The sequence below is a fragment of the Pristiophorus japonicus genome, chromosome 12 (assembly GCF_044704955.1).
Source record: "Pristiophorus japonicus isolate sPriJap1 chromosome 12, sPriJap1.hap1, whole genome shotgun sequence".
Classification (NCBI taxonomy): domain Eukaryota; kingdom Metazoa; phylum Chordata; class Chondrichthyes; family Pristiophoridae; genus Pristiophorus; species Pristiophorus japonicus.
Window position 1 is genome coordinate 79,578,088 of NC_091988.1, and position 144,179 is coordinate 79,722,266.

The 144,179-nt window shown below is 46.2% G+C and overlaps 2 protein-coding genes across 3 annotated transcripts; one reads left to right on the plus strand and one right to left on the minus strand.

Moving 5' to 3' along the window:
• The first annotated feature begins 4,891 nt into the window (after positions 1-4,891).
• On the plus strand, positions 4,892-37,682 carry hmces (5-hydroxymethylcytosine binding, ES cell specific). Of its 2 annotated transcripts, none has more exons than XM_070895708.1 (7): positions 4,892-4,977; positions 11,803-12,035; positions 13,564-13,707; positions 14,576-14,698; positions 28,610-28,758; positions 30,706-30,898; positions 36,414-37,682. In XM_070895708.1, the coding sequence occupies exons 2-7, from the start codon at positions 11,847-11,849 to the stop codon at positions 36,606-36,608; spliced, it is 993 nt and encodes a 330-aa protein (XP_070751809.1). In that variant the 5' UTR covers positions 4,892-4,977; positions 11,803-11,846; the 3' UTR covers positions 36,609-37,682. The 2 variants fall into 2 exon arrangements, with proteins under 2 accessions (XP_070751809.1, XP_070751808.1); XM_070895707.1 differs by lacking the exon at positions 4,892-4,977 and adding an exon at positions 4,984-5,243.
• A 2,733-nt stretch (positions 37,683-40,415) lies between these two features.
• LOC139277351 (coatomer subunit gamma-1) lies at positions 40,416-118,977 on the minus strand. The gene is made up of 24 exons (XM_070895710.1): positions 118,806-118,977; positions 108,116-108,168; positions 102,810-102,890; positions 99,404-99,475; positions 97,712-97,791; positions 95,050-95,125; positions 87,407-87,499; positions 86,865-86,951; positions 85,376-85,533; positions 79,173-79,306; positions 77,763-77,830; positions 72,108-72,296; positions 70,192-70,287; positions 68,036-68,279; positions 64,344-64,419; positions 52,959-53,062; positions 50,956-51,081; positions 50,191-50,259; positions 49,940-50,082; positions 47,908-48,079; positions 45,761-45,858; positions 44,567-44,705; positions 43,180-43,278; positions 40,416-40,949 (listed from the first exon to the last, which is right to left on the minus strand). The coding sequence occupies exons 1-24, from the start codon at positions 118,840-118,842 to the stop codon at positions 40,819-40,821; spliced, it is 2,625 nt and encodes an 874-aa protein (XP_070751811.1). The 5' UTR covers positions 118,843-118,977; the 3' UTR covers positions 40,416-40,818.
• Between the last annotated feature and the right edge of the window lie 25,202 nt (positions 118,978-144,179).

The window sequence follows — 144,179 nt, forward strand, 5'->3', positions numbered from 1 at the left end:
ACATCAATGGTGCCCATCACCTTGGTGTCAGTTAAAGTTTACGTTGATTGCAGTTAAGTGTAATTTTACCCTTTCATGTTAAGGAGTCACCAATGTGTAACGGTCCAGCTATCTGAGACAATACGCAACAAGGTTATGTTCAATAAAAAACATTTTATACCAACATTGGTCTGAAATCATAAGTATCACGGGCAAAAACACCCAACCCCCACCCCATTTTTTCGACCATTTACATCAATCAAATGTTCAACATGTCCAGCAACACAGAATACAAAAGCAAAGCAGGAGGGTGGTCCCCTCCCCCCATACATTACAACAAATTGCATACATCCCGATAGAGATATAACACAGCCATCACCTGCGGACATTACTTTCCTTCTCCCCTCCCCTTCTTCTCCCCACCTCTGTGCCCCTGTCCCTTCTTGCTCGAAGGTGCCTGGCCGAGGAGCTCCTCAGGCGATGCCTCATTGGGGGGGATGAAGGCAGATGCGGTCGTTGGACGGGTATGGGAGCGGGAGGTGCCGAGGGGGCAACATTCTCTGATGCAGAAGCAGGATCTTGGTCCTTGCTCTCATCTGTCGTTCGCAGTGGTGGTGCGGAACCTAGGGATGGAGTGCCATGCTCGGGGACCACTGGGAGGCCTGTGGCAGCAGTGTTTCTGGCTATCACCTCCAAGACCTCCGCCATCCGTGGAACGTACTCAGTCATGGTGGCCAGCTGTCGGGTTATTCCCGCCAATGCTTCGATGAGCTGGTCACCAATGTCTACAGTCCTCCTGGGCAACTGTACCATCTCTCTGCTCTCATGTGGCGCGCATGGACCAGACCTGCTGCGTCCAGGAAGCCTCCGCGGGGTCTGTGCCATCCTGGGGACAAATGGGGTGCCTTGTGGCGAGGTGTTTGAGGCCGGTACCTCCAGACTGGAGGCGGGAATGACCGGAGGACCATTAGAGGCCTTGGGGTGGAATGGCTTCTGGAGCGTGGCGATGCAGGGATGCAGCATTGGTTGCCCTCACGCACCTCATTGGTCGCCAACGAGACCACCTCTGCTATCTCGGTCCATATCTTCTGGTAGGCCTTTAGGATGGGCTTCCCACGCCCTCCCTGTGTCATATCACCCCAGTGTAACTCGACCTCCTGCAGGAGGGAGGCAGTTGCCTCGTCTGAGAACCTCCTTGCTCTTTTGCGCCCACCAATGTACTCCTCTCCCAGCTCACTGCTCTCACCAGCGTCAGTCTCCACAGCGTGCTGTGATGCTTCCTCCTCTCCCTCCATTCTAGGCCAAATTCAGGCAAATATGTGGCTGGTAACAGTTAATTTTTGTTTCCCTATTTGCTCTAAAGCTCTAAACTCTTCCTCCTTCCTCCCAAAGTAGCCACACCACACCCACACACGCCTTCAGTCCCTCTCAGCTCCCTCTCTCTCTGTCTTCTCTTCTGTGCATATCATGACGACTCTTGACCTCCTGATTGGGGGAATCGAGCGTTGCCATGGCATTGCTAAGTACGGCAGAAGGTCAGCGAGATTTAATGGTACCGCCCATTTCATATCGCTCGCGGTAACGCCCAATTTCAAAAATGGAGACTAGGTGGTTTGAGAATGGGCGAGAAGCCGGCGATCTGAAAACCCATTTTTACCGCCCACGCTGGAAATAACGCTCATTTTGGGGCGATTTGCACAAAAGTGTAAAATCTAGCCCGTAGTCCCCTGTATGGACTTGAGCACAAAAGTCTAGGCTGAAATTCCAGTGCAGTATTGAGGGAGTGCTACACTGTCAGAGGTCCTGTCTTTTGGGTGAGACGATAAACCGTGGTCCTGTCTGCTCTCACAGATGGACATAAAAAATCCCATGGCACTATTTGAAGAAGAGGGGAGTTAACCGGTGCCCTAATCAATATTTATCCCTTAATTAACATCACTAAAACAGATTATCTGGTCATTATCACATTGCTGTTTGTGGAAGCTTGGGGAAATTGATGGGATTGGAGGGTGATAAATCCCCAGGGCCTGATGGACTGCATCCCAGAGTACTTAAGGAGGTGGCCTTGGAAATAGCGGATGCATTGACAGTCATTTTCCAACATTCCATAGACTCTGGATTAGTTCCTATGGAGTGGAGGGTTGCCAATGTAACCCCACTTTTTAAAAAAGGAGGGAGAGAGAAAACAGGGAATTATAGACCGGTCAGCCTGACATCGGTACTGGGTAAAATGATGGAATTAATTATTAAGGATGCCATTAAGCATTTGGAAAGAGGTGACATGATAGGTCCAAGTCAGCATGGATTTGTGAAAGAGAAATCATGCTTGACAAATCTTCTGGAATTTTTTGAGGATGTTTCCAGTAGAGTGGACAAGGGGGAACCAGCTGATGTGGTGTATTTGGACTTTCAGAAGGCTTTCGACAAGGTCCCACACAAGAGATTAATGTGCAAAGTTAAAGCACATGGGATTGGGGGCAGTGTGCTGGCGTGGATTGAGAACTGGTTGGCAGACAGGAAGCAAAGAGTGGGAGTAAATGGGTACTTTTCAGAATGGCAGGCAGTGACTAGTGGGGTACCGCAAGATTCTGTGCTGGGGCCCCAGCTGTTTACATTGTACATTAATGATTTGGACGAGGGGAGTAAATGTAGTATCTCCAAATTTGCGGATGACACTAAGTTGGGTGGCAGTGTGAGCTGTGAGGAGGATGCTATGAGGCTGCAGAGTGACTTGGATAGGTTAGGTGAGTGGGCAAATTAATGGCAGATGAAGTATAATGTGGATAAATGTGAGGTTATCCACTTTGGTGGTAAAAACAGAGAGACAGGCTATTATCTGAATGGTGACAGATTAGGAAAAGGGGAGGTGCAATGAGACCTGGGTGTCATGGTACATCAGTCATTAAAGGTTGGCATGCAGGTACAGCAGGCGGTTAAGAAAGCAAATGGCATGTTGGCCTTCATAGCGAGGGGATTTGAGTACAGGGGCAGGGAGGTGTTGCTACAGTTGTACAGGGCCTTGGTGAGGCCACACCTTTAGTATTGTGTACAGTTTTGGTCTCCTAACTTGAGGAAGGACATTCTTGCTATTGAGGGAGTACAGCGAAGGTTCACCAGACTGATTCCCGGGATGGCGGGACTGACATATCAAGAAAGACTGGATCAACTGGGCTTGTATTCACTGAAGTTCAGAAGAATGAGAGGGGATCTCATAGAAACGTTTAAAATTCTGACAGGTTTAGACAGTTTAGATGCAGGAAGAATGTTCCCAATGTTGGGGAAGTCTAGAACCAGGGGTCACAGTCTAAGGGATAAGGGGTAAGCCATTTAGTACCAAGATGAGGAGAAACTTCTTCACCCAGAGAGTGGTGAACCTGTGGAATTCTCTACCACAGAAAGTTGTTGAGGCCAATTCACTAAATATATTCAAAAAGGAGTTAGATGTAGTCCTTACTACTCGGGGGATCAAAGGCTATGGTGAAAAAGCAGGAATGGGATACTGAAGTTGCATGTTCAACCATGAACTCATTGAATGGCGGTGCAGGCTCGAAGGGCCGAATGGCCTACTCCTGCATCTATTTTCTATGTTTCTATGTTTCAATGAACTGATTTGACAGAGGGGGAAAAACAAATCTCTCTGGAGACTCCAAGTCGACAAAGAACCAGAACAACAAAGGGACCCCACTATGTACATTTTTAGAGAATGAGGTACTTAAAATGAGGACTTATCTTTTGTCTGGTAGACTCCGTTTGCAAATTGGGGACATTCATTATTGCAGTCAGTGGAACAAGATCACCACAAACAACGTATCGATCCAAACACATTATCAGAAACTGCAGCGCAGCGGGGGATTATTTATAACATGGATATAAATATGCGAGCTAGAAGCAGCTCAGAGTGTGTGGTACAGAAGCGAAGCGAAGTACAGAACGAACACGGAAGAAGCAGAATCGAAGAGGAAACAATCGGTCAAGGAACCAACGACCACGAACCTGCAATCCACGATTACAGCAACGAACTGGACGGGTGATTGTATTTCTTCAGTCAATTCTCTCAGAAGTCGAGTTCTGTAGGTTTTAGTTAGTTTTTGCTTAATAAAACTGACACAGGGTTAAGCCTAAATTTTGTGCCACGTGCTGTCCTTTTTTCTATAATTCTCGAGGTCTACGAATCAAGTTAGAGTGTAAAAACAGATACCCTCCAGGGACAGTGCAGGAAAGTGGAGTTGAGGTAGATCAGCCATGATCTCATTGAATGGTGGAGCAGGCTCGAGGGGCTGAACGGCCTACTCTTGCTCCTAATTTTTATGTTCTTATGTTATCATGGAGATCGTTCCATACATAGAAATACATAAAGGAAAGAGTCATGGGGAGAGATCAGACAAGGCGACTGAGAGCTTGGCCAAAGTGGTGGACTTCAAGAAGATTTTTAAAGGCAGAGAGAGATATGGTGAGGATTTTCATGGGAGGTGAGGGAGGGATAGGAATGGAAAAATAACTTCCATTTATCTCATCACTAATGGTGGGATCACGCTGTGTGCAAATTGATTGTTGCATTTGCATACATGACAACAGTGACTGCACTTCAAAAGTAATCAATTGGCTGTAAAGGCACTTTGGGATGTCCTGAGGGTGTGAAAAGCTCCATATACATGCAAATTATTTATTTGGGGGATAAGGGAAATAAAAATAAAACATACAGAGTACGTCAATAGAATATATACATACATATAAACTCAATAGGGAAATAAAGCAGAGGGAAAAAATTCTAACAAATGAAGCAAAGGGAAATTCCACTGTCCCATTCAGCGAGGTGGCAGACCCTGACCTCATCAATATGGCGGCGAGACGTGGCCGCGACGTACCCCATCCCGGTGCGTGCGTCTGACGTTGCCGTCACGTAGGTTGGCGTGCTTTGGCGGCGGGACGGAGCGGTAATAATGTAGCGGCGCGCTCAAATGGCTGTCTGATAATGTATCAAATCCAGGGCCAGAGCAGGTAATGTCAGCACAGGGAGGGCAGCAGGGCCACAAGGCCACAGGGGAGGGAGGCCGGCCGGCCGGTCTCAGGGGCACCGACTGGATTTGAAGCTGTGTGTTTACCCCGTTAAATTCTAATTACTCCGTTAAAATCTATTCAGGGACAATGTGAAGCTTTTTTTAAGAGGAGGGAAAGGTTCAGGAGAGGGGGTAATTTTTCTATTCCTATCCCTCCCTCACTTCATGATCTGGGCCTTAGAAAGGGGAGGAACATACAAGAAAACAGTGGGTGCCATTTATATTTTATTCAGATGAAATAGCATTGATTTAATTCTTTAACTTTAATTTTTTGAGCCGTTGTTAAGAATTATAATTTGCATATGAAAAGGGCCTGATTGGGGAGCAGTTGATTTTCAAACGTGTTTTTTATTTTGTTAATATTGGCTATTTAAAAGTTTTTGAGTTCTTCGCTCCAATCTGGAGACAATGTATGTTGATTTTCTGCAGATTGTAGACTTGAACACACAATCTCGGCTGGTACTCCGGTGCAGTGCTGAACTTTCGGTGGTGCTGTATTTCGGAGACGTCTGCTCTCTCAGGTGGATGTAAAAGATCCCACGGTCACCATTTCGAAGAAGAGCAGGGGAGTTATCTCCCCTGGTTAATATTTATCCCTCAATCAACATCACTAGAACAGATTATCTGGTCATTATCACATTGCTGTTTGTGGGAGCTTGCTGTGCGCAAATTGGCTGCCGTGTTTCCTACATTACAACAGTGACTACAGCCAATAAGTACTTTTGAAGCATAAAGTGTTTTGGGACGTTCTGCAGTCGTGAAAGACTCTGTATAAATGCAAGTCTTTCTTGGCTATAAAAGGCTAGTGAAGAAAGGGAGGCTTGGTATAATGTTCCTGTAACTCATGTTTGCCCCCAACTGTGAAGCCTTTGAGATGTTAAATGGTGCTATATATAAATTGAAATTGTTGGAACAGTTCTTATAAAATTCACAGTGGGCACTGAGGGAGTTTTACAAAATATATCTGCTCATCTGTGATGATGTATTTCAGAACCATTTGTAAAATGCTAGTTTCATTCTGACTGCTGCCTTGCTATTTATTTTGAAGTTTCGTCTCTTATGCAGGTGTTGATTCATACAGTTCAGCAGACCCCTATGCTCAAAATTATAAGTAAGCATTCCAGAAATTGTCTCATTTAAAAAAAAAAATTCAACTCCACAAGCTTTGTCCTGTTCTGGAGCAATGATACCAGAGGGCACACATTTAAGGTTATTAGTAAAGGAACCAGAGGCGACATGAGGAAAAACACACAGCGAGTGGTTAGGATTTGGAATGCACTGCTTGATAAGGTGATGAGCACTGTCAATAGTAGTCTTCAAAAGGGATAAATACTTGAAGGAGAAAAAATTGCAGGGATATTGGGGAAAGAGCGGGGGGAGTGGGACTGACAGGATTGCTCTTCGAAAGAGCTGGCACAGAATCGATGGGCCGAATGGTGGCCTTCTGTGCTGTACTATTCTATGATTCTCACCCAATGCGCATGCACACACTGTCCATCTGGACTCATTGGTTTGGGTGGGGGCTACCCTGATTGATTCAACCCCCTTCCTACAAGAGGGGCTCTGAGGTCAACTATAGCGCCTCTGCCTCCGCCATGGCCTAGAGCAGCTGTGTCTGCATAGACCGGATGTCCAACCTCTCACTTTCCTCATCTGTGTCGCTCTGTACTACACCGCAGGTGCATTTTGCAAACGGCCACCATCTGCACACTTACTGTCAAAAATACTCCTCGCATCCTGTAGCAAAAAGGCTGGGTCTGCTCACAGGCCAACATCACTCTTGTCTCGAGCAGCCAACCTTCCAGGATTGCCCTGGAATCTCCAGCGATTGAAGGTCAATCTCGTGGACACTCCTGCGAGCACAAACCCAACAGAAAAATCAACGGGGCAAGAATAAGTATATTTCTTTCATATTCTTTGAATAGTTTTGCTCATTAGTCATAGAAATATTGGAAATGGGAGGGTGGGGGGCGGGGGTGGAGGGAAGGATGTTTGTCTGTGCAGCGCTGTTCAAGGCAGGAGGTCTTGTGATAAAATCTCTGGAGCGAGTGTGCAACCATCATGCTGCCATCAAGTTAAATTGGCAAATTACTTCTGAAAGCCAGTTAACATTGTGTGTGTTGGAATTAAATTTTTAATAAGTGATCGAGGTGGTGGTATTGCTTGATTGCAAGGGGGAAACCATTTTTGGATTTGGCAAGGAACTTTTATAAAAAAAAAACACAGAGAACATACACAACTTGTAGCAGCTGTACTTTCACAACTCAGAAAGCATCGGCAGTGTCCAGAGTGTCACAGGGTGACGTGCCGTTAAAACGGCATCCTGCACAGTTTTGGTCTCTTTTTGGTCGAAGATCAGCCATGATCTTATTGAATGGTGGAGCAAGCTCGAGTGGGCCTTATGGCCGACTCCTGCTCCTAATTCTTAGGTACTGTGCTTTTCATAGTACTGTACCTTCATGCTAGGGAATGTGGTTGGTTTAGCATTGATGTTGAGCTTCAGACCAAATCTTTAGTCCCCTTTGCAGACTGAAATAAGAGCAAAACACAAAAAGCACTGATTGTGCCAAAATACATATAAACAAGTGAAGGGTAATAGTTAAATATTTCTCTTGGATTTGTTCCTCTCTATCGCCAGACAACTGGCTGACTATCAATAGAAACCCCACTGGAACTGTCTGGTTGTATAATAATGAGGATTTTGTTGCCTTTTTGTCAGAATTAAGTTGCAAAGAACTTGGCACTGTCTCCTCTCTTTGTGATTATATCTTATTTCTCTGTGGAGGTTGCTGGCTGTAATCTGCTGCTCTTGGATGCAAATTCAACAAATGAATGCAGATTTATCTGCTGCCAAAAAGATATACATCCCTTGTAGCAGCTTTCTGACCCTGAGTCACAAGTTGCCCTTTCGCCGAAGCGTGGTTGCTGCGCTGGACGGCGGAAGCAGAAAGAAAGCGCGGCAGTCTTATTTTGAAAAAGGGAAGTGGTTTAAATATTTAAAAGAATACGAGTCGATCTTACGTGGCTTTGGGATTAAAGACCTAAGGGGCGAGAAATTCAAATGAATAGCAGCAGCTGTTAGCTCCTGAGAGGGCCGCTAAGCACTTCCCGGCGAGCGCCGCGCTGTCAGCGCCTCCCGAGAACCTGAGTGCGGGCGTAGCGGTGGCACAAACAGTTAGCGCTGTGCCCTCTAGCGCCACCCACTTGCTGACATCAGTGACTGCAGCGCCCCGTTTGCGCCCGGACACGAACTTCAGTGAGATCGCCTGCCTTACCACCTGCCACTAATCGCGGCAGAAAAAGCAGGCGTTCACAGCTGTCAGAGAAGCTCCCGGGGCGCTAATTAAAGGGATGAGCAGTTGGGTCTTTATCAGAAACTGAGATGTGCTTACACTTTATTTCCATTGATTTCACTTTCTTTATTATCTAACGCTCTTCCTGATGTTCAAATTACCTCCCTAACTGTTCTAAGTGTTCAGGTGTTCCACTAGCTTCCCCTTTAAGCACCAGGATGCTGGTATTACAGCGCCAGAACTTCGTTAGCGTCTCGCGCTAGCGCTCCGGGATTCCAGTTTAGCGCCCGAAGAGAAGTCTTCCCTTCGTGCTCCACTCCACTCTGGGGGCGCTGAAAATCAATATCCCGGATGGAAACGGTAAACATCGCCCAGCGCTAAAGTTAGCGACCAGTCAGTGTCACCCGCCTCAACCCGAGCTATGCTGAATTTTTAGCCCCACGTGTGGTCTTCAGGTGAAGTGGGGTTAGCGACGGGAGGGGGGAGGGGAAGTGGAGGGCAATAATTGAATCGGAGCACACCGATGTAATTCTATTGCCATTTTAAAGGCATGAGCTTCTCCCTTTTATATTTTCACTGTAAATTCCTATGTCTGCTTCTAGATTAGAAGATGGCTATCATAGAAATTTATGGCACAGAAGGAGGCCATCATGTCTATATCGGCAGGAAAAGAGCTATCCAGCCTAATCCCACTTTCCCGCTCTTGGTCCGTAGCCCTGTAGGTTACAGCTATGTGAAAGAAAAAAAGACCTTGCATTCATATTTTACCATTCAGTCCCAAAGCACTTTACAGCCAATGAATTAATGTTGTAGTCACTGTTTTGTAGACAAATGCAACAGCCAGTTTGTGCACAGCAAGGTTCCATAAACAGCAATGAGATGAATGACCAGTTGATCTGTTTTTGGTGGTGGTGGTCGAGAGATAAATGTTAGCCATGACACCAAGAGAGCTCCCTTATTCTTCCTCGAGTAATGCCACGGGATGTTTTACACCCACCTAGGCAGGCGGACGGGGTTTCAGTTTAATGTCCCATCTGAAAGACGGCACCTTCAACAGTGCAGCACTCCCTCAGTACTGCACTGGGAGTGTCAGCTTAGATATTGTGATCAAGTCTCTGAAGTGGCCTTTGACTCCAAGGCAAGAAGGTTATCACGGAATCAATATCAACATTGTCATGCTGCATTCTCCCGTCAGTGGTGATGCTCTAGTGCCTCCACTGGTGGGAGGGTGTAATTACTACGTGACAATGTTTACATTATAACCGTAAACACAACAATTTATAATGGAAAATGTTGGCCGCTTTTAACAGGTGAGGAACACCTAAATGTGGTGGATTACTGGTGGAATTTAACCAGCTAAAACTGCAGATTACTAGCTCCGAGCACGAGTAAGCTTCTTGCTGTTTGTCCACTTTAGAACAACAACATTTTGCATTTATATAGTGCCTTTAATGTCGTAAAATGTCTCGAGGTTCCTCACAGGAGCATAATCAGACAAAAATAATTGACATCAAGCCAATGAAGGAGACATTAGGACAGATGACCAAAAGGTCAGCAAGATAGATTTTAAGGAGGGTCTTGAAGAATGAGAGAGAGGCGGAGAGGTTTTGACAGCTGAAAGCATGGCTGCCAATCGTGGAGTGAAGGGAGTCGGGGATACACAAGAGGCCAGAATTGGAGGAGTGCAGAGTTCTTGGAGGGTTGTAGCTCTGGAGGAGCAGTCTACATTAGGACATTAGCTTACAGGTTTATCTGGATCCAAGTGGAAAGGTTTTCAGCCCCAAGTCTACCCTTCATTGGGCCTAGTTGGCTGGCTAATCATTAACAATGTACGACGAGATCCAAATCCTATCCCATGACTTCTTCTTAAAGCCCTCCTCGTTCCTTACCTTTCTTCCTATCATTAGTCTTCAGCTGTGCCTATACCAGCTCTCACTTTTCTTCCATTTTCTGTCCAGTCATCACCAGTCCTATTGTGAAGTATTGTGTTATCTTGTTATTGTGGAGATGCTATATAAGTGGAAGTTGTTGCTCATCTGTACGCTTGTGATTCAATTTCTATTCTGGGAGAATGAAAGTACAACAACCCTTTAATCTAAAGTCGTGCAATTTTGACATTCTAGAAAATTGAGTATTATTTGTCTGAGTCGGAGAGGCCTAGGAAGCTTTTTTTTAATGGTTTCCAAATCACTTTCCGAGTTGATTTGTATGAATTATAGTTTAGAACTTTCCTCTCCTCCCTCCAAGAGTGCTGTCCTACGTGACTCCATCTTGGATGAATTCAAATAGAGCCTTGCAGAACCATCTCCTTCTCCAACTCGTTCTTTCTCAGGGCCTCGACACTATGGGACTCCTTGCCTCTCTCACTCATTCCTTACTCCCTCATTTTCCCAACCTTTATGGCATCCTACATTAGGGCAAAATAGTTTTTCATCAGAGCAGAGGATATTCATTAAAAAGGAAGACTTGCATTTATATAGCGCTTTTCACGATCTCATGATGTCCCAAAGCGCTTTACAGTACTTTATTTTTGACGTGTAGTCACGATTGTAATGTAGGAAACACAGCAGCCAATTTGCACACAGCAAGCTCCCACAAACAGGGATGTGATAATGACCAGATCATTTGTTTTTAGTGATATTGATTGAAGGATAAATATTGGCCAGGGCACCGGGGATAACTCCCCTGCTCTTCTTCGAAAGAGTGGCCATAGAATTTTTTACATCCACCCAATAGAGCAGACGAGGCCTCGGTTTAACGTTTCATCTGAAAGACGGCTCCTCCAACAGTGCAGCACTCCCTCAGCACTGCACTGGGGTGTCAGCCTGGATGTTTGTGCTCAAGTCTCGGGAGTGGGACTTGAACCCATAGTGGGGATATTGAATAGGGAGGAATGGATTAATGCTAGTGATCCACTCAAAGGGTTCAAATAACTTCATAAAGTCACCTGGATTCTGAGATTAGATTGCAGTCCGTGCTCATGTTGTCGTCATCATCATCATCATCATAGGCAGTCCCTCGAATCGAGGATGACTTGCTTCCACGTCAAGAAGTTCACAGGTGGTTCAATGAAGGACCTAAGATTCCAGGTCCCGAACTAAATCTTGAAGGGTGGAAGATGCCTGTGCATGGATTTTTTTTAACGTGTGGTGACCATTGCACACCAGCCACCACACGGGCTTGACAGAGCTAGGTCTTGGTCCAGTGGCAAGGGTTGACCAAGACGACTGGAGACCAGCACTTCTGCACGGACCGAGCGCGCACACATATCGCAGTGTGGGCTGGCCCGTGCTGCCCCTGGGCCCCGAACTCTTGCCTCTCCTGGGCCCCGATCACATCCCTCTACGAACTCTTTCCGCTCCTTCGCCCCGACCTCGCTGCTCCCGCTGTACCTGTCCAACATACCTGCATACACATGTTGTGGCATAACAACCAGATGTAATACATTTTACCTTGCACCATCTCTTTTACAGGTTTCTAGTGTAAGGATTTGCGGCAAGTGCTACTCGTAGCCAACATGTGTGGGCGCACAGCGTGCACGCTGGCTGCTGATCAGATCAGACGTGCCTGTACCTATCGAGACAAGCAAGGCAGGAGGAGGGATCCTGAATGGAGAGCTGGGGACCAAGATAAGTACAAGCCCTCATTCAACAGAAGTCCACATTCCAATGGCCCAGTGCTGGTGTCCCGAAGACACTTTCACAAAGTAATTAGTCTTTTTTCACATATTGTCATTTTATGCTTCTTACTGCTCGGGATCTGAAGATCTTTATGCCGATCACAGTAAATTAAAATGTAGTGGTTATGTTACTGGACTAGCAGTCCAGAGGCCTGGACTAATGATCCCGGAGACGTGAGTTCAAATCCCACCACGGCAGCTGGGGAATTTAAATTCAGTTAATTAAATAAATCTGGAATTAAAAACCTAGTACAGGGTAGCAGTAACCATGAAACGACCCGATTGTGGTTAAAAACCCATCTGGTTCACGAATGTCCTTTAGGGAAGGAAATCTGCCGTCCTTACCCGGTGTGACCTATATGTGACTCCAGACCCACAGCAATGTGGTTGACTCTTAACTGCCCTCTGAAATGGCCTAGCGAGCCACTCAGTTGTGTCAAATCGCTAGGAAAACCTTCACCACACGGAGTGCAGCGGTTGTAGAGGGCAGCTCACCAGCACCTTGTCGAGCAGAATTAGAAATGGACAATAAATGCTGGCCTGGCCAGCGTAACCCAGATCCTGTGTTCCAGGTTTCTGTTTTGCATTCAAGCCAGAGCAGGATGAAACGGACAAATGCAAAGCCAACACGTGCTTTTCCCTGTTGTATTTGAATTAATATCGGGGAGGGGGATATCAACTTGTTTGGTTTTATCTTTCTCCAAAATTTCTCTCCTTTATGCGGAGCAGCTGCACAGGCACCGACTGGTGTGGTTCCGGGCACTGGCTAGCTCTACCACCTCCACCATAAGGGCAGCAGGCGCATGGGAGCACCACCGCCTCCAAGTTCCCCCTTAAACTTGCACACCACCCTGACTTGGAAGTATATCGTCATCCCTTCATTGTCGCTGGGTCAAAATCCTGGCACTCCCTCCCTAACAGCACTGTGGAAGCACCTTCACCGCACGGACTGCAGCGGTTCAAGAGGGCGGCTCACCACCACCTTCTCCAGGGTCATTCGGGGATGGACATTAAATGCCGGCCTTGCCAGCGTGCCCACATCCCATAAACAAATAAATCAAACATTTGAAAGGGGAGAGGTACCAGAGGAGAGGGAACCGTCTACAATATCAGCGAGTATTTGGGCCAGGAAGGGAAGTTGGGTGGTCAGCAGTAATCAAAATTAAAAATAATCATAAGTTCCTTGAGCTCTCCTGCCAGCTTTTATTGTTGACACTAAGAGCACGGCCTAAACTGGCCCTTCGGTGCAAGACTACAAGAATGCAGCTTTGTGGAAGGTGCCGTCCTTCAGTTGAGACACTAAAGCCCAGGATCCAACTGCATGCCAGCACATTGCCCAAGTGACAGTAATTCGTGTGTGTCTGGACTGTGCGGGTTAGCACCTGATTAACTGCAGGGCTGTCACAGCCTGCTCGTAATCCAGAATCCACCCGTGGATCTGTGCTTTCCAATGGGAGTCAGCGGTTAGTGATCGGGGGGGGGCAGGAACACGAGCACGCACTTGAGATGGAAAAGATCATTTTATTTGGCCAGCTGGCTGTCCTTGTTTTGTCAGGATGCGGAGAGTGCGGAGCCTGTCCTGGCAGTCATGCGCTGGGGTCTTATTCCTGCCTGGTTTCGGGAGAATGACCCCAAGAAAATGCAGTACAGCACCAACAACTGCCGCAGTGATGGGATGCTGCAGAAGAAGTCATACAAGGTATGATGCTCAGCAAACACTCGGATCACACCGCCGGCCCATGCTCTTCCTCCAAGTCCACTATTGTTGTATCAAGCGACTACCGGGATTACATAGAATGTACAGCACAGAAACAGGCCCGTCGAACCAACTGGTCCATGCCAGGGTTTATGCTCCACATGAGCCCCCTCATCTCACACCATCAGCATATCCTTCTATCCCTTCTCCCTCTTGTTTATCAGCCTTCCCTTAAATGCATCTGAGCTACTCGCCTCAACCACTCCCTGCGGTGGTGAGTTCCACATTTTCATCACTCTCTGGGTAAAGAAGAATGGTAGAAGGCAGATTAGCTGGACCTTGGTCTTGTTTCTTCTGTTCCTATATAGCACCTTTCAGAACAGCAGAACATCCCAAACCACTTCACAGCCAATGAAGTACACTTGAACTGTGGTCACTTGCACTGCAAGCTCCTTGAGGCTCATAGGAACAGGAGGAGGCCATTCAGCCCCTTGAGCCTGTTCCACCATTCAATAAGATCATGGACCTAACTCCACATACCCTCCTTTGCCCCATATCCCTTAATACCTTTGGAAAACTGAAATCTTACCAATCTCGCATTTAGAATTGACATTTGACCTGGCATCAATTTCCATTTGCGTGTTTCCTAACTTCACTCCTGAAAGGCTACATACGATAAAAACTCCTGCTTTCCATGAAAATGTTTTGAAAACCTCAATAACTAACGCCTCCGCATCATGACAGGGACGGGAACCGACTTTTAAATAAGATTATTGCACGTTTGATTTAGAAACTTTAGAAATGTCTTCAAAATTAGGACTGTCTGTAAAAAAAAAAAAGCCTGTAATCAGCTTAAGGTGTTCTTCGACAGGACCCATTCATTAAAGGACAACGCTGTGTTGTGCTGGCTGATGGATTCTTTGAGTGGCAGAGGCAGAAAAAGGAAAAGCAACCATACTTCATCCACTTCCCACAGACCTGCGATAAAGAGGAGGTAAGAAAGAAAAAAGCTTGCATTTATATAGCGACCTTCACAACCTCTGGATGTCTCATGGCGCTTTATAGCCAAGTACATTTCAAGTGTAGTCACTGTTGTAATGTGGAAACGCGGCAGCCAATTAGCGCACAGCAAGCTCCCACAAACTACAACGTGATAATGACCAGATAATCTGTTTTTTTTAATGTTGGTTCAGGGATAAATATTGACCAGGACACCAGGGAGAACACCCCTGCTCTTCAAAATAGTGCCACGGGGTCTTTTACATCCACCTGAGAGAGCAGATGGGGTTTAATGTCTCGTCAGAAAAGCAGCACCTCCGACAATGTAGCGCTCCCTCAGCACTGCACTGAAGTGTCAGGTACGGATCTTTTGCTAAAGTCTCTGGAGTGGGGCTTAAACCCACAACCTGCGCAGTGGGTAGCACGCTGACCTCTGAGTCAGAAGGTTGTGGGTTCAAGACCCATTCCGGAGACTTGAGTACAAAAAAAATCTAGTCTGACATTCCCGTGTCGTACTGGGGGAGCAGGGGTACATAGATTTAAAGTAATCAGTAGAAGGATTAGACGGGAGTTGAGGAGAACTTTTTCACCCAGAGGGTGCTGGGGGTGGAATTCGCCGCTTGAACGGGTGGTAGGGGCAGAAACCCTCACCACATTTAAAAAGTACTTGGATGTGCACTTAGAGGCCCCAAGTTTCGTCCCGCGGCGAAAACGGCGCACCTCCGAGCTGGGTGCCAGTTTTTCGCGCCGAAAACTGCGCCTAAAAAAAAGTACGATATTCTCGAGCTCCTTGGAGCTCGATGTCAGCTTGGCGCGGCGCACTCTTCGCATCAGGGGGCGGAGCCTAACACTCGCGCCGATTTTCTAAGTAGCAGGGGGCGGGTACAATAGCAGGGGGTGGGTACAATTTAAATTAGCCTTCGTGGTGCCGGCAACCCTGCGCGTGCGCATTGGAGCATGCGTGCACGCGCAGTCTCTCACAAACATTGGCACTCGGCCATTTTTTAAAATATTGCAGAAAAAGTGAAGATTTGTTTCTTGGACCCCTGCAAAGGCTTGTAATTTAATTTTTTTTGATATTTCTGTGTGTGAGGGAGTGCTTTTAGCAGCACTGCTGAATAAATCACCTGCTGAAATCAGTGAGTTCAGCTTTTCACTGCTAAACTTGCAGAATTGGTGCATGCAAATTAAGGACTGTGTGTTTGGAGAAATAAGAGTGCCAATTCAACTTTGCAATGGATCAACGTCCACCAAGAACAAAGATGGCAAACCATTGCATAATACGTGGTGTTGACAATGCAGCATCCATTCTGCAAATTTAAATATAAAACTGTCGATGTGGCTGCCTCTCCCTGTCCAAATGGCCTCAGTCCCCCTCACAGCTCGAAGGCTGCTGCTGTATCTTCGGCTGCCGGCCAGCCACTGACGCCGCCCCTAAAGTGTGGCCGAATGGCCTCAAGCACCATAAAGAGCTGCGTGTGTCAGGTGTTGATTCTTCGGCTGCCGGCCAGCCACTGACGCCGCTGATATCTCATGGCCGAATGGCCTCACGTCGGTCCACTGCTGATTCTTCGGCTGCTGGCCAGCCACTGACGCCGCTGATATCTCATGGCCGAATGGCCTCGGGTCCGTCCGGTGTTGCTTCTTCGCGGCCAGCCACGAAGAGAATGAAGGCCTCCTCAAGCACCGCAGCTCAGCTCGAAGCTTGCTGCCGCTGCCCTGCCTGTCTCCAACATGAAAGGCCTGCCTGAAGCACAGCAGCTCGAAGGCTGATGCTATTTCACACAGGTAGGAACATGGTTTATTTAATCTTTTCTTTGCTTATAAATTTTTATTCAGGTTGGATTTGTTTGTATAATATTTGTATAAGTATAAGGATTGATTGTAGAATTTAATGACTTCCCTTCCCCCCCCCGCCTCCCCCCCCCCCACCCCACCTCGTTCCCTACGCCTAATTTGTAACCTGCGCCTGATTTTCTAAAGTGTAGACAAGGTTTTTTCGAGCGTACAAAAATCTTCACTTACTCCATTCTAAGTTAGTTTGGAGTAAGTTTTCACTCAAGAAACTTTGAAATCAGGTGTAAGTGGCCGGACACGCCCCCTTTTGAAAAAAAAATTCTGTTCCAAAGTGAAACTGTTCTAACTGACTAGAACTGGAGCAAACTAAATGTCGAGAATTCCGATTTCTAAGATACTCCGTTCTACACCAGTTGCTCCTAAAAATCAGGAGCAAATCATGTGGAAACTTGGAGCCAAAGTGCCGTAACCTACAGGTCTACGGACCTAGAGCTGGAAAGTGGGATTAGGCTGGATAGCCCTTTGTCGGCCGGCACAGACACGATGGGTCGAATGGCCTCTTTCTGTGCCGTAAATTTCTATGATTCGATGACTCTGGTGAGAATGCGACCGACCGAGTCACGGTGCAGCATCTCCTGATGGCTCGGCTGACTGAGGCATCTTGTTGCGGAGCGGCACAATCCAAGTGTGAATCCTGGTGTGTGCGGAGCCAACCATTCCCAGCAGGCACGCTGCAACTGGCCCCTTGGTTCCCCGGGTGCAGGTAGCGGAGGGGGAACAAACTAGCCAGCATTTCCACTCTCTGTCGCCATCTAGTGTGACGCCTCCTTGGGCCGGATTAACAGGGGTGGGGGGGGGCGGGGGGGATGGGGCAGTTGCCCAGGGCCTAAGCCGAGAGTGGGGCCCATAAGGTCAGATTGAGGGTAAACAGTATTGATATGTCACGTAGGAAGAGTGGGGCAAAGTGGTGAGGGCTCAGGCGCATATTATTCTCGACTTTGATGTAAACAGACTCGAGACCCCTGTGACTTACCTCACTCATGTCATTTACTGCAGGATGTGAATGGGAGTAGGGGGCCCACGGCCGGGGTACCTCCCGAGGCACCCTTAATCTGTCCCTGACATCCGCCTGCTGACAGGACTAGCCTCAGCCGTGTCGTCCTCATGGTGGAATAGCCTGCTACGTGGTTAACTCTTAACTGCCCTCTGAAATGGCCCAGCGAGCCACTCAGTTGTACAAAACCGCTACCACAAAGTCAGCACTGTGGGAACACCTTCACCACACGGACTGCAGCGGTTCAAGGCGGTGGCTCACCACCACCTTCTCAAGGGCAATTAGGGGATGGGCAATAAATGCCGGCCTTGCCAGCAATGCCCACATCCCAGGAACGAATAAAAAATACACAAGCTGGTCTCCATAGTGAGGGGGAAGGGTGGGTGGGAAAATCTGTTACTTTGCCGGATCACTCTTTTCAGGGTTTTCTTTCTATAACACTTCTGACTTCCCATTGACTGAATCAGTAAGTGTTTAATAATGCATCCTATGTTTTTTACCCTTTGAAACTGTTTATTTCAGGAATATATAAATAAATTGGCTGTTACTGAGTGTCACAGTGGATTAGCGTGTATCTCACTGGATATGAAAGATCCCTCGGGGGTATTCAGAGGGGGTTTATACGCTGGTGTTGTGGTTATGTTATTGGGCTAAATCCAGAGAACGCTGCAGTTCAAATCCCACCATGCTTGGGAAATAAAAAATCTGGTATCGGTATAAGTGACCACGAAGTTGTCGGATTGTCGTAAAAATCCATCTGGTTCACAGATGTCCCTTTTTAGGGAAGGAAACTTGCCGTCCTTACCCGGTCTGGGCCTATGTGTGACTCCAACTCCTTGCCAATGAGGATGACTCTTAACTGCCCTCTGAAATGGGGTAGCAAGCTACTCCATTGATGGGATGGGCAATAAATTCCGGTCTTGCCAACGACGCCGTTATCCTGATGTTGTACCGGTTGATGTTCATCCACCTAAACTGGCCAAAGAACTGGTCATTCATCTCTTGTGCTGGCTGTGGATCTTGCTGTGCGCAAATTGTCTGTTGCGAGTAAAGAATAGTGGCTATTTTTTTTTAAGACGTTGGCTGTAAAATGCTTTGGTCTGGGGAACCTCCACGTCAGAGAGCAGTGGCCAGGACCTAAGAGCGTTGTGTAAATGTAGCGTTGAGGGAGTGCTGCGTCGTCGGGTGAGATGTTAAACCAAGGTCTTGCCTGCCTGATCAGGTGAATGCTAAAGTGGTAATGGAAAGCAATAGGGCTCATATCCTGGAAGGGTGAGATCCAAGGGGCATTTTTCATCAGAACCCTTTCTTGGGCGTCTGCTGTAGCTCAATGGGTAGCGCCCTTGCCTCTGAGTCAGAAGGTGGTGGATTCACGTCCCACTCCACTTAACCGCGAAAATCTAGGCTGACACTCCCAGTGCAGTACTGAGGGAGCGTTTCACTGTTGGAGGTGCCGTCTTTTGGATCAGATGTTAAACCGAGGTCCTGCCTACCTGATCAGGTGGATGCTAAAGCGGTAATGGAAAGCAATAGGGTTCATATCCTGGAAGGGCGAGATCCAAGGGGCATTTTTCATCTGAACCCTTACTTGGGGCTGGAGTTTAAATGCAGGGTGAGGTAAAATTGTCCTGACCAAGCCGAACTGTAGGGGTCTTATGAGATTGAGCAGAGAGGGTCAAAGTGATGCCCAGTAAGGAAAATAGAATTGGCTGTGTTAATGAGATAGAACACCATGACCTCTACCCTACACCTTGACCTCTACCCTGCACCTTGACCTCTACCCTGCACGACCTCACCGATCATTGTGATTGGCCGGGGAGGGGGGTGGCGCGGGGTGTTCCCTACTCACCTCAGTAAACACAAAACAAACCTCACCAAATCACGAGGAGGAATTGATCCTCACCTGGCATCTCTGATCCTGTCTTTTTATAAATGATTTAATTTTGCTGATTGCAATCCCCGCAATCTACTTTTACCTGAATCAGTTATTTTTTACTTGATTAAATTAACCAAGTTCGGATGGTGATTGCTCCCACATCAGCATATTTCCAAGATGATAATCGGAGCGTAGGAGAGAGATCCGTGATTAGCTCAATGTGCTTAATTAGAGAGAGAGAGAGAGAGCGTGAACACTTTCAAAAACAGTGAATCAAGATTGTTGCCTCCATTATACATCTATAAATCTGACTGGTGTAGACAACACTAGAAATCTAGCTTACTAGTTTAAAGTGATAGGCCACCGCCCCCCCCCCACCCACACCCCACGATTGCTTAATCCATAACGGTACTGTGTGATGTGATTTTTAAATCCAGAGGCCGCGCGTACAGTTCCTAGGCTGTGCAGAGTTAACTCAGCCAAGCTGCATCGGTGGTTGAGAAAATGGCAGTGATCCCTGGGCTGGGGGCGGAGAAAAATCAGACATGGTTTCTGCTCCTTTTTGCCGTCCAATAACAGATTAATCAAGGTCAGTCAGCATGGATTTGTTAAGGGAAGATCGTGTCTGACTAACTTGATTCAGTTTTTTGAGGAAGTAACAAGGAGGGTCGATGAGGGTAGTATGATTGATGTAGTCTACAAGGATTTTAGGGAGGCTTTTGACAAAGTCCCACATGGCAGACTGATCAGAAAAGTAAAAGCCCATGGGATCCAAGGCAAAGTGGCAAGTTGGTTCCAAAATTGGCTCAGTGGCAGGACGGTTGAGATGCAGGATGGCAGGGGATTTGGTGACAGGAAGGCTGTTTCCAGTGGGGCTTCACAGGGCTCAGTACTAGGTCCCTTGCTTTTTGTGGTATAAATCAATGATTTAGATTCCAATGTAGGGGGCATGATTAAGAAGTTTGCAGATACAAAAATTAGCCGTGTGGTTGATAGTGAGGAAGAAAGCTACAGATTGCAGAAAGATATCAATGGATTGGTCAGGTGGACAGAAAAGTGGCAAATGGAATTTAATCTGGAGAAGTGTGAGGTATTACATTTAGGGAGGGCTAACAAAGAAAGGGAATACACATTAAATGGTAGGATACTGAGAAGAGTAAGGAGCAGAGGGACCTTGGAGTGCATGTCCATAGATCTCTGAAAGTAGCAGGACAGATAGATAAGATGGTTAAGAAGGCAAATGGGATAGAAACATAGAAATCTACAGCGCAGAAGGAGGCCATTTCGACCCATCGTGTCCGCGCCGGCCGACAAAGAGCTGCATGGCCCTCGGGCAGCAGCCCTGAAGGTTACATATAAACCAATGAACAATGGCAGAAAGGTAAAGAGCATCCGGCCCATCCAGTCCGCCTCACACAACTGCGACACCCCTTGCATAGCAACATTTCACACTCCACCCCAACCGGAGCCATGCGATCTCCTGGGAGAGATTAAAAAACCCAGGCCAATTGGGTGAAAAAATCTGGGAAAATTCCTCTCCGACCCATCCAGGCGATCAAAACTAGTCCAGGAGATCACACTGGCTGTATTCGGTTCCCTGCAGTACTTACCATCAAATCTGCGACAGCCAACAAGAGGTTATCCAGTCCAATCCCACTTACCAGCTCTAGGTCCAGGTTACGGCACTTCAAGTGCCCATCCAACCACCTTTTAAATGTGGTGAGGGCTTCTGCCTCTACCACCCTTCCAGGCAGTGAGTTCCAGACCCCCACAATCCTCTGAATGAAGAAGCCTCCCCTCAGATCCCCTCTAAACCTTCCACCAGCCACCTTAAACCTATGCCCCTCGTAATTGATCCCTCTACCAAGGGAAATGGACCCTTACTATCCACTATATCCAGGCCCCTCAAAATTTTATACACCTCAATGAGGTCTCCTCTCAGCCTCCTCTGTTCCAAGGAGAAAAAACCCAGCCTATCCAATCTGTCCTCATAGCTAAGATTCTCCATTCCAGGCAGCATCCTAGTAAATCTCCTCTGCACCCTCTCCAGTGCAATCACATCCTTCGTATAATAGGGCGATCAGAACTGCATGCCAGCTGTGGCCTAACCAGAGTATTATACAATTTAAGCATAACCTCCCTGCTCTTGTATTCTATGCCTCGGCCAATAAAGGCAAGCATTTTATATGTCTTCTTAACCACCTTATCCACCTGGCCGCCTACTTTCAGGGATCTGTGGAAAGGCATTCCAAGGTCCCTTTGTTCATCTACATTTTTAAGTGACCTACTGCTTAATATGTATGCCCTTTCCTTATTAGCCCTCCTCAAGTGCATTACCTCACACTTCTCCGAATTAAATTCCATTTGCCACTGCTCTGCCCACCTGACCAGTATCCTCCTGCAGTCCATGACTTTCCTCTTCATTATCAACCACACAGCCAATTTTAATGTCATCTGAAAACTTCTTAATCATACTCCCTATATTCAAATCTAGATAATTGACATATAACCACAAAAAGCAAGGGACCCAGTACTGAGCCCTGCGGAACCCCACTGGAAACATCCTTCCAGTCACAAAAACATCCATCAACCGTTACCCTTTGCTTTCTACCTCTAAGCCAATTTTGGATCCAACTTGCCACTTTGCCCTGGATCCCATGGGCTTTAACATAGAAACATAGAAAATAGGTGCAGGAGCAGGCCATTCAGCCCTTCTAGCCTGCACCGCCATTCAATGAGTTCATGGCTGAACATGAAACTTCAGTACCCCCTTCCTACTTTCTCGCCATACCCCTTGATCCCCCAAGTAATAAGGACTTCATCTAACTCCCTTTTGAATATATTTAGTGAATTGGCCTCAACTACTTTCTGTGGTAGAGAATTCCACAGGTTCACCACTCTCTGGGTGAAGAAGTTTCTCCTCATCTCGGTCCTAAATGGCTTACCCCTTATCCTTAGAATGTGACCCCTGGTTCTGGACTTCCCCAACATTGGGAACATTCTTCCTGCATCTAACCTATCTAAACCCGTCAGAATTTTAAACGTTTCTATGAGGTCCTCTCTCATTCTTCTGAACGCCAGTGAATACAAGCCCAGTTGATCCAGTCTTTCTTGATAGGTCAGTCCCACCATCCCGGGAATCAGTCTGGTGAATCTTCGCTGCACTCCCTCAATAGCAAGAATGTCCTTCCTCAAGTTAGGAGACCAAAACTGTACACAATACTCCAGGTGTGGCCTCACCAAGGCCCTGTACAACTGTAGCAACACCTCCCTGCCCCTGTACTCAAATCCCCTCGCTATGAAGGCCAACATGCCATTTGCTTTCTTAACCGCCTGCTGTACCTGCATGCCAACCTTCAATGACTGATGTACCATGACACCCAGGTCTCGTTGCACCTTCCCTTTTCCTAATCTGTCACCATTCAGATAATAGTCTGTCTCCCTGTTTTTACCACCATTATACTTCATCTGCCATTCATTTGCCCACTTACCTAACCTATCCAAGTCACTCTGCAGCCTCATAGCATCCTCCTCGCAGCTCACACTGCCACCCAACTTAGTGTCATCCGCAAATTTGGAGATACTACATTTAATCCCCTCGTCTAAATCATTAATGTACAATGTAAACAGCTGGGGCCCCAGCACAGAACCTTGCGGTACCCCACTAGTCACTGCCTGCCATTCTGAAAAGTACCCATTTACTCCTACTCTTTGCTTCCTGTCTGACAACCAGTTCTCAATCCACGTCAGCACACTACCCCCAATCCCATGTGCTTTAACTTTGCACATTAATCTCTTGTGTGGGACCTTGTCGAAAGCCTTCTGAAAGTCCAAATATACCACATCAGCTGGTTCTCCTTTGTCCACTTTACTGGAAACATCCTCAAAAAATTCCAGAAGATTTGTCAAGCATGATTTCCCTTTCACAAATCCATGCTGACTTGGACCTATCATGTCACCATTTTCCAAATGCGCTGCTATGACATCCTTAATAATTGATTCCATCATTTTACCCACTACTGAGGTCAGGCTGACCGGTCTATAATTCCCTGTTTTCTCTCTCCTTTTTTAAAAAGTGGGGTTACATTGGCTAAACCTCCACTCGATAGGAACTGATCCAGAGTCAATGGAATGTTGGAAAATGACTGTCAATGCATCCGCTATTTCCAAGGCCACCTCCTTAAGTACTCTGGGATGCAGTCCATCAGGCCCTGGGGATTTATCGGCCTTCAATCCCATCAATTTCCCCAACACAATTTCCCAACTAATAAAGATTTCCCTCAGTTCCTCCTCCTTACTAGACCCTCTGACTCCTTTTATATCCGGAAGGTTGTTTGTGTCCTCCTTAGTGAATACCGAACCAAAGTACTTGTTCAATTGGTCTGCCATTTCTTTGTTCCCCGTTATGACTTCCCCTGATTCTGACTGCAGGGGACCTACGTTTGTCTTTACTAACCTTTTTCTCTTTACATACCTATAGAAACTTTTGCAATCCGTCTTAATGTTCTCTGCAAGCTTCTTCTCGTACTCCATTTTCCCTGCCCTAATCAAACCCTTTGTCCTCCTCTGCTGAGTTCTAAATTTCTCCCAGTCCCCGGGTTCGCTGCTATTTCTGGCCAATTTGTATGCCACTTCCTTGGCTTTAATACTATCCCTGATTTCCCTAGATAGCCTTCGTGACCAGTCTGCCATGTGGGACCTTATCAAAAGATTTGCTAAAGTCCATATACACTACATCGTATGCACTACTCTCATTTCCTTTATTAGCAGATGCATAGAATATAGAATATCCCAAAGCAAGCGCTCTACTCTGAACTCTTACACGGCAAGCGAACCCAAGGTGGGCAAAGGAAATGTTTCAAGGACACAATCAAAGCCTCCTTCTTAAAATATAACATCCCCACCGACACCTGGGAATCCCTGGCCAAAGACTGCCCTAAGTGGAGGAAGTGCATCCGGGAGGGCGCTGAGCACCTTGAGGCTTGTCGCCGAGAAAATGCAGAAACCAAGCGCAGGCAGCGGAAGGAGTGTGCGGCAAACCAGACTCCCCACCCACCCCTTCCTTCAACCACTGTCTGTCCAGCTGTGACAGAGACTGTAATTCCTGTATTGGACTGTTCAGTCACCTAAGAACTCACTTTTAGAGTGGAAGCAAGTCTTCCTCGATTTTTGAGGGACTGCCTATGATGATGATGATGAAAATATAAGAGCAGGGAGGTTATGTTTGAACTGTATAATACACTAGTCAGGTCACAGTTTGAGTACTGTGTGCAGTTTTGGTTACCACTTTACAAGAAAGATATGATTGCACTGGAGAGGATACACAGGAGATTTATGAGGATGTTGCCTGGACTGGAGAATTGTATCTGAGGAAAGATTGGTGAGGCTGGGGTTGTTTTCTTTGAAACAGAGGAGACTGAGGGGAGACTTAATTGAGGTGTATAAAATTATGAGGGGCTTAGACAGAGTGGCTAGGAAGGACCTATTTCCCTTAGCAGAGAGATTAATAACCAGGGGACATAGATCTAACGTAGTTGGTCGAAGAATTAGAGGGGAGTTGAGGACAACTTTTTTCACCCAGAGGGTGGTGGGGGTCTGGAACTCACTGCCTGACAGGGTGGTAGAGGCAGAAACATTCATTGCATTTAAAAAGTACTTGGATGTGCACTGGAAGTGCCGTAACCTACAGGACTACGGACCAAGAGCTGGAAAGTGGGATTAGGATGGATAGCTCTTCGTTGGCTGACGTGGAGACAATGGGCAGAATGACTTCCTTTTGTGCCTTCAATATCTATGATTCAAAAACGCGTTCTCTCTCTCTCTCTCTCTCTCTCTCTCTCTCTCTCTCTCCATTGAATTGATGATCTCAGAGACCACAAGGATGGCGTGTGTGGGTAATGGGAAAATTATCCCACAGATGCGAGAATGGGTACGTTTTTGATGTGGCTAAAATACAGAGTAAGGGGAGAGTTACTCTTCGGCCCGTGCTATAAATACCTGCAAATACTTTGCGCTGGCGTTGGCTGGAATTGGTATTCTATTGCCAATTTAAAACGATATTCTCCTTGTGAAAGAGAAGAGGAAAGACTTGCATTTAAAAAGTACCTGTGATGTTTCCTACAAGCAGTTCGTATACAGTAAGTTATTCTGGAGTGCAGTCACGGTTGAAATGCAACAGCCATTTTGTGCAGAGCCAGATCCCACACTCTGCACTTACTGCAAACCCCTACTTATTGCTTTTCCAGTTGATTTGGCAAGTCACTCGCTGGTAAATTATAAAGTTACACAGAATGCACAGCACAAAAACAGGCTGTCCATGCTCCACACCAGCCTCCTCCCACCCCTCTTTATCTCACCCCATCAGCATATCCTTCTATTCCTTTCTCCCTCGTGTGTTTATCCAGCTTTCTCCTGAATTCCCTATTGGATCTGTTGGTGACTATCTTGTATTTATGGCCCCTAGTTTTGGTCTCCCTGACCAAGTGGAAACATCTTCTCTACATCTACCCTATCAAACCCTTTCATAAACTTAACGAACTTGACCTCATCCTTCGGTCTTCTCGTTCCTAGAGAAAAGAGCCCCAGCTGGTTCAATCTTTCCTGACAGGTGTACCCTCTCAGTTCTGGTATCAAGCATTCTAGTAAATCTTTTTTGCACCGTCTCCAGTGCCTCTATATCCTTTTGAGAATGTGAAGACCAGAACTGTGTACAGTGCTCCAAGTGTGGGCCAACCAAGGTTCGATACAAGTTTATAACATAACTTCTTTGCTTTTCAATTCTATCCCTTTGGAAATGAACTGCGGTGCTTTGTTTGGTTTATGGTTAAGCAACGCCTCAATTTTAATAGTCTCATCCTCATTTTCAAATCCCTTCCTATCTCTAATTTCTTCCTGCCCTATAATCCTCCGAGATGTCTGTGCGCCTTCAATTCTGGCCTCTTCAGCATCCTCAATTTTAATCACTCCACCATTGGTGGCCGTGATTTCAGCTGCCTGGGCCCCAAGCTCTGGAATTCCCTCCCTAAACCTCTCCACCTCTCTGCCTTTCTCTCCTCCTTTAAGATGCTCCTTAAAACCTACCTCTTTGACCAAGCTTTTGGTCACCTGCCCCAGTAACTCCTTATGCGGCTCGGTATCAAATTTTGTCTCTCAATACTCCTGTGAAGCGCCTCGAGCCGTTTTACTACGTTAAAGATGCTATATAAATACAAGTTGTTGTTGTTACCTTAATTTCAGAGTGCCGTTTTTTCTCTCTCTCTCTCTGCCCTTCCTTTCTCCTGAATGTGTTGCCTCCTTCCTAAGGCATAGACCCACAGGCAACAGCCTCACTCTGTACATTACCCATAGTGCAGCCTATTCAACTGTAGACTGCATCATAGCTCATCCTCACCTGATGTCCTGCTTTTCTTCTTCTCCCTGCTTCACACCGCAGATGCTGAGGCCAATTGCAATGATCCCCCCCCCCCAGACAGATCGCCTGACTCGGCAGAGTGGGATCGATCCTGGTATTTACCGGGTCCTGGTGGCTCAGTACACATTGGGAGGAGACACGTTGCCCATATTATGTCGAATGTTTGTGCCAGGCACAAATGTCCATCGGGCAGCGGTGCCTAACATAGAGTGCCCCGCCCAGCACCCATGTCCATGAAGGAATCCATTCTCAGTTGATTAATACATTGTCAGCTGTGGCTCAGTGGGTCCCCCTCTCGCCTCTTGAGTCAGAAGGTTGTGGATTCGAGCCCCACTCCAGGAACTTGAGCACAACAGTCTAGGCTGACTTTCCAGTGCAGTGCTGAGGGAGTGCTGCACTGTCAGATGAGATGTTAAACTGAGGTGGACGTAAAAGATCCCATGGCACTATTTTGAAGAAGAGCAGGGGAGTTATCCCTGGTGTCCTGGGCAATATTCATCCCTCAATCAACATTAAAAAAACAGATTATCTGGTAATTATCACATTTCTGTTTGTGGGAGCTTGCTGTGTGCAATTTGGCTGCTGCGTTTCCCACATTACAACAGTGACTGCACTTCAAAAGTACTTAATTGGCTGTAAAGCGCTTTGAGATGTCCATGGTTATGAAAGGCGCTATATAAATCCAACTTGTTGTCATCATTAACCTGCGTCGTCACTTTCTGTGAATTGTGTATCTGTAGCCCCAGAACCCGCTGCTCTCTAATATCTCCAAGTTTGCAGATGACACTAAACTGGGTGGCGGTGTGAACTGTGAGGAGGATACTAAGAGGCTGCAGGGTAACTTGGACAGATTAGGTGAGTGGGCAAATGCATGGCAGATGCATTATAATGTGGATAAATCTGAGGTTATCCACTTTGGTGGTAAAAACACGAAGGCAGAATATTATCTGAATGGCGGCACATTAGGAAAAGGGGAGGTGCAACGAGACCTGGGTGTCATGGTACATCAGTCATTGAAAGTTGGCATGCAGGTACAGCAGGCGGTGAAGAAGGTAAATGGTATGTTGGCCTTCATAGCTAGGGAATTTGAGTATAGGAGCAGGGAGGTCTTACTGCAGTTGTACACGGCCTTAGTCAGACCTCACCTGGAATATTGTTCAGTTTTGGTCTCCTAATCTGAGGAAGGACGTTCTTGCTATTGAGAGAGTGCAGCGAAGGTTCACCAGACTGATTCCCGGGATGGCAGGACTGACACATGAGGAGAGACTGGATCGACTGGGCCTGTATTCACTGGAGTTTAGAAGAATGAGAGGGGATCTCATAGAAACATATAAAATTCTGACGGGACTGGACAGGTTAGATGCAGGAAGAATGTTCCCGATGTTGGGGAAGTCCAGAACCAGGGGACATAGTCTAAGGATAAGGGGTAAGCCATTTAGGACTGAGATGAGGAGAAACTTCTTCACTCAGAGAGTTGTTAATCTGTGGAATTCCTTACCGCAGAGAGTTGTTGATGCCAGTTCATTGGATATGTTCAAGAGGGAGTTAGATATGGCCCTTACGGCTAAAGGGATCAAGGGTATGGAGAGAAAGCAGGAAAGGGGTACTGAGGTGAATGATCAGCCATAATCTTATTGAATGGTGGTGCAGGCTCGAAGGGCCGAATGGCCTACTCCTGCACCTATTCTCTATGTTTCTATGCTCCTCTACCCCATTTAGACACTTATTTTGCAGGGAGTAAATTAACCACTGTTCATTGATGATTCAGACAGACGGTGAGGAGTGGAAGGGCCGACGTTTGCTGACCATGGCGGGGCTCTTCGACTGCTGGAGACCTCCCGGTGGAGGGGAGGCACTTTATACTTACACCGTCATCACGGTGGACGCTTCCAAAGCCATGGACTGTATACACGACAGGTGCGTAATGTTCGTCAAGCTCAAACCTAAATCGGTTAGAGATTGTCAGTACGGAGGAGGGGGGATGATCCCTCGTGCCGGTAGCTGGCTGGCCAAAGCACAGCTAACTTTAGACCCTCGTGCCTCATCTATGACCTCAGCCCAGACCAGGAACTAGACCCGGGACCACCTGCTCTGTGTGGCTTAGCCCTGCGCCAGGCAGTGCTTTTACATGCATATTAATCTCTTGTATGCTGACAATTATCTTGTGTACTACTCCCTCTCTATAATCTAAATTTAGTCCCTCGTAAACAGTGAAAGATTACATTAACAAAACAGATTGCTGTCTGTGGGAGCTTGCTGTGCGCAAATTGGCTGCCACGTTTCCTACATTACAACAGTGACTACACTTCAAGAAGTACCCGATTGTCTGTAAAGCACTTTGGGATGTCCAGTGATCATGTAAGGCACTATATAAATGCAAGTCTGTCTTTCTTTGATCTCCTGTAGTCTGGGATCGGGAGCACAGTGTAATGTTTAGCTGTTAATTTGGCTTGTCCTTTTAAGGGGTACACGGCTCACAGTGACTGCCTGGAAAGTGCTCTAATTAGGACTGTTTCTCGAGACTGGCTCTTGTTCTCTCGCTCACGTTTCCAGCTCATCTCCAGGCTGGGCAAACCAGGAGGAAATAACTGGCTTTCTTTTTGTAAGATTGATTTATACTCTTGGTGTTTTGTTCAAAAAGTGCTCAAAATCTTGTTATAAAAGTTAGTCGATTCTCAGTGGCACTGACTTGGGAGACTTTCTCTCCAGTGTTACTGAGACAGTAAGATCAGGTCCTTTATATTAAGGAATGCCATCGATGGTGAGAGTGTCATCCGTGTCGCTTCTCAGTGTAAAAACGCTTTTAGATTGCTGCAAGGTTCTGGGACGTTCTAGTATCCTAGGCCAGGTAGTTACCCAATAAATTAAGTCATGATTCAGATGGTTACATTGTCGGTCAGTCTTGGACCTGTGACCTGGTCAATATCTGGATTGTGGCACATCAGACCACTTTCCTTCTGCTGGAGACTCTTGTCAAAAGTACCTTCACCGCTCATTTGTCATGTGTGAGCCTAACGTCCCGTGTCATTAGACTATTTGATCATGGAGGGAGGAGATGCAGCGCAGGCAAGTGTACTTCTAGTAGACATTTAAGACTTGGATTTATATAGCACCTTTCACGACCACCGGACATCTCAAAGCACTTTACAGCCAATGAAGTACTTTTGAAGTAGTCACTGTTGTAATGTAGGAAAGCCACAGCCAATTTGCACACAGCAAGCTCCCACAGACAGCAATGTGATAATGACCAGATAATCTGTTTTTTTTTTATTATGTTGATTGAGGGATAAATATTGGCCAGAACGCCGGGGATAACTCCCCTGGCTCCAGAAACCAGGGATAACTCGCCTGCTGTCCCCTACCAGAAATTCAAGTCTGGCTGATCTCTCTTCCCTCTCCCCAATCTCATTATCAGAGCCCAGATGTAATGACTCTGTTGTTGCTAAGGTCAAGATCAGCCAATGGGGATCAAATCTGAGATCTTGCTGGACTCATGGCCTCACTGGACATCGCCCTTACAGACTAAGTCATCAGGAAGCTTTGTGCTTTCTCCACTTCCTTCATTCCACCATCAGTGGCCGTGCCTTCAGCTACCGAGGCCCTAGGTTCTGAATTCCCTCCGTAAACCTCCCCGCCTCTCTCTCTCAGATGCTCCTTTAAAACCTAACTCTGACCAAGGTTTTGGTCACCTGTCCTAATGTTTCCTTCTTTGGCTCGGTGTCACATTTTGCTACGTTAAAGGTGCTGTCTAAATGCTGTGGTTGAACAGTCTGCATTCCTTACGGGGTCAGTAGGAAACAGTGCGTGAGCTTGATACTCGGTCTGGTGCAGGCGAGGTTTCAACCACTCTCTCTCTCCTGGTAGAATGCCGGCTATCCTGGATGGGGAGGATGCGGTGCGGATGTGGCTGGATTACGATACGGTACCATATGAGGAGGCCATTAAATTGATCCACCCAACAGAACGTATTGCTCTTCACCCAGTCTCCACCATGGTCAACAATGTCAGGAATGACCACCTCGAGTGCATCAAACCCATAGAACTGGGAGTTAAAGAGGTGAGGGCTTTTTAAAAAAGATATTGAAGTTAAAATAAGTGACTGCTAGCGAAAGTGGGGACGGCATGTTTGTAATCCATGCCTTTGTTACCTCTACACTTGACTATTCCAACGCACTCCTGGCTGGCCTCCCACATTCTACCCTACGTAAACTAGAGGTCATCCAAAACTCCCTCTCTACCTCTTTCTCCTCCTTTAAGACGCTTCTTGAAACCAACTTCTTTGACCAAATTTTTGGTCATTTGCCCGAATATTACCTTATGTGGCTCGGTGTCAAATTTTATAATATTCCAGTGAATTTCCTTGGGACGTTTTACTAAGTTAAAGGCGCTATATAAATACATTGTTGTAATAATTTCAGAGTGCCTTTTTTTCTCTCCCTGTGCGCGCCCCCCCCCCTCCCCCCACAAGTCTTATCCTGAATGTGTTGCCTCCTTCCTAAGATACAGACCCACAGGCAACAGCCTCACTGTACATTGCCCATATTGCGGCCTATTCAACTGTAGAATGCATCACAGCATAGCCCATTCCTGTCCTCACCATGGGTGCTGAGGCTAATTGCAATGATCACCCCCCCCACAGATCGCCTGACTCGGCACCAAGTGGGATCGATCCTGGTATTTACCGGTACCACATTGGGAGGAGACACGTTGGCCATATTTTGTCAAATGTTTGTGTCAGGCACAAATGTCCCATTGGGCAGCGGTGCCCAACATCCATGTCCACGAAGGAACCCCTTCTCAGTTGATTGATTTAAATGGAAGGTCAGTATGGCTGACTCTGGGTGGTGCAGTGAGTCAGACCCTGGCCTTCAATCGCTTGGTTCAAATCCAGACGAATCCTAGACTGACTGGACGAAAGGCTTACGACGCCAGCAACGGTCTTGTGTGAAATGTGTTTCAGGCCCGCCCCAGTTCCTAGTGGACATCGCCCGAAATCAGCAGTGGCACTCAGAAGGCTCGCAGCATGGTTGTTGCGGGGAATGGCAGTGTCGGGGTGCTCTGAGGTTGAGCTACACCGTTTGGGTGGAGTAGAGGCAGCTTTCCTTTGCAGCTAGCCTCGCTGAAGCCGCTGTTTTGTATTCCTCTCGGATCTAGTCTGTAGGGTGCAGCGTGGGGGGGAGGGAGCGGGTCCGGCTCAGGGGGAAGGGGCCGGTACGGTGGGGGGGAGGGAGCGGGTCCGGCTCAGGGGGTAGGGGCCGGTACGGTGGGGGGCAGAGAGCGGGTCCGGCTCAGGGGGAAGGGGCCGGTACGGTGGGGGGGAGGGAGCGGGTCCGGCTCAGGGGGTAGGGGCCGGTACGGTGGGGGGCAGAGAGCGGGTCCGGCTCAGGGGGTAGGGGCCGGTACGGTGGGGGGGAGGGAGCAGGTCCGGCTCGGGGGGAAGGGGCCGGTACGGTGGGGGGGAGAGAGCGGGTCCGGCTCAGGGGGAAGGGGCCGGTACGGTGGGGGGGAGGGAGCGGGTCCGGCTCAGGGGGAAGGGGCCGGTACGGTGGGGGGCAGAGAGCGGGTCCGGCTCAGGGGGTAGGGGCCGGTACGGTGGGGGGCAGAGAGCGGGTCCGGCTCAGGGGGAAGGGGCCGGTACGGTGGGGGGGAGGGAGCGGGTCCGGCTCAGGGGGTAGGGGCCGGTACGGTGGGGGGCAGAGAGCGGGTCCGGCTCAGGGGGAAGAGGCCGGTACGTTGGGGGGGAGGGAGCGGGTCCGGCTCGGGGGAAGGGGCCGGTACGTTGGGGGGGAGGGAGCGGGTCCGGCTCAGGGGGAAGAGGCCGGTACGTTGGGGGGGAGGGAGCGGGTCCGGCTCAGGGGGAAGGGGCCGGTACGGTGGGGGGCAGAGAGCGGGTCCGGCTCAGGGGGTAGGGGCCGGTACGGTGGGGGGGAGGGAGCGGGTCCGGCTCAGGGGGAAGGGGCCGGTACGGTGGGGGGGAGGGAGCGGGTCCGGCTCAGGGGGAAGAGGCCGGTACGGTGGGGGGGAGGGTGTTCCCGCGGTGAGTCCGGCACAGCACGGGAAGAGTCCGGCACTGGTTGGATACAGTAACGTCTCACCTAAAACCTCCAACGGTGGCAAACGGAAAAATATTTCCTCAGATCAGTCAAGCCCAGGTCGCTGTGGTGTTACCCCAGTGCTGCTTGATGGGGACTCCCACTGAGTCTGTGTCTGTTACAACCATACAGTGGGAGACAGTCGAACCATCGTATCCACGCCAGCCTAATCCCACTTTCCAGCACTAGGTCGTAGCCCTGTAGGTTACAGCACAGCAAGCGCACATCCAAGTACTCTTTAAATGTGGTGAGGTTTCTGCCTCTAGCACCCTTTCAGGTAGTGAGTTCCAGACCCCTCCCCCCCCTCCCCCCCCCAAAACACCTTCTGGGTGACAAACGTTCTCAACTTCCCTCTAAACCTCCCCCCAATTACTTTAAATCTATTCCCCCTAGTTATTGACCCCTCTGCTAAGGAAAATGCATCCTTCCTATCCACTCTTATCTATGCCCTTCATAATTTTATACACCGCAATTAGGTCTCCCCTCAGCCTCCTCTTTAAAGAAAACAACGCTAGGCTATCCTGTGTCAGCAAATTCTTCAGGTCAATGACCTTTTATCAGAACTGGAAAGGATGCGCTCATTTGTACTGCCAAAATGGCTGCCATGCTCCACTCTTTGTCTATGATTGGCCCTCTTGGAGGATAAGCCATACTCTAAAGTTTCACTGGAATGTGTAACTGGAACCGCTCATCCCAAGGTCTCACTGACTTTGCAAATTGTAACTCGATCCATTTTGACTTCCTAAAGCGACAGAGGACAGAGCTCCCCAGAAGACAGCAAGGGCCAGCCAAAGTGCCTTACCCAAGTCCAAGTGCAACCCTCCCCCAGCCGAAGTGCCTTCCTACACCAGTGCAAGTGCATTGACCTTACCCCCCCCCACACCATAGATGGGGCATTGTGTTCGGATTGTTAACAGGTTTATTAGGTATAAAGTGAATAGTGACAGTGTCGTGACTTCTGGATTTCATCCACTCCAACCATGTCCCTTGTAGAGGGTTGGAAGAACGTGATCCGTCTCCCCCCCGATCTCCCCCCCCCCACCCCCCGATCTCACCCCCCCCCCCCTGTCTGTCTCTCTCGGCCGCCCGCTAAGATCAGGTTGGCAGTCTCGGGCTTCAGGTCCTGCTTCTCGGCACCACGTGGAGTGAATGATTCGGTGGGTGGGGAGAAGCGGAGCGGAGCTTGACAGATGCGGCATGGGGGGAGGGCAGAGCTTGACAGATGCATGCACAAAAAAAACCGCAGTACAAATAGTTACATCGAACTCGAAAAAGTTAGAGAGGTAACAGATTTTAAGCCAGTGCAGGGGCTGGGAAAGAAAGGGAAGGTCAGCGATAGAGTGGAAGGCAGTAGAGCTTACATGACTGAAGGGATGCTTATACAAAGCAAAAGGTTGATAGTAATGGGACAAGTAAAGAAGCAAAAGATTGGGTCTAGAAGAGATGGAAATGGCAGAATCATCAACGGCGGCCATGTGAAAAAATGTGGGCAGAGGTTCTGGCCTGAATTGGAACTTTTTTATGTTGAGTCCGGAAGTCTGTAAAGTGCCTTAACGAAAGATGTTCCTCGAGCTTGCGTTGAGCTTCGTTGGAACAGTGCAGGAGGCCGAGGACAGAGATGTCAGAGTGGGAGCGGGGAATTAAAGTGACAGGCAACCGGAAGCTCAGGGTCACGCCTACGGACTGAACGGAGTTGCTCCGCAAAGCGGTCACCCAATCTGCGTTTGGTTTCCCCACTGTAGAGGAGACCACATCGTGAGCAGCGAGTATAGTATAGTAAATTGAAAGAAGTATAAGTAAATCGATGTTTCACCTGGAAGGAGTGTTTGGGACCCTGGACAGTGGGAAGGGAGGAGGTCAAGGGGCAGATGTTGCATCTCCTGGGCTTGCACGGAAAGGTGCCGTGGGAGGGGGAGGGGTTGCTGGGAGTGACTGCGGAATGGACCAGCTTCGGAATGCTGAGAGGGGAGGGGGAAGATGTGATTGGTGGTGGGATCACGCTGGAGGTGGCGGAAATAGCAGAGGATGATCCGTTGAATGTGGAGGCTGGTGGGGTGAAAGGTGATGACAAGGGGAACCCTGTTGTGGCTCTGGGAGGGACGGGAAGTGTGGGAAATGTGATACTGGAGTTACTCTTTCAACACAAAACTTCAAAAAAAAATACTAAGAATATAATAGGTGTAGGCCATATGGCCCCTCGAGCCTCCTCTGCCGTTCAATAAGATCATGGCTGATCTTTGACCTCAACTCCACTTTCCCACCCGATCCCCTTAAGCCCTTGATCCCCTTGGAGTCCAGAAATCTATCGATCTCAGCCTTGAATACACTCAACGATTCAGCATCCACAGCCCTTTGTGGTAGAGAATTCCAAATATTCACAATCCTCAGTGAAGAAATTTCTCTTCATCTCAGTCCTAACTGGCTGACCCCTTATACTGGGACTATGACCCCTAGTTCTTGACTCTCCAGCCGGGGGAAACAGCATCTACTGTCAATCCCCTCACCTCTCATTCTTCTAAACTCTGATAAATGTAAAATAAATTGAGGGGTAGAGCGGCGAGGCATTGGACCTGTGATACCGTGTGGCACTGTTGCGGGAAGAAGGTAAATGTAATTGTGACTATTTGCTTTTGTGGAGGGTGAGGCTAATTTTTTGTGATGTGATTTCTGTCCATTTCTGTGTATCTGCGTAGATGTGGCACAACAGTGTCATCTAGTGGTGAGTTCTTGCATTGTGTATTGCCATTGAAATACAAATGCAGTCTGGTGCATTGGAAGAATTTAGCAAAGTAAAACATGTATTTTCAGCGCACTACCTTTATTTTGTGCATTTGAAGGACATTTATTTTTAAAAAGCAAGTAATTGATGTAACTGCAATTATCTTGCACACTTTAAAACCACGGGATTACTTTCTTTGACAATTACAAAGGTGTATTTTAGTCTAAAATAGCTTTAAAATTACAGTTGGCTGCATAAATTAAGGTTTAATAAACAGTGATTCCATTGAAAATGGATGCAAATTTTTGAGTGAGGGTTGCACGCAGACTTTTACTTGTCCCCTTTTTAAATTGTTTTTGAGTGCAGTATCTCACGGGCTGTTGAGATGTTCCGATGGACTGAGGTGCCAGTGTGACTTCAGCAACCCAGCTTCGACCGAAGAGCGGCGATTTAAGCAATTTCATAGTGGGGAGGGCAACGGTTTAATGTCTCATCCGAAAGACGGCACCTCTGACAGTGCAGCACTCCCTCAGCACTGTACTGGAGTGTCAGCCTAGATTATGTGCTCAAGTCTGGAGTGGGGCTTGAACCCACAGTCAAGAGCTCCACTCACTGAGCCACATCTTTACAACAGTGCAGATCCTCCAAATATTGATTAAAAAATCCCACATAATAAAAATGGATTTGAGTTCAGCCACCACAAAGCAGTGGCCCTGAAGAGTTTGGTTTGTTAATTGTCGTGTTGCGATCTGCCATACCAGGAACCCAAGCCCACAGCCAGCAGCAAGATGATGATGAACTGGCTGCAAAGCCCCTCGCCCAAGAAGGAAGAGGCGGGCACACGGAGTCCGGTGCACGTTAAGGTGGAGACACCAAAGAAAAGCAGCATAGGATTAATGCAGCTGTGGCTTCAGAAAACCGAGGATCCCCCGGCCAAGAAGCTCCGCACGACCTGAGGTACAATGTACTCAAAATCGGCAGCCGTCTGAGCTCAGTTCAGAGGAAGTTTGCAACTTGCAAGGTTGTCGGTGGACGAGTGTCGCTGCTTTGTTTAAATGTTGTATGTGTTTGTTTGATTTTTTGTTTTGTTCTTTAAGCTAGAGTTGTGATCCTTTACCTATGCCAGTAGAGATAAGGGAAATTGCTATGCACCTGATGTTTCGGCACTGCCTGACAGCCTCTCATGGTCACCGACAGAATTCCAGGCATTTGGTGAGGGAGAAGATACACGCAGTAGGAGGGTGGGACTGAGGTATTATTGTTGGGGTCAATGTGAAGGGAGCTTCACTCTGCATTTGGTTGCACTATACCTGCCCTGGCAGTCCACATGCATTGTTACACATTCCTTGGGTGGATTTGGAACGCCCCACTGACCGTGTCCCTGGCTCTGCCCAAAATCCGTGGTGGTCAGGCCAATCTACATATAGCCCACAACTGGGGAGGCTGCCTGAGAGGGCGTGTGGGACAACGTTCCCTCTAAGTTGCACAGATATCTGCCGGTCCTGTGCAGCCCCGCTTTTTCCAAAGTGAAATTTTGCACAAACTGAATAGGCCATGCAGCCTGTTAAAAGGGACCGCACAGCCAAAAAAAACAATTGGGGGAACATTTGGGGGGAGGGGATGGTGGTCACTGAATTTACTGCAGCATCCAAGATCATTTGCATTACCAAAACTGGCCTTTCAATTTTTAAAGCCTTCTCTCCCTCCCTCCCTCCCTCCCTCCCTTCCCTTTGGACGCTAGGAATTTTTGAAGAGCAGATGTCTGAAATGGGACGCATTCTGACCAGTAGCTCTGACGTCCTTGACAGCAAAATTAACAGGGTTTTCACACAGAGGCCTAGCCAAGAACCCCCCCAGCTAACCCCAACCTATCTCTCCCAGGACTTGTTGTTTGTTACAGGTTATTGTTTTTGGCAGTGAAGTTAAGCCTTTCGAATTTTTACTGTTGCTGCAACGCTTTTTGAACAGCTGTAATAATAATTGTAGAGCGACTGTAATTAAATCTGAATAAAAGTCTGCCTACCCCTTAATTGTGTGAGATTTATTCAAACAAGTCAGTGCTGGAAAAGGGATGTGTAACATTTAAATTGAGGGGAGATTTTGGAGATGTGCTGGAGGACAGTGGAGAAGGGGTGTGAGTGGAGGTTGAGGAGGATTGCCAACACTCCAGGCTGGAGTCTCCGGCAATTAAAATTTAATCTCCAGGACACTGCTGCACGCAAAAACCTGGGAACAATCGAACAATAACATTCGCGCCACACAAGGGCCAGGCAACTACCATTTTCAACAAGAGTCCAACCACCTCCCCTTGACAATCAACAGCATTACCATCGCCAAATCCCCCATCATCAACATCCTGGGGGTCACCATTGACCAGAAACTTAACTGGACCAACCACAAATACCGTGGCGACAAGAGCAGGTCAGAGGCTGCAGTGGGTATCCCCACCATCTACCAGGCACAAGTCAGGAGTGTGACTGAATAATCTCCACTTGCCTGGATGACTGCAGCTCCAACACTCATGAAGCTCGACACCATCCAGGCCCAAGCAGCCCAGTGGATTAGCACTCCATCCACCACCTTAAACATTCACGCCCGGCACACAGTGGTTGCAGTGTGTACCGTCTACAAGATGCACTGCAGCAACTCACCACAGCTTCTTCGACAGCACCTCCCAAACCCATGACCTTTATCACCTAGGACAAGGGCAACAGGAGAATGGGAACACCATCACCACCTCCAAGTCACACACCATCCCGACTTGGAAATATATGGCCGTTCCTTTTATCATCGCTGGGTCAAAATCCTCTAACTCCTGAACAGCCTTCACCACACGTGCCTGCAGCGGTGATGGGGGTCTGGAACTCACTGCCTGAAAGGGTGGTGGCAGCAGAAACCCTCACCACATTTAAAAAGTACTTGGATAAGTACTTGAAGTGCTGTAACCTACAGATCAAGAGCTGGAAAATGGGATTAGGCTGAATAGCTCTTTGTTGGCCGGTGCGGACACAATGGGCTGAAATGGCCTCCTTCCGTGCTGTAAATTTCTAAAGAAAAGGCACACCAACAACTTCTCAAGGGCAATTAGGGATGGAAAATAAATGCCCACATCCCATGAATTAATAAAAACAAATATATATATTTACTCCATGCAAAATCTACAGCCTAGTTCATTAGGGGAACCGTGCACTCCTCATTCCGCGGGTTCGGACTGCAGTACCAAGCCGCCCACTCTCAAACCTGTAATTCTGAGCAAAGCCCCTGAAGCATTAGCACCTTTTAGCTGCCGACTGACTAGTGGTGCAAATCAGGCATGTTCTGTAAGCACCAAGGAGCAGCTCTTCCAGTGTATGAAATCGTGCCGGCAGCTGAATCTGTTGCACTTTCGGCTGGGATGCTGAAACAGTAATTTGAGTTTTTTTTAAAAACCAGGACTGGTTTGTAATTTGGAGGTAGAAATACTCTTCTGACTGCAAGTGGGGGGGAAATTAGGAATTACAAGATTGTTCAGCAGCAGAGTCCCACTGAGAAAATTAAATGCAATGCGTGCTACAGGAAGGGAGCAGGGGAGGATAGAACGGGTAGGTAAACAAGGTATTAAGGTGCAGCAATAAGCTCATCATCCACCGTTATTCTGCGACACTGATTGCACAGCACGAGCTGAATCAGAAACCTTGCTCCATTTCTGGTGTTGCGAACGGCCGCAAGGACTGTCAACGCCAGATTACACCACCACCTGGGGCTGCTCTTGTAGGTTTGGGGGGGGGGGGGTGGGAAGGTAGGATAAGGCAGAACACGGGCCTTTGGTAGACGGGTTCATCGGCAAGAGTTTGAGCTCTGGTCTGTGCTGAACGTAGAAGGGATGTTACAACTGCAAAGACGTCCCAGTGTCTCGGGGACCACTTGTGTAGTTTGAATCCCTGTTCCCATTAATCGGTACCAAGTTGATGATCCTAACAGACCCTGGAGTTCTGATTTAGGATCTATCCACCAACAAGGCGACAGCTACCTCTCTTTGCACATGCCTGCAGGCTCTCAAAATTCAAACCAGGGAATGATTACGGATAGATTTAAGTTGAGGTTTGAAGGCCAGAGATGATCTTATTGAAACGTATAAGATTCTGAGAGCTTGACTGGGTAGATGCTGAGAGGATGTTTCCCCTCGTGGCAGAATCTAGAACTAGGGGGCATAGTTTCAGAATAAAGTGGTTGTCCATTTAAAACGGAAATGAGGAATTTCTTCTGAGGGTTGTGAATCTTTGGAATTCTCTGCCCCAGAGAGCTGTAGAGGTTGGGTCAGTCAATATTTTTAAGGTGGAGATAGACAGATTCTTGAACTATAATGGGAGTGAAGGGGTATGGAGAGCGGGCAGGAAAGTGGAGTTGAGGCCAAGATTAGATCAGCCATGATCTTATTGAATGGTGGAGCAGGCTCGAGGGGCCGTATGGCCGACTCCTGCTCCTATTTCTTCTGTTCTTAAGTGGTTCTGGAGCCCCAGTCCGGTAGGCGAGGAAAGGAAACAGACCCAGTTGCTGCTTGCTGTCCAGTTACCCCACCCCCCCCCACAGGGAAGTCCAGGGCCGGATCGGAATAGCGTGCCCTGCTGCCCCTCGACGGACCAATAGAGAATGGTCATGGGGTGAAGTGTGGGAGGGAAGGAAAGTGTCAAACTGCATGGGGAGAGGGACTCCCAATTAAACTTCTTTTGCTTTCATATAGATTGTCCCAGTCGACAGCAAACTGAAATAAGACAGACAGAAAATGGGTAACAAAAGCCTTTTTATTCAACAAATTGCAGGAGGGAAGAAAACAATCTTAATGCTCCTGTGCTCAATACTACAATTTGTGTATATATATATATATGTAGTTTTTATTTAATGTAACAAGTCCTCATTATAGACACTGAGGATATTTAAAATCCCCACATTCCCATTTCCTAAAACTACAATCAGCGTTATTATTTCAACTGACCGGTTCACAAATTTCCTTTGCTTTGAGGCAAAAGTGCCGACATCATCTATTTTTGCTTCGCTAGCCAAGGTTTGAAATTTGTTCCCCCATAATTGGCAATAAAATTAACGGTTTATGGCGTTTTCTTAGAAACCTCTCACCCCACCCACCCCCGCGTCACAAGAGTGTCACCAGTGTTTTCTTCACGGAAGAAACTAACCAACGGAGGCCATGATGACGTCGACGGGAATCTCGTCTTTACTTCGCGCCGTCACTTGCATCGTCACACCGTCCATCAGCGCGAGCCGTGCCCGTACAAGCAGGTCGTGACCTCCACGGAAAACGCCTGAAATAGGGAAAAGAAACCGTCAAGGGGTTCCGATCGAGCAAGGTTATACAGAATGTACATGGCAGAAGGCAGGCCATTCGGCCCAACAGGTCCATGCTGGCCTTTTTGCTCCTCCCACCCAATTTCATCTCACCCCATCACCATATTCTTCTATTCCTTTCTCCATCATGTGTTTATCTTGCTTCCCCTTAAATGCATCTGTGCTATTCACCTCAATTACTCCCTATGGTAGTGAGTTTCACATTCTAACCACTCTGGGTAAAGAAGTTCCTCATGGGATCCAGGGCAAAGTGGCAAGTTGGATCCAAAATTGGCTTAGAGGTAGGAAGCAAAGGGTAATGGTTGATGGATGTTTTTGTGACTGGAAGGATGTTTCCAGCGGAGTTTAGTATTGGGTCCCTTGCTTTTTGTGGTATATATCAATGATTTAGATTTGAATATAGGGAGTATGATTAAGAAGTTTGCAGATGACACTAAAATTGACTGTGTGGTTGATAATGAAGAGAAAAGTCATGGGCTGCAGCAGGATATCAATCTACTGGTCAGGTGGGCAGAGGAGTGGCAAATGGAATTTAATTCAGAGAAGTGTGAGGTAATGCACTTGGGGAGGGCTAAGAAGCGGCAGGCCACTTAATAGTGTAGATGAACAAAGGGACCTTGGAGTGCTTGTCCACAGATCCCTGAAAGTATAGCAGGCCACGTGGATAAGGTGGTTAAGAAGGCATACAGAATGCTTGCCTATATTGGCCGAGGCATAGAATACAAGAGCAGGGAGGTGGTTCTTAAATTGTATAATACTCTGGTTAGGCCACATAGCTGGAGTACTGCGTGCAGTTCTGGTCGCCGTATTATAGGAAGGATGTGATTGCACTAGAGAGGGTGCAGAGAAGATTTACGAGGATGCTGCCTAGAATGGAGAATCTTAGCTATGAAGACAAATTGGATAGGCTGGGTTTATTTTCATTGGAACAGAGGAGGTTGAAAGGAGACCTTTCAAAGGTTGAAAGGCTAAGAACACCACAAAACAGACATCGAACAGAAAAATCTCCCGACTTTGGACACTGCCACAAATAAAATGATAGGAGGCATCTTTCATGGTAGTCGGAAGCCACAAGACTAAACCTCAAAACTGGATAAAAGGAGAACCAACTGCCCTATCGTCGGGAGAGGCAACGTGCAGAAGTCAAGGCAGAACAGCTTGGCCTGACATTCATGGCAGTCTGGTCACCCTGTATTCTGAAAAGTATTCTGCAGTTATATTATTTAGATCTGTTGTTTGACATTCAAATAAAGTGCGTTGTAATCTTGATACCAGTTTCTATGGCCTCCGCTCAAGGTTAGCACCACTAATCGAAATTAATAATAGTAATGACATTCGGCCGATTTTGACACCCAAGGTGTGTAGCTGAATCTTATCGGGTCTCTTGGAAATATGCTTCACATATAATAAATGAGTTTAGAGAGAGGGGTCTGGAGACCTAGTGGACTAGCAACCCAGGAGACGGAAGTTTAAATCTCATCATGGTAAATTGCTGAATTCGGTAAATCTGCTAACTAGTGGGCCGGCAACAAAAATAAATAACCTTCAGGGAACGGAACCTGCCACCCCTCCCCCTCCAATCCACCCCTCCCACCCTCATCTCCCTTCACTACCCCACCCCCCTACCTTCCCCGCTCCACCCCACCCTCCTGTCCCCTCCCCACCCCACCCTCTCATCCCCACCCCTCACTACACTTCCTATCACCACCCCACCCCTCCCTCCATCCCCTCACTACCCCTCTCCCACACCACCCCACCCTCCCTTCATCTCCCTTGACTACCCCCCTTCACCACCCCTCCCCTCCCGAGCACTGCCGTGTGTTGGATTCGCTCTCTCAGTCACCCTGTGAACTACTTGTTCCAAGTGTCTTTGTGCTGGAGCAGTGCAGCCATGTTGTGGTGGCCAGGCATTTCGCCACAGGTAGGAAGTCAACCCAAGAGTATGGTGCTGTACTGCTCGTGTTACTGGACCAGTAATCCAGAATACAGTGAATTCAAATCCTACCAGATCTCTGGAATACTATTGAAAGTTAGAACACCTGGGGCACTGTACAGGGGCTCCAACAAGCTGTGCTGAGGTGTCTACTTCCCACTGTCCGATCCCAGCCAGAATTAGTCACAGGGTTGGGGTGGGGGGGGGGGGCGGGAGAAAGAGTGGAGGCGGAGGAGGTTAGGGAGTCAGCTTACCTGCTAGATAAAGTGTGTGTGAATTCTTATTCTCCGGCACCTTATCAGACCTCTCACATGGCTGCATGCCCAGGAAGTTAACAATGTTATTCACGGCCTCTGTAAATACAAGGAATGCAAGGCTTACAAGAGGGACCATATGTGACATCAACACAGTTACTGGCCTATCGCCAGCTGATGCATCTGTCCGCAGCCTAATCCAAATTACCGTATCCCAAACACCAGCCCGTGGTCCACTCACTGACACATTGTTTACGGTCAGATATTAAAGATCACAAGCAAGTAACAAAATATCAATCCAGCCCTCCTCTCAGCTGCATCGCCAAAGCTGTGTGTAACTAAGGCCTTTCAGTGTTGACGGAGCTGGTGCAATGTCAGGAGACACTCACAGCGCATCTTTTTCAGAACTGCAGCAAGTCACGTTGCAACTTCTTGGGATCTTTGGAATTCTCCACCTCAGAGGGCTGTGGATGCTCAGTCGTTGAGTATATGCAAGGCTGAGATAGATAGATTTTTGGACTCGAGGGAAATCAAGGGATATGGGGATCGGGCGGGAAAGTGTTGAGGTCGAAGGTCAGCCATGATCTTATTGAATGGCGGAGCAGGCTCGTTGGGCCGTATGGCCGACTCCTGCTCCTAATTCTTACGTTAGATTTTTAGATGGGGCCATTCCCCATTGTATAAATGCAGCCAAACTGATGGAGCTGTTTAGTGCTGGAATTCAGTTATATCGACGTGCTGCACACTGTCAACATTTTTCTGCAGGCTGGGGCATCCTCTTGTACTCGAGGGGAGGTGTGAGAGGGCTCAATGCTAAGCTGCTCAAGTCCAACAACTGAGGGCATTAGTGACATGTTTCAATGTGTTGGAAGCATCTGTTGGATAAATGTCAGATTCAAAAACTGATCAAAACGTACTCACAATTCTCCCTGTTCACTGGCATTAGCTTGTTACTGGGATTTGGTTCCTCCTCTATCTGACAGTCATTCTTCACGTGTCAGACTTGACCAGGAGGCGATTGCAGAGCAGATCACAGCCCAACCTCATCCTGCCCTCAACCTCACTGCAGACAATTCACAGGGAATGTCAGCACTGACAGACCCATATCAGATTATTGTCCGACATACTGGGCAACACAGCCCACAGTGCAGATCAGTACTGACCACCCGTGCTAACTACAGGTCAGCACAAGACTATACATGCTAATCACTGATCAGTACTAACTATCTGTGCTAATCACTGATCAGTACTAACTATCTGTGCTAATCACTGATCAGTACTATCTGTGCTAACCACCGATCAGCACCAACTATCTGTGCTAACCACCTATCAGCACTAACTATCTGTGCTAACCACCTATCAGTGCTAACTACCGATCAGTACTAACCATCGAGTGTTTTCATGCTCGACAGGGCAAACGTCTCCTCCTTCTCGAAGTCGCCTCCCACCTCTTCCCAGGCAGCGCTGAAGTTCGGCTTCAGGACTTTCTGGATGTGATCGGCCACCGTGATCTCCACATCTTCCAGCTGGGAAACAAGAGTAAATCGGCGGTGAGTGAGGGTGTCCTCGACAACACGCCTGGCGCAACAAACTCAACGGCGTGCGGTTACTCAGCCACATTCAACATTCAGCGAGGGCAGGAGGCAACAAGTACAGGGAATTGAGAAACATGGGCCATCAAATCGTCTCGCTAAAGACGCTTGATGCTGCAAATGTGCCTCAGCAATGTTAATGTTTGCACACCAGGGCCGCTAGCCTCAGATTACACACACGATCACGATGTTAGTAGTTTGGGATTTACAGTGTAGCCTCCCTACTGCACTCACACTAGGGTATCGACTATGCAAAGGGCTTGAGGTCTGAGCTAAATACTCCAGGATGATGTTAACTAACATTTACTGTAAATTACATATTATATTTTTTAACTCCTCACAATATAACTTACCCAGCTATATTTAAAAGGACATAATAATAGAGGATATATGGGAAGGTGACACTCAAGGTTGAGCCTCAATTGAAAAACAAACCCTTATTGGGCATGATGTTCTGAGAAATCCAAAGGAGACGGCCATTTGAGGCATTGTGTCTGTACCAGTGACAGTTCCACACCACTGGCAGCCGTGGCTCAGTGGGCAGCACTCTCGCCTCTCAGTCAGAAGATTGCGGGTTTAGGTGCCACTCCAGGGACTTGAGCACATAAATCCAGGCTGACACTCCAGTGCAGTGCTGAGGGAGCGCTGCACTGTCGGAAGTGCCATCTTTCGGATGAGACGTTAAACGGAGGCTCTGTCTGCTCTCTCAGATGGACGTATAAGATCCCATGGCACTATTTCGAAGAAGAGCAGGGGAGTTATCCCCGGTGTTCTGGCCAATATTAGATTATCTGGTCATTATCACATTGCTGTTTGTGGGAGCTTGCAGTACGCAAATTGGCTGTCGCATTTCCATTACAACAGTGATTATACTTCAAAAAAATACTTAATTGGCTGTAAAAGCGCTTTCTTTTTTTCTATTACATCATTAAGACTGAATGCATTGGACTCAACTGGGTACAAAGGTGGACTGACGCAGTTACACTTACCACATACTCATCTTCATATCCTTCCTCTTCAGCCTCTCCTGTGTTAGGATCACAATCTTTAACGGTGAACTTTAAAGTACAGCTAAACGTACAGGACACTGAAGGAGAGGAAGGAATAAGCTGCAATTACAAACGGGACGCAGAAGAAACACGCCACAAGTAGTTATACATCGAGGGAGGGAGCAAGTGTTAGCTCAGGTGCTTGCCACAGTGTTCCACACATAGGCTGAATATACAACAGCTTAAATCCTCAAATGTCAACAGGTCTGTCATGACTTTCTCAGTATCAATCCCGAGTCTAGCAGAAGACATGATTATCCACAGCTCCCCTTGTGTTTTCCCTGATGCACTGCACACTGTCAAATTGAAGACCGAGATCGATAGATTTTTGTTGGGTAAAGGGTATCAAGGGATACGGATCAAAGGTGGGGAAACGGAGTTGAGGTACCGATTAGCCATGATCTTACGGAGTGGCAGAGCAGGCTGGAGGTGCTGAATGGCCTGCTCCTGGTTCCTATGATCATGCAGCAGTGATCCGTACGGGTACGGGGTCCGATTCCCAGGTCCGTGCTGCGATACTGTTCTCAGCTGGCGTACCGGCTTGAATAGGCTTCAGCTAAAAACAGGGGAACAAATATCAGCCAAGGTCCCTGTGCAGGATTGTTCGATAAGTGATCGCTGCTGGAAGGGGCAGGAGTGTGGATGTCCAATAAAGAATGCTTTGGGCTCCACTGGGATGCCAGTCATCATTCCTGCTGACACTCAAGTTCAAGGCCCATAGCAGAAACATATCCCCCAATTCAGTTGTACACTGACGATCTCATTCAGAGGCTGGCTGATGTGGGAAAGTGTCAGACTGATGTCCTTGTGATGAGGTTGAGCTGAACAACATCATTGGGGAAGACGAGAATCGTACAGCACAGAAGGCCATTGTGGAAGGTGGGGGAAGGGGCAGGAGGAGGGTGGGAACAGACCCGGCAGGATAGTTGTACCCAGGCCCACCTACATGCAGCATTGAACGTCTGAGAGCTGCGCCTCGCAGCCCGGACAAATAAAACAGAGGAGTCGGGTTCCGTTTGTTTCCAGCAATAAAATCAGCGTAATCCAGGTAGAATCGGCCCAACTAGCGCAAAAGATCGGGAAATCTTAAACAGAAGCGAGTTACACACAAAACCACTTGCGTTTGTGTTTTCCCCGATCTTTTACACTGATTCATAAGAATTAGGAGCAGGAGTAGGTCATACGGCCCCTCGAGCCTGCTCCGCCATTCAATATCATGGCTAATCCTCTCCCATAACGCCACTTTCCTGCACTCTCCCCATATCCCCTGAATATTCAAAAATCTATCGATCTCTATCTTGAATATACACAGCAATTCAGCATCCGTAGCCCTCTGGAGCAGAGAATTCCAAACATTCATCACCCTCCAAGTGAAGAAGTTTCTCCTCATCTCAGTCCTAAATGGCAGACCCCTTATTCTGAAACTGACCCCTGGTTCTAGACTCTCCAGCACTCGATCAAGATTCAATACGTGTTGAATCAGGCCTCACCCACAAACCCACACCCCAGGTCAAAATAACGAGATTCCGGCGATTGTGCTGGTTCGGGAAGGCGCTTCAAACTGTGCTCATTTTTATTGACGCATAGGCACAAATATGCACATACAAGTATTTTCAGATCAAAATATATTTAATTTACTGAGAAACTGAGCGTATATAAATGAAACTATTGAATGGAAACAAAACTATATGGAACCAGTGATTTTAAATCAGGTTACTCACAGGTGGAGGACTGAACATTTTTATTAAAAATGCTTAGTTTTGATGATGAATCTATTCTCAGCTGTATTAATAAAACTGCAGCAGGTTTCCCCTCAAATACATCAAGGAATATTTTTTTAAATGGAAAGAAAAGAAACAATCACGTTTGATTACGCTGCCCGATTGCACTGGTTGATGGAAGATTTTACGTGTGTGATTATGCAAATTAATTTTAGCAGAAACCTGAGGTGTAACATAACCAGCGCCGTTTCAAACGCATTTTGGCCGCAGTTTCCCGATTGTGCCCAAAGCGGAAACCCTACCCCAGGGCGTTGAACAAGTCCCGACTACACAAAACCCTCCAGGTAACTGTCAAACATTCCTCACCTGCTGTTGGATCGTCCTCAGGCAGAGCCACCAGCGTGTAACAGATGCCTGGCTGGTTATAAGATAGGTTAGTGGCTGGAATGCAGCATGCCACTTCATAACCTTCTGTGGGTTCCATCTGCACAGTGACGTTCTCCAGGATCTGATCATTCAGAGTATTGGTACAATCAAACTGCAGAGACCAGACAGAAAATAATTTAACGGACGCAATTCGAAAAGAATGCCGCCTTACAGTCTGCATAACAGAGCCTGGGAGCTGATTGGCAGTCCGGCTCCCCCTCAGCAACCTCCATCCACCTCATGGCTTCCAGCCCAGCTATGGGAAGTTGAATGAGCCGGGATTCCTTGCTGTTCCCTTGGCTTTTACTTAACGGCAGCCAGGGCAGATAGTGTCATCCCCGCTTCCACAAAGTAAGTCCCTCTTATAATACAAAGTACTTATTGGAACTTTTGTTCTCCTCTTCCTGCGGGGAAGTGCCCAGACAGCTTCCCAGTGGTTCAAACTGAAATCAGGACCTCACGGTGTGGGGAGTGCCAGGCTCAGTCCCATGTCTGTATGCCTATGGCTGGAATTTTAATTTGGAGGCAGGAAAGGAGTGGGGGGGGGGCTGGAAAGCGGTCAGGAAACCGGCGAGAACGCGTTTCCCGCAGGCCCTTGCAAATTTCACGGCAGGGCCCGATTAGCATTTAGAATAACTGCTTCCCGCCCAGAGGGAGAGGCTGGCTGGCAGGCAGGTTGGCCTGCGGTATCAAGCCGCGGAGAGGAAGGCGTCAGTGGAAATCGGAAGCTGGAATGGATATCGGGTGCCAGAGGGGGGGTGGGTCGGGAGGTGATCGGGAGCCAAGGATCTACGCCCAGAGGAAGTGGATTGGAGTCCTCGTGGGGGGGGGGGGGGTTCAGATTGTGGGGGGGGAGGGGGGAAGACGCGGGATCCATCAGTTAAGTGGAAAGGCATTTAGCTCCTGGATCCAGCAGTCCTCGCTTTCCTTTAGCTGACAGGTTCCCCGAAGCCTGGGAGACATGGCTGCCAAAAGTTAAATTTAAAATGGTGGATCACCATGAGGCATGCAGCCTCATTATAATCATTAAATTGCCATACCGCCTCCTGGGAGCATGTTGGTCACCTCCAACTCCCCCTCCGCCAAAACCTGGGCGGGTTGAGGTCGGGATTCAGATTTTTAACTTTTTAACCTCCCACCTGGCTGCAACCCACCCGTTTCTTGGGGTTAAAACTCCCCCCCTATGTGTCAACCGTGGCTCAGTGAGCAGCACTCTCGCCTCGGAGTCTGAAAGGCGTAGGTTCAAGTCCCATTCCAGAGTCTTGAGCACATAAATGTAGGCTGACACTCCAGTGCAGTGCTGAGGGAGTGCTGCACTGTCGGAGGTGCCGTCTTTCGGATGAGGCGTTAAACCGAGGCCCAGTCTGCTCTCTCAGGTGGACACAAAAGATCCCACGGCACTATTTCAAAGAAGAGCAGCGGAGTTATCCCCAGTGTCTTGGCCAGTATTTATCCCTCAACCAACATCACTAAAACAGATTATCTAGTCAATATCACATTGCTGCTTGTGGGAGCCTCCTGTGTACAAGTTGGCTGCTGCGATTCCTACATTACACTTTGAAAGTACTTCAAAGGCTGCAAAATGCTTTGGGTCGTCCTGAGGTCATGAAAGGTGCTATATAAATGCAAGTTCTTTCTTTCTTTTATATTCCATGACTCCCGGGTGAAGCATTGACGACATTACAACGACGACTACACTTCAAAAGTGCTTTGTTGACTGTAAAGCTCTTTGGGATGTCCTGAGGTCATGAAAAGTGCTGTGTAACTGAAATGCCAGTCTTTTACTGCTGTTCCAGCTCAGTTCAGAATGTAAATGAGCAGCACTGGGGCAGCTGATTAAAATACATAAATAGTTTATAGAAAAACAAAGCAAGATACAAGCACAGGAGGAAACTGCAGACACACAGATTAATCATTCTGCCCAACCTTCAGCACACAGGCAGAACCCCTGCCAGGACTGGGAGTCACTTACCTGGAACGCAATGTGATTTCCAAAGGTGTGCTTGGTGCAGCGGACAACGTACTCTGTCTCTGACTCCGTGAGGGGGACGGGGTTGGGCGAGGACTTGAACAGTGGGCCCAGGTCTTTGAACTCTGGGATAGCAGCAAGTTGCTCTGAAATGGAATGAGATTTTCATTTGTACATGAGTTCAGTGCACGCAGCAACTCGGAATTCTGCACTGCAAACTGCAACTACTGCAGTCGAAGCCACCTCCTTCCTACCTTGGAAAATGTCCTGCCTGCTCGACGCCACCTTCTCTGGCATTTTGACTGTGGCCGCTGGAGAGATTTCTGGTATAATAACATGAAAAAAGAGATACCAGGTAAATTCAAATGGAACAGAGGAGAGAAATACTGTGGGGGGTTGTCAGAGAGCAGCGAAGGTATTCCCTTTTCACACCTGCCTGCAGGCTTCATTTCCAGAGCATTTCACCAACCTCCGCAGTGATTTGCGAGGGGTTCAAGTTGACTCTGTCCTTCAACATGGGTTTGGAACGGAGGCGGGTGTGGGAGGGGGGAGCAGAGGACAGAAGAAGAGAGCCAATTTCAAAGGTTTTCCGATAGCTAGATGACCTACATCTGTCTTTCCCTCGCTGTAGCCCCAAGCTAGAGAATAATTAAGACAAGAGATGAAAAGCTTTTTCAAAAGAATCTGACATGAGCAACGGTGCTGGTTTTGAGGGGGGGCGGGGGGGGGGTGGTGTTTGAGGAGAATCTTTAGTTATCAAAACATCATTCACAAGACAGATAACAATGAGGAGGTCCATTCAATTAACTTAGCTCATTTATTTAGAAACAATCATTACAGCAGCAACCCCGCCCCCCCCCCCTCCCCGCATTAGATAAACTGCCCCTTAAATGATTCCGCAGTGTGTGTGTTCACTACTCTACCCAGAAGGTCATTCCACCTTCCCATCACAGAAACCCCAGAAGCTTGTGGCATGCCAGGGCAGACAGGGAATGCTGCGCTGTGGAAAATGCACCTACCAGATTTCTGCTCACAGATGGGAGCCATCGACAGTGGAACTGATTTCAGGTCAAAGGGCTTCTCAGACGGGTCCAGTGTGTAGTTGTGCAGCGCTCTCTCCAGTCCGGGAATCGACACTTGCAGGCCTGGGCAAGGAGAAATTACATGTCTTTAAAAAAAAAAATGAACGGAACCCACAGCTCAAGTTTAGCATTTTAAGTTTAGTCCTAATGGCACCGACACTTCCTGGGGCATGAGTGTTGTCTGCCCATCGGTACCTTACCCAAGTAAACATTAGTTATATTTCAGCTTAACTAGTGAGTGCTCTTAACCGTGTTTCAGCTGTCAAGACCACAAGCTCTGGAATTCCCTCCCTAAACCTCTCCGCCTCTCTCCTCCTTTAAGACACTCCTTCAAACCTACTTCTTTGACCAAGTGTTTGGTCCTCCTACTATCTCCTTCTTTGGCTCGATGTCAATTTCTGTTTCATCAGGTTCCCGAGAAGAGCTTTGGGATGTTTTACTCGGTAAAGGAGTTATATAAATGTAAGTTGTTGTGTTGGAGGGTTATCTGACAACATGGCACATCGGAGCAGAGCCCAACGATTTGGAAAGGACCGAATGTAACGTAGCCAAGTTTGCTGACGATACAAAGATGGGAGGAAAAGCAATGTGTGAGGAGGACACAAAAAACTTTCAAAAGGACATAGACAGGCTCGTTGAGTGGGCAAAAATTTGGCAGATGGAGTATAATGTTGGACAGTGTGAGGTTATGCACTTTGGCAGAAAAAAAAATCGAAGAGCAAGTTATTATTTAAATGGAGAAAAATTGCAAAGTGCTGCAGTACAGCGGGACCTGGGGGTCCTGGTGCATGAAACACAAAAGGATAGTATGCAGGTACAGCAAGTGATCAGGAAGGCCAATGGAATCTTGGCCTTTATTGCAAAGGGGATGGAGTATAAAAGCAGGGAAGTCTTGCTACAGCTATAGAGTATTGGTGAGGCTACACCTGGAATACTGTGTACAGTTTTGGTTTCCATATTTACGAAAGGATATACTTGCTTTGGAGGCAGTTCAGGGAAGGCTCACTAGGTTGATTCCAGAGATGAGGGAGTTGGCTTATGAGAAAAGGTTGAGTAGGTTGGGCCTCTACTCATTGGAATTCAGAAGAATGAGAGATGATCTTATCGAAACGTCTAAGATTATGAGGGGGCTTGACAAGGTGGATGCAGAGAGGATCTATCCACTGATAGGGGAGACTAGAACTAAGGGACATAATCTTAGAATAAGGGGCCGCCCATGTAAAACTGAGATGAGGAGCAATTTCTTCTCTGAGAGTTATAAATCTGTGGAATTTGCTGCCTCAGAGAGCTGTGGAAGCTGGGTCATTGAATAAATTTAAGACAGAGATCGACAGTTTCTTAACCAATAAGGAAATGAGGGGTTATGGGGAGCAGGCGGGGAAGTGGACCTGAGTCCATGATTGAATCAGCCAGGATCATATTAAATGGCGGAGCAGGCTCGAGGAGCCGAATGGTCTACTCGTGCTCCTATTTCTTATGTTCTAATCCTGCTCACACTCTATGTCCACGCGTGTATTGTCCAGCAGAAATCCCTGGATATTTCTCAGGGGTGAGAACCCTGGCTAATTTTCCCACCTCTCTACTCCCTGACAGAAGGGTTCTGAGGCCAATTCTAGTTATTATGGCTGAGACCAGTTAACTGAAGACAAACCAGCACGTGAAAACAATTCAAACAAATTGCAGAAATCCGTCATGGAACCAGGGACCTCCTGGACTCTATGGCTCATGTACCATGCAGGGCCCCTCGCTCACGGACCGCACGGGGCAGTTCATTCACAGACCACACGGGGCCCCTCATTCACGGACCACACGGCGCAGCTGATTCATTCGCTGAGCCATCGGAAGGGCTTTGCAGCACATATTTGTGATCTTTCAGAATTTGACTGGCTAAGATTGGGAAAACAATCAATCTGTGAATTGACCTATTTGATGCGTCTTACCATTGAGGATGTAGGCTGAGTTCAGAGCCTTCTGTTTCTGCTCCAGCACACTCAGGTAGAAGGTGGCCCGATCTCGCACCTCGTTGTCATCATCCATCATACATCTGTGCAGAGTACAGAGCTGCATTAGAACATCTAATGGCAGGAGGGTCGGCAAGCAGAGGTCACAGATTTAAGATAATTGACAGAAGAATCCTGGGGCAGATGAGTATATATTTACCCAGTGAAGTTTTATGATCTGGAAGGGTGGTGGAAGCAGATTCAATAATAACTTTCAAAAGGGAATTGGATAAATAAAAAAAGGAAAAATGTTGCAGGACTATGGGGAAAGAGCAGTAAAATGGGACTAATTTAATAGCTCTTTTAGTGCACGATGGACTGAATGGCCTTCTTGTGTGCTGTAAATAGGATTACATAGGATATATGTCAGAGAAACAGGCTATTCGGCCCAACCAGTCCATGAGGTGTTTATGCTCCACTCAAGCCGCCTCCAGTCTTTCCTCATCTCAATCTATCAGCACAATCCTCTATTCCCTGCTCCCTGATATGCTTATCTAACCGCCCCTTAATTTGCCTCAACCACTCCCTTATGGTTGTGGTAGCGAGTTCCACGTTCTCACCACTTTCTGGGTAAAGAAGCTTTTTCTAAATTCCCTATTTGATTTCTTGGTGACTACCTTGTATTGATGGCCTCTAGTTATGCTCGTCCCTACAAGTGGAAACATTCTCTCTGTATCCACTCTATCAAAACCTTTCATAATTTTAAAGATCTCGATTAGGTCACCCCTCAGCCTTCTCTTTTCAAGAGCAAAGAGACCCAGCCTGTTCATCCTTTTCTGATAGGTGTACCCTCGCATTTTTAGTAACCTTGTAAATCTTCTCTGCATCCTCTCCAGTGCCTCTATAATCTTTTTATAATATGGCGACCAGAAAGGAGGCAAACAGAAAGAAGGAAACTATAGACCAGTTAGCCTAATAACATCTGTCGTTGGGAAAATGCTGGAGTTCATTATTAAGCAAGCAGTAGCAGGACATTTGGAAAAGCATAATTCAATCTAGCAGAGTCAGCATGGTTTTGTGAAAGGAAAATCATGTTTGACAAATTTTCTGGAGTTCTTTGAGGATGTAACGAGCAGGGTGGATAAGGGGGAACCAGTGGATGTGGTGTATTTCGATTTCCAGAGGTCATTTGACATAGTGCCACATAAAAGGTTACTGCACAAGATAAAAGTTCACGGGGTTGGGGTAATATATTAGCATGGATAGAGGATTGTCTAACTAACAGAAAACAAGAGAGTTGGGATAAAGGGGTAATTTTCTGGTTGGCAAGCAGTGACTAGTGGGGTGCCGCAGGGATCAGTGCTGGGTTCTCAACTATTTACAATCTATATTAATGACTTGGATGAAGAGATCAAGTGTAATGTAGCCAAGTTTGCTGATGATACAAAGATGGTGGGAAAGCAAATTGTGAGTACACAAAAAATCTGCAAAATCTGTGGGCAACATTTGGCAGATGGAGTATAATGTGGGAAAATGTGAGGTTATCCATTTTGGCAGAAAAATAGAAAAGCAAATTATAATTTAAATAGAGAAAGATTGCAAAGTGCTGCAGTACAGAGGGACCTGGGAGCACTTGTGTATAAAACACAAAAAGTTAGTATGCAGGTACAGCAAGTAATCAGGAAGGCAAATGTTAAATGTTGGCCTTTATTGCAAGGGGGATAGGGTATAAAATCAGAGAAGTCCTGCTACAACTGTAGAGGGTATTGGTGAGGCCACACCTAGAGTACTGCGTACAGTTTTGGTCTCTGTATTTAAGGAAGGATATACTTGCATTGGAGGCTGTTCAGAGAAGATTCACTAGGTTGATTCCAGAGTTGAGGAGTTTGACTTATGATGATAGGTTGAGTAGGTTGGGCCTGTACTCATTGGAGTTCAGAAGAATAAGAGGTGATCTTTTGAAACATATAAGATAATGAGGGGGCTCGACAAGGTGGATGCAGAGAGAATATTTCCACTTATAGGGGAAACTAAAACTAGAGGACATAATCTCAGAATAAGGGGCCACCCATTTAAAACTGAGATGAGGAGGAATTTCTTCTCTCAGAGGGTTGTAAATCTATGGAATTCTCTGCCCCAGAGAGCTGTGGAGGTTGGGTCATTGAATATATTTAAGGCGGAGATAGACAGATTTCTGAGCGTTGAGAATAAATGGTTATGGAGAGCAGGCAAGTGGAGCTGAGTCCATGATCTTATTAAATGGCGGAGCAGACTCGAGGGGCCAATTGGTCTACTCCTGCTCCTATTTCTTATGTTATGTTCAGAACTGTACACAGTACTCCAAGTGTGGTCTAACCAAGGTTCGATACAAGTTTAGCATAATTTCGCTACTTTTCAATTCTATCACTCTAGAAATAAACCCTAATGCCTGGTTTACTATTTTTATGGCCTTGTGTCACTACTTTTAATGATTTGTGTATTTGTACTCCAAGATCTCTTTGTTCCTCCATCCCACCCAAACTCATACCCTCCAAGTAATGATCTCACCATTCTTCCCACCAAAATGTAATACCTCTTATTTAACTGTGTTGAATTTTATTTGTAAATTATATGCCCATTCTGCAAGTTTAATGTCTTCCTGTAATTTGTTGTAGTCCTCCTCAGTATTGACTATCCCCCCATTTAATAATCTGGACGAGAAACTTTCCCTGATGCTTCTGAGGAACAAGAGGTTGGGGTTATGACCTTGGATTGGCCGAGAGCCCCTTGTCATGAGAATAAACGCACACAGCATAAAAACCTTAATTGCAATTGTTTTATTTCATATCTTACGATTATTTACCCTTAGCAACTGTAGAGAATTTTATACAAAGGTCCAGATCCCCAGGTTCAAGACCTGAACCAGTGAGACAGGAAGGAGTAAGTTTGGGTCATTTTTTCTCATTGAAAGAAAATATAACTAAATTTTCAGCTACAGTGGAACCGGATCAGGCCTCCTTGCTGATAGACTGGTCCCTGATTCCACCAGCAGAGAAGCTGGAGGTTAACCCCCTAACTAGGGTTGCCAACCGTCCAGGGTTAGAAAGAAGGACTTGCATTTATATGGCACCCCTCTCAACCTCAGGACGTCCCAAAGTCAGCCAATGATGTACTGTTTGAAGTGTAGTCACTGTTGCAATGTAGGAAACCGGGCTGCCAATTTTCACACAGCAAGCTCCCAGCACCAACAATGTGATAATGACCAGATAATCTGTTTTAGTGATGTTGATTGAGGGATAAATATTGGCCAGAACACAGGGAATAACGCCCCTGCTCTTCTTCGAAATAGTGCCATGGGATCTTTTACGTCCACTTGAGCGCGCAAACGGGGCCTCGGTTTAGCGTCTCATCCGAAAGAAGGCACCTCCGACAGTGCAGCGCTCCCTCAGCACTGCACTGGAGTGTCAGCCTAGATTTGTGTGCTCAATTCTCAGAGTGGGACTTGAACCCACAACCGTCCAACCCAGAGTCAAGAGTGCCAGTCACTGAGTCACAGCTGACACCTTTTAGAATGGTGATTTAGAATTGAGATTAGAATGAAGTCTCCAGGAACTGAAGATTAATCTCCAGGAAGCAGCCCAGGAGAAAACATCGGGGCATTCAAATAATATTGTGCGCATTTTTTTACATTTTTTTAACATTCTCTTTAAACTTTTCTGTTCATTCGTTCTAAAAATATTGGAGATGGGGAAAAACGGCTGTTTGTCTGAGAGTCAAGAATCATCCAATTGGGTGATGAGGAATCTTTTCGCTTTCCGATTGGCCGTGGGAAGTCGGTGCACCGTGAGGACGGACGTACGTACTGGGCATCCAATAGCGGGAGCGTGGGGGCGGGGACATTGGAGGCAAGGAGGTCATGTGATGAAACCTCCAGGAATACATCCAGAGTTGAAATCCTAATGCTAACAGAGGCAGTTCTAATGCAAGCAATGAGGGCATGTAACGTCAGAGCAGCCCCAGAGCTGGTTCATGGCCGTCTTGTCCTGGTTATTACCTTCCAGAGTTCAGGTGGCTCCCAGGTCAGTCTGAAACCATAGTTACAATTGCTCAGGTATTTCCCCCTCCCCCTTAGTGGCATCACACATAGGTGGAGACAATAAAAACATTACACTTTTCCCCCCCCAAAACACAAAGTCACTCAAAATTTTGATAAATATATATTTTTTTGCACTATCCAATAGCAAGGGATTTTGAATAAAATGTCCTTTTCTATGTAAATTCCCTACTGCTTTGATTGCGAACATCATTTCAGCCCCTTTATTCAAAGTGAACAAAGCTCTAACAAACAGCAATCCTAAGATGTGCAAAGGAACACAGAACCTGCGAGTTACCCCAGTCAAATCCTATGTCACTACCCCAGCAGAGACGGTTGGCACCTAGCAACTAATCGAAGGCAAGACCAGTCTGCGATGGTGTTCAGGAATAGATATTGTTACTTAAAAATGTTTAAGAACACAAGAGCATAAGAAACCGAGTAGGCCATTTGGCCCCTTGAGCCTGCTCTGCCTTTCAATGAGATCATGGCTGATCTTCTACCTCAATTCCACTTTCCCGCCCTATCCCTTGGTTCCCTTAATATCCAAAAATCTATTGAGCTGGTGTAGAGAATTCCAAAGATTCACAACCATCTGAGTGAAGAAATTCCTCCTCATCTCAATCCGAAATAGCTGACCCCTTATCCTGAGACTACACACCCTAGTTCTCGACTCCCCAGCCAGGGGAAACAGCCTCTCAGCATCTATCCTGTCAAGCCCTCTAAGAATTTTATACATTTCAATGAGATCACCTCTCATTCTCCGAAACTCCAAAGAATATATGCCCATTCTAATCAATCTCTCCTCATAGGATACCCCTCTCATCACAGCTTCAAAGGCATTTATTGGCTTTCGCTGGAATTAAGCATACAAAGATGACTTATTAATAATACATCACATATATTTAGCACACTTCTGGTACAAGTTACTGGAGAATTCGCAGGTCATAGTTCTCAAGCTCGAGGGGTTAATGGCTGATCAGGCCATACTGAATTCTAAAGAACTTGTTCTAACATCCATATTTTAAATCTTTCACTCTGCCAAAGGGAGAATCCACATGTTTTCACATTCCCTCATCCAATTAGCTGCAATAACTTCAATTGTAACCAGAATCACTCCCAAAGCCTTTGCCTTGACTGAACTGTCAACCAAGTCAGTCGAGTGGAGACAGTTACAGGACTCAAACCCATGTTCTCGGAAAGAGTCAGCAGTCCAAGCCATTGAAATTTTAACTTCTCGAATGGCTGGCATCATTAACCTGTCAATTATCTCACAACTGCGAGACATTTTTAAAATTCATTCATGGGATGTGAGCATCGCTGGCAAGGCCAGCATTTATTGCCCATCCCCAATTGCCCTCGAGAAGGTGGTGACAAACCGCCTTCTTGAATCGCTGCAGTCTGTGAGGTGCAGGTACTCCCATTGTGCTGTTATAGAATCATAAAATAGTTACAGCACAGAAGATGGCCATTTGGCCTGTCGATTCCGTGCCGATTCTCAGCTAGTCCCACTCCCCTGCCCTTTCCCTGTAGCCCTGCAATTTTTTTCCCCTTCAAATACTTATCCAACTCCCTTTTGAAAAATAAAATTGAGTCTGCCTCCACCACCCTTGCCGGCAGTGCATTCCGAATCTTAACCACTTGTTGCATAGAAATAGAAACATAGAAAATAGGTGCAGGAGTAGGCCATTCGGCCCTTCGAGCCTGCACCGCCATTCAATGAGTTCATGGCTGAACATGCAACTTCAGTACCCCATTCCTGCTTTCTCGCCATACCCCTTGATCCCCCTAGTAGTAAGGACTACATCTAACTCCTTTTTGAATATATTTAGTGATTTGGCCTCAACAACTTTCTGTGGTAGAGAATTCCACAGGTTCACCACTCTCCGGGTGAAGAGGTTTCTCCTCATCTCGGTCCTAAATGGCTTACCCCTTATCCTTAGACTGTGACCCCTGGTTCTGGACTTCCCCAACATTAATAAGAACATAAGAACATAAGAACCAGGAACAGGAGTAGGCCATCTAGCCCCTCGAGCCTGCTCCATCACCCAACAAGATCACGGCTTTTTCTTACGTCACCTTTGATTGTTAGGGAGTTCCAGGATTTTGACCCAGTGACGATGAAGGAACGGCAATATACTTCCAAGTCAGGATGGTGTGTGACTTGGAGGGAAACTTGGAGGTGATGGTGTTCCCATGCACCTGCTGCCCTTGTTCTTCTAGATGGTAGAGGTCGCAGGTTTGGGAGGTGCTGTCGAAGAAGCCTTGGCGAGTTGCTGCAGAGCATCTTGTAGATGGTACACACTGCAGCCACAGTGCGCCGGTGGTGGAAGGCGTGAATGTTTAAGGTGGTGGATGGGATGCCAATCAAATGGGCTTTGTCCTGGATGGTGTCGAGCTTCTTGAGTGTTGTTGGAGCTGCACTCATCCAGGTAAGTGGAGAGTATTCCGTCACACTCCTGACTTGTGCCTTGTAGGTGGTGGAAAGACTTTGGGGAGTCTATGGAGCTCTTGAGGCTGAGCGAACATGGATAGTCTGCCGAATCTCCTTATCAGCTAAAACACTATCTGACTGGAACCCGTGTTATTAACTGAACATCACAGAATCATACAGCACAGAAGGAGGCCATTCAGCCAATAGTGCCTGTGCCAGCTCTTTGAAAGAGCCATCCAATTAGTTCCACTCCCCCTGCTCTTTATGCATATCCCCACCAAATTTCCCCCCTTCAAGTATTTATCCAATTCCCTTTTGAAAGTTGTTATTGAATCTGCTTCCACCATCCTTTCAGGCAGAGCTGTTCAGATCATAACCACTCGCTGCGTAAAAAAACATTTCCTCATGTTGCCTCTGGTTCTTTTGCCAATCACCTTAAATCTGTGCCCAGTGGTTACCGATCCTTCTGCTACTGGAAACTGTTTGCCCTTATTTAATAAGGGCTTTAAGATTTTGAACACCTCTATCAAATCTCCCCTTAACCTTCTCTGCTCTAAGAAGGATGAGTCTTGTTTCTCTAGTTTCGTGCTAACAGAAACTCACTAGGGTTAGAATTGAACAGTAGGGAAGTTATGCTAAACCTGTATCGAACCTTGGTTAGACCACACAGAGTGCTTTGTACAGTTCTGGTCGCCATATTATAAAAAGGATATAGAGGCACTGGAGAGGGTGCAGAACAGATTTACAAGGATGATACCAGAAATGCGAGGGTACAGCTATCAGGAAAGGATGAACAGGCTGGGTCTCTTTTCTCTTGAAAAGAGAAGGCTGAGGGGTGACCTAATAGAGGTCTTTAAAATTATGAAAGGTTTTGATAGAGCGGATAGAGAATGTTTCCTCTTGTGGACAGAGCAAACCAAGAGGCCAGCAATACAAGATAGTCTCCAAGAAATCCAACAGGGAATTCAGGAGAAACATTCTTTATCCAGACAGTGGTGGGAATGTGGAACTCGCTACCACATGGAGTAGTTGAGGCGACTAGTATGGATGCATTTAAATGGAAGCTAGATAAACATGAGGGAGAAGGGAAGAGAGCAGAGAGCGTCATGTTGCTAGAGTTAGGTGAGAAAGGATAGGAGGCTCGAGTGGACCATGGACTGGTTGGGCCGAATGGCCAGTTTCTGTGCTGTATATCCTATATAAGTCTATGCAATCATTTAAAAGCTGACGTTAATATAAAGAATGAACCCTTTCCTTACAATGATTCTCTCTGCCTCCTTGCCAGAAAGTGCCTAGCCTCTAATCTGCAACACCACAGATCAGAAGCCCACATTGTAGATGGGAAACAGCACGGTATCCCTGAGGTACAGACATAGCAGGTGCTGGCTGATCCCTGCAGATCCTAACAATCTCCGTGTGTATGTAACACCGTGCCAAATCTCCCCATATTAATCCCAATTTCCATTGCTGTCTATGATAGATTTACCTTTTCAAAATTGAGCCATTAAGACTTTTAACCGAATTATAACGATGTTGGGAAGTCCCAAGTCTGATTCTTCTGGGTTGAACTTCTGCCGAATACTATTTTAGCACACTGATCAACACACTTGTGCAAAACTGCCACCAGCACTTGCTTAACACAGTCATTAAGCCTTTTTAAATATTTCCTGACATATAATTGAAAACAATTATTTCATTAAAATGGCAGAGAGTGAAATTTAAGACCAATCTACAAAGCAGAACACTTAAATAGCATGCAGAATTTCAACCTCCCCCGATTTAAAATAAATCAGTAATGCTCACAGAATCAGGGCTTTATTGAGAGAACAAACAGACTTGTATTTATAAGCCTTTGGGACATCCCAAAGCACCTCACGGCCAATGAATTACTTTGAAGTGTAGTCACTGTTGTTATATCGGCAAATTCCCCACAGTAAATAGACATAGTTAAACCCAATTCTAATTTAACAAATGCATTTAAGCCTACAGATTTTAAAATGTATGTCACCTTCACTATTTGCACCGTCTGTTTGACGGCCTTACAGGGGAAGTAAAGTCTCGGGCAGCAGCTGGTTGCATGCTTTCCCCGGGGTTAGATAACACTACATCAGCTCTTGGGCTGACACAAGGTTGTGGCCCCCACTAATTTTGATGGAGCAGCTCCAAGACACTTTGCTGTCGGCGTAGCAACCCAATAGCCGGGAGACCCAATATGGCAGGTCCTTATGAATTTGAGGAAACAAAATAAGACTTACATTTATATGTCAGCTATGTCATTTCTATGGCAGTGTCAGCCGTGGCTCAGTGGCTAGCACACTCGCCTCAGTCAGAAGGTTGTGGGTTGAAGTCCCACTCCAGGGACTTGAGCACATACATCTCGGCGGACACTCAGTGCAGTGCTGAGGGAGTGCTGCACTGTCGGAGGTGCCATCTTTCGGATGAGACTTTAAACCGAAGCCTCGTCTGCCCTCTCAGATGGGCAGAAAGAATCCTATGGCACTATTTTGAAGAAGAGCAGAGGAGTTATCCTCGATGTCCTGGGGCCAATATTCATGCCTCAACCAACATAACAAAAACAGATTATCTGGTCATTACTACAGTGCTGTTTCTGGGAGCTTGCTCTGCACAAATTGGCTGCCACGCTTCCCACATTACAACAGTGACTGCACTCCAAAAGTACTTCATTGGCTGTAAAGCGCTTTGAAACATCTGGTGGTCGTGAAAGGCGTTATATAAAGATGCAAGTCTGTCTTTCTACATTGCACCTTTCATGACCTCGGGATGTCCCAAAGCGCTTTTCAGCCAATGTGGGACTTTTGAAGTGAGGTCACTGTTGTAATGTAGGAAACACAGCAGCCAATTTACACACCGCAAGAGCCCCCAAAAAACAATGAGATAAATGGCCAGATAATCTGGGTTTTTTAAGTGTTGGTTGAGGGATAAATGTTAGTCAGGACAACGGGGAAAATGCACCTGCTCTTCCACGAATAGTGCCATGGGGCACGGGATATTTTACATCCACCCGAGAGGGCAGACAGGGCCTTGGTTTAACGTCTCATCCAAAAGAAAACACTGCAGACATTGCAGTACTCCGCAGTGTGGCATTGGAGTACCAGCCTAGGTTTTAACTGTTTTTTTTTTAAAAAAGCAAGATTATTTTTATGGGAGAATTTTGTACAATAATGTTAAAAAGAAAGTACTTCCCTCTACACTTTTATTTAAGCAACTCATTAAACAGCAAACGGAATATATCTTTAAAAAAATCTGGTGCGAATTCTTCCCCCCACCCCACCACCACCCACCCTGTTCCCAAATACACAGACACTTGCTGCCGTACTGTTCAATGGCACTTGCTCATCATCCAGTAATTTGCCCGAGTGATCATTTCTAATCCGAGCGCCTGGACAGTGTGTGTCAACAGTGAGATTATGGCCACGAAGGACACTACAAACACAGGAGTGGGGTAGCACTCTCGCCTCTGAGTCAGAAGATCGTGGGTTCAAGTCCCACTCTGGACGAGCTCATAATCTAGGGTGATATTTAAGTGCTGTACTGAGGCGTTAAACCGTCTGCCCTCTCAGGTGGTCTTAAAAAATCCCATGCCACTATTCGAAGAAGAGCAGTGAGTTCTCCCAGTATTTTGGCCAATATTTAGCTTTCAACAAATACCTATTATATACCTATAATCATTTATTTCATTGCTGTTTGTGAGAGCTTGCTGTGTGCAAATTGGCTGCAGCGTTTCCTACATTACAACAGTGACTACACTTCAACAGTACTTCATTGGCTGTAAAGTGCTTTGGGATGTCCTGAGGTCATGAAAGACGCGATGTAAATGCTACTCCTTGCTTTTTCTTTCTTTTTACAATTGAGCTGAACCCTGTGCTCAACTGATGCCCACACTTACACTTGCTAGCAGAGCTCAGTGGATAGCAACCAGGACTGAGAACTCTGGCTGACTTTTTTTCCTTCCTACTACAAAATCGTTCCCTCTCTGCTAACGGATGAGAAACTGTGAAGAGCAAATCTCTATAATCTCCCCTCCTCTCCAGCACGTGCCTAAAGACACCCGTGTTTCTATTTATAACAAGCTGAGCTCCACACATTTTATTCTGAATAGTCAGCCACATCGCAAGCCACCGGAGAATAGGACGGAGCCAAGGGAATATAAGAACCAAATCACGGTTAAATAGAAACACTTTCATCAGAGCTTTAAATATCTGTGAAGCTGATGCTTGAGTTTTTGAACATGATATAAATATTCCACTATCTTCAGGGATCAGTAAAATGTATACTGGACAGCGCACCTGCCCTCTGTAACAATATGCTTGTATGCAGTAGGTAAAATTATACCAGGAGAGTTAATAGGACAGTACACCCGACATAGGGACAGGAGTAGGTCATTCAGCCCATAGAGCAAGTTCCACCATTCAATTAGAAGTATACTTACAACAGCCAGGAGGCATAGATTTAAAGTAATTGGTAGGAGGTTTAGAGGGGATTTGAGGGGAAATTTCTTCACCCAGGAGGGTGGTGGGGTCTGGAATTCACTGCCTGAAAGGAGTAGAGGCAGAAACCCGCACCACGTTCAAAAAGTATGTGCACTTGAAGTAACCTACAGGGCTACGGACCAAGAGCTGGAAAGTGGGATTAGACTGCATAGCTCATTGTCGGCTGGCATGGACACGATGGGCCGAATGACCTCCTTCTGTGCTGTAAATTTCAATGATTCAAAAACACGTCCTCTCTCTCTCTCGATTTGCACCATCTGTTTGACGGCCTTACACTATACTGAACAGAGTGACTTGCACTGTGTACCTACTCTGTAGCACTATGTTTACACTGGATAGATAACATGATACTGAACTGTGCACCTTACCTCTTCAGCAGCACGCTTACACTGGGGAACATGTCATCATTCTGGGCTCCAAACTTCGCCAAAGCGCTCACAGCAGCTGCAAGAGTTTTAAGAGAGGAGTACAATTCCTTAACCACAAATTTCAATACTGTCAGGCGTGTCGCAAGGCGTCTCGTAAGTGCAAGTGCGGCATGGTGAAGGCAAAATTCAAGTCCCCAGCTTCAGCATCTAAAATAGTGCAGCTGATCTCAAGTTTCACATTTATGGTTTGGGTTAGAGACAGTGCAGCTTTTCATCGGCAGACACAGGAACCCCTTCACCAGCTCCCTGCGTTAAGTGAAAAGATCGACGGCAGGGCAGCTTGAACATAAGAACATAATAAATAGGAGTAGGCCATTTGGCCCCTCGAGCCTGTTCCGTCATTCAATAAGATCATGGCTGATCTGATCTTGGCCTCAACTCCACTTCCCTGCCCGCTCCCCATAACTCTCGACTCCCTTATCATTCAAAAATCTGTCTATCTCCACTTTAAATATATTCAATGACCCAGCCTCCACTGCTCTCTAGGGTAGAGAATTCCAAAGATTCACAACCCTCAGAGAGAAGAAATTCCTCCTCATTTCCGTTTTAAATGGGCTACCTCTTATTCTGAAACGATGCCCCTAGTTCTAGATTCCCCCACGAGGGAAACATCCTCTCTGCATCTACGAGTCAATCCCACTGCCATACAGTTCCTCGAGTCATTCAATAAGACCACGGCTGATCTGCGACCTTAACTCCACCTTCCCGCCCGATCCCCATATCATCTAATTCCTCTAGTGCCCAAATATCTATCAATCGCAGCCTTGAATATACCTAATGACTGAGCATCCACTCTGGGGTAGAGAATTCTAAAGATTCATAATCCTCTGAGGGAAGAAACTCCTTCTCATCTCAGTCCTAAACGGCCGACCCCTTGTCCTGAGACTGTGACCCTTAGGTTCTAGACTCTCCAGCCAAAGGAAACAGCCTCTCCACATCTACCCCGTCAAGCCCTCTTGGAATCTTATGTGTTTCAATGAGATCACTTCTCATTCTTCTAAACTGTGATTGCGGTATGTACTATCTATAGGATGCACTGCTGTAACTCCCTACACCTGGTTTGATAGGGACCGCCGGGCTGGGAGGCCCTACCACCGAGAAGAGACAGGAGTGTCAAAGTCATGGGAACACTTTCTAAGGTTCTCCCTCTCCAAGTCCCACATGATAATAACCTGGACATGTACAACCATTGCTTCATCGTCGCTGGGTCAATGGCCTGGAATTCCCTACCCAGCACAATCTTGGGACTGCATGGATTCGTGAAGGCCCACCACCACTTTCTCAGGGTAACTAGAGATGACCAGCAGATGCCAGCATCAGCCACAATTTTATTTTAAATTCACATGATGTGGGCATCGCTCACAAGGCCAGCATTTATTGTCCGTCCCAAATTGTCCTTAACTGAGTAGCTAGCTAGGTCATTTCAGAGGGCACTGCTGTGGGTCTGAAGTCACAGAGGCCAGACCGGGTAAGGACGGCAGATTTCCTTACCTAAAGAACATAAGTGAACCAGATGGGTTTTTACGACAATCTGGTAGTTATATTGTCACCATCACTGATGCATGTTTCTTTATTCCAGATTTATTTATTAACTGAATTTAACTTTTCAAGCTGCCATGGTGGGATTTGAACTCTTGTCTCTGGATCATCAGTCCAGGCCTCTGGATTACTAGTCCAGTAACATAACCACTGCGATACCGCACCCGCAAATCCCGATCCCAAGGTTGGATCCACAATGTAGCTTTGTGGCTTGTTTTAAATTGGAACAAAAGCAGAGTATCATATTGATTCCAATCCTGTTCTCACCCTAAATGCACGCACACGCACTTCCGAGTGGAGATTATTGGACCTTCTACACCTGGGACGTTGATGACAATTGCTGCACCAGCTGAGGTCAGCTAATTCAGTGCAGATAGAGATTGAGCTTGAAATCTAGTCTTAATAACCACGCGGCTGGGACCTTCACTTACTCTGTCCTCGGGGAGCGCTAATTTATTCATTTTGCTGGTTGATAGTGGATAAGAAGGCAGCATTCTGGGGAACGTAAAGTTTAAGGGCCCAAACTTGGTCAAAGCCAAGGCCTGCCCAAGTGCCACCCAAAGGACCGCCGAGGACCTGAGAGAGACCTGGCGGTACTTTGCCAGGGAGATTCCTCTAAAAGATATGCCAGTACCGCCCAGCGGCAAAAAAATGACTTACACCGTGAATCTGGGCGGCAGCGGGCGGGAGCTCCCAATCTCAGCGGCAAATGCAATCCTCGCCAAAGTGCTGCCGAGGATTGAGTTGGGCCCAGGGAGGGGGGATAAAGCTAAAAATAAAAGTTTAAAAAAACAATGGAACACCTTCAGGGGACCTCATCCACATAAATTGTTGAAAAAATAAATAAAAATAGTTCACTAACCTTTTTTTGCAGGTCTTCTTACTTACCGCTGGGGTTAGACCTGCCTTCACACAGCGGTCCTTCCCCCTCCCGCCCGAGGAATCTGCCAGCTCGGCGGGCGGGAGGTCACTTACACGACTTGCGCACTAGCGGTCCTCCCCTCCCAGTGACGGCAGACCTAGAGGAATCTGTCACCGTGGGGAGACTGCCAAAAAATCTCGGCAGCAGTCGGCGGTAAGGCCACCAAGTTTGGGCCCTATGTGAACTGTGACAGTTAGGCCGAGAATTTGGCCTCATTAGCACCTCCTGTTATTGCCTCCGGGGGGAGCGGGGGCGGTGGTGCGATAACGGGGCGTTAACGACTTACCGACTGGGCGTGGCAAGATGAACGACTCCCGCTAACTTGGCCGAGAGGTTTGCGGCGGGGGTAGCACGCTGCGCCACGATCTCCTGCGCCCGGAGATGGTAATGTTATTGCCGTGCGCATCGCCCAGGTAGCGTTCTGGACTTCGGTTCCGCCCCCTGCGGTATCACCAGGCGACAACCAAACAGCTGCAGGAAGCGTTGTTCGGGAGGCCGGCGCTTCGGGGGCGAAAGTTGATGTGGAGGTTGCCGTGGCAAGTGCAAAATTTCTAAAAATTATTTTAAAATGTTTCCGTTTCCTCTTTGGCCGCGATCGATCAGCCCGGCAATCTGCTGCGGTGCATGGGGCTGAACAGACAGAATCGCGGCGACGTTGGGGACCAGCTCACTGGTCCCAGTGCAGAGCCTGTAGCGATGGCCCTTCCCTTAAAGGGAGGGAAGGAGCCTTAGATTATGGCATCGCTGCACAGGACATTGTGCAGTGCTGCACAAACAGCCTGCGTCCTTTAGCTCTCCAGGAAGGAAGTGGAGCACCTGCTTTAGCACTCCACTTCCTTCCTGGAGCACCAACACCGAATTTAAAGAAAGCTGAAAAACATTAGTAATTGTTCCAACTTTCAAAAGCTAGCACCTCAAGCAGGCCGCTCCCAAATGTCTCCCCAATGAATTAAAAACGGGTAAAGTCAGATCGGACACTTCTCTCCAAAAACATTTGCCCTCATTACTTCTTGCCCTGCCTTCAAAAACCCACACCTTTCAACCATGCCTCTGGCTTCCAACCCCCGCTCACCAGTTTCCTTCTTCCTCCCCTTGCCTGCTGAATGTTCACCCTGACCCACCCTTTATGCGAAGGAGCATCGATGGGGAGCGGACACAACGTGCGACTCACCTGCCCGGACCTCTTCGTTCTCCAGGATGACCCGGTTGTAGATGAAGCGAACGTACTTGGAGGGGTTGGGGGTGCGGGCCCCTTCCCTCCCGAGCAGGTGGAGGATGCGGGTGGCGAGGACGGTGAACTCGCAGTCCTCGATGAACTCGCAGAGGTGAGCCAGCCCGGTCTCCTTGCTCTCCGGGTTGTCCTCGATGATGCAGATGATGCATTCCACAATCACGCGCTTGTACTCAAACCCACCCTGAGGGGAAGACAGCAGTCAGAACATGAGCCAACCTGCACACAGCCCGGGATTCCCACTGCTCACGGAGCCAAAAGGCGGTCACGTCATTTGTGGACTGCGTAAAAATAGAACGTCCGTCCACGCTCAGACAACATAAAATCCGCAGCGGATTTACTTAATTGAAGTCCTGAGCTAATTTTGTGAAGGGCCGCACTTGGAGGCAGGGATTAAATATTGTAAGTCACTTCTCTAAAAGTGCTACTAAACAGTAGTTTGTGCAAAATACGACAAATAAACTGGGATACTGTCGATGGACCTGTTTTCACCAACTGCTATATTTTCTGCTGTATTCATAAGAGGAGGTATAATGATGGGGGAGAAAGGATCTTAGAATCAATGTAACTACAGCACAGGAGGAGGCCATTTGGCCCATAATGCCAATGTTACCTCTTCATTTGGAGCTATCTGCTCTATTCCCATTTACCCAAATCCTTTTAGATTCTTCCTTTTCAAATACTTATCCAGTAAATGATATTATAGTGTCTGCCTCAATTGTTGGACTAACCTAGGAGCTACCCGACCCTTGGAAAAATAACCTAACACACACCTTCAACAAAAATCACTCTTGGACTAAATGTTGTCCTTAAGGAACCTGCTTTGAATGCAAACCATTGTATAGCAACTAGACTCCAGAGCGTATTAAGCAGTAGACTATCACATTTAGATAATGATCCCAGTAAGTTCAATAAGATGACCACCCTACACTGTGACAAAAGTAACTCTCCCATGACACAGCACCTCAGGACACTATTGCAATGCATCACCCGCTCTCCCTCCTTCGGCATCTTCCTGTGCAAGCGCAGGAGATGCAACACATGCCCTTTTTCCCTTTCACCTCCTTCCTGCCCACCATCCAGGGCCCCAAATACCCCTGCCAGGTGAAACAGCAATTTATTTGTACTTCTTTCAATTTAGTATACTGTATTCACTGCTCCCGATGCAGTCTCCTCTACAACGGGGAGATCAAACAGTTGGGTGACCGCTTTGCGGAACACCTCCGTTCAGTCTGCAAGCGTGACCCGAGCTTCCGGTCGCCTGTCATTTCACTTCTCCACACCACTCCCACTCTGACCTCTCTGTCTTTGGCCTCCTACAACACAAGCTTGAGGAACAACACCTCATCATTCGATTAGATACTTTACAGCCTTCCGACTCAAAACTGAGTTCAATAATTTCAGATGGCAACTGTTGATAATTCTGCTATTACCATTTACACCTCTTCTAGACCCACCTTTTGTTTCTTTACTTATCCCATTATCATCTTTGTACTATCATACGTTTTGCCATGTATTCACGCCTGCCTTGCACCCTATCACCCTGCCTTTTTGTTCTTTCCTCCCCTCCCCCCTTTCCCTGCCTCTGCAATTGCTGAAACCCTGTTACATCTCTAACTTTTTTCAATTCTGACAAAAGGTCATCGACCAGAAACATTAGCTCTGTTTCTCCCTCCACAGATACTGCCCGACTTGCTGAGTATTTCCAGCATTTTCTGTTTTTATTGCATTGTACTGTCAGCTATTGACAACAGACTGGATGATGGCGTTGCTGAAATGCCTCCTATTCAAACTGTTACTGGCCAAGTTTGGACATAATTTTGAACACCTCTATTAAATCTCTGCTTAATCTCACTGAGAGAATAATAAGGAAAGAGCATGGGGGAGTGAGACTAACTGGATAACTTTCAAAGCGTTGGCACAGGCATGATGGCTGAATGGCCTCCTTCTATGTTGCAGGGTTCAATGAAGTTATGTGAGTAGCTCTGAAGTCTGTTCACAACAATCCACAAAGTTAATAAAAAATGATAAAATATGACTCTTAATTAAAAGGACAGCGTTATTCCTTAAGCCACTTTGATTCTACATTAACATACCTCTTCGCGCAGCATAGTGAACAGGAAGTTCATCATCACAGCGTGCTTTCGTGGGTACTTCTGACACAGGGCACTGATAGCCTGCACCACCACCACCTGAACACAGAAGATCAGAACATCAAGCACCAGTTAGGGGAAGATTTCCTCCAAGCAACATTGTTTTCTTTAAAGTAGATCTCAAATACTTCCAAAACAATAAGCAAAACTCAACATACAGTACACATAAAACTGGACACTTGCAGGACGCAGGGATGCGTGTGTGTGGTGGGGGGTGGGCATGAGAGATGTAGCTGACTTGCTGCAAGTCAAAATATCTCCCAACCAACAAGGTGAGAACAGACATCAGACCTGGTACCCTCTAGACCACAGGGCTTTAGTACCACAATGGGCGATGTACTTAACATGGCCAGCCTTGGCCCAGTGGGCAGCACTCTCACCTAGGAATCAGACGGTTGTGGGTTCAAGTCCCACTCCAGAGACTTGAGCACAAAATCTAGGCTGACACTGCAGTGCAGTACTGAGGGAGCACTGCACTGTCAGAGGTGCCGTCTTCGGCTGGGACGTTAAACCGAGGCCCCATCTGCCCTCTCAAGTGATCCCATGGCACTATATTGATAAAAGCATGATCAATGTTTATCCCTCAATCAATTGCACTTAAACAAAAATAGATTTATCTGGTTATTACCATATTGCTGTTTGTGGGATCTTGCTGTGGGCAAATTGGCTGCCATGTTTCCTATAGTTCACCACTTCAAAAAGCACTTAATTGGATGTAAAGTGCTGTGCGACATCCTGAGGTCATGAAAGGCACTAAATAAATCCTTATCTGTACTTTTGTCGTTAACTTTTGATTTTGGTGCCTCATGATTAAGGAGGCATAAGTTGCTTCAGCATTTGATCCGTTATTTATTGACCTCTACTGGACAGCTGTGTGTGGGGTAGCAGATGAGAATCTGATGGTGGTGTTGTCCCTGTTTCAATAGCCTCCCCACATTCACCTTCTAACTTATTTGGGGTCATTTCACAGGGTGCCAACCCAGAATGTGTGTTATAAACTACAGCATAATTAACGCAAGGCTCATTACTGAAATCAACCCAAGTACAAACAGAAGGTTCCCCTGATGGGCTATTGTATAAATGCACCGCACAGATTGGATCTGGGCCCAGGTTCTAGCCCCACTTTGTGCCGAGTCAGGCTACGGGTATAGTTGATGTTGGTGGTCCTTGGTTAGGTAGGGATAAATAATCATCTCAAACTTCTGCTCCTGCCCTCTATTCAGAGGCCCATGCTGCAAAGAGAAAGCGAGTGTGCGCATGTGCGATGACGGCAATATTCACTATCTAGGCGCCATGAGGGTGGCCACCTAGGCACAATGATCCTGCTAAGGTGTGCTCATGCGCGGCCACGCAGTAATCTGAAAGGTCCCACGCCGGCCGCTCACCACCTTTTACATTGTGACTACCGTGCATGCATAGAAATTTAAAGGGACCACGCATTAAAAGAGACAGGCCGCGCAGCTTACAGGGAACATTGCCGAGGCAGGGAGTCAAAGGGCTGCCGGTGTCCAGTGAGCCGTAACACCTGCAACAGTTAATGATCACAGGAGATAAGGGGAGAAAATAAAATCATTTTATATATATATAAATATAAGACAAAACTAGGTAAGTACATGAGGGAGAAAGGATGATAGGGTTAGTAGGGTGGGAGGTGACGCGTGTGGAGCATGATCACCAGCATGGACCACTTGGATCGAATGGTCTGTTGCTGAAAATTCTATGCAAAAAAACCATTTTTTTTTGGATTACAACTACATGAAGAACACATTGGGTACACATCAGAAACACCAGAAATGGAGATAAAGGCACCTCATTGAGTCCCATCACTGAACCTTCGAGGGAGAAATGGGCTCGGTTACCTTGAACTCGTCTGAAATTTCAGACATGAAAGAGGAGATCTGCTTCATGAGGCGGTCGATGCTGCTCTCGCTGCCGGTTTTCAGCAACGTGGTGATGGCGAGGGTGGCAATGCTGCGGTTCGAGTCCGTCACCAAGTTTTCCAGATCCAGGTTGCATGCTGTCACTGCCGACGGGTGCTTCATCGCCACCTGAAAATAAGCGTGTTGGCTTTTTTAAAAAAACACTCAATATCCTGGCAGCGCGCTGACACGAGCTTTACTCTCCTACCTGATTGATGCCACAGATAGCATGTTAAAACTTCCAACTAAACAGGACTTGCCAGGAATTCAACCGAACAATTAAGTTTATAGTTTTCTTTTACACATTGCTACAGAAGGAGTGTACAAATATTGGGGAATGTGCAGAGAACAGAAAAGATTCCAAGTACAAGAGGATGAACTGCCAGAAAAAGTAGATACCCTGCGGGGATATGGGGATAATTGAATTGCACTTTCAAAGAGCCGACACAGGCATAATGGGCCGAATGGCCTTCTCCTGTGCAGTGTGATTCAATGATCCTATAGGGGAGACTGTTTAAGTAGGACAGCTACCTCTTTGAAGCGTATAAAATATTAAATGGTTAGATAAGACAAGACCTAAATATAATACTTTCAAATTCAGCAGGCTAATAGGATCAGTGTCATGAATATAAACTAGTGAAAAATAAACTTAGGCGAGATACTAGAGGCACTTGTTTATACTAAAGAATGATAAATGTCTGCAATAATGTCCCAAGCAGGTCAAACAGACAGAATTTTTAGGAGTGTGCTAAACATGCTGGGCCAGTAGAGTTGGAATGTTGAAGAGGCAAGCTTCGGTAGCCCTCGACTTTTCTATTGTTCTGAAGTCTCCAAAAATGAACCTGTGCTTTACCTGAACTATGTACCTGCGCTTTACCTGATGTTGGCACTGGGGTCTCAAAAGTGTAACATTGTTCCACCCTTCACCTTAATGGGGAGAGCAAAAGATAAACCACCCAAATTGAAAGTCTTTGGAAGTATAAATCTCTTCAGATGTTAATTAACGCTTTCCCCAACTTCTAATAAAATTAACTACAAAGTAAAGTCTACAATTAATTAACATTTATGTACCAATTCATCAGTGGCCTTTGGGGAAGGGTCAGAAGTCAGAAGATTGTGGATTCAAACCCCAGAGACTTGAGCACATAATCAAGGCCAACAATGCAGTGCATCACTGAGGGAGAGTTGCATTATTGGAAGTACCATCTTTCGGATGAGATATTCAACTGAAGCTCAGTGTCTCCTCTCAGGTGGATGTGAAAGATCCCATAGCACTATTTAAAGAGCAGGAGATTTATCCCCAGTGTCCTGGCCAATATTTATCCCTCAATCAACATCACTAAAACAGATTATCTGGTCATTATCACATTGGGGCATTGGGACCGGTTCTGGGGGAGGTGGGACCAGTACAAACCGGACGGTCTGCACCTGGGCAGGACTGGAACCAATGTCCTAGGGGGAGTGTTTGCTAGTGCTGTTGGGGAGGATTTAAACTAATATGGCAGGGGGATGGGAACCAATGCAGGGAGACAGAGGGAAACAAAAAGGAGCCAAAAGCAAAAGACAGAAAGGAGATGAGGAAAAGTGGAGGGCAGAGAAACCCAAGGCAAAGAACAAAAAGGGCCACTGTACAGCAAAATTCTAAAAGGACAAAGGGTGTTAATAAAACAAGCCTGAAGGCTTTGTGTCTTAATGCAAGGAGTATCCGCAATAAGGTGGATGAATTAATTGTGCAAATAGATGTTAACAAATATGATGTGATTGGGATTACGGAGACGTGGCTCCAGGATGATCAGGGCTGGGAACTCAACATTCAGGGGTATTCAACATTCAGGAAGGATAGAATAAAAGGAAAAGGAGGTGGGGTAGCATTGCTGGTTAAAGAGGAGATTAATGCAATAGTTAGGAAAGACATTAGCTTGGATGATGTGGAATCTATATGGGTAGAGCTGCAGAACACCAAAGGGCAAAAAACGTTAGTAGGAGTTGTGTACAGACCTCCAAACAGTAATAGGGATGTTGGGGAGGGCATCAAACAGGAAATTAGGGGTGCATGCAATAAAGGTGTAGCAGTTATAATGGGTGACTTTAATATGCACATAGATTGGGCTAGCCAAACTGGAAGCAATACGGTGGAGGAGGATTTCCTGGAGTGCATAAGGGATGGTTTTCTAGACCAATATGTTGAGGAACCAACTAGGGGGGAGGCCATCTTAGACTGGGTGTTGTGTAATGAGAGAGGATTAATTAGCAATCTCATTGTGCGAGGCCCCTTGGGGAAGAGTGACCATAATATGGTGGAATTCTGCATTAGGATGGAGAATGAAACAGTAATTTCAGAGACCATGGTCCAGAACTTAAAGAAGGGTAACTTTGAAGGTATGAGGCGTGAATTGGCTAGGATAGATTGGCGAATGATACTTAGGGGGTTGACTGTGGATGGGCAATGGCAGACATTTAGAGACCGCATGGATGAATTACAACAATTGTACATTCCTGTCTGGCGTAAAAATAAAAAGGGGAAGGTGGCTCAACCGTGGCTATCTAGGGAAATCAGGGATAGTATTAAAGCCAAGGAAGTGGCATACAAATTGGCCAGAAATAGCAGCGAACCTGGGGACTGGGAGAAATTTAGAACTCAGCAGAGGAGGACAAAGGGTTTGATTAGGGCAGGGAAAATGGAGTACGAGAAGAAGCTTGCAGGGAACATTAAGGCGGATTGCAAAAGTTTCTATAGGTATGTAAAGAGAAAAAGGTTGGTGAAGACAAACGTAGGTCCTCTGCAGTCAGAATCAGGGGAAGTCATAACGGGGAACAAAGAAATGGCGGATCAATTGAACAAGTACTTTGGTTCGGTATTCACTAAGGAGGATACAAACAACCTTCCGGATATAAAAGGGGTCAGAGGGTCTAGTAAGGAAGAGGAACTGAGGGAAATCTTTATTAGTCGGGAAATTGTGTTGGGGAAATTGATGGGATTGAAGGCCGATAAATCCCCAGGGCCTGATGGACTGCATCCTAGAGTACTTAAGGAGGTGGCCTTGGAAATAGCGGATGCATTGACAGTCATTTTCCAACATTCCATTGACTCTGGATCAGTTCCTATGGAGTGGAGGGTAGCCAATGTAACCCCACTTTTTAAAAAAGGAGGGAGAGAGAAAACAGGGAATTATAGACCGGTCAGCCTGACCTCAGTAGTGGGTAAAATGATGGAATCAATTATTAAGGATGTCATAGCAGTGCATCTGGAAAATGGTGACATGATAGGTCCAAGTCAGCATGGATTTGTGAAAGGGAAATCATGCTTGACAAATCTTCTGGAATTTTTTGAGGATGTTTCCAGTAAAGTGGACAAAGGAGAACCAGTTGATGTGGTATATTTGGACTTTCAGAAGGCTTTCGACAAGGTCCCACACAAGAGATTAATGTGCAAAGTTAAAGCACATGGGATTGGGGGTAGTGTGCTGACGTGGATTGAGAACTGGTTGTCAGACAGGAAGCAAAGAGTAGGAGTAAACGGGTACTTTTCAGAATGGCAGGCAGTGACTAGTGGAGTGCCGCAAGGTTCTGTGCTGGGGCCCCAGCTGTTTACATTGTACATTAATGATTTAGACGAGGGGATTAAATGCAGTATCTCCAAATTTGCGGATGATACTAAGTTGGGTGGCAGTGTGAGCTGCGAGGAGGATGCTATTAGGCTGCAGAGTGACTTGGATAGGTTAGGTGAGTGGGCAAATGCATGGCAGATGAAGTATAATGTGGATAAATGTGAGGTTATCCACTTTGGTGGTAAAAACAGAGAGACAGACTATTATCTGAATGGTGACAGATTAGGAAAAGGGAAGGTGCAACGAGACCTGGGTGTCATGGTACATCAGTCATTGAAGGTTGGCATGCAGGTACAGCAGGCGGTTAAGAAAGCAAATGGCATGTTGGCCTTCATAGCGAGGGGATTTGAATACAGGGGCAGGGAGGTGTTGCTACAGTTGTACAGGGCCTTGGTGAGGCCACACCTGGAGTATTGTGTACAGTTTTGGTCTCCTAACTTGAGGAAGGACATTCTTGCTATTGAGGGAGTGCAGCGAAGGTTCACCAGACTGATTCCCGGGATGGCGGGACTGACCTATCAAGAAAGATTGGATCAATTGGGCTTGTATTCACTGGAGTTCAGAAGAATGAGAGGGGACCTCATAGAAACGTTTAAAATTCTGACGGGTTTAGACAGGTTAGATGCAGAAAGAATGTTCCCAATGTTGGGGAAGTCCAGAACCAGGGGTCACAGTCTGAGGATAAGGGGTAAGCCATTTAGGACCGAGATGAGGAGAAACTTCTTCACCCAGAGAGTGGTGAACCTGTGGAATTCTCTACCACAGAAAGTAGTTGAGGCCAATTCACTAAATATATTCAAAAGGGAGTTAGATGAAGTCCTTACTACTCGGGGGATCAAGGGTTATGGCGAGAAAGCAGGAAGGGGGTACTGAAGTTTCATGTTCAGCCATGAACTCATTGAATGGCGGTGCAGGCTAGAAGGGCTGAATGGCCTGCTCCTGCACCTATTTTCTATGTTTCTATGTTTCTATGCTGTTTGTGAGAGTTTACTATGCGCAAGTTGACTGCCGCATTTCCTACATTACAACAGTGACTGCATTCCAAAAGTATTTAATTGGCTGTAAAGCTCTTTGAGACATCCTGAGATTGAGAACATAATAAATAGGAGCAGGAGTAGGCCACCCGGCCCTTCAAGCCTGCTCCGCCATTTAATATCATGGCTGATCTGATCATGGACTCAGTTCCACTTCCCTGTCCGCTTTCCATAACCTTTTACTCCCTTATCGCTCAAAAATCTGTCTATCTCGGTCTTAAATATATTCAATGACCCAGCCTCCACAGCTCTCTGGGATAGAGAATTCCACAGATTTACAACCTTCAGAGAAGAAATTCCTCCTCATCTCAGTTTTAAATAGGCGGCCCCTTATTCTGAGACTATGCCCCCTGTGATTGGAAATATTCTTTCTGCATCCACCTTGTCGAACCTCCTCATAAGGCGACATATAAATGCAAGTTCTTCTTTGAAAAGGACATGGTGTTCAGTATCAATGACTTCAGAATTATGTTAAGGCACTAATCATTCTGCATGGTAAAAGTAACTACTCAGAGGGTTACAGTGCAGGAGGCCAGTCGCCTCAGTGTGTCTCATTGCTACAGCAATCCAGAACTAATCTCACAGCCTGGTTCTTTCCTTGTATTATCAAATATTCATCTACTCTTCCCATAAAAAAATGCAATGGTCTCTGCCTCAATAACTCTCTGCGGGAAAGCATTCTGTGCTCCAACAACCCGTTGAGTACATTTCTTCCAAGTTTTAAATCAAACATCTCATCACTGACTTCCCCGATCAGAGGAAATAATTCAACAAGATACTTTCATAATTTTTAAAACCCTTATTTCATCTCCTGCTAAGTCTTCTCTGTTCCAGTATCTCAAGTTTGTCCCCATAACTATAGTTTCCCATCTCTGGCATCAACCGCAAGGCATAAAGGAAGTTTTACTGAAGAAGTGCAGAGACCTAGCATCACCCTTCGCATCTCCTCTTACCTTGTTGAGTGTCCTCACTGCTGCGTATCGCAAGGCTGCCTTAGGTGAACTACAGAACAACTGCAGCACTGCAAGGAGAAAGAGATCAGCATCAAAGGTCACACAAACAGCAAACATTGCTGCATTCCCCTAGCATGCAAGTCAGCCATGGCTCAGTGGTTAGCACCCTCGCCTCTGAGTCAGAAGGTTGCGGGTTCAAGTCCAATTCCAGGGACTGGAGCACAAAAATCTAGACTGACACTCCAGCGCAGTACTGAGGGAGTGCTGAACTGTCAGAGGTGCCGTTGAGACGTTTCGGAAAAGACATTAAGCCAAGGCCCCATCTCGCTCTCAGGTGGACATAAAAGATCCCACGGCACTGTTTCGAAGAGCAAAGAGAGTTATCTCCATGACCTGACCAATGTTTATCCTTCAATCAACATCACTAAAACAGATTATCTGATCATTATCACATTGCTGTTTGTGGGAGCTTGCTGTGTGCAAATTGGTTGCTGCATTTCCTACGTTGCCACAGTGACTACACTTCAAAAAGTCCTTCATTGGCTGTAAAGCGCTTTTGGAAATCCGGCAGTCGTGAGAATCAGATGTTGCTAAACTTAACTTAAACCTGATCACAGATGCTGTTTGTGTGGGATTGTGAAATGATAAGAATATGCAAGGGTCCATTTTCTTAATACAAACACTTAATTCATAAAGAGACAGTGTAAATTTGTAATAAAAATGGAGCAATACATGCTGTTTTGGGTGATATAATGCAGGATTTGCCTGCCATTCTTCAGCTAGTGAGCTATTATTTTGTCACGCCATGGGGTCTTGGGCATCCTTGTCCATGGCCTTCCCGCCTTTATAGCCTCCTCCAATACACAACCCTCCAAGAACTCTGCGTTCTTCCAACTCTGGCCTCTTGCACATCCTCCACTCCCTTCGCCCCATCATTAGCAGCTGTGCCTTCAGCCATCTTTGGAATTCCCTCCCTAAACCTCTCCATCTCTCTCTTTCTTTAAAAAACTCCTTAAAACCTACCTCTTTGACCAATCTTTTAGTTACCTGTCCCAATATCTCCTTCTTTGGCTTGGGTCAACTTTTCTTCTGACTGCACGCCTGTGAAACGTCTTGGGGACATTTTACTACGTTAAAGGTGCATGTTATTGTAAAGAGAGTGAATCGCCCCGCTTTTGGAGTCATTTACTACATGGCCACACTGGAGGAGTTAGGTCAGCTAACTCAAACCCCTCTTGATATGGATGAAAACAGAGGTCACCTGACCTTCCTCTTTATTGTGAACTGTTCTGCTCTTGATTAAAAATAGGAGCACGTTGATCGTCGAGCCAGCTCAGACGCAGTTATCAAATGATTCGTCCCTTACTATTTTTTCAAACCATTTCTCTTTGCTTTCGTACGAACACTTACCAGAGACAGCAGGTGCCAGTTCATTGGCTGAACAGTTTGGCAGGTTGACAATGGCAGAGGCTGCTTCATAGACTACCATCTCGTGCTTGTTCCTCATGCAGCTCTCAATGAAGTCAAACAGAGGGCTGTCACGGCTAAGAGAACGATAAAACAACCTATTACCACCCTGTAGATGTTGCAAACCTGGTTGGCTCAAGACAAGCATTTTAATAAGCCAAGTCTGGATTCCAGGACTGAAAAGGGGGTCACTTCTGCACAGCGCAAGCAAACCCAAACATTGAATATTACTGAGAGTTAAAATAAGTCTTAAAAGATCACTACAGCAGAGCCATGTGCCATATGCACTCCAGGAGTGGGCGTGCTTGTGTTCGTGTCTAGCTAGTTTCTGAATTGGGAACTGCTGTTCACTTCCTCACGGCTGCAACAAACACGTTTGCTGTGTTTTTTTTAAATCGTATAATACTCCTGTGAAGCACCTTGGGTCGTTTCACTACAAGTAGTTGTTGTTGGTGTGTTCCTTAATGATACCGAGTCCCAGAATTCTTAGTTATCGGGATCAGCAAAAGGAATTGAAACTTTTTTTTGGAAAAGTAAACTAAGTAGGGAGCAGATGCCTACACCTTACGCTCATCTGACCGCGCACTTTTACTCAGTTTCGGAATACTGTATTCCCGTTTCTGCTCGTTCATTGAAAACTAAGCTGGTGGATAATCAACGGAACGTCGCTCCATGGCTTGTGCCAGGCATATTGCGGCCTACTTCCCTCCCATGGTGGTCATTCCACTACAATACAGCTCCTCCACATCTTTGTCGTTCAGATGCGGTAGTAAAATTGGTAAATAGACTTTGTGATAAAACCAATTCACATTGATTGGTTCCATCCACCCACAGCGCGGGTCGCTGCGAGACGCCCAATGTGGACAACTTTTCCTCATTCCTTTGACTTTTCCTGACCACCTCGTTGTCGTGAAGATGCTCCTATCATCTCTAATCCTACAGAACAACAACCAAGTTACAACTAGCCGCGTCACAGTTGAGAGTGACTGAAACGACTTTCAAACTGGACAGGGATAGTATGCCTCAAAGTCTTCACCTACATGGCCTTTGTGATGATGACAAATGTCCTTTGCGGACAGATACAAACCATATCCCAACATCGCTGAACCATACCCACTAACTAAACTATCTGGTGGCCAATGCGATTTGCATGAGTCTGCAAACGCTAAATGAATCTCTGTTCTATCTGGCAAGATAGTTATGCCTGTTCATTAAGATGTGTTCGTCTACTCAGCTGCCTTTCACTAAAGATTACTCTTCAGGCAAGAATTAGCTTAAAAACACACATGCATATAATCTTTTTTATATATACTTATTTCCTCCCTCCACTTCTGAAAGTTCTAACTTTGAGATTCCATCCACTATTATACACGAAGGCTTCCTAGAGGACTAATTTTATGATCCTGGTGGAGACCAGCCAACTCAGTATGGTCCAGAGATCGAACCTGGGGAATCCATGCTTTATGCACACCTCCACAGTGGAGTGTGCTTTTATCCATTGGGGGAAGCTCTGACCTGTAGAAGGTATAAAATGGAGGGGTGCGTGCTTAGCACTAAAATCTATAACATTTCAGTGTGATAGTTGCACCTCTAACTTTGACACCATTAAAACCATAGCACACCACATCAGAAAAATGCAACTTATACACCAGGTTTCACAGTGCATCCCCTCTTATAGCTATGTTTATATATGATTAGTTCTGTTCCATAAAGATAAAACATTGACTAATGGGGGAAGACAGATTGCTGAGGACACTTGCTGTGCATCCTGAGGGATCTTGGATACTGGGTTGGATGAGGATTTCAGAGCTGCAAATTTTGGACGCTAGCCTAATATTTCCTTTGGAGTTGTGGTCCCATCAGGGAGTGTGTCTGCAAGGAATGACACAATTATATCAATTGCATTTCTACACATCAGTCAGGAGCTGTGACCAGTGTCTTAAACAAGGATCTCGACCAAGAACCCAGTTTGAAAGTAACCTTTACTTCAATTTGAGGCGCTATCACGACTATTCAAATGACAATTTTGTGCAGCAGATTTATTATTCTTTTGCTAATTTTCTCCCCCTCCTCTCTCGAAGTCACCGATTCCTTGGTGACATACGGTTCCACAGTTGCCAGGCCCCCTCTAGTGCCTTATGCAACCCAGGATTATTTAAGTGTGAACCTCGAGTCAGTGTCAACAGACTATTCAAATGCGGAGTGGCTTCACAGCCGAGCCCGATGGTGTGCTCACCAGAAGGGATTGCTGAATAGCAATCAGGGAAGACTGGCTGAGGCACTGAGACCGGATTGTAGTGCAGCAACTCGTCACGGACCATCAAACCTGAGGCCGCCTTGGTCTGGATGTTCAGCCATTTACTGGATAAATGCAGTGAGCATTTGTGGGAGTCTAGGACAAGGGGACGTAACCTTAGTGAGGATAGTGAGTAAGAAAGCTGTAGACTGCAGGAAGATATCAATGAACTGGTCAGGTGGCAGAAAAGTGGCAAATGGAATTCAATCTGAAGAAGTGTGAGACAATGCATTTGGGAAGGGCTAATAAAAGGCAAGGGAATACACATTAAATGGTAGGACACTGAAGTGTAAAGGAGCAGAGAGACCTTGGAGTGCATGTCCACAGATCCCTGAAGGTAGCAGGACAGGCAGATAAGGTGGATAAGAAGGCAGACGGGATACTTGCCTTCATTAGCCGAGGCATAGAATACAAGATCAGGGAGGTTATGCTTGAACTGTATAAAACACTAGTTAAGTCACCACATTACAGTGAAGATGTGATTGCACTAGAAAGGGTACAGAGGAGACTAAGAGTTGGAAAGTAGGATAAGGCTGGATAGCTCTTTTTCGGTCGGCAGACACAATGGGTCGAATGGCCCCCTACCGTCCGCAAATTTCTACATTTCTAAACACAGAGCCAGGTGAAAGTTAGGAAACACTTCTTCACGCAAAGTGTGAAACTGTCACAAAAAGCAGTAAGTTTCTATCTGAATTAATCATTTTATTAATTTATTGAGTAGATTGGACCTACACTCTATCGTTTAGAAGAATGAGAGGTGATCTCACTGAAACATGAGATTCTGAGGGGGATTGACAGGGTAGATGCTGAGGTTGTTTCCCTTGGTTGGAGAGTCTCGAACTTGGGGCCACAGTCTCAGGATAAGGGGGCGGCCATTTAGGACGGAGGAGGAATTTCTTCGCTTTGAGGGTTGTGAATCTTTGGAATTCTCTATCCCAAAGGGCTGTGGGTGCTAAATCGTTGAGTATATTCAAGGTTGAGATCGATAGATTTTGGACTCTAGGAATCAAGGAATATGAGGATCAGGTCAAAGATCAGCCATGATCTTACAAATGGAGGAGCAGGCTCAAGGAGCTTCTAATTCTTATGTTTTTATTTTAAATCTAAAATTGATAGATTTTTTTCTCGACAAGGGTGTAAAAGGAGCCATGGCATGTGGATGGAATTTAGATACAGATCAGCCACGATTTCACTGAACAGGCTTAAGGGGATGAATGGCTGACTCCTGTTCCAATGCGGGGCCACACCCAACATCAGCCATTCCAAACCCTACAGCGTGTAACTCACCCTATATAAGCAGTGGTTAGCATTCTTGACTTTTGGTGAATTTTGTGATTGTTATAGTTAGTGCTATGGAATGGGGGCATTTTTAACTCCAGGGCACGAGCGTTAGCAACAAGCACTCCCGCATCAAGTCATCATCATATGCAGTCCCTCGGAATCGAGGAAGACTTGCTTCCATTCCTGAAGTGAGTTCTCTGGTGGCAGTACAGTCCTATAAGAGAGCCACAAACTCTGTCACAGGTGGGACAGATAGTTATTGAGGGAAGAGGTGGGTGGGACTGGTTTGCCGCATGCTCTTTCCGCTGCCTGCGCTTAATTTCTGCTCTCGGCATTGAGACTCGAGGTGCTCAGCGCCCACGCGGATGCAATTCCTCCACTTAGGGCGGTCTTGGGCCAGGGACTCCCAGGTGTCAGTGGGGATGTCGCACTTTATCAGGGAGGCTTTGAGGGTGTCCTTGTAGCATTTCCACTGCCCACCTTTGGCTTGTTTGCCATGAAGGAGCTCCAAGTAGAGCACTTGCTTTGGGAGTCTCTTGTCTGGCCAGCGGCGCTGATCGAGTATGGTCAGTGCTTCAATGCTGGGGATGTTAGCCTGAATGAGGACGCTGATGTTGGTGCGCCTGTCCTCCCAGGGGATTTGTAGGATCTTGCGGAGACATCGCTGGTGATATTTCTCCAGCAACTTGAGGTGTCTACTGTACATGGTCCATGTCTCTGAGCCATACAGGAGGGCGGGTATCACTACAGCCATGTAGACCATGAGCTTGGTGGCAGTTTTGAGGGCCTGGTCTTCAAACACACTTTTCCTCAGGTGGCCAAAGGCTGCACTGGCGCACTGGAGGCGGTGTTGGATCTCGTCGTCGATGCCTGCTCTTGTTGATGGGAGGCTCCCGAGAAATGGGAAGTGGTCCACGATGTCCAGGGTCACGCCATGGATCTTGATGACTGGGGGTCAGTGCTGTGCGTTGAGGACAGGCTGGTGGAGGACCTTTGTCTTATAGTCCCATCGTATGCCTCAGTAAATACGTCGACTATATCCTGGAGTGCGGCCTCTGTATGTGCGCAGACACAGGCGTCGTCCGCGTACTGTAGCTCGATGACAGAGGTTGGGGTGGTCTTGGACCTGGCCTGGAGATGGCACAGGTTGAACAGGTTCCCACTGGTTCTGTAGTTTAGTTCCACTCCAGCGGGGAGCTTGTTGACTGTGAGGTGGAGCATGGCAGCGAGAAAGATTGAGAAGAGGGTTGGGGCGATGACGCAGCCCTGTTTGACCCCGGTCCGGACGTGGATTGGGTCTGTGATGGATCTGTTGGTGAGGATCACTGCCTGCATGTCGTCGTGGAGCAGGCGGAGGATGTGAGCTAGCCAAATAAAACATGGCTAGCTGCAGAGCAAGACCCTCTCTGTTGTGCCTCCGTCCCAACTTTAAAATAGCATTCCCTACAGAACATGGACTGCAGTGGTTCAAGCCCACCACCAACTTCTCAGGGGCAACTAAGGATGGCCTTGCCAGCGATGCTCACATTCTCAGAAATAAGTTTTTTTTTTGAAATGGTGATATTTTTCGAGTTCTCTTATCAGCCTTCAGTGGCATCTATTAATGAAATTGCCAATTTACTGTTGAACTGGGGGTAGTTTTGTACAGCCTATTGGGAGCTGTATTCCTTACCCAGAGAGTGGCTAGAATGTGGATCTCGTTACCACAAGGAGTAGTTGAGGTGAATAGCATAGATGTATTTAAGGGGCTGCTAGATAAACACACGAGGGTAAAAGGAACAGAAGGTTATGTTGATGGAGTGAGATGAAGAGGGATGGGAGGAGGCTCGTGTGGAGCATAAACACTGGCATAGACCACTTGGGCCGAATGGCCTGTTTCTGTGCTGCAATTTTTAAAATTTATTTTTGGCATGTGGCTGTCACTGGTATGGTCAGCATGTATTGCACATCCCTAATTGCCCTTGAGACGGTGATGGTGAACCACCGCCTTGAACCGTTGCAGTCCATGTGGTGAAGGTACTCCCAGAGTGCGGTTAGGGAGGGAGTTCCAGGATTTTGACCCAGCGACGATGAAGGAACAGCAATATACTTTCAAATCAGGATGGTGTGTGACTTGGAGAGGACCTTGGAGGTGGTGGTGTTCCCATACCCCTGCTGCCTTTCTCCTTCTAGGTGGCAGAGGCCTTGGGTTCGGGAAGTGCAGCCGAAGAAGCCTTGGCGAGTTGCTGCAATGCAATTTGTAGATGTTACACACTGCAGCCATAATAGAGGGAGTGAATGTTTAAAGTGGTGGATGGGGTGCCAATCGAGCTATGAAATTTTAAGTCATTCAATGTATTGGGACTGCCTAAACTCATGTCACACAAGGTCCTGATGGCCAGCAGACAAAAGAGACATTCCCCCCTCCCCCCACCATTAGACGGAGCTGGATTTGAACCTCGGACTCGGGAGGTGAAAGGCACCAACTCAATTCTCGCCCAGTTCTGTCAGGTGTCCTTGTCACAAATCTCAATGGTACAACAGAAAAGCTTGGTTCATTTGTAAAAAGGTGACTCTTCAGAGGTCTCACCTGTTGTCGTCCTCCTCCAGCAATTTACTGGCAACACGGATCATCATACAATAGGCAAAAGGCGACTTCAGGCCCTGGCGAGAGAATTTGGTCACCATCTTGTTAACCGCAAGCCGGTCGTTTTTCCGGATGTGATAGAGTAGCCCCAGAGCATGATACTGAGAATGAAAAGGAAGAACTAGCATTTATACAGCACCCGATCACATCCTCTGGACTTCCCAAAGCACTTTACAAACTTCCTTTTGAAGTGCAGTCACTGTTGTGTAGGCAAATACAGCAACCAATTTACACACAGGATGATCCCAAAAAGAACAATGAATGACCAGTTAAGCTATTTCTAATGAAATCGACCCTCCCTATCTCCGCAATCTCTTTCAGCTTCACAAACCTCCCCCCCCCCACCCCAAGATTTCTGCGTTCCTCAAATTCTGCTCTCTTGAGCACCCTGATTATAATCGCTCAACCATCGGTGGCCGTACCTTCAACTGCCTGGCCCCTAAGCTCTGGAACTCCCTCTCTAAACCTCTTCGCCTCTCTACCACTCTTTCCTCTTTTAAGGCACCCCTTAAAACCTACCTCTTTGACCAAGCTTTTGGGCATCTGCCTTAATTTCTTATGTGGCTCAGTGTCAAATTTATTTGTTTTGTTTTATATGCTGTGAAGCGCCTTGAGACATTTTACTACATTAAAGGCGCTATATAAATAATGTCGTTGTTGTAATAATCGGTTGAGGGAATGTTGTCCAGGACACCGGGCAAAACCCCCTGCCCTTCTTTCAACACTGCAATGGGATCTTTTAATTCCTCTTGAACAGATAGAAAATGCCTCAGTTCAACATCTTAACTGAAAAATAGCACTTGACAGTGAGCACCCCCTCCGTTCCACACTTTATGAAAACCCTTCATAATTTTCAACCGCTCTATGAAATCTCCCCTTAACCTTCTCTGCTCGAAGGAGAACCACCCCAGCCTCTATAGTCTCTCCATATAACTGAAGTGCCTCAACCCTGGCATCATTCTGCTAAATCATCTCTGCACCCTCTTCAGGGACTTCACATCCTTTCTAAAGTCTGGTGCACAGAATTGGAACAGTCCTCCAGCTGAGGGTGAACCAGTGGGTTACAAAGATTTAGCATAACATCCTTGCTTCTGATATCTTGTTGCCAACCGCTAGCAACTAATGCAGCACAGAACAAAGATTCAAACCTGGACCTTTGAGTCTGTGTGGCTCGGTAGCTCGCTGGGTGACGTACGTCCCTGCGAAGCTATCATAAGAACATAAGAAATAGGAGCAGGAGTAGGCCTTTCGGCCCCTCAAGCCTGTTCTACCATTCAATACGATCTTGGCTTCAACGCCACTTCCCTGCCCGCTCCCCATAACACTCGACTCCCCTATCATTCAGAAATCTGTCCATCTCCACCTTAAATATATTCAAATGCTATCGGGGAAGCGTTTGCATTGATTTTGATGGTGTCGCCATTCCATTTACCTGCACCATAATGTTGTCGCTGGAGGCTGCCTCCTGCACTTCATTCACCCAGCGTTTCACCACATCAAAGCCGGTCTTGAGCAAGTGCTGCGAGACACAAAGGAAATGGAGGATTAATGATAATACTCGCCTCTCCCGACCTACTCATCCAATAACACGTGAACTGCGAATCTTTCAGCAGCGTGCTACATGTTATCCCAGATTGACCAAGCCGATGCTATCCCTTTAAAAGTGCCAAATCAGAACAATTATAGTACTATGACTATCGCATTATAAGAAATGGAGCCAGGCTGTGTAAATAGCCCACCTATATTCAGGGAAGCCAACGTCACTCCTATACCAGGATACCAACATTCCGACTAAGCTGTGTGGCCGCACAGCAGTCTGGGGGTCCCACATAGCCGGTGAGCGGCTTTTATATGGAAGAAACCGCGCATGCGCAAAAATTTAAATGAGCCGTGCAGCCAATTAAAGGGACCACGCACAGAAAAAAAAATGAAGAGTGAACATTGGCATATTTTGCAGCAGACAACACAACTCACCAGGGAGGAAAGCAATGCGGAGCTGGAGACGCTGGGCACTTTGTCTACGATCGCCTGCTTCATGTAACGTTCAATGGCTTGCAGCATGGTGATCTGTCAGCAATCAAATAGGAGAGTGAGTGAAAAAGACCTGAAGTGCCACCTTCAGAAAAAGCTACTATTTTAATCATTATCTGGACAGACAAGTTAAAAAGACTCTTTTTTTAAAAAGCTAGTATCATTAATGGTGAGCACGAAACTACCGGGTTGTCGTAAAAACCCATCTGGTTCACTAATGTCCTTTAGGGAAGGAAATCTGCCGTCCTTACCTGGTCTGGCTTATGTGTGACTTCAGACCCACAGCAACATGGTTGACTCTTAACTGCCCTCTGAAATGGCCTAGCGAGCCACTCAGTTGTACCAAACTGCTACAAAGAAGTATACTGACTGCAGCGGTTTAAGGCAGCAGCTCACCACCACCTTCTGCAGGGCAATTAAGGTGACACCGACACCCACATCCCGTGTACGAATTTTTAAAAAGGTTCAGAACAACAACAAAGCAATGACGCTGAAGAAGTCAATATGTAGAGTTGAATCTGTTCTGGACAAATATTTCTGCACATCTGGGGAGAGTGATGCATTTTCAGCACTTCGTGCAAGAACACGCTAATGTATCAGAACACAATTTTAAAATACACAAGACTCGAGCAAGATTAAATAAATGACAACAGGCTAACCAGAAAAAAAGTCTGGGTCAATTGATACAACAACAACTTGCATTTATATAGTGCCTTTAACATAGCAAAACAAAGTATTACACAGTATTTACAGCACAGAAACAGGCCATTCAGCCCAACAGGTCTATGCCGGTGTTTACACTTCATATGAGCCTCCTCCCACCCCTCTTCATCTAACCTCCTCAACATATCCTTCTATTCCTTTTTCCCTCATGTGTTTATCTAGCTTCCCCTTAAAGACATCTATGCTATTCACCTCAATTACTCCTTGAGGTAGTGAGTTCCAATTCTCACCACTCTCTGGATAAAGAAGTTTCTCCTGAATTCTCTATTGGATTTATTAGTGGCTATCTTATATTTATGACATACAAGTGGAAACATCTTCTCTACCTCTACCAAAACCTTCCATAATCGTAAAAACCTCAATCAGGTCACTCCCTCAGTCATCTCTTTTCTAGAGACAAGAGTCCCAGCCTAGATTGGATTCATCAGGTGCTACCTTATATTTAAGGCGCTTCACAGGAGCGATTATCAAAGAAAATGACACCAAGCCATATAAGGAGATATTGGGATAGGAGACCAAAAGCTCGGTCAAAGAGGTAGGTTTTAAGGAGAGTCTTAAAGAAGGAGAGAGGGGTAGAGAGGTGGAGAGGATTGGTGAAGGAATTCCAGAAGTATATTGTGGGAGTACCTCGGCAGCTGAAGGCACGGGAAGAATTGGCTTGGATGGGTTTTATTGTGGCACCCAGCGCCAAAAGTCTGAATTAAAAATGCACAGTTGAAATGAGAAGTTCACTGAAACAAGCTGGCTTAACGACCATTTCAGTCAGTTTCATTAGCGCAACAACGCGTGTTAATTCAGATCCATTATAGGAATAGCTGCAGCAATTCTTCTGCACTGGCTCTCTCGTCATAAGCAAACATTGTTTACATTTTTATTTAATAAAGTTAGGGCTAATTTACTGTAACAGCTTTATTTTTCCAAATGGTCTTTAAAGTCCCATTGTTGCCTTGATGAAAGGAGAAAAGAATTGATATATGTTGGCACAGGCACGATGGGCCAAATGGCTTCCTTCTGTGCTGTACCATTCTATTATTCTATGTCCTGGTGGGTATTGTCAACAGACATTTATTGAACATTTATTTGGGTTTGTTATTACGAAAACCTTAGCACGAACAGCTTGTCTGATGGCTCAGTGGTTAAATGCACCATCTGGTGTGGCACTGAGCCACAGAAGCTAGGATGATCCCAGGCCTGTGCCAAGATCTCAGGCTGGAGTAGGGGGAATTACAAATTATCTCAGTGACCCCCCACCCCTCACCCCAACCCGAGGGCTCCTGACATCCAGTAGCTCCGAGTGGAAAAGGTGCCCCTGTGTGTGTGGGCGCTGGGTGCGGAAGGCATCAGGCACGGATGTAATGGGCTCCAATCCAACAGCTCAACATACCAAGAAAAGACACTTGGGCAATGTAAGAAAGCAGTTAGTATCCGTAAAACAGCATACCGGTAAGAATGTGAGATGTGAGAGAGAGAGAGAGAGAGAGAGAGAGAGAGAGAGAGAGAGAGAGTGAGAGAGTGTGTGTGTGTGTGTGTGTGTGTGTGTGTGTGTGTGTGTGGGGGGGATAAAAGGAGAACACTGAAAAATAAATGAGCAAGACCAGCTGGTGTTGAAGACTCTCAGTGTCACAGCTCAAGGTTACAAGCACTGAAGAGCATTGGTGCCTGAAACCCAAAATTAAAGGCAAAGTCAAATGCCTGTCACAACAGAAGTTGTTTCAGAACATTTTATGGCACCCTTGATTTTCAGAGAGAAATGTTAATTAGAAGCTGAGTCCTTAAGGACCAGCCCAAAGATGTTGGACATTTCATCCAATTACAGCTGAGAAGCAACCCTTCTTTAGAACGTTCCCGTCGCAAACTAAATCTTAAAAAACACTGACTAAGGGTCAGTGACTGAAACGTTAACTCAGTTTCTCTCCCCACAGATGCTGCCTGACCTGCTGAGTATTTCCAGCATTTTCTGCTTTTATTTCAGACTCCAGCATCCGCAGTATTTTGCTTTTGGCTTAAAAAAACACTAGCAGGCAACACAAAACACTGCGGAAACAACAAAATGATTATTGCTGCTTAGGAAGCCAAGAACAACTGCAAGTTAGCCCACCACAGCTCAGTCTGCCTCTCGAGTTGTACCTGAACTCCCAATAATAAACCATGAATTTTTTTTTTTTTTTAATTGATTTTAAGTAACGTTTGAAGCCTGAAAGGGCAGTGGAAACAGATTCAACAGTAACTTTCAAAACCGAATTGGACAAAATACTTGAAGGGGAGACAATTGCAGGGCTATGGGCAAAGAGCAGGGGAGTGGGACTAATTAGACAGCCCTTTCAAAGAGCCGGCACAGGCAAGATGGGCCAAATGGCCTCCTTCATAGAATCATAGAAATTTACAGCACAGGAGGTGGCCATTCGGCCCATCGTGTCCTCGCTGGCCGGCAAAGAGCTATCCAACCTAATCCCACTTTCCAGCTCTCGGTCCGTAGCCCTGTAGGTTACGACACTAAGTACACATGCAAGTACTTTTTAAATGTGGTGAGGCTTTCTGCCTCTACCACCCTTTCAGGCAGTGTGTTCCAGACCCCCACCACCCTCTGGGTGAAGAAATTTCCCCTCAACTCCCCTTTAAACCGCCTACCAATTACTTTAAATCTGTGCCCCCTAGTTGTTGACCCCTCTGCTAAGGGAAATAGGTATTTTCTATCCACTCTGTCTAGGGCCCTTATCATTTTATACACCTCAATAACGTTTCCCCTTAACCTCCTCTGTTCCAGAGGGAAAAAACCCCAGCCTATCCAACCTTTCCTCATAGCTAAAATTCTCCAGTCCAACATCCTCATAATTCTCCTCTGTACCCTCTCTAGTGCAATCACATCTTTCCTGTAAAAGTCTAAATGTTTTAAAAAGCACTTTTGGCTAAAATCGCTGGTCTGTGGCTTAGCCCATTGATTCCAGAAAAATCCCACAGCACTGCCCTCTGTGCCATCTTAGTTCTGTTATACCAACATCTAAAAATGAAATCCTTTATATACGCCTCCTTCCAGATCGGTGCTAAGTAAGCGACCAAGAAGACAAAAGCTTCTAGTCTGGATTTAACATTGCAGCAGAGGGTAACAAATAAGAAGTACTTGCCCCCTTGAGCATTCCACTTTGCAATGTCTGCTTTACTGAACTAAGAAATCCTTAGTTGAAGACATCTGCTAAAACTAAAGCAAAATACTGCGGATGCTGGAAATTTTAAATCAAAACAGAAAATGCTGAAAACACTCAGACGGTCAGGCAGCATCGGTGAGAGAGAAACTGAATTAAAGATAGCTCCTGTTTCATTGTGATAGGCTGTCTACCAGAAACTATGGGCCGGATTTTCGGCTTTTGGGTTTATCCGCGAAAATGGTAGCAGTACATGAAACTTACCGTTTGCACTGCGCTACCGTTTTTAGCCCAAACCTTCGACCATTACGTCCGCACCAGAGGCGCATCGGTAAGAGGGCGTTGCACAAGCATTCGTGGTGCAAAAACGAAAGTTTCGACAAATTTAGTCCGGTACCGTGAGCGTGCGAGGCCTTGGGAGGGGCGGGAAAAAAATTCAAAAAAACATTTACAAGACTCTTATCTATTGAATCGCTGAAAAAAAGTAAAAAATAAAAACTTTAACTTACCCTTTTATTTACAGGTTTTCATACTTACTGCTGCTCGTAGGGCTGCACCGACAGGTTCGACCTGTTGCTATTCTTGGCGCGCGCAAGGGTCGGGAGAGAGTCGAAAGTCCGACGCAAACGCAATCTGCGTCGTTACACGTCAGCGCACCTCTCCCCAGTGGTACTTGGAAGCGGCGCTACAAACAGATACCCGAGAATCCCACCCGGGCTTTGCGACCGGGTTTTTGCCACGGAGGGGCACATCACAGCGAAAACACGGTGGCAGACTTCTTGAAAATCCGGACCATTACTTCTATTAAAACCCTGAACAGACGTTTTCAAACCAGGCTTTTCCGATAAACACTCGAAAGAAAAAAAACCACGGCAAAAATGTTAAAACTCTGGAAAATCACAAATGGTCTGGAAATGTACAGCAGCTCAACACAAAGGGTTAACGGTAACCTGTGTTCACCTGCAGATGCTGATGCACCTACTGTGAATTTCCAACTGAGGTTAGGCGATTGATTAGGGACACTCCTACATGGTCCATCTGTTAAGACAGATATCCATCTAATTATTTTAACAGAACTGCACGTTCTTTTTAATGCAGCCTCCTGATAATTTTAAGCTGCTTATAGCTAAGCCAAATGGAGTCTTTAATGTTAATTTAAGAAAGAAAATGTACTCCCAGTTGGTTTGCAACAAGGGGGATTGCTAGGAAACCAACACCACATTGAGGATCTTTCTGACTGACTGAAAAACGTGTATTTCAATTACGCCTAGCTTTGCAGGGATACCATTTCACTATCAAGTATCGGCGGAACCCCGCCCAGTACTCCCACTGCTGATGACAGCCTGCTGTATAAACCACCTGAAGTCTGGGCTTGACTGCACTTCAACCCCAAATATTCAGGGGCCCAGGAGTTGTCGCCGACGGCCACTACAAGAAACCTTCGCTGTCGAAGCCATTGCCACACAACGCAACAAAGCAGGGTTAGCAGTTCACGGGCCTCCACTCGAAGACCACGTGCCCAACGCACCTATAGTGAACCAAAAAACATCAGGATATCTGTGTTGAGGAAACAGCCTGCCGTCGAGAGCTGTTTGGAACACATGCACCTATTGCAATAATGACTGAAAGAAACCCTTCGTCTCGTCACAAAGGATAGCATATGGTTCGACACTCAATCAGCAAGTACTGGGACTATGCCTGGGGCAATGAGCGTGAGACAGTTTTTACAACAACAACTTGCATTTACAATAATAACTTGCTGTAACGTAATAAAACGTCCCAAGGCACGTCACAGGAGCGGAATCAAACAAAATTTGACACCGAGTCGCACAAGGAAATAGTAGGAAGGGTGATCAAAGCGCCAAGTTTAAAGAGACTTAAAGGAGGAGAGAGAGGTTGAGAGGCGAAGGAATTCTAGAGCTTAGGGCCCAGGCAGCTGAAGGCACGGCCATCAATGGTGGAGCGATGAAAATTGGGGATGCTCAATAGGCAGAATTGGGCATGATGTGACCGTATGACTATGTGAATACAGGAAAAAATTCTAAAGAAAACAGTCTTTCTATTGGAAACAAATGTACTCTTCATATGTACAATTATGATGAAGGATGTCATTTCCTTTTTGGAATTAGAAACATAGAAACATAGAAAATAGGTGCAGGAGTATGTCATTCGGCCCTTCGAGCCTGCACCGCCATTCAATAAGATCATGGCTGATCATTCACCTCAGTACCTCTTTCCTGCTTTCTCTCCATACCCCTTGATCTCTTTAGCCGTAAGGGCTATATCTAACTCCCTCTTGAATATATCCAATGAACTGGCATCATCAACCCTCCGCAGCAGGGAATTCCAAAGGTTAACAACTCTCTGCGTGAAGAAGTTTCTCCTCATCCCGGTCCTAAATGGCCTACCCCTTATCCTAAGACTGTGTCCCCTGGTTCTGGACTTCCCCAACATCGGAAACATTCTTCCCACATCTAACCTGTCCCGTCCTGTCAGAATCTTATACGTTTCTATGAGATCCCCTCTCATCCTTCTAAACTCCAGTGTATAAAGGCTCAGTTGATCCAATCTCTCCTATGTCAGTCTGCCATTATTAAGACAATAAACTATAAATAGTACCATTTTGAAATGTCTAGACAAGCAGAGACTTTGCTATCCATATATACAAATCCTTAAAGTTGGCAGAATAAGTTAATAAGGTGGTTAAAAAAAGCATATGGGTTACTAGGGTTTAGAAATAGAGGAATATAATATAAAAGCAAAGAGATCATGCCAGGACTTTATAAATCACTGGTTAGGCCTCAGCTGGAGTATTGTAGACAATCCTGGGCCCCACACTTGAGGAAAGATGTAAAGGCCTTAGAAAGGGTACAGAGGAGGTTTACCACGATGTTACCCAGGGATGAGGGGCTTCAGTTATGAGGGGTGTTTAGAAAAGTTAGAAATGTTCTCCTTGGAACAGAGAAGGTTAAGAGGTGGCCTAATAGAGGTTTTCAAGATGATGAGAGGTTTTGATATAGAGAAAAACTATTCTCTCTGGTGAGTAGGTCAATAACTAGAGGGCATAGATTCAAAATCATTGGCAAATGGTCAAGAGGGGAGATGAGGCGATTTATTTCCCACTAAGAATGGTCGGCATCTGGAATGCTGTACCTTAAAAGGTGGTGGAAACCGATTCCATCAATAATTTTAAAAGGGAGCTGGATAGCTACTTGAGGATGACGAACACAGGGTTACAGTCAAAAAGCGGGGATGTGGGACTAAGTACAACTGCTCTTTCTCATAGCCAGCACAAGCACGATGGGCCGAATGGCCTCCTTCTGTGCTGTGAGTTTCTATGATTCTGTGAAGTCTCACCAACCACCATTCCCATAACAAGTACAGCACAGACTAGATGCAGAGCAAAGCTTTCTTTAACTTTGCCCCAACAACTCCCACCGCACCAGTGTGACAATTTCCACAGCAGCCATCCTTTGTAGCCTCTCCGTCAATTCAGTACAATCTTTAGCATCCATCACTGCTGGAAACTGGATCGGTACTGTCCAATTTAGGACCCTTACTGCCAACAGCAGAGAAAGAGAATCAAAACCAGCACCACAGAATGTACTAACAATTGTAACTTCTATGTTTTCTGATATTTTTTTAAGAAGACGCCTCTTTCTTATAAATTATACCCATGTATTTCAATGATTTGCTGGACTGCATCTTGATTTCGGTACTTACATCAGTAATTTTACACAGTGCCCTCACAGCAGGTCCACGATAATTGTCTTCTTTGCCAGTCATATCTTTTGTCAAACTGAGTGGGGAGAAAAGAAAGAGAGACTAATAATTGAAGCAAAAATTTAGCTAAATGAAACAAAAATGATCCTTTTAGTTCATCTATAAAGAGTATTTTTTTCAGGACAATATATGGCCAATTAAACTGTCACACGACAATGCCATTTGCCTTCAAACAGAGATCTCTCTTTTTGCAGTGTTTTGAAATCAAGAAAAAGTATTGCATTTATATAGCGCCTTTCACGACCTCAGGATGTCCCAAAGCACTGTACAGCCCATGAGGTACTTTCGGTGTCACGGTTGCAATGTAGCAAATGCAGCAGCCAACTTGCGCACAACAAGGTCTCACAAACAGCAATATGATAATGACCAGCTCTGTTTTGGTGATGTTGATTGAGGGATAAACAGAGGTCAGGGCACCGAGGAGAACTCCGCTGATCTTCTTTGAAATAGTGCCTTGGGATCTTTTACATCTACCCGAGAGGGAAGACAGGTTTAACGTCTTAACTGAAAGACAGCACAAATGACAGTGCAGTACTCCCTCGGTACTGCACTGGAGTTTCAGCCGAGATTATGTGCTCCAGGCTCTAGAGTGGAGCTTGAACTCTCAAACTTCTGATGCAGAGGCGAGGCCGCTACCTATTGCGCAGCCCTGCCACCCAAGGCCCTATGCACTCTCCTACTCGAGCTTGCTCCTTCCCAGGGACCTCAAAACTATGCAACTGCCCAATTCTCCCAGTGGTCCTTCCCTTCTACAATCGGATCAGGCTTTAAAACAAAGTCCCATCTAACCGTTCAGATGGACTTTTTTTTTCTTTGAAGAGCAGAAAGTTTGCCCAGTGTTTTGGCCAATACTCCACCTCCAACACTATTCAAAAACACGTTCGCTGGTCATTCAGCACACTGACGCGTGGATGGAAATTAAGACAAGGCAGTCTCACTAAAGCGTGTCCAAGAATTGTCTTGACACATTCTGAAATAATTGGACCAGGAGATATGGAACGTTAAAAAGGATGTAAAAGTGGAGTGTTGCTGTGGTAACGGTATGTTGTGACAGAGAGTGTACGTAGTTAACACCCCTTGCTTGTGTAGAGTGCACAGTCTGCAGTTGGTTCATAGTCCCTTCTGGTGTGATTTATTTCCCATAAACCACAATACAATAGAAATTACAAGGTACCGGAATAAAATTACCATACATGTAAAACCTATATTGCTGATGCTAGTCTTGGTATTCCTCCCATGCCTGTACTTTATGGAGTGAAATCCTACAATGTTAAAGCTGCTGCTTTGGCAGCTGTTACAGACCGCAATATAAAATTATTGCAAGTAGGTGCTCTAATCTGGCAGAGCATCAGGAGCCTTTACTCTGGTACCTCATCCAAGTGTCCAATTGCCATGCTGTGTCGACAGCGAACGCTAGGGGACTATTCAACACTAGAGGGCACCACATTTGGGCCCAATCCTGTCATAGAATCATAGAAATGGATGGCACAGGAAGCAATTTCGGCCCTCGTGTCCGCGCCAGCCGACCAAGAGCTAGCCAGCCTAAACCCACATTCAAGCACTTGGTTCGTAGCCCTGTAGGTTACGGCACTTCAAGTGCACATCCAAGCACTTTTTAAATGAGGTGAGGATTTCTGCCTCTACCACCCTTTCAGGCAGCGAGTTCCAGACCCCCACCACCCTCTAGGTGAAGAAAATTTTCCCTCAAATCCCCTCTAAACCTCCGACCAATTACTTTAAATCTATGCCCCTGGTTGTTGACCCCTCTGCTAAGGGAAACAGGTCCATCCTATCCACTCTATCTAGGCCCCTCATAATTTTATACACCTCAATAAGGTCTCCCCTCAGCCTCCTCTATTCCAAGGAAAACAAACCCAGGCTATCCAATCTTTCCTCATAGCTAAAATTCTCCAGTCCAGGCAACATCCTCGTAAATCCCCTCTCTACCCTCTCCAGTGCAATCACATCTTTCCTGTAATGTGGTGACCAGAATACAGTTCCTCCTCTCTCTAGGTCCGCCCAGGGGTCAGTGCACTGCAGAAACTGTGACAGGTTTTGTTTTTTGATAACCCACAAGAGTGCAGCCACCCTGTGCTAGATTGTCTAACTCAGCACAGATTGGGATAGAACCAGGGGCCTTCTGGCCTCCACGGGCCTAGTACCACTCCAGGCAGTGCCCTTTACCCACTGGGTCACCTGAGACCCTTGCATGGAAAAGGCTCATTGATCAGGAGCGGAGGATTGTAAAATATACCAGCGCTGCCACTGATGGAGCTGTACCCCAACATGAGAGATAAAAATCAAAGAAAACTGATTTTTTTCCTTTTCAAGTATTTATCCAATGAAAGTTGCTATTGAATCTGCTTCCACCGCCCTTTCAGATAGTGAATTTCAGAACTTAACAACTCAGTGCATGAAAAAAATTCTCACCATCTCCCTTCTGATTCTTCTGCTAATTAAGCTGAAACATCAATCTGCCTTTTCTCTTCTCGGGTGCTATGCAGCTCCAGCATCTTCTGATTTTATTTTGGGAGTCCTTTCGAGCCTTACTATACAGCAAAACGTTATTACCGCCTGCTAATAAACTCTCTCTAACACTAACCTGCTGGTAACGATGATGACATCCTCAGCGATGGTAGCCATCTCTTTGATTGTCAGGTAGCACATCCTTCGTAGGGTGGGCTAATCGAGACAGCAAGAAAAAAATAATTGGGTCACTCATTGATATTTTGCATCGACAAATTTCAGCAATAATCATTTGACAATTTGCACGTGAAAATTATTCAGCCATCGGGCTTTTTACATTGAACTGATTTGGAAAGTTTGATCTAGGACAAGGAAGGTTTGCAGTTATTTAGCACTCTATTAGGAAGAATTTCATGTGCAATATATTGTTTTGCACCACTGTGAAGATTATGTGGCCAAGCACAGCAAAGATTTTGCATGTAGCAAGATCCCACAGAGAGATAAATGACAGGTCAAGGGTGTTGGCTGAGATATAACCCAGAATAAGGCATTTACCACCCTGTTCATCACTAACAACCTTGAGCACACTAGTTTCCATCTTCTCGCTACACCCAGATCTGAAATGAACCCTGGTGAGGTGCCAGTAATGGCGTCAAATGATGATGGTAGTTCCAAGGTCCTCAGCAGGATGCCTCTCGTCATTCACCATGACACTCTTCACCTCTGATCCAGTTGTGTCCACTCGGGGAGGACTATCCAGGTATCCAAGCCAGCTTTCAATCTGCTAAAATTGCTAGAAGTGCAGCCCATCCATCCCGCAGAAGCTGGGGTTTCAGAACTACCCTTGCCTGAAACTTTCTATTGTTTGCGAGCTAATGCCTTGGCCCTATCGCTGTCAGCTAGCTGCCATTGAGGCAAAAATAGGGCACTTCCGTGCAGAGGCGCAAACAAGAATTGCTGGGTGAAAAAAGACCAAGGTCCATCTAGTTTGCCTTCTGCCATTGTGGTACTTGCAGATACAATGATAATGGTGTTGTTGACTAATCACAGCAATCAATCTCTGATCATTTAATCTACAACAGTCCCAGACATGAGGTGAGGGGAAACCCCCCCCAATGGTGGTGACCATGTTACTACCAGATTGCCATTCAAAACCCAACTGGTTTACTAAAAGAAATCTGCGTCCTTACCCGGTCTGGCCTATATGTGACTCCAGACCCACTGCAATACGGTTGACTCTTAATTGCCCTCTGAAATGGCCTAGCGAGCCACTCAGTTGTACTCACCGCCATTTTCTCAAGGGCAATTAGGGATGGGAAATAAATGCTGGCCTTGCCAGTGACGCCCACGAATCCCGCGAATTAATACAAAATTGAACAGGAGGGGTACACTGCTCAGACAATTCATTAAATTGACTTTTGGATTTTAGTAAAGGATGCTATGTAGATCTAATGCTCAATTTGTGAATGTCACTATGATTTCTGGAAAGCACAAGGGCGGGTATCTGAAACATTCATACGATGCCCACGTGAAGTGTGAGAAACACAGGCACAACGGAATGCTCGATTTTGCCTTTGCATTGGGCTGTGCCTGGGAAGGGCACTTTGAACTATATAACACGAGGGTGAGGTACTGGTGGTGGGATCAACTTGAGCTGATGAATTAAGAGCATCACACATGAAACATGTCAGCACAATAAAGCATTTAGTTTAAGCTTGATTATTTTTTCCCTGGAGTGCATTAGTACCAATTCGCTAGTCAGTCACAAGACAGACACAAACTCTAAAATTGCTTGCCATTATTGAACCAACCAGTTATTAACACTTACATCATTTGACTGGAAGAGTTTGGTCATGGCAAAGAATGCCTCTGTAGCCTCCATTGAGCCCAAGTGCTCCCCCTACATATGACACAAAAACTCAAGGTTACTTTTTCCATTAACAGATCAGCCAACAATAAGACTAGCCGAACATACATGACTTACACATTCTCGGGTCACAGCACAAGACACGACAGGTGATATGTTTTACAGATATATACATCGAGGGTCTTGCACAGTTGGGTTGCATTCCTCGCTAATGGGGCTGAGGTCAAGCAAGAAACTCACTGGGTGCCAGTGCCAGGCCTAAGAGTGAGAGGTTAGGAGAGCAGTGGGTGTTGGGATCTCTCGTTCATGGGTAGCCCCTAGCTCATTTTAGATGGGGGGGGGGGGAGCTTAATCAGTGACAATGGGGACCTACATGTCCTTGCACTTGCCCACCTTCAGGTGCAGTGAGCATATCATTAATTAGGGATGGGCAATAAATGTTGGCCTTGCCAGCGACACCCACATCCTGTGAACAAATAAATTTGAAAAAATCCGTGCACGACTACTCATCGGCACGTTGCATTTTTGTGCAATGCAAGCAGCCCCAATTATCACATCAAAAGATTGGAAACGTATGAACACTCCTGTCTGCCTGCAGTAATTCATTACTTGACGGAAGCACATTTTTCCGAATTGATTCGAAGGGAACAGAAGGAAGCAACACGTTTAATGCGAAGTGGTGCAGTGGGTTAGTGTAGTGTCCGCTCACCCCCTGGGGCAGGCTGGCAGGATCGTTGTTCTCTTTGGTAATGAGGCTCCTACATAAAATGCTCAATCCAGCTTACTGCGAGAGATCTGGAAAAGGGCCTCTGCCCGAAACAGCCATCTGTCTTTTCATGTGCTACTGAACTTGCTGTGTACATAAAATTACACTCATGACCTGGGTGTCCTTGTACACGAATCACAAAGTTAACATGCAGGTACAGCAAACAATTAAGAAAATAGTATGTTGGCATTTATTACGAGGATTTGAGTATATAAGAGTAAAGACGTCTTACTGCAATTATATAGGGCCCTGGTGAGACCGCACCTGGAGTATTGTGTACAGTTTTGGTCTCCTTACCTAAGGAAGGATATACTTGTCATAGAGGGAGTGCAACGAAAGTTCACCGACTAATTCCTGGGATGGGGGGGGGGGAATTGTCCTATGAAGAGAGATTGAGTAGACAAGGCCTATATTCTCTAGAGTTTAGAAGAATGTGATCTCATCGAAACATACATAATTCTTACAGGGCTTGACAGGGTATATGGAGAGAGGATGTTTCCCCTGGCTGGGGAGTCTAGAATCAGAGGTCACAGTCTCAGAATAAGGGGTCGGACATTAGGGACTGAGATTGAGGAAAAATTTATTCACTCAGGTGAATCTCTGGAATTCTCTACCCCAGAGGGCTGTGGATGTTCAGTCGATTTTTGAATATTAAAGGAATCAAGGAATATGGGGATAATGCAGGAAAGTGGAGTTGAGGTAGAAGATCAGCTATGATCTTAATGAATGGCGGAGTAGGCTCGAGGGGCCAAATGACCTAATCCTGCTCCTAATTCTTATGTTCTTATCATCATCATAGGCGGTCCCTCAAACGAGGATGACTTGCTTCCACAAGAGTTCACAGATCAGGTTCAATGAAGGACCCGATGTTCCAGTCCTGAGCTGCAATTGAGCGAGTGGAAGATGCCTGCGCATGGATTTTTTTTAATATGTGGTGACACATTAAACCACCAAACGGGCTCGACAGAGCTAAGTCTTTATCCAGTGGCAAGGGTTGAACCAGGACGACTGGAGACCTGCTCTGCTGCACGGACCTAGTGCGCACACATATCGCAGTGTGGACAAGTCTGTGCTGCCCCTAGGTCTTCTAGGCCGCACCTCCACCACGATCTCTCGCCGCTCCTCCACCACAAACATTCACTGCACCTCCGCCACAAAAACACTCAGCGCACCTCGGCCATGATCTCCTGCCGCACCTCCGCAACAAACATTCACCGAACCTCCATCACGATCACCCACCACATCTCAGCCACGATCCTTCATCACTCCTCCACACTGATCACTCGTTGCAAGTCTGCCACGACCTTCCATTCTCCTCTACTTTAACAGAGCCCAGCCGATGCTCCTGCCCACGCTCCAAACAGCGATCTGGATATATGTTCTTATATTGAATAGCAGAACAGTCTCGAGGGTCTGAATGGCCTACTCATGCTCCAGTGTTGTGTTATTATTTCAAACTTCTAAGCATTTGCAGCTTTTCCTTTTTGCTCATATGGGTTAACAGCATAAAACCTGCCCACAATGTGTCACTATGATAGAATTGCTGAGGATGGAAGAGGAAAGATGATATATCGGATAAATATGAGAGATAGCAACCAGCTACAAACCCTACCCTTTTAAGAATTTTACTCCTTTTCATTTTTTGCAGCTCGAACTAGGATCTTTCTGCTAACATAGTTTTCATACAGGTGGTGCACTAGGAACTGGTAATGAAAACTTCCAACACTGCACTTACTGCAGTCCCCAGCCTGGTCTCTTAAAAAGGGACAAAAGATTAGTGAAGTCTATTCATGGTGTAACAGCACCATCTTTTGGCAACGATATGGTACTGCATCAGAAACAAATGAAATGGGATGATGGCCTCTTAACGGCGAGGGGGCATTTGGGATATTTTCTCCTCCGCACATCTCTAAATGCAACATAGTCATGGGGACTGTGGTTAATATGTCCAGTCACTGCAATCAACAAGAGCAGCAACCAATAAATCAAACAGAATGCTATATCGTCAAATCTGCAGAATACAGGGCCTAATGGCCTGCTTCTGTGCAGTAAATACTCTAATACAAGTTGGTTACATCCCTTTCTCCTAGACTCCCTGCCAGCAGAGAAAGTTTCTCTCTATCTACCCTATTGTTTCCTTTCAAAATCTTTAAAACCTCAATCAAATCATCCCTTAACCTTCTATATTCCAGAGAATGTAGTGTATCCAAGTTTACTGATGATACAAAGCTAGGTGGGACAGTAAACTGTGAGGAGAACACAAAGTGCCTGAAAAGGGATATGGATAGACTAAGTGAGTGGGCAGTAAGGTGGCAGATGGAGTATAATGTGGGGCAATGTGAGGTAGGAAGACTTTAAAAAATGTTCTGTTTTTCTATGGTGAGAAACTTTTAAATGTTGGTGTTCAGAAAGATGTGGGTGTCCTTGTGCAAGAAACACAGAAATCGAGCATTCACCACACCTCCCCCTAATGTTTAAACAAAGCTGCCCGACATTGATCCTGAATGTGTCCTGCAGACTGATGATATCAGTTACAAATTGCTCAAAGGACCGAAAGTATAGTTCAAGGTTATTTCTCAAAGTTACAAAGAACAGCCCAACCTGGTTGATCAGGTAGAGGATCTTGGTCAAAATATGAGCACATTTCCGAGGATTGATGGGAGTTTCATTAAACAGTCGAGCCTGTGGAGAGAAAACAGCAAAAACAAGTGTTTGTGTTGTATCATAAACAATCTTAGCAAAACTATCGGCAACAGCACAAGGAAAGTCAGCGATGAGAAAGGACCTTCAGTCCATCGAATCTCAGGCGCGTTAACTATTTGATTGCAACATCTAATTCAGTTACAAAAGCAAAATACTGCGGGTGTTGTAAATCTGAATGAAATGCTGGAAATGTTCAGCAGGTCAGGCAACATCTGTGGAGAGAGGAACAGAGTTAACGTTTCAGGTCGCTGACCTGTCGTTAGATGCTCCACAGATGTTGCTGGACCCGCTGAGTATTTCCAGCATTTTCTGTTTTTATATCTAATACAGTTCCCTTGCACAAATTCAATTCCATTCGTAGCATACTTGGGTCACCTCTTTTTTCATGCGACACCCGGTTGTTCTGATTATAACATGCACGGTCTATTGTTTCACAAAATATTCTGAATCAGCTGGGTGAGACTAGACAAAAGCAACAGGGTAAATCATTTCAGTAAGCAAACGGAAGAATGCAGTAATAAAAACAGAAAATGCTGCATGCTACCCGCCACTATCTCAGCAAAACCCCAACCCTGCACGAGATAGAAAACGCCATCCGTCAGTTCAAGAACAAGGCCTCAGGAGCAGATGGAATAGAAAACATAGAAAATAGGTGCAGGAGCAGGCCATTCAGCCCTTCTAGCCTGCACCGCCATTCAATGAGTTCATGGCTGAACATGAAACTTCAGTACCCCCTTCCTGCTTTCTCGCCATAACCCTTGATCCCCCGAGTAGTAAGGACTTCATCTAACTCCCTTTTGAATATATTTAGTGAATTGGCCTCAACTACTTTCTGTGGTAGAGAATTCCACAGGTTCACCACTCTCTGGGTGAAGAAGTTTCTCCTCATCTCGGTCCTAAATGGCTTACCCCTTATCCTCAGACTGTGACCCCTGGTTCTGGACTTCCCCAACATTGGGAACATTCTTTCTGCATCTAACCTGTCTAAACCCGTCAGAATTTTAAACGTTTCTATGAGGTCCCCTCTCATTCTTCTGAACTCCAGTGAATACAATCCCAATTGATCCAATCTTTCTTGATAGGTCAGTCCCGCCATCCCGGGAATCAGTCTGGTGAACCTTCGCTGCACTCCCTCAATAGCAAGAATGTCCTTCCTCAAGTTAGGAGACCAAAACTGTACACAATACTCCAGGTGTGGCCTCACCAAGGCCCTGTACAACTGTAGCAACACCTCCCTGCCCCTGTATTCAAATCCCGCCGAGGCACTAAAGTATGGCGGAGAAGCACTATTGGCACATGTGCATGACTTCATCTCTCTTATCTGGAAGGAGGAGAGCATGCCAGGAGATCTCAGAGATGCCGTAATTGTGACCATCTTCAAAAAAGGGGACAAGTCCGACTGCGGTAACTACAGAGGAATCTCCCCGCTGTCGGCCACTGGGAAAGTCATCCCAAGAATCCTCCTCAACCGTCGTCTTCCTGTGGCTGCAGAGCGCCTCCCAGAGTTGCAATGTGGATTCCGCCCACTCAGGGGTAGAACGGAAATGATCTTCACCATGCGTCAACTACAAGAGAATTGCAGGGAACAGCATCAACCCTTGTACATGGCCTTCTTTGACCTCACAAAGGCCTTTGACACTGTCAGCCGTGAGGGACTATGGAGCGTCCTCCTCCGCTTCGGTTGCGCCCATCCTTCACCGCCTCCACGATGACATGCAAGCCGTAATCCTGACCAATGGATCCACCACAGATCCACGTCCAGACTGAGGTCAAGCAGGGCTGCGTCATCGCACCAACACTTTTCTCGATCTTCCTTGCTGCAATGCTCCATCTCACTCTCAACAAGCTCCCCGCTGGAGTAGAACTAAACTATAGAACCAATGGGAATCTGTTCAACCTTCACTGCCTCCAGGCTAGACTCAAGGTCGCCCCATCCTCTGTCATTCAACTACAGTACGCAGACGACGCTTGTGTCTGCGCACACACAGAGGCCGAACGCCAAGCCATCGTCAACACCTTCACCGAGGCGTATGAAAGCATGGGCCTTACGCTAAACATCCGTAAGACAAAGGTCCTCCACCAACCTGACCCCACCACACTGACCCCCGGTTATCAAAATCCACGGCAAAGCCTTGGACAACGTGGACCATTTTCCATACCTCGGGACCCGACCATCAGCAAGGGCAGACATCGATATCGATGTCCAACACCGCCTCCAGTGTGCCAGTGCAGCCTTCGGTCATTTGCGGAAGAGTGTGTTTGAAGACCAGGACCTCAAATTTGGCACCAAGCTTATGGTGTACAGGGCAGTAGTGATACCTGCCCTCCTATATGGCTCAGAGACATAGACCATATATAGCAGACATTTCAAAGTGCTGGAGAAGTACCACCAACGCTGCCTCCGCAAGATCCTGCAAATCTATTGGGAGGATAAACACACCGTCAGTGCTCTCGCTCAGGCCAACATCCCCAGCATCGAAGCACTGACCACGCTCGACCAGCTCCGTTGGGCGAGCCACATCATCCACATGCCTGACACGAGACTCCCTAAGCAAGCGCTGTACTCGGAACTCCTACATGGCAAGCGAGCCCCAGGTGGGCAGAGGAAATGTTTCAAGGACACTCTCAAAGCTTCCTTGATAAAGTGCAACATCCCTACCGGCACCTGGGAATCCCTGGCCCAAGACTGCCCAAAATGGAGGAGTGGCACCCGGGAGGGTGCTACGTACCTCAAGTTCATTGCTGAGAGCATGCAGAAACCAAGCGCAGACAGAGGAAGGAGCATGAGGCAAACCAGACTCCCCATCTACCCTATCCTTCAACCACTGTCTGCCCCACTTGTGACACAGACTGTAATTCCCACATTGGACTGTACAGCCAACTGAGAACTCACTTTTAGAGTGGAAGCAAGTCTTCCTCGATTCCGAGGGAGTGCCTATGATGATGATGTGGAGAGAAAAACAGAGTTAACGATACAGGTCGAGGACCCTTCGTCAGAAATGGAAAATGTTCAAAATTAATAGATTCTTAAGGAGCACTGAAAGGGGGAGGGGGAAGAAAGAACAAAAGGGAAGGTCTGTGATAGTGTGGAAGGCAGGAGAGCTTAAAACACCAGATTATCTGGTCATTATCACATTGCTGTTTGTGGGAGCTTGCTGTGTGAAAATTGGCTGCCATTTGCGCACAGTAAGCTCCCACAAACAGCAATGTGATAATGACCAGATAATCTGGGTTTTTTAATGTTGATTGAGGGATAAATATTGGCCTATAGGGTGGAAGGCTCATGTTGAGCATTAAGCAATGTGATAATGACCAGATAATCTGAGGTTTTAAGCTCTCCTGTCTTCCACCCTATCTCATAGCAGCTGGCAATTATCTGCCATTCACACCCTGTCTAGACTAACCTTTTTCTAACTCCTGCTATTGCCATCTCAAGTCAGCCCATAGTCCCCTTTGTCTCTCTAATCTCCCCTGTTTTCCACACTATCACAGATCTCCCCTTTTGTTCTTTCCTCCCCTCCCCCTTTCAGTGCTCCTTAAGAATCTGTTCATTTCGAATATTCGCCACTGCTGACGAAGGGTCATCGACCTGAAACATTAACTCTGTTTCTCGCCATAGATGCTGCCTGACCAGCTGAGATTTCCAGCATTTTCTGTTTTTATTTCAGATTCCAGCATCTGCAGTATTTTGCTTTTGTGGAAGAATGCAGCACTTCACATTAGCATGCTATTGGCCTCCCTTTGGAGCTATTGAATAAAAACCACACACTCAGGCACACGCTTTGAGTTAACTTACTTTTCATTCTCTCTAGAAAAGAGGGTGAGGACTGGCCTAATAGAGGTCTTTAGGTTTATAAAGGGGACTGATAAGGTAGATGTAGAGAAAGTGTTTCCACTTGTGGGGGAGTTCAAAACTAGGGGCTATAAATACAAGACAGTCACCAATAAATCCAATAAGCAATTTGGGGGAAACTTCTTTACCCACAAGGTGGTTAGAATGTGGAACTCGCTACCACAGGGAGTAGTTGAGGAGAATAGCGTAGATACATTTAAGGAGATGCTAGATAGAGATGCTGATGGAGAAAGGAATAGAAAGATATGCTGATAAGATTAGATGAAGTAAAAGACTTGGATTTATATAGCGACTTTCACGACCACCAGACATCTCAAAGCGCTTTACAGCCAATGAAGTATTTTTGGAGTGTAGTCACTGTTGTAATGTGGGTAACGCGGCAGCCAATTTGCACACAGCAAGCTCCCGCAAACAGCAATGCGATAATGACCAGATAATCTGTTTTTTTTTTATGTTGATTGAGGGATAAATATTGACCAGTAGGGGGGAGGAGGCTCGTGTGGAGCATTAACACCGACCGGCATGGACCAGTTGGGCCAAATGGCCTGTTTCTGGGCTGTAGATTCTATGTCATTCTTTAGGTCCTCGACAGGAGGTGCAACCAGCTCATCCCCAGGCCTCTAATCGAGTCAGTCTGTGGGCTCTTGCCACAAGAGATGCTCAAGGGAGATCCTTGACCTCTGTGCGCCACAATCCTCTGCTTATTTTACTCCCTGCTGTCACTCCAACCAAGCTTCAGTGGGAGGCTGGAAACCCGTGATGCTCATAACTGGAAGGAAGGGGCACCCAGCTCACTGCGTTCAGTTGTGAAAGGAGGTCAGGGCACAGCTTTGAGACTTGCAGTAATATGGGTCTCCACTAATGATCACCATGCCTCCGGAGATCCCTTTGTATCAAGGTGGCGCCATCGATGCTGGCAGCACTGGACCGCTGATTCAGTGACACTCCTAGAACGTAAAACGCCTTGTGAGGTTCACAACAATAGTTGGGGTTGATGCAACCACCAATCTCCCCAGCCCTTTCTCTTTGCCCCCATCCCCCCTCATCTCCTGAAGGCATTGACTTGCACTTGTCCACATTATGTGAGATACACTCACACGTAGAGAGATAGACTGGGAGAGACAGACACACACAAAGATGTACACACACAGATAAACAGAGACACAGAAACACAAAACACACACACACACACACACACACAAAAAGACACACACATTCCAGCAGGGGTCACTGCATAGTGCTCCTCAGTGGGAACTCTAGCTGATCCATGGGTCAGGGGCACCTCACTTGCTGTGCTGTATGGGGGACTGGGAACCCGATACAGTAGCAAAGTACAGAGATCGCTGCTCACCTCCTGCAGTACAGCACTCTTCTCCAGGTGTTGGAACGGGTTGGAGCCCCCACCTAGGGAAACAAAAGAGGTATAAAAAAACCATCAAAACAGAAAACTCAGTAATGAACCAACATATAAATAGCACCTTAGTACAGAATACTTTACAGGGTAGTAAAAAACGAGGAATAGATAAGGGAATGGACATCGAGCCATGGAAGATTATAAAGCCTGAAAGCCGAGAAAAAATTAATCTTGAGAAGGTTTATATATTTATATGATAAACGAATATTGATTATATATATTTAGTGGGGCAAAAGGAGGATTGACAGGACAAGGCTGCAGAGATAGAGCAGGGAAAGGCTGTGGAGCGATTTAAAGATGAACACTTTAAATTTAAGGCGTTGATGGTCTGGGAGCCAAATCAGATCAACGAGGTGGGGATGATGTGGGAACATTTTGCACGGGTTGTTATACAGAGGATGGCGGATAGAAAGCCAGGGAGCACCACAATGCAGAATTCAAGTCTCGAGGTTCCAAACACGTGGGTAAGGGTTTCAGCAGCAGAGGTGGTCAAGGTAACATAACATAAGAAATAGGAGCAGGAGACGGCCATTTGGCTCCGCGAGCCTAATCCGCCATTCAGTAAGATCATGGCTGATCTGATCTTGGCCTCAATTCCACTTCCCTGCCCTCTCCATAACTCTTAACTCCCCTATAGTTCAAGAATCTGTCTATTTCCAACTTAAATATTTTCAATGACCCAGCCTCCACAGCTCTCTGGTGGAGAATTCCAAAGATTCACCACCCTCTGAGAAGAAAAAACTTCTCTTCATCTCTGTTTTAAATGGGCGACCTCTTATTCTGAAACTATGCCCCCTAGTTCTAGATTCACCACAAGGGGAAACATTCTCTCTGCATCTACCCTGTCCAACCCCCTCATAATCTTAAACTTTCAATAAGATCACCTCTCATTCTTCCAAACTCCAATGAGTATAGGCCCAACCTACTCAACCTTTCTTCAAGGTAGAGTCAGGCAATGTTGAAGAGGTGGAAATGAGCAGTCTTGATAATGAATGGAACGTGGAACTTGAAACTCGGCCTAGGGTCAAATAGGACACCCAGATTTTACAGGACAAGGGAAGGGGTGGAGCCAGTGGCAAGGGAGCGGAGTTTGTGGTGGGACAGAAATGATATCCTGAATTTTCCTGACATTCAGTTGGAGAAAGTGGTGACTCCTCTGTGCCTCCCTGTTGGACAGAAAGACTGCTGCCTCATTACTGGATAAATCGCAAATCAGACACCAAGATCTGGTAGTAGCAGGAACCGGACATATATGTAAATTAATGGGAGTACACATTTTGGCCCCAAGTTTCCACACGCGGCAAAACGGGCGCCCCTCCGAGCTGGGCGCCTGTTTTATGCGCCTAAAACGGCGCCTGAAAAAAAAACGCGCTATTCTCGAGCGCCTTGCAGCTCGATGTCTGCTTGGCGTGGCACAGAGGGGGCGGAGCCTACCACTCACGCCGATTTTGTAAGTGGGAGGGGGCGGGTACCATTTAAATTTATTTTTTTCGTGCCGGCAACCCTGCGCGTGCGCGTTGGAGCGTTCGCGCAGTGTGAAGTAAACATTGGCACTTGGCCATTTTAGAAAGTGCTGCAGAAAACGTGAAGATTTGTTCTTAGACCCCTGCAAAGGCTTGTATTTTAATTTTCTTGATATTTCTGTGTGTGAGGGAGTGCTTTTAGCAGCACTGCTGAATAAATCACCTGCTGAAATCAGTGAGTTCAGCTTTTCACTGCTAAACTTGCAGAAGCCGTGTCTGCAAATTAAGGACTGTGTGTTTGGAGAAATAAAAGTGGCAATTCAACTTTGCAATGGATCAACTTCCAAGAACAAAGAATTTCTTGCATGAGGAAGCAAACCATTGCATAATATGTGGTGCACCCATTCTGCAAATTTAAATATAAAGATGTCGATGTGGCTGCCTCTCCCTGTCCAAATGGCCTCAGTCCCCCTCACAGCTCGAAGGCTGCTGCTGTATCTTTGGCTGCCTGCCTGCCCCTCCCGTCGGGACCGACGCCACACCGCTGAGCTGACTGAAATGCCTGCAGCTCAAGTGGAAGGCTGCTTGCTGCCTGCCTGCCCCTCCCGTCGTCGGGACCGACGCCACACCGTTGACTGAAAGGCCTGCCTGAAGCACTTTCACACAGGTAGGAACATGGTTTATTTAATCTTTTCTTTGCTTATAAATTTTTATTCAGGTTGGATTTATTTGTATAATATTTGTATAAGTATAACTAAGGATTGATTGTAGAATTTAATGACTTCCCTTCCCCCCCTCCCCCCGCCACCTCGTTCCCGACGCCTAATTTGTAACCTGCGCCTGATTTTTTAATGTGTAGACAAGGTTTTTTCAAGCCTACAAAAATCTTCACTTGCTCCATTCTAAGTTAGTTTGGAGTACGTTTTCACTGTGGAAACTTTCAAATCAGGCGTCAGTGGCCGGACACGCCCCCTTTTGAAAATGAAATTCTGTTCAAAAGTGAAACTGTTCTACCTGACTAGAACTGCAGAAAACTTAAATGTGGAGAATTCCGATTTCTAAGATACTCCGTTCTCCACCAGTTGCTCCTAAAAATCAGGAGCAAATCATGTGGAAACTTGGGGCCTTAAACTTTATACATGGTTCTGAAACTCTGTAGTATGCAGTTGTAAAGACACCATCCTGTTCAAGAGTGCGGGCAGAAGGAAAGTGGGAGACAGTATGTAAAGTATTAAGCGGCATGGATAAGGTGAACCCAAAATATGATTCTCAGTAACTCAGGCCTGTAATACACATTTTTTTTAAATTATTATTATTCATTCCTGGATGTGGGTGTTGGTGGTGGTGAGCCATTTCAGAGGGCAGTTAAGAGCCAACCACATTGCTGTGGGTCTGTAGTCACATATAGGCCAGACCAGGTAAGGACGGCAAATTTCCTTCCCTAAAAGTCACTAGTGAACCAGGTGGGCTTTTATGACAATCCGGTAGTTACACGGTCACCATTACTGGTACTAGATATTTTTATTCCAGATTTATTTAATTAACGTGGTGGGATTTGAACTCGTGTCTGGATCATTAGTCCAGGCCTCTGGATTACTAGTCCAGGAACATAACCATCACCTCTACGGTCCCCTCCAAGTCACATACTATCCTGACTTGGAAATATATCGGCCGATCCTTCATCGTTGCTGGGTCAAAATCCTGGAACTCCCTCCCAAACAGCACTGGGGGAGCACCTTCACCACACGGACTGTAGCGATTCAAACAGGCAACTCACCACCACCTTCTTAAGGGCAATTAGGGAGGGGCAATAAGTGCTGGCCTTGCCAGTAACACCCAGATCCCATGAACAAATTTTTTAAAAATGCTACTGTACCAAGAAAAAGACTCTCATTTTATAGCACTTTCATAACCTCAGGACATCCCAAAGTGCTTTACTCAAGTACTTTTTGGAGTGTAGTCACTGTTGTAATGTAGGAAACACCGCAGTCAATTTGCGCACAGCAAGCTCCCACAAGCAGCAATGTGATAATGACCAGATAATCTGTTTTTTAGTGATGTTGATTGAAAGTGCTCGGAGTTATCTTGTTTCTATTTCAGCAATGGTGATACAGGTAATCCATCCATCGCTGACAAGTCAATAGGTCTGAGCAAATTACTGCAGGTGATAGAAACCTGATAATCCAGCTTCGCAAAAGGGTCCCCAGAAAACTCAACTATTCGCTCCACAGATGCTAGGGTTGTCAACACTCCAGGAGTGTCCAGGAATTGAAGATTAACCTCCAGGACACTGCTGTGAGCAAAAACTCGGGAGAAAAATCATGGAGGGACATTAAAAAAATTGTTTTTAAAAACTTTTTCTTTGAACATTTTTGTTTATTAGCTATGAAAACAGGAAAAAACGGTTGTTAGACTGACAGAATCATCCAATCACAAGACCTATTCTCTTTGATTGGCATGGAAACGCGATGGGTCAACGGACGTATCAGGCGACCAATGGTGGGTGTGTGGGGGTGGGAGGCAGGTCATGTGATGAAACCTCCAGGAATATCTCCAACCAGAGTTGACAACCCTAAGACAAGCGATGTTGCAGAGGTGGAAGTTTCATCGCCAGATCTGGCTGGACCACATGAAGCACGATCGGGTCCTGCTCTCCTCTGCCAAAACTACTCAATATTCCAATATCATCCTGGAATGTAAAGCCAACTCCCGGCTTCACTTCTCCACTACAAACCGGCGTCTTAAACCCTTCTCCCCTACCTCCTCCACCCTCATCTCCAACAGCAAGTGCGAGGAACTCAAGAAGCTCTTTGTCACGACGATTGAGACCATCCGTTCAACTGCCTCTGCCACATCCCTCTCTTTCTCCAGCCCAACAAGCCAAACTACCTCCAAGGTTCCCACTTGCCCTAAACTGGTATTTTTCTCTAGTTTCTATCCTGTCTCCCCCCCCCAATGCCCCGAGGTAACCTTGTCCACAAGACTCACCTCCTACTCCCACCAAACTGTTGAGCACCTAACTTCCCGCCCCGTTAGCTGATATTGTTAATGGTTCTCTCTCCTCGGGTATGAGCAGGATGAGGAAGGATAGTTTAGCATGGTCAGTCAGATAGGATGTCGTGTCTGACATTAAGAATGGCTGTTTCAGAGCTGTGGCAGGAGCAGAAACCTGATTGAAGGGTTTAAAGATGGAATTGCAGAAAAGATGGGCATGGATTTGGAAGGTGTCCACATGTTCAAAGACAACACCCAGCTCTACCTCAGCACCATCCTTCAAATCTGATGTCATCACCACCCCTCCTAAAAAAAATATACCCTCCGCCCCTCTGTCCTTGCAAACTCCTGCCCCATCTCCAACCTCACTTTCCTCTCCAAAGTCTTTGAACATTAGGATCTGTCATGCTGCTTGTCCGACATCGAGTACTGGATGAACAGAAATTTCCTCCAACTAAATATTGGGAAGCCATTGTTTCCGGTGCCAACCACAAACTCCGTTCCCCAGCCACCAATTCCACCCTGGAGTTAAGTTTCTGACCACAGTCAGCTGCGACTTGAGCACATAAATCTAGGCTGACACCCCAGTGCAGTGCTGACGGAGTGCTGCACTGTCGGAGGTGCCGACTTTCGGATGAGATGTTAAACCAAGGCCCCGTCTGCCCTCTCAGGTGGAAGTAAAAGATCCCATAGCAATTTTTCGAAGAAGAGCAGGGGAGTTATCCCCGGTGTCCTGGCCAATATTTATCCCTCAATCAACATAACAAAAACAGATTATCGGGTCATTATCACATTGCTGTTTGTGGGAGCTTACTGTGCGCAAATTGGCTGCCGCGTTTCCCACAATACAACAATAACTACACTCCAAAAATATTTCATTGGCTGTAAAGTGCTTTGAGACGTCAGGTGGTCGTGAAAGGCGTTATATAAATGCAAGTCTTTTCACATAGCCACACCATCACCAAGACCGCCTACTTCCAGCTCTGTAACATCGCCTATCCCCGCCCCGCATTAGCTCATCCGCTGTGGAAACCCTCATCCATGACTTTGCTACCTCTAGACTTGACTATTCCAATGTTCTCCTGGCCGGCCACCCATCTTCCACCCTCCATAGTCTTGAGCTCATCCAAAACTCTGCTGCCTGTACACTAACTCGCACCAAGCCCCAGTTGTCAGGGAGAGAGAGAGAGTTGGCGGCTCGGGAACGGAGCTCATGGCGGGACCGAAGATAATGGCTTCAATCTCCCCAATATTTAGCTGGAAGAAATTTCTGCTCATCCAGTACTGGATGTCAGACAAGCAGTGTGACAATTTAGAGACCGTGGAGGGGTCGAAAGAAGTGATGGTGAGGTAGAGCTGGGTGTCGTCAGCATACGGTGAAACCTGACATTGTGTTTTCGGATGAGGTCATCAAGGGGCAGCATCTAGATGAAAAATAAGAGGACCAAGGATAGATCCTTGGGAAACACCAGAGGTAATGGTATGAGAGCATGAAGAGAGCCATTGGAGGTGATTCTCTATGGCGCGGTGTCAAATCTTGTTTGAAAATCATTCTTGTGAAGCATCCTGGGACATCTTATTACGTTAAAGGCACTATATAAATACAAGTTACTGGTGTAGACTGATCTGCCGTGTTTAGTGCTGTAGGTCGGGGCTGATACCAAAACCTATTTGGAATTTTGTCTGGCATTATGCTCCCTAAATGTTTAAAGCAATCATCAAAAACAAACTATGTCTGCAAGCGTAGAGACAAACTTGCATATAGTTGTATAATTTTCATGACATGTAGCATTAGGTAACAGGTCTGATATGATTATGCTGTTAGGCTCCCCAAGAGTCGAGTTTGTTTCAGAGTGCAACAAGAGTTTGCAACATTTGACTTGGCTACAATTTCACCTGAACAAGTCTGCAGTTACATAGCGTAAAAACACAAAGAGAAATCTCAAGGGGCCCGACAACCAATTACAGTCGTGGAAACGAAGAAGGGACGAGAGAGATTGGGAGATTGACTGAAAGGTTGGTGGACGCAGGGTTAGGAGGAGGTTTCTAAAAATGTGGAGACAGAGATGGAGGCACAGAGGGGTTTAGAGTTCCAGATGGTATTCTGTCTCCACAACACCATTCCCCCTCCTAGCAGGGGGAACATTGAGTCTATATGTGATTTACAACATTTAGCTTCAGCTAGCTCAGCACGGGGCAATGACCTCCTTGTCCACAGTGTCAGCTGTGGCTCAGTGGGTAGCACACTCGCTTCTGAGTCAGAAGGTTGTAGGTTCAAGTTCCACTCTAAAGACTTGAGCACAAACATCTTTGGTTGACACTCTCAGTGCCGTAGTAAGGGAGTGCTGTCTTTTGGATCCAATGTTAAATTGAGGGCCCCTCTTCTCTCTTAGGTAGACATAAAAGATCCCATGGCACTTTTTCGAAGAAGAGCAGGGGAGTTATCCCCGGTGTCCTGGCTAATATTTATCCCTCAATCAACATCACAAAGAAACATTATTTGGACATTATCACATTGCTGTTTGTGGGAGCTTGCTGTGTGCAAATTGGCTGCCGCATTTCCAACATTATAGCAGTGACTATACGTTAAAGGTACTTAATTGGTTGTAAAGCGCTTTGGGACGTCCCAAGGATGTGAAAGGTGCTATATAAAAGCAAGTCTTTCTTTTTCTTATTAAGATTCAGGTCAGCCACGATCTCATTGAATGGTGGAACAGGCTCGAGGGGCTGAATGGCCTCCTCCTGATCCTATGTTACTGGTCCACTATCGTGTTGTAGTGGTGGGTATGAGAGAAAGGCCTTGCTTTTCTAACCATTTGATTATAAAACGAGGTTGTGAAAGGTGCTACAGAAATGCAAGTCTTTCTTTTTTTTCTTTCCATATGGCTCAGTTACAAGCCGCTTTTACTAATTAGGTAAAAGTTTCATCGGTCCAATCGATAATCCATTATTACTTCTAGGCTACATTTTCTGCAGTATTAACTGTGACACTGCTAACTTTCTGGAAAGGTAATCTCAGAGGCTGGCAGATCACACGGCAGAGGCATTAGCCCGACACCTTGTCACCTGCCGAGTGCCTGATGAGGACTTGTTCACTGGAGCGGGGCTGGCTGGACATCACATTCAGCCAATGAGAAAATGGTTTCAATCACCCCAGTCGTAAACATGCTGCCTCTTGCCAGGATATGGTTGCATCAGTTTTGGCAACTCTCACCCTTTTCATCCTGTGCAAGGTTCAATAGTAAATATTGAAGGGCCATTGGACAACAGAAGGAAGCACAGCCAAATCCAGCCCTGTTCCCTCCTGACATGCACTTACAGCAGAAGTCCCTGGAGAATGATCAAGACCAAAAATCTGGCCCTACTTTGCCCCTCCCCAGCTCACAGGCAGAGACTAATTAAGCTTTTATATCCAACAACATGTACTTTTATATAGTATCTTTAATGTAGTAAAGCATCCCAAGGAGCGTCATCAAATAAAATTTGACACCGAGCCACAGAGTTATTAGGAAAGGTGACCCAAAGTTTGATCAAAGAGGTGGTTAGAAGGAGCATCGTAAAGAATAGAGAGGCAGAGAGGTTTAGGGAGGGAATTCCAGAGCTTAAGGCCTAGGCAGTTGATGGCATAGCCGCCAATGGCAGAGTGATTAAAATCGAGGGTGCTCGAGAGGCCAGAATTGGAGGAGCGCAGATATCTCGGAGGGTTGTGGGGCTGGAGAAGGTTACAGAGATAGGGAGGGCCGAGGCCATGGAGGGATCTGAAAACAAGGATGAGAATTTTAAAATCGAGGCGTTACTTAACCAGGTGCCAACGTAGATCAGCGAGCACAGAGAGTGAAGAGTGAACGGAATTGGTGCGAGTTCGGATACGGGCAGCAGAGTTTTGGATAACCTCAAGTTTATGGATTTATGCTCAAAAGTTAGTTTCAACCCATAAGCTCACTCACCAGTGGTACATCTTTCTCTGAAAATGAACTTCGGTGTGGAAACTAAATACTGACCATCATTAAAAAAAAAAGAAAGCCCACTAGGACTTCAAATTAGTGTTAGAAGAATAGCAAGGACAAACATGTATCAGATAATACTGGACAGATACTGGGGCGGGGGGAGCGGAATATATACAACAAAAACAGGAAAATGTGGAGGAAAATGCCAAATGCTGAAATTACCATTCAGCATTGGAAAAAGAAAAGGGCTGGTCAATCTATCTTTCTTCATACGATGACAGACCCGTTGTATATTTCAGCACTTTTAAAAACTAAGGATGTGTTTTATCTACAAATCCAAGAGATCCTATTCAGAAGAAAATGCTGGAACACAACATATGAATTATGAGCAGGAGTAGCCATATGGCCCCTCGTGCTTGCTCTGCCATTCAATAAGATCATGGCTGATCTTCGACCTCAATTCCACTTTCCTGCACTATCCTTTATCGGTCATGTTTCCTACATTATAGTGACTACATTTCAAAAGTACTTAATTGTCTGTGAAGCACTTTGGGACATCCTGAGTTAATGAAAGATGCTATATAAATGCAAGTCTTCGTTCTTTACATTCCTCTTTTAAATATGTTTTCCAGTACATGAGAAAATGTTCAAAAATTAAATGTTGTTTAATTACATTAACTTATTAGATTAACCCAGATTAAGAAAAATGCAAAGGGTGTCACTGTTCATAGTGTTAAATTATGAATTGAATCACAATCAAACTACAACAGAATGATAAACTTCTGCTACTCAGACCATTCCAGGCAGATCTGTCAATTCTCTTATTTGAAGACGAGCGCAAAAATCTCAAACGCCTGACATTTTCCACAATGCCAACATCTGCCCATATTTTAAGCTTTATTCAGGATCTCCAGCACCAAGAAATGTTTAACAAAGGTGAGATTTATAAACCCCAAACAGCAAGAGCTGTGATTATTTTAAAGCGGTGTGACTTGGCATTGCCTGGTTTGAATCAGATAGTCTGGTAAATCACTAAAATGAAAATTAGATCCAAAAAGTTTTGATTCATCAAAGACAATTTTTTTCATCCACTGGTGATGTAAAGATATTGACAATCAAAGATTTTTCACTGAGCTGTCGGGATCAGCAAAGCAAATAGCGAAAAATTCAAGCTCTGATTCCAGCCCAATCCACCCCTGTCCTACTAACTGGACGTGGCAAAAGGGATCATTACTATTCCCAGATTATCACTAGAAGCTTAGTGGATTTTAAATATATTTATATAAATATTTCAACCCTACATTCAACAGTTTTCAACCTTCCTGACTAAAACGAAAGTATTGCATTTACATAGTGCCTTTCACGATCACATGATGTCCCAAAATGCTCCACAGCCAAAGAAGTACTTTTTTGAGTTGTAGTCACAATTGTAATATAGGAAATGCAGCAGCCAATTTGCACACAGCAACCTCCCACAAACAGCAATGTGATAAATGACCAGATAACCTGTTTTAGCTATGCTGATTGAGCGATAAATATTGGCCCCAGGAATAGCTCCCCTGCTCTTCTTCGAAATAGTGCCCATGGATCTTTTACATCCACCTGAGAGAGCAGTCGGGGCCTCAGTTTAACGTCTCATCCGAAAGACGGCACCTCCGACAGTGCAGCGGAGCTCTAGTCCATGGAGTGGGACTTGAACCCAGAAACTTCTGACTCTGAGGCGAGAGTGCTGCCCACTGAGCCACGGCTGACATGACTATTCGGCCCCTCGAGCCTGCTCCGCCATTCAATAAGATCATGGCTGATCATCGACTTCAACTTCATTACCCCCCCTGATCTCCATACCCCTCGACCCTTTCTCCCCCCCCCCCCCCCGGATTCTCTAAAAAATCTATCGATCTCTGTCTTGAATACACTCAACGACTGAGCCGCCACAGCTCTCTGGGTTAGAGAATCCCAAAGATTCACCAACCTGAGTGAAGAAATTTCTCCTCATCTCAGTCCTAAATGGCAGATCCCTTATTCTGAGACTGTGACCCCTGGTTCTAGACTCCCTAGCCAGGGGAAACATCCTCCCTGCATCTACCCGGTCAGGCCCCCCGCTGCGGAACTGGCCCTTGGAGCGGCTCGCCGCCCGCCACAGCTGCACTGACGGCTCCTTACTGACTTGGTCCACAGGCTGGCGCTGCCATGGCAACCAGTGCCCCCCTCCCTGTGACTCACCGGTCTCCTCGTCCTTTTTATCGAACTTTTTCAGCATCTTTCCGGCCCCTGGGTTTTAACCCGCGGACACTAGCGGCGCTCGAAGCCCCTCGATTGCTTGGTGCACTTTCTCTCGCTCGCTCTCCGCTCTTGCCCACCCGTCAGTTTCAACTTCCGGTTACCGTCCCTTCACTTCCTGCCAACCAGTCACAGCGACACGTCACCCTTCCCTCACTGCGCATGCTCGGGCGGGGAGAGTTTGCTCACTGCGCATGCTCGGGAGGGGGAGAGTGCTCACTGAGCAAGCACGGGAGGGGGAGAGCGTGCTCACTGCGCATGCTTGGGGCTGAGAGGGAGCGAACATGTAGCACGAATGGGATACATAAACTTCCCCCTCCCCAACTCAGTCAGAAAGAAAAAAAGACTTACATTGTTATACAGCGTATTTTACGACCAGCACACATTTCCAAGTGCTTTACAGCCAATAAAGTACTTTTGGAGTGTAGTCACTGTTGTAATGTAGGAAACGCGGCAGCCGATTGCACACAGCAAGCTCCCACAAACAGCAATGTGATAATGACCAGATAATCTGTTTTATTGATGTTGATTAAGGGATAAATATTGGACACAAGACTGGGGTGAAATCCCCTGCTCTTCTTCAAAGTAGTGCCTTGGGATCGTTTAAGTCCACCTGAGAGAGCAGACGGGGCCTCGATTTAACGTCTCATCCGAAAGACGGCACCTCCACAGCGCAGTACACCCTCAGCACTGCACTGGAGTGTCAGCCTACATTTACGTGCTCAAGTCCCTGGAGTGGAAATTGAATCAGAAATTTACAGCAGAGAACGAGTCCATTTCGGCCCATTGTGTCTGCGCCAGCCGACAAAGAGCTATCCTGCCTAATCCCACTTTCCAGTTCTTGGTCCGTAGCCCTGTAGGTTACAGCATATCCAAGTACTTTTTAAATATGGTGAGGGTTTCTGCCTCCACTGCCCTTTCAGGTGGTGAGTTCCAGACCCCCACCACCCTCTGGGTGAAAAAAATCTCACCTCAAATCCCCCCTCACCCTCCTACTAATTGCTTTAAATCTATGCCCCTTCGTTGTTGATTCCTCTGCTAAGGGAAATAGGTCCTTCCTATTCAACCTAGCTAGGCCCCTCATAATTTTATTAAATCCACAACCATCTGACTCAAGAGGCAAGAAAGCAGCCCACTGAGCTACAGCTGACAAAAAAACTACAAGATCAGCTAATCTTTAACATAGAAACATAGAAAACAGGTGCAGAAGAAGACCATTCGGCCCTTCAAGCCTGCACCACCATTCAATAAGATCACGGCTGATCATTCACCTCAGTACCCCTTTCCTGCTTTCTCTCCATACCCCTTGATCCTTTTAGCCGTAAGGGCCATATCTAACTCCCTCTTGAATAAATCCAATGAACTGGCATCAACAACTCTCTGCAGTAGGGAATTCCACAGGTTAACAACTCTCTGAGTGAAGAAGTTTTTCCTCATCTCAGTCCTAAATGGCTTACCCCTTATCCTTAGACTGTGTCCCCTGGTTCTGGACTTCCCCAACATCGGAATATTCTTCCTGCATCTAACCTGTCCAGTCCCGTCAGAATTTTATATGTTTCTATGAGATCCCCTCTCATCCTTTTTAAACTCCAGTGAATAAAGGCCCAGTCGATTCAGTTTCTCCTGATATGTCAGTCCTGTCAGCCCGGGAATCAGTCTGGTGAACCTTCGTTGCATTCCCTCAATAGCAAGAATGTCCTTCCTCAGATTAGGAGACGAAAACTGAACACAATATTCCAGGTGAGGCCTCATCAGGGCCCTGTACAACTGCAGTAAGACCTCCCTGCTCCTATACACAAAACCCCTAGCTATGAAGGCCAACATACCATTTGCCTTCTTCACCGCCTGCTGTACCTGCATGCCAACTTTCAATGACTGATGTACCATGACACCCAGGTCTCGTTGCACATCCCATTTCCCTAATCTGCCACCAATATACTGCCTTCATGTTTTTGCACCCAAAGTGGATAACCTCACATTTATCCATATTATACTGCATCTGCCATGCATTTGCCCACTCACCTAACCTGTCCAAATCACTCTGCAGTCTCTTAGCGTCCTCCTCACAGCTCACACCGCCACCCAGTTTAGTGTCATCTGCAAACTTGGAGATATTACACACAATTCCTTCATCCAAATCATTAATGTATATTGTAAATAGCTGGGGTCCCAGCATTGAGCCCTGCGGCACCCCACTAGTCACTGCCTGCCATTCTGAAAAAGACCCGTTTATCCTGACTCTCTGCTTCCTGTCTGCTAACCAGTTCTCTATCCACGTCAGTACATTACCTCCAATACCATCTGCTTTAATTTTGAACACCAATCTCTTGTGTGGGACCTTGTTAAAAGCCTTTTGAAAGTCCAAACACACCACATCCACTGGTTCTCCCTTGTCCACTCTACTAGTTACATCCTCAAAAGATTCCAGTAGATTTGTCAAGCATGATTTCCCTTTCATAAATCCATGTTGACTTGGACCGATCCTGACACTGCTTTCCAAATGCGCTGCTATTTCATCTTTAATAATTGATTTCAACAGTTTCCCCACTTCTGATGTCAGGCTAACCGGTCTATAATTACCCGTTTTCTCTCTCCCTCCTTTTTTAAAAAGTGGTGTTACATTAGCTACCCGCTAGTGCATAGGAACTGATCCAGAGACGATAGACTGTTGGAAAATGATTACCAATGCAGCCACTATTTCTAGGGCCACTTCCTTAAGTACTCTGCGATGCAGACTATCAGGCCCCGGGGATTTATCGGCCTTCAATCTCATCAATTTCCTTAACACAATATCCCACCTAATAAAGATACCCTTCAGTTCCTCCTTCTCACTAAACCCTCAGTCCCCTAGTACTTCCGGAAGGTTATTTGTGTCTTCCTTAGTGAAGACAGGACCAAAGTATTTGTTCAATTGGTCTGCCATTTCTTTGTTCCCCATTATAAATTCACCTGAATCTGACTACAAGGGACCTACGTTTGTCTTCACTAATCTTTTTCTCTTCATATATCTATAGAAGCTTTTGCAGTCAGTTTTTATGTTCCCGGCAAGCTTCCTCTCATACTCTATTTCCTCCCTCTAATTAAACTCTTAGTCCTCCTCTACTGAATTCTAAATTTCTCTCAGTCCTCAGGTTTGCTGCTTTTTCTGGCCAATTTATATGCCTCTTCCTTGGATTTAACACTATCCTTAATTTCCCTTGTTAGCCACGGTTGAGCCACCTTCCCTGTTTTATTTTTATTTTTGCTCCAGATAGGGATGTACAATTGTTGAAGTTCATCCATGTGATCTTTAAAAGTTTGCCATTGCTTATCCACCATCAACCCTTTAAATATAATTTACTGATTGAAACTTAATTGATGGCTGGTGCCATCCCCAATCTTAAAGGGACGCAACCAATAAAACTGTAACTTAAACCAAATTTAAAGGAAACTTAGTAAATTTAATGCAAAATTCTGTTTTGGGGTGTGGTGAAGCACTCCAGTCCTTTTGGTGCCCATGGATCGCGGAAGGAGCCAGAATGCTATTCACTTACTTATCTTACAAAGTATTTTCAGCAAACAGGCCATTTGGCCCAACAGGTCCGCGCAGGTGTTTATGCTCCGCCCAAGCCTCCTCCCATCCTTCGCCATCTAACCCCATCAAAATAACCTCTTCCTTTCTCACTTATATACTGCGATTCTATGTACTTAACTAGCTTCCCCTTAAAGGTATCTGTGCTATTTGCCTCAACTATTCCTTGTGGTAGCGAGTTCCACATTCTCACCACTCTCTGGGTAAAGAAGTTTCTCCTGAATTATACAAATTTTCATTTAATGACAGTCACTTATTTTGATGCAGGTGATTTGAAAGATAAAACAACAACTTGCATTTATATTGCACCTCTAACATAGTAAACGCCCCACATGAGACAAATAATTGACACCAAGCCAAAGAAGGAGACGTTAGGACAGGTCACTTAAAGGTTGCACAGAACAAAAGCTGCAAATCTGAAGTAAAAGCAGCAAATGCGCAGCAGGTCCCATCAGCATCTGAAAGAGAAACTGACCAACAGACCATGGTCTGCTGTGCCATTACACCTTTTGAAACATGCAAAATTCCTACAAGGATTGACAGGGTAGATACAGAGAGGATGTTTCCTCTGGCCAGGGAGTCTAAAACCAGCGGTCACATTCTCAGAATAGGGGGTTGGCCATTTTGGACTGAGATGAGGAGGAATTTCTTCACTCGGAGGGTGGTGAATCTTTGGAATTCTCTACCCCAGAGGGCTGTGGAGGCTCAGTCGTTGAGTATATTCAAGACAGAGATTTTTGGATATTAAGGGAGTCAAGGGATATGGGGATCGAGCAGGAAAGTGGGGTGAGGTAGAAGATCAGCCATGATCTTATTGAATGGCGGAGCAGGCTCGAGGGGCCAAATGGTCTACTCCTGATCCTATTTCTTATGTTCTTATGATTTCAAATTGTTAACAAGAAAGTTGCCATCCATCTGGTTTTGGACTGTGGCTAAAGTCTTTTTTAACAATTGAAGCCTCCTTAATTAAGGCGAACACCTTTTACTCAGTGTAACAGCTAAATGAGAATGGAGCATTTTGAAATGCTATGCCTATATACACAAAGGTTTGATCGTATGTATGCAAAATGGGCCGGATTTGAAATACATTGAACCACTCCACTTACGCGCACACAATCGCAAAACTGGTCTGGATGATCAAAATGAGCCAAATGGCCTGTTCTGCTTTGTGACATACTATATAATTCTGCATAATTATTACCAGTCACCTAAAAGCGGATAGATGATCACCCTATGTCTGTTTTACTTTCCTATCTGTGGAATCTGGCAACTATGAAACTGGTGCATTGCACTGTCATTCGGGAGATAAAGAAAGAATTATTCTCCGCTCCACTCCAACTCTGACCTCGCTATTCTCGGCATCCTGCACTGTTCCAACGAAGCTTGGGGAACAGCACATCATCTTTCGATGAAGTACTTTACTGCCTTCTGGACTCAACATCGAGTTCAACAATTTCAGACCATAACCTCTGCCCCCATTTTTTCAGACGGAGTAATCATTTGCAACAGTTTTTCGTGTGTCCTTCTGCGCATGCACACCCGACGTGCTACACATGCGCACGACCACCCTGGACTCCGCCCCCCCCCCCCTCCTTCCCGCGCATGTGCAGACTCATGAACCCGGAACCGTCAGTGGGGCCTGGATCGTGAGGAGCTGCAGCTGACCACATTGCTTTGCTGATTTAGACTTTTACCTAAAATATCACTGTGATTATCTACACCAACATTTTCATGGCCTCTATGGAAGAGAAAAAAATTGGAGGTAATGAGAGACTGGGGCGAGAGAGAGAGAGAGAGAGAGAGAGAGAGAGAGGCTGGGGGAAAGAAAGAGTAAGAGAGACTTGGGGAGCATGAGAGAGACTGGGGGAGAGTGAGAGAGACTGGGGAGAGAGCGAGAGAGACTGGAGGAGACTGGGGGAGAGCGAGAAAGACTGGGAGGGAGAGGGAAAGAGACTGGGGGATGAGTGAGAGAGACTGAGGGGGGAGTGAGAGAGACTGGGAGGCGAGTGAGAGAGACTGGGGGGGGAGAGTGAGAGAGATTGGGGGGAGAGTGAGAGAGACTTGGTGGGAGAGTGAGAGAGACTGGGGGGAGAGAGAGAAAGACTGGGATAGTGAGAAAGACTGGGGGGTGAGTGAGAGATCATGGGGGATGAGTGGGAGGGACTGGGGGGAAAGTGAGAGAGTCTGGGGGAGAGAGTGAGACAGACTGGGTGGGGGGGGGGGGAGTGAGAGAGACTGGGGGGAGTGAGAGAGACTGAGGGGAGAGTGAGAGAGAGAGACTGAGGTATGAGAGAGACTGGGGGGAGAGTGAGAGAGACTAGGGGGAGAGAGACTGGGGGAGAGTGAGAGAGACTGGGGGAGAGTGAGAAAGACTGGGAGGAGAATGAGAGAGATTGGGGAGAGAGAGTCTGGGGGGGAGAGAGAGTGGGGCAGAGAGAGACTGGAGGCGAGAGCGGGGATGAAGGAGAGGGGATCAGAGGGGAGAGAGCGAGGAGGAACTCAGGGAAGAAAGAGGTCACATTATTCCAACCCCACCCCCTTTACACCCACACTCGATTTCTCAGAAAGCTCAGTTCTTGTGTGACAAGGGACATTATTGGAGTGGATGAAATCCAGAAGTCACGATACTGTCACTATTCACTTCATACCCAATAAACCTATTAACAATCCGTGACCCACACACAATGCCCCATCTGTGGCGCGGCGGGAGGGATAAGGTCAGGAACTTAGGTTGGAGATGCCAGGAACTTGGGCTGGGCTGGGGCATGAATTTGGGATGCAGCAGGAACTTGGGGGGGGGGGGGGGGTTGGGAAGTCTTAACCTGTGAAAGTGAGCTCTCCTGTCTGGAGCCGGCAGTCAGAATGGCTCGAATTTCACTTTGCAAAGTCACATTCCAGAGAAACTGCTGGGTGTGTCTTATCCTCCAAGGGGACCAATCAGCAATCAGGTCATGTGATCAAGGGGATCCAATCAGAGCCTTTTTCTGTTGCAAATGAACATGTCCCTTTTCAGACGTCAGATGCTGATTCTGCTATTCCCATTTACGCCTCTTCTCAACACATCTTTTGTTTCTTTACTTCTCCCATTACCATCTCCTTTTGCCTTGTACCGACATCCCTTTTATTATTTAATCTCTCCTGCCTTCCACGCTATCACAGACCTTCCCTTTTGTTCTTTCCTCCCCTCCCCCCTTTCCCTTCCTCTGCACCTGCTTAAAACCTGTTACATCTCTAACTTTTTCCAGTTCTGACGAAGGGTCATCGACCTGAAACGATAACTCTGTTTCTCTCTCCATGGATGCTGCCTGACCCGCTGAGTGTTTTCCAGCATGTGCTGTTTTTAGTTCAGATTTCCAGCATCCACAGTATTTTGCTTTAGGATTATCACATTGCTGTTTGTGGGAGCTTGCTGTGCGCAAATTGGCTGCTGCATTTCCCTACATTACAACAGTGACGAGCGTTAAAAAAAGTAATTGATTGGCTGTAAAGCGCTTTGGGATGTCATGAGGTCGTGAAAGGTGCTATAGAACTCCCTCCCTAACAGCACTGTGGGAACACCTTCACCACACAGACTGCAGCAGTTAAAAAAGGCGGGTCACCACCAACTTCTCAAGGGCAATTAGGGATGCGCAATAAATGCCGGCCTCAACAGCAATGCCAACATCCCATGAGCGAATATTAAAAAAAATGTCCCTCCCTAAAGGACATTAGTGAAGCCAACGGGTTTTTTTACAACAATTTGGTAGTTACATGGTTATGAATTACCGATACTAACTTTTTAACTCCCAATTTATTTAAGTAACCAAATTTAAATTCCCCGGCTGCCTTGGTGGTATTATGAATTCATGTCGCCGGATCATGGTTATGTTACTAATCCAGGAACATAACCACTATGCTACCGTTCCAGTTGAATTACCACTTGAGGGAGCATAACCATAAGGTTTTAATAATACTTTTACACCTTGTTGGAGAAGAATAAATGACCTTTGAAAGCAGAGAAATGAATCATAAGTACACAGAGTGAAGCTATTTGAATCAATTTAGTCTCTGTAATCATAAGAACATAAGAAATAGGAGCAGGAGTAGGCCATATGGCCCCTCGAGCCTGCTCCGCCATTTAATATGATCATGGCTGATCCGATCATGGACTCAGCTCCACGTCCCTGCCCGCTCCCCATAACCCCTTATTCCCTTATCGGTTAAGAAACTGTCTATCTCTGTCTTAAATTTATTCAATGACCCAGTTTCCACAGCTCTCTGAGGCAGCAAATTCCACAGATTTACAACCCTCTGAGAGAAGATATTCCTCCTCATCTCATTTTTAAATGGGCGGCCCCTTATTCTAAGATTATGCCCCCGAGTTCTAGTCTTCCCCCTCATCCCCGGAATCAACCTAGTGAATGCTCAGGTAAATTCCTTAGTCACCACACGTTCTGTGAACAAACACTCCTTGAATTTTTATTTTCACGCAACATGAAGTTCCTTTTGTTTCTTCGCAGCCGGAGATTCCAGAGAAGAAAGTTCCTCCCTTTGTTCTATATTTAGAACATATTGGAAACAGCTGTACCTTAACAACCCATGGAATGCCTCCTGCTTTCAGGCTACATTTGAATGCCTGTCGAATCTCTTACTTTCAAACTATGGTTTACCTACTGTGTTCGTGATCATCGTTGAAGAACATTGTCGTTCTCTGCGACAGAGCTTCGGGAACGTATTCCCCCAGCAACCAAGCTCACAGCACCTGTGTTGGCTTCGTGTACAGAAATTCCTGCACTTCGACCCCTGGGCTGGTAATGTTAGCTCAGCACCCAGGCAGTAAACAGTACAGGTGAGGTTGAAAGGTGCAAAGATAAACCAGTGTTTGATGCAATCACGTTAAAGGGGCACTATCAGCCAGTGAATGGTCGAGTGAGACATTTCTTTTTAATTTCTCATCCAATCTTCCCCTCCTTTTTGCTGAACCCTTGGTAGGGTCCAGTCCCATGGTTGCACTCCCTCCAGTACCTCGCCAAAGTTATCCCTCTTCATAGCGAAGGATTAAAAGAAAGACTTGCATCTCCTCTAGCCCCACAATCTCCCAAGTTATCTGCGTCCTCTAATTCTGCCCTCTTGAGCATCCCTGATTACAATCGCTTCACCATTCAGCTGCTGGGGCCCTAAGCTCTGGAATTCCCTCCCTAAACCTCCCCGCCTCTCTACCTCTCTTTCCTCCTTCAAGATACTCCTTAAAACCTACCTCTTTGACCAAGCTTTTGGTCACCTGTGCTAATTTCTACTTATGTGGCTCGGTGTCAATTTTTTTAAAATCTCATAATACTCCTGTGAAGCGCCTTGGGATGTTTCAGTACATTAAAGGCGCTATATAAATACAAGTTGTTGTTGTTGTTATATAGCGCCTTTCACGACCACCGGACATCTTAAAGCGCTTTACAGCTAATGAAGTACTTTTTGAAGTGTAGTCACTGTTGTAATGTGGGAACCGTGGCAGCCAATTTGCGCACAGCAAGCTCCCACAAACAGCAATGTGATAATGACTAGATAATCTGTTTTTGTTATTTTGATTGAGGGATGAATATTGGCCCAGGACACCGGGGATAACACCCCTGCTCTTCTTCGACATAATGCCGTGGGCTTCCAGCAGTGTCCTGGAGATTAATCTTTAATTCCTGGAGACTCCAGGGCAATCCTGGAGGGTTGGCGACATTCGAGCTGAGAGGGGTAGGTCCCACAAGAGGGCATTAACAAACATTATGTAGGGAAGCTTGTTGAGGCAGACAATCTCCACCACCTTTTACACAATGCAAAAAGAGGCAAGTGAAGATGCACCTCCCGTAGGATTTATAAAGGCTTGACTCTTTCTCTTTACACAAAAGGTTAGTATGCAGGTACAGCAAGTGATCAGGAAGGCCAATGGAATCTTGGCCTTTATTGCAAAGGGGATGAAGTATAAAAGCAGGGAAGTCTTGCTACAGTTATACAGGGTATTGGTGAGGCCACACCTGGAATAGTGCATGCAGTTTTAGTTTCCACATTTACGAAAGGATATACTTGCTTTGGAGGCATTTCAGAGAAGGTTCACTCGGTTGATTCCGGAGATGAGGGGGTTGACTTATGAGGAAAGGTTGAGTAGGTTGTGTAGGGGGTGGTGTATCTGTCAGCTTCACCTTCTGACCTTGAGCGGTTCGAATCACTCCCACTCCCTGGTTCTAGACCTTGGACTTATTAGTCAGTATTAATAAAGAGCAGCAGACAATTGTTTTGGTGCCAAAAAAAATCCTTATGTTTATTTTAGGATGACAACACGGCACTTCAAGATTATATAGAAACTTCAATACTTAGAAAAGAAGGGGGAACATTAAGTTACAGGTGAAACAACACACTCCCAGTCTTGCCTCCCACTTCTAATTATCGAAGCCGGAACTCTAGGGGTACAGGGATTATGCTCACCAAATGATTCCTTGACAGTTGAGCTGGTTCACGGTTTCGGGGTTCGCGGGATGTGGTGGTTGGTGCCTGCCGTACCCCGGACGCAGTAGAGGACTTCCAACTGCGCACCTGGTCAGTCTTCGCGAGCCGCTGATGCGGTTGGGCGTGTTTTGGAAATGTACTTGGTGAGTACCCGATTTCCTTCCTCTAGCTGTAGTTTCGGGCCCCTTTAGGTAAATTTTACCCCGTTGGTCGTTAGGAATTGGTTGTGATGATCGGGTATTGGTCGGACCCCGGTTTTTCCTTCGGTCTTTTCCCTCTGGCGCCAATTTGTTGGTCGTGGTGTCCCTGTTGCCTCGTGGTTGCCGGGATGGAAGGTGGTGGCTTCTTCTCAAGTTTCTTAGCTTCCTAGCTTCTCAGCTTCTGTTCTTTTTCTTCCTTTTTTCTTTTTTTCGCTTTGTGAGGCCTCTAGTTATACTACTGAGGGGCCTGCTAATCTTGGCACCAAATCTCAAGACTCTTTTGTTCTGCCTTGGCTGGCCCATAGATTCTGATGTGTGTCCTTTGTTAAGTTTGGTGTGCTCGTTACTTTTTGATTAGAGTTAAATGGTTGGACTAGGTGTCGATGGGACCCTGAATTTCTGCGTTAATTTTAGATGAGCTGCCGAGCCCTTGTCTTTGTCATGTTTATCTATTGGTTCCAGGAGGCCTGGGTGAGGCCAGAGATTTCTATGGGCTTGCCTCAGTATCACTGTGGGGTGGGGACACTCTGCTGTGGGCTGGTTGTTTAAGATGCTAATGTCCTTCTGGGAGCTGACTAGGTTAACAGCTTCCCAGACAGTCTTTGATCAATCCAATACCCAAAGTCCAAATTACAGAGGTAGATACCACCACCCTGCTTGCAGCTTTTCCTTTCACAGGCCTAACATCTTCGAGAAACACTGGGATTTTGTGACCCTTACGGGGTCTCTACAACTCTTTACAATATACATTAACGATTTGGATGAAGGAATTGAGTGTAATATCACCAAGTTTGTAGATGACACTAAACTGGGTGGCGGTGTGAGCTGTGAGGAGGATGCTAAGAGGCTGCAGGCTGACTTGGACAGGTTAGGTGAGTGGGCAAATGCATGGCAGATGCAGTATAATGTGGATAAATGTGATGTTATCCATTTTGGGGGCAAAAACACAAAGGCAGAATATTATCTGAATGGCGGCAGACTAGGAAAAGGGGAGGTGCAACGAGAACTAGGTGTCATGGTTCATCAGTCACTGAAAGTGGGCACGCAGGTACAGCAGGTGGTGAAGAAGGCAAATGGTATGTTGGCCTTCATAGCAAGGGGATTTGAATATAGAAGCAGGGAGGTCTTACTGCAGTTGTACAGGGCCTTACTGAGGCCTCACCTGGAATATCGTGTTCAGTTTTGGCCTCCTAGTCTGAGGAAGGACTTTCTTGCTATTGAGGGAGTGCAGCGAAGGTTCACCAGACTGATTCCAGGGATGGCTGGGCTGTCATATGAGGAGATACTGGATCAACTGGGCCTTTATTCACTGGAGTTTAGAAGGCTGAGAGGGGATCTCATAGAAACATATAAGATTCTGACGTGACTGGACAGGTTAGATGCGGGAAGAATGCTCCCGATGTTGGGGAAGTCCAGAACCAGGGGACATAGTATTAGGATAAGGGGTAGGCCATTTAGGACTGAGATGAGGAGAAACTTCTTCACTCAGAGAGTTGTTAACCTGTGGAATTCCCTGCCGCAGAGAGTTGTTGATGCCAGTTCACTGGATATATTCAAGAGGGAGTTAGATATGGCTCTTACAGTTGAGGGGATCAAGGGGTATGGAGAGAAAGCAGGAAAGGGGTACTGAAGGAATGATCAGCCATGATCTTATTGAATGGCGGTGCAGGCTCAAAGGGCCGAATGGCCTACTCCTGCGCCTATTTTTCTATGTTTCTATGTTTCTATGTTTCTACTCATAGGAATTCAAAAGAATAAGAGGTGATCTTATCGAAACGTATAAGATTATGAGGAGGCTTGACAAGGTTGATGCAGAGAGGATGATTTTACTGATAAGGGAGACTAGAACTAGGGGGCATAATCTTAGAATAAGGGGCTGCCCATTTAAAACTGAGATGAGGAGAAATTTCTTATCTCAGAGGGTTGTAAATCTGTGGAATTCATTGTCTCAGACAGCTGTGGAAGCTGAGACATTGAATAAATTTAAGAGAGAGATAGACAGTGTTGTGTATGCAATAACTCGATAGCCTGAATGCTGTAAACTCTGAACAGGTACAAACCTGGCTCTACTTTATTAGGGCCCAAAGTGATTACATTACAAGATGGCTGGCCTTTTATACCTGAACCGCACACACGTGCGCACAGCCAAATTACTTCCGATGCTGGCACCACCTGGTGGCTAGTAAACCCAAGCATACATACATGACAATATCCCCCTTTAAGATATTAGTAACGGTCTTTTTACAAATTGAGATGGCCCGGGGCTTTCCGCTCCCGAATTGAATGTCTCAGTTCAACTCCAGCCTTGGGCAAGCTTTCTGACTCAGTTATGACTGGGGGCTGGGTAGCCGTCAGGGATTGAAAGTCCAGATTCATTGACCATGTCAGTGATTGAAAGTCCAGATTCATTGATGACAGCGGAGTCCTCTGATAACTGAGGGTAGGTTGGTTGGTCACTGATTGTGTCTTCCTCAGACTGTTCCGGTTCATCTGCCCATTCTTGAGCTTAACGATGAACACCCTGTTAACCTCCTTGGCCATAACAGTACCGGCGATCCACTTGGGACCTTGACCATAATTCAGTACATACACAGGATCATTGATAGAAATGTCGCGTGACACAGTAGCGTGATCATGATACCCTTGCTGACTTTGACATCTGTATTCAACAAGATTATTCAAGTCAGGGTGGTCAAGAGAGAGTTTGGTCTTGAGACCTCTCTTCATCAATAGTTCAGCAGGGGAGACCCCGGTAAGCGTATGGGGTCTTGTCCTGTAACTAAGCAATATGCGTGACAAGCGAGTTTGCAGTGAACCTTGAGTTACAATTTTCATACTCTGCTTGATGGTTTGGACCGCATGCTCTACTTGACCATTGGATGCGGGTTTGAATGGTGCTGACCTCACATGTTTGATACCATTCAGTTTCATGAACTCTTGAAACTCCATACTGGTGAAGCAAGATCCGTTGTCACTTACAACGATGTCAGGCAGACCATGCGTAGCAAACATGACACGAAGGCTCTCAATGGTAGCTGTGGATGTGCTAGATGACATGATTGTACACTCTATCCACTTGGAATAAGCATCCACCACAACTAAGAACATCTTTCCCAGGAAGGGACCTGCAAAGTCGATGTGGATCCTGGATCATGGTTTAGATGGCTATGACCACAGACTCAGCGGCGATTTCGCTAATGCTTTACTTAGCTGCACGCAAGTGTTGCACTGGTGCACGCACGATTCCAGATCAGAGTCAATTTCAGGCATGAGACATGACAGGGCTTTCATCATGACAATATCGGGATGTGTGCTATGTAGATCATGCACAAATTTCTCTCTTCCTTTCTTGGGCATAACAACACGATTACCCCACAGTATACAATCTGATTGAATAGATAGTTCGTCTTTGCAACGGATGTAAGGTTTAGTCTCCTCACACATTTGCTTGGGTATGGCAGACCAATCACCACTAAGGATACAACGTTTCACAACCGATAATATCGGGTCCTGGCTGATCCAGGTCTTAACTTGTTGGGCCGTGACAGGGGTTCCTTCACTTTCAAAAGCATCCATGACTAACAGTAGCTCTGCCGGTTGTGACGTTTCCATCTCCGATGTGGGCAACAGCAGACGTCTCAATGCATCGGCACAATTCTCAGTGCCAGGTCTATGGCGAATGACATAAGCATAGGCAGATAATGTCAGTGCCCACCTCTGGATGCGGGACGATGCATTGGTATTGATGCCTTTGTTTTCCAAAAACAATGAAATGAGTGACTTGTGATTTGTTTCCAGTTCAAACCAAAGACCATACAGGTACCGATGCATCTTTTTAACCCCATACACACAGGCTAGTGCTTCTTTCTCTACCATGCTGTAGGCTCTTTCTTCCTCTGACAAACTTTTTGAAGCATATGCAACAGATTGTAATTTGCCCGACTCATTACCTTGTTGGAGCACGCAACCAACTCCATATGACGAAGCATCACAGGCCAATACTAGACGCTTACATGGATCATAATGTACCAGCAACTTGTTAGAGCAAAGCAGATTAGTAGTAGCTAGGAGATCAAGCTAGAATGTGATGCCTCTCCATATCGATTTGGGGCAGTGATCTCTCAAGTACTACGTAGTGGGGAGGAGAAACCAACTGCTTTTGCTTCATGTACTCTTAGGGCCAGTGAGTGTAATTATGAGCAAATCGAAAGGGAAGATTTGGCAGTAATTTTTGTGGTCAAGATGTTCCACAAATACTTGTATGGTCGTAAGTTTACCATCGTTATGGTCTATAAGCCCCTGACAGTAATCCTCCATCTAAAGTGCCCAGTTCCAACATTAGCTGCAGCCCGAATGCAGAGATGGGCTTTGATTTTGTCAGCATGTACATATTATATTGAATACAGACGATCAGCTGATCACAGTAATGCTGATGCTATGTCTAGATTGCCTTCCCCATCACACGTTACACCCAATAGGGAAGAAGTGTTTTATTTTTCATACATTGATGAACTGCCAGTCATAGAAACATAGAAAATAGGTGCAGGAGTAGGCCATTCGGCCCTTCGAGCCTGCACCGCCATTCAATAAGATCATGGCTGATCATTCCCTCAGTACCCCTTTCCTGCTTTCTCTCCTTACCCCTTGATCCCCTTAGCCGTAAGGGCCATATCTAACTCCCGCTTGAATATATCCAATGAACTGGCATCAACAACTCTCTGCAGCAGGGAATTCCATAGGTTAACAACTCTCTGAGTGAAGAAGTTTCTCCTCATCTCAGTCCTAAATGGCCTACCCTTAATCCTAAGACTATGTCCCCTAGTTCTGGACTTCCCCAACATCAGGAACTTTCTTCCTACATCTAACCTGTCCAGTCCCGTCAGAATCTTATACGTTTCTATGAGATTCCCTTCTCATCATTCTAAACTCCAATGAATAAAGGGCCAATTGATCCAGTCTCTCCTCATATATCAGTCCAGCCATCCCTGGAATCATTCTGGTGAACCTTCGCTGCATTCCCTCAACAGCAAGAATGTCCTTCCTCAGATTAGGAGACCAAAACTGAACACAATATTCCAGGTGAGGCCTCACTAAGGCTCTGTACAACTGCAGTAAGACCTCCCTGCTCCTATACTCAAATCCCCTAGCTATGAAGGCCAACATACCATTTGCCTTCTTCACCGCCTGCTGTACCTGCATGCCCACTTTCAGTGACTGATGAACCATGACACCCAGGTCTCGTTGCACCTCCCCTTTTCCTAGTCTGTCGCCATCCAGATAATAGTCTGCCTTCGTGTTTTTCCCCCAAAATGGATAACCTCACATTTATCCACATTATACTGCATCTGCCATGCATTTGCCCACTCACATCACCTGTCCAAGTCACCCTGCAGCCTCTTTGCATTCTCCTCACAGCTCACACCGCCACCTAGTTTAGTGTCATCCGCAAACTTAGAGATATTACATTCAATTCCTTCATCTAAATCGTTAATGTATATTGTAAAGAGCTGAGGTCCCAGCACTGAGCCCTGCGGCACTCCACTAGTCACTGCCTGCCAGTCTGAAAAGGACACGTTTATCCCGACTCTCTGCTTTCTGTCTGCCAACCAGTTCTCTATCCACATCAGTACATTACCCCCAATACCATGCGCTTTGATTTTGCACACCAATCTCTTGTGCGGGACCTTGTCAAAAGCCTTTTGAAAGTCAAAATACACCACATCCACTGGTTCTCCCTTGTCCACTCTGCTAGTTACATCCACAAAAAATTCGTCAAGCATGATTTCCCTTTCATAAATCCATGCTGACTTGGTCCAATCCTGTCACTGCTTTCCAAATGCGCTGCTTTTTCATCCTTAATGATTGATTCCAACATTTTCCCCACTACTGATGTCAGGCTAACCAGTCTATAATTACCCGTTTTCTCTCTCCCTCCTTTTTTAAAATGTGGTGTTACATTAGCTACCGTCCAGTCCATAGGAACTGATCCAGAGTTGGAAAATGATCACCAATGCATCCACTATTTCTAGGGCCGCTTCCTTAAGTATTCTGGGATGCAGACTATCAGACCTCGGGGATTTATCGGCCTTCAATCCCATCAATTTCCCTAACACAATTTCCCGCCTGATAAGGATATCCTTCAGTTCCTCCTTCTCACTAGACCTACTGTCCCCAGTACATTCGGAAGGTTATTTGTGTCTTCCTTCGTGAAGACAGAACCGAAGTATTTGTTCAATTGGTCTGCCATTTCTTTGTTCCCCATTATAAATTCACCTGAATCCGACAGCAAGGTGTCATGTATCTTACATTATTATATATAACTGTATCCTAACATGCTATACATGACTGTAATAAGATATGACCTGTAACCACCAGCATACCTTACCACCAGGGGTGCACTTGCAAGAGACAGGGAGATAAGGACAGGTCTCAGGCAAGTGCAGCATTCCAGAGCTGTGAAATAAAGGTGCAGGTCCAGAGTGATCTTGACTTCACCACATGCCTTGTGTGAATCTGTACTGAGGGGACAGGACTTTACAGTGGTGACGGGTTACGAGATTACAGAATCCACAGAATGGAGAACAACAGATCAGATGAAAAGTGCAATGCGGGAGACAATTGGGAGGACTTTATAGAAAGGCTCCAGCAAAGCTTTGTAACCAAAGACTGGTTAGGCGATGATAAGGCAGACAAGAGAAGAGCCCATCTCTTGACCAGCTGTGGCTCGAAAACATACGCTTTAATGAAGGATCTGTTGGCACCCGAGAAACCAGCAAGCATGTCGTTTGAAGAATTGAGCACACTGGTAAGAGACCACCTGAAGCCAGCGAGCAGCCTACACATGGCCAGACACAGGTTCTACAACTACAGACGCTGTGTGGGTCAGAGCATACCCGACTTCGTGTCGGAACTTCGGAGGTTGGCTAGTTTATGTGAGTTCTCCGATGAACTGAGGAGAGAAATGCTGAGAGACTTTTTCATTGAAAGAATAGGCTATGCAGGCATATTCCGAAAGCTCATAGAGACCAAGAACCTGACCTTAGAGGCAGCAGCACTGGCTGCACAGACATTCTTGGTAGGGGAAGAAGAAACGAGGTTGATTTACAATGCAGGTACGACAACTAACGAAATATTGGAACAAGAAGTTCACAGCACTAAACAAGCTGCTACCCCCACACACAGACAAAACCGGGAGAACAGGTTCTCGAAAGCAGGCAGAAGCCATCAAGAATCACAGGAATGGCCATTCACACCTCATCAACCCACAATGCGAGCAATCAACTACAAACTGAGAGAAGCTCAAGAGAGATCAGCCAGACGCAGCTCATTCTTTGGAAACTCTTTGAACAATGGAACAGATCTGTGCTGGAGGTGTCGGGGTGGGCACTCGTCAAAGGGATGTTGATTTCAGCAGGCTGTTTGCAGAAATTGTGAATATACAGGGCATTTGGCCCGCATGTGCAAAAAAACGGCAGCTCGGCTGGTATATGAATCGGATGGGTCGGAAAGTGGACCAGAAGATGGTGGGGACAGTACCCGGGACACCGGTGTACAGCGGGTCAACACGATCAATGGCCGCTGCTCCTACAACAGGACACTTCCTATAATGACACCTCCTACTCAACGGGATATCTGTCAACATGGAGCTGGATACGGGAGCGAGTCAATCTCTCATGGGCGCTCAACAATTTGAACAACTGTGGCTGCATAAAAGAGACAGACCAAAACTCACAAGGGTCGACATCACACTAAGGACCTATACCAAAGAAATCGTACCAATCCTCGGCAGCGCCATACTCTCTGTCACACACAAAGGGACAGTGAACCGACTTCCCCTGTGGATTGTCCCCGGAGACCCCCCCCAGCTGCTGGAGAGAAGCTGGCTGGCAAAACTAAACTGGAAATGGGATGATGTCCATGCCATGTCATTAGAGGAACAGTTATAAAGCGATTTGAACATCTCTTTCAGCCAGGTGTGGGCACTTTCAAAGGGGCCAAAGTCAAACTCTACATCACACAGGATGCTAGACCAGTCCATCACAAGGCCAGAGCTGTACCCTATGTGATGAGGGAAAAGATTGAACACGAACTAGACAGGCTTCTGCGGGAAGGCATTATATCACCTGTGGAATTTAGCGACTGGGCAAGTCCCATCGTCCCAGTTATGAAGCCTGATGGATCCGTTCGAATCTGTGGAGACTACAAATCTACCATAAACAGAGTCTCCCTACAGGACCAGTACCCGCTGCCCAGAGCGGAGGACTTATTTGCCACATTGGCTGGAGGTAAACTTTTCTCAAAATTAGGCCTCACATCTGCGTATATGACGCAAGAATTGATCGAGGAATCCAAGCTACTCACCACCATGAACACACATCGAGGCCTTTTCATGTACAATCGATGCCCATTCGGCATCAGGTCGGCAGCTGCCATATTCCAGCGCAACATGGAGACTCTGCTCAAGTCCATCCCGGGGACGGTTGTATTTCAAGACGACATACTTATCACGGGCAGGGACACCGACTCCCATCTATATAATTTGGAGGAAGTACTAAAGCGGTTGGATCGGGTCGGCCTACAAGTCAAGAAATCCAAGTGCCTGTTTCTCGCACCCGAGGTTGAATTTTTGGGCAGAAGGATTGCCGCTGATGGAATGCGCCCAACAGAGTCCAAAACAGAAGCAATTCGCCTGGCACCCAGGCCCCGGAATGTCTCAGAACTGCGCGCCTTTCTCAGGCTACTCAATTACTTTGGGAACTTTATGCAGAACTTAAGCACGCTGCTGGAGCCTCTCCACGTGCTTCTCAGGAAGGGGTGTGATTGGTTTTGGGGGGACGCCCAGGAACGCGCCTTCAATAAGGCACGCCACCTTCTATGTTCCAACAGTGTTTGACTTTCTTTGACCCAGGTAAAAAGCTAGTTCTCACATGCGATGCGTCAGCGTATGGGGTCGGGTGCGTTTTGCAACATGTCAACAGTGTGGGCAAATTACAACCCATAGCTTATGCCTTCAGGTCACTTTCGCGACCCCACGTTATCCTTAGTAAAAAGATGTGTCCTAACCGGTGACTGGGCAGAGGCTCGCGATGCCTGCTCCGAGGATTTAAAACCCTTTCACAGGCGCATGCATGAGCTATCACTACAAGCAGACTGCCTGATGTGGGGCAGCCGAGTAGTCATGCCTCTGTGAGGCAGAGAGGCATTTGTCCGGGAGCTCCACCGCGAGCACCCGGGCATCGTTCTCATGAAGGCCATAGCCAGATCCCACGTCTGGTGGCCTGGTATTGATGTGGACTTGGAGCTCTGCGTCCGAAGGTGCACCATTTGTGCCCAACTCAGCAATGCCCCCAGGGAGGCTCCACTGAGCCCGTGGCCCTGGCCTACCAAACCGTTGTCGCGGGTGCACATAGACTATGCGAGCCCATTCATGGGTAAAATGTTCCTCGTAATTGTAGATGCATTTTCAAAGTGGATCGAATGCACCATTTTAAACTCGAGCACAACCTCCACTACTGTGGAGAGCCTCGCAATCATGTTTGCAACGCACGGAATCCCTGACATATTGGTCAGTGACAATGGTCCGTGCTTCACCAGCGCAGAATTCCAAGACTTTATAATTGACCACGGCATAAATCACGTCAAGACGGCACCGTTCAAGCCGGCCTCCAACGGCCAGGCGGAGAGAGCAGTGCAAATCATTAAACAAGGCATGCTTAAAATCCAAGGTCCCACGCTGCAGGGTCGCCTGTCATGACTGCTGCTGGCATACAGATCTCGTCCGCACTCACTGACTCGGATCCCCCCCGCGCAACTGTTGATGAAAAGGACTTTAAAAACAAGGCTCTCATTAATCCTCCCAGACATGCACAAAATCGTTGAGGCAAAGCGCCGTAAGCTGACTGAGTACCATGACAGAAATTCGAGGCGGAGATGGAATGAGATAGGGGACAAAGTGTTTGTACTAAACTATGGCAGGGGTCCCAAATGGCTTGCAGGGACAGTAACGGGCAAGGAAGGAAACAGGCTACTGGTAGTACAAATGGACAATGGCAAAACCTGCCGGAGGCATGTAGACCAAGTCAAAAGCAGATTTACCAACAACACTGCGGATCCAGAGGCAGACTACAATGTGGAACTCGCACCTGGTGGACAGACAGAGGGAACAACCTGAGGAAAGGGCAATCCCAACAGACAGCCCAGGCGACTCGACAACAATCACACCGATCGAAACAGACAGCCCAGGCGAGATACCAGCAACCACACCCAAAGAAAAACAGACACCAAGGCAAACAACTGAACCACAACTCAGATGCTCCACGCGAGAGTGTAGACCACCTGAGAGACTGAACCTATAAAGACAATAAGACCTTGGGGGAGGGTGATGTCATGTATCTTACATTATTATATATATCTGTATCCTAACATGCTATACATGACTGTAATAAGATATGACCTGTAACCACCAGCATACCTTACCACCAGCGGTGCACTTGCAAGAGACAGGTATATAAGGACAGGTCTCAGGCAAGTGCAGCATTCCAGAGCTGTGAAATAAAGGTGCAGGTCCAGAGTGACCTTGACTTCACTACATGCCTCGTGTGAATCTGTACTGAGGGGACAGGACTTTACAGTTCACATTGATCATATTTTACCTACAGACGTGAAAGGAGTTGAAGGTTGGAATGATTCGATTATTTCTGACTCATTCGATAGTTTTGAAACAAGTACCAGTCGCATATCCTACATCAAATCCTACATCAAATGTACTGGAAACAAGTCCAAGAAGAAAGTCAGAATTTAAGTCAGTCCGAGTCAGACAGACAAACAGTCTGAAGTTAGAGAGAGTTCAAATGGAAATCAAGGGCATTCCTTGGAGGAAAACTTTCCTCTGGATCAGCCTCGAATGAGTTTAAATTCAACACCATATTTGGAAGGTTCTGTTTAAGAGTGAAGGTATCCTCTTTGAAACAGAAAACAAGTGGTTAAGCTTGATTTGTAAATATGGCAAAATAAGTCCTTGGGCTAGACTTCCCACTTTTTTTGCATTGATACTGCCCACTTAACGTCCATTTTAATACTGAGATGAGGTATAACGCCCAGATATCGCCCATTTAGGCACAAAATGGAAAATAACGTCCATGTATCGCTCACTTATCGCCCAGCATTACTTTTGGCATGTACTTAACGCCGAGAAATAACAATACCTCCCGCCCACTTTTTTTTCCATGCAGATTAGAATTGCTGAAACTAACGCCCAAAATATCATTGAGCATTACTTTCAGCACCTCGCACACATATCGCCGAAAATATTTATAGCCGAAAAAACCGCTGTGCAAAATTTGCCCTTACTTGAATTGATCACAGTGGTATGGACGCCATTTTATAAATCGCAGGTTGCTTCTTTTAAAAGGCTGCTTCAACTTCTGGGGAGTTTTGAGGTACTGTGGAGTTCTTTTAAGATGATTTGAACATCTGAACAAACATCTTATTATACTGTGGACGATTGGAATTTAGTTTTGATGTCTTAGTGGGAAAATATATTGTTTGTGAACAATAGGTAATACTGATAGATATTGTAATGGGGCCTGTCATTTCTCAGCCCGTCTTGATGACTATGCATATGCTGCAGACTAGAGATGGCAGAAGATATATTCAACAGCATTACGTGCCCAATCTAAGATGTGCCACACTGCTGAGGAGGACGAGATCTTACACCCCACGCACTTACAGGGAGAAGCAGTCTTACCTGAACTTGTCCGATAACACGTGCTTTAGGAGACTGCGCTTCCACAAAGAGGTTATCAGTGAAATATGCCAGCTCATCAGTGGAGATCTGCAGCCTGCCAGCACCATCAGGACCACACTCTCCGTCGAGGTCAAGGTCATCGCGGCACTTTCCTTCCACACTTCGGGCCTCAGCTGGCCACATTTGTGCTATATCTCAGCATGTCACACATTGCTGCATTAGACAGGTCACTGAAGCCCTTTACGCACGCAGGATGGACTTTATCAGCTTCCCTATGACCAGGGAGACACAGACTGAGAGGGCTCTAGGATTCGACCGAATTGTTAACTTCCCCAAGGTGCAGGGAGCAATAGACTGTACGCACATCGCCATGCAGGCATCTGGGAATTAAACATACAGGGGTATCTGACAATTCGGAAGGATAGACAAGTAGGGAAAGGAGGTGGGGTAGCTCTGTTAATAAAGGATGATATCAAGGCAGTTGTGAGAGATGATATTGGCTCTAATGAACAAAATGTTGAATCATCGTGGGTGGAGATTAGAGATAGTAAAGGGAAAAAGTCACTGGTGGGCGTAGTTTATAGGTCCCCAAATAATAACTTCACGGTGGGGCGGACAATAATCAAGGGAATAATGGAGGCATGTAAAAAAGGAACGGGAGTAATCATGGGGGATTTTAACCTACGTATCAATTGGTCAAATCAAATCGCACGGGGTCGCCTGGAGGAGGAATTCATAAAATGCATGCGGGATTGTTTCTTAGAACAGTATGTTACAGAACCTACAAGGGAGAAAGCCATCTTAGATCTGGTCCTGTGTAATGAGACAGGAATAATAAACGATCTCCTAGTAAAAGATCCTCTCGGAATGAGTGATCACAGTATGGTTGAATTTGTAATACAGATTGAGGGTGAGGAAGTAGTGTCTCAAACGAGCGTACTATGCTTAAACAAAGAGGACTACAGTGGGATGAGGGCAGAGTTGGCTAAAGTAGACTGGGAACACCTACTAAACGGTGGCACAATTGAGGAACAGTGGAGGACTTTTAAGGAACTCTTTCATAGTGCTCAACAAAAATATATTCTAGTGAAAAAGAAGGGCGGTAAAAGAAGGGATAACCAGCCGTGGATAATCAAGGAAATAAAGGAGAGTATCAAATTAAAAACCAATGCATATAAGGTGGCCAAGGCTAGTGGGAAACTAGAAGATTGGGAAAATTTTAAACGACAGCAAAGAATGACTAAGAAAGCAATAAAGAAAGGAAAGATAGATTACGAAAGTAAACTTGCGAAAAACATAAAAACAGATAGTAAAAGCTTTTACCGATATATAAAATGGAAGAGAGTGACTAAAGTAAATGTTGGTCCCTTAGAAGATGAGAAGAGGGATTTAATAATGGGAAATGTGGAAATGGCTGAGACCTTAAACAATTATTTTGCTTCGGTCTTCATAGTGGAAGACACAAAAACCATGCCAAAAATTGCTGGTCACAGGAATGTGGGATGGGAGGACCTTGAGACAATCACTATCACTAGGGAGATCGTGCTGGACAGGCTAATGGGACTCAAGGTAGACAAGTCCCCTGGTCCTGATGAAATACATCCGAGGGTATTAAAAGAGATGGCGGAAGTTATAGCAGATGCATTCGTTATAATCTACCAAAATTCTCTGGACTCTGGGGAGGTACCATCGGATTGGAAGGCAGCTAATGTAACACCTCTGTTTTAAAAAGGGGGCAGACAAAAGGCAGATAACTATAGGCCGGTTAGTTTAACATCTGTAGTGGGGAAAATGCTTGAAGCTATCATTAAGGAAGAAATAGCGGGACGTCTAGATAGCAATCAAGCAGATGCAACATGGATTCATGAAGAGGAAATCATGTTTAACTAATTTACTGGAATTCTTTGAGGATATAACAAGCATGGTGGATAGAGGTGTACCGATGGATGTGGTGTATTTAGATTTCCAAAAGGCATTCGATAAGGTGCCACACAAAAAGTTACTGCAGAAGATAAAGGTACGCGGAGTCAGAGGAAATATATTAGCATGGATCGAGAATTGGCTGGCTAACAGAAAGCAGAGAGTCAGGATAAATGGGTCCTTTTCGGGTTGGAAATCGGTGGTTAGTGGTGTGCCACAGGGATCGGTGCTGGGACCACAACTGTTTACAATATACATAGATGACCTGGAAGAGGGGACAGAGTGTAGTGTAACAAAATTTGCAGATGACACAAAGATTAGTGGGAAAGCGGGTAGTGTAGAGGACACAGAGAGGCTGCAAAGGGATTTAGATAGGTTAGGCGAATAGGCTAAGGTTTGGCAGATGGAATTCAATGTCGGAAAATGTGAGGTCATCCACCTTGGAAATAAAAACAGTAAAAGGGAATATTATTTGAATGGGGAGGAATTACAACATGCTGCGGTGCAGAGGGACCTGGGGGTCCTTGTGCATGAAACTCTTTTTGGAAATGAATCCCAGAAAGTTAGTTTGCAGGTGCAGCAGATAATCAAGAAGGCGAATGGAATGTTGGCCTTCATTGCGAGAGGGATGGAGTACAAAAGCAGGGAGGTCCTGCTGCAACTGTACAGGGTATTGGTGAGGCCGCACCTGGAGTACTGCGTGCAGTGTTGGTCACCTTACTTAAGGAAGGATATACTAGCTTTGGAGCGGGTACAGAGACGATTCACTAGGCTGATTCCGGAGATGAGGGGGTTACCTTATGATGATAGATTGAGTAGACTGGGTCTTTACTCGTTGGAGTTCAGAAGGATGAGGAGTGATCTTAGAGAAACATTCAAAGTAATGAAAGGGATAGACAAGATAGAGGCAGAGAGGTTGTTTCCACTGGTCGGGGAGACTAGAACTAGGGGGCACAGCCTCAAAATACGGGGGAGCCAATTTAAAACTGAGCTGAGAAGGAATTTCTTCTCCCAGAGGGTTGTGAATCTGTGGAATTCTCTGCCCAAGGAAGCAGTTGAGGCTTGCTCATTGAATGTATTCAAATCACAGATAGATAGATTTTTAACCAATAAGGGAATTAAGGGTTATGGGGAGCGGGCGGGTAAGTCCACAGCCAGATCAGCCATGATCTTTGTGAATGGCGGAGCAGGCTCGAGGGGCTAGATGGCCTACTCCTATCCCTAATTCTTATGTTCTTATGTTCTTATGTTTTTCAGGATGCAGAGGTTTTCAGGAACCACAAGGGATTCTACTCCATGAATGTGAAACTCGTTATCGACCACCAGCAAATTATTATGGCAGTGAATGCAAAATTTCCGGACAGCATCCATGATGCTCACATCCTGCGTGAGAGCACTGTATCTGACATGTT

Excerpts from the sequence above, each read along its gene's own strand:
- hmces (XM_070895708.1), top strand. The coding sequence starts at position 11,847 with ATGTGTGGGCGCACAGCGTGCACGCTGGCTGCTGATCAGATCAGACGT. Across the intron at positions 12,036-13,563 it reads CCCGAAGACACTTTCACAAA|GATGCGGAGAGTGCGGAGCC; the intron begins GTAATTAGTCTT and ends TTGTTTTGTCAG. Across the intron at positions 14,699-28,609 it reads AGACCTGCGATAAAGAGGAG|ACAGACGGTGAGGAGTGGAA; the intron begins GTAAGAAAGAAA and ends TTGATGATTCAG.
- LOC139277351 (XM_070895710.1), bottom strand. The coding sequence starts at position 118,842 with ATGCTGAAAAAGTTCGATAAAAAGGACGAGGAGACCG. Across the intron at positions 64,420-68,035 it reads GAACGAAGAGGTCCGGGCAG|CTGCTGTGAGCGCTTTGGCG; the intron begins GTGAGTCGCACG and ends AAACTCTTGCAG. Across the intron at positions 44,706-45,760 it reads GATATGAAGATGAGTATGTG|CTGGAAGATGTGGAGATCAC; the intron begins GTAAGTGTAACT and ends CTTGTTTCCCAG.